This window comes from Bufo gargarizans, chromosome 6 (assembly GCF_014858855.1).
Source record: "Bufo gargarizans isolate SCDJY-AF-19 chromosome 6, ASM1485885v1, whole genome shotgun sequence".
Lineage (NCBI taxonomy): Eukaryota > Metazoa > Chordata > Amphibia > Anura > Bufonidae > Bufo > Bufo gargarizans.
Window position 1 is genome coordinate 287,745,479 of NC_058085.1, and position 128,536 is coordinate 287,874,014.

Genomic DNA, 128,536 nt, shown 5'->3' on the forward strand with positions numbered 1-128,536 from the left:
TCGCAGTCAAAACTGACTGCAATTGTGTACCTGACTGCAACCAATCAGATTCCTTCTTTCATTTTCAAAAGGAGCTGTCTAAAATGGTCCAAACTGGTTCTACTTGACACCAGTTTGATAAATCTCCCCCATAGTGTTCTCCTTTCTGTAATATATATATACACCATTATTTTTTTCTCTGTAAGCCCATTCTATAGGTATAACGTTTTTAACATGGTAGACTATGAGTGACATACTTCTGCACAGCATTTGATAAATGTTCACGTCATGAGTTTTCAATAGATTTTCATGACACCCTGCAAGCCTTGTACCGGGATGGGCTCCCCAGGATACAGCTAAGTCACGAACGAGGAAAGTAACTCTAACACAAGCTTTTGCCAAAACAGTATTTTACTTAAACGTGGCAATAAACATGACCACAGATGCTGAGAACATACAATAAATTTACATACACCCAGCCCGAAGGCTGAGATCCTTGTGATGCTCAGCGTGGCACCCTCTGATGGAACCTGGTGGAAAGTGCGGTAATTTTCCTACTGGCGGGCCCAACTAAACTGCCACACCTGTTATTACCCTAAAGAAAATCAAGAACAACTGTATTGGTGTGTGGTACGGGATAGCCTGCGGTGCAGCACAACAACTTACAATCTTACAGTGCTCTACAGTATTCCCCCTCCCATCACTGGTTCTGTAGCATATGCCTGAGTATTCCTTATGAGCAAAATGCCAGCCTTGCTTGAGTTTGTGGGGAAGTTTATGAGCTCTCCAATGTGAAATGTCACTTTAAATTGTGTTGTCCTTGCAATGAACAGCTAGCAACACTTGTGGCCTTACACAAACAGAAATACTATCTAACTACAGGCTTGGTCTCAGTCTCTAGGATTCTAGGCGCCAACACTGCAATGAGGTGTGTGCCGGGTCTGCTCTGTATCACCTGGTGACTGTGAACTGACCAACAGCTTCTCCAACGAGCATGCGGTACTGCAGTGTATATTGCTTTGCTCCTGAGCTCTCATCAGCGTTCCTGGAAGCAATCCTCGTTCCTCTGGACAGAAAGGATCAGCCTTGGACACACTCAGAAAGGTGCTCCCACACCTGGATGTTGATGGATCCTCCTCACACACAGCTTCTGGATCCTCTTCCAAGCTCTCCCCATGATGGCTGCTCTAACTCTTACTCTCCAGGCTTTGTAACCCCACCTCTCATGAATATGGAAAAATATGCAGTCTGTTAGCTGTGTTTAGGAAACAACGGCATCTTCTGGCCAAACAGCAGAATGTCAGTCCAGATGTGTAACTTAATTTACACAAACAGTGTTCAGACAATGAGAGCTGTTTCCCCATCTCACAACCCATTAAACAGAAGCAATTTAAGTTATGGGTGACATCCCACTGCAGGCAACCATCACAGACTCCATTTAACATATACATTAGGAGCTTTTCCAAGCTTATAAATTAAACAGACATAAAATGTAATGTAAACAGAGTTTTATTATTAACAAATTAAAGGGGTTTTCCAGGAGTAATATACTCATGACCCATCCTCAGGGGAGGTCATGTATAGCAGAATTTGGGGGTCTGACACACAGCACCCTCACAGATTAGCTGTTTAAATGGGATACAGCATACCAAGCATAGTGCTGTACATTGAACAGTGGCATTGCAGTCTAGGCCCATTTTTTCATTTTAGCACAGGGCCACAACATAAATGTGAAAAAAGTGAAATGGACTGGAGACTTTCCAAATGCACTGTATAGTGCAGTTTATTATACTAATGATCAACAACCTAGTGGTGAAGTATCATAAGAAGACCTAAAAAGTAATACAAAAAATGTGGTAAAATGTGTTAGAATCCAGAGCTTAAATGGGGTTTTCCCATGAATAATGTAAAAAACTTAAATCATACATAATTTAGTACATGACAACTTCTTTCTAATGCCTCATTCACATATAAGTGTCCGTGAAGAAATTCATCAAAAATCCAAATCAGTTAGTGACATGTCCGTGAAGGATCTGTTTCCGTATTTTGCTCTCTATGTGTCATCCATGTTTCAGAGACACTGCACAGCTGAAAATTCTGTGCACGGATGAAACACGGATAACATGCGTGTTTTTCACAGACCCATAGACTATAATAGGCTCCCAGGCTTGTTAATGACATCCTTTGTGGCCAATGAGGATGCCAGTAATTGATTTAAATGTGCAATGAGCAATAGTCAGTAATAAATGCATTTTAAAAATCCCTGATTGTTCAAAATTAAAAAAATTATTTTGTATGCTCACATAGGAGCTTCAAAATCATTACAAAAAAGTAAAAAAAATAAAAAAAAAGTTTAAATCACCCCTCTTTCCGTATAACAAAAAACTAAACAAAAAATATAAACATCATAGATATCACCTTTCAAAAATTTCAATACGGTGAATGGCGTAATGGAAAAAAGGTTCAAAATGGCTCATTTGCAATTTTTTCATTGCTTCTCTTACCCAAATTTTTTAAATAAAATGTGATTAAAAAGTCACACACAATCCAAAATGGTATCAATAAAAACTACAGATTGTTCCGCAAAAAATGAGCAACCACACAGCTCAGCAGATATAACTATAAAAAAAAGTTATGGGGGTCAAAATATGGTGATGTAAAAAAAAAATTTATTTTCCAAAGTTTACATTTATTTTTACACTATTTAAACATAAAAAAAAACCTTATACATATGGGTCATCACTGTAATTAGGGATGAGCGAATTTCATCCCGTTTTCGGTTCGGGTTGTGGTATAATGTGAATTGCGTTATGGATTCCGTTACCACGGACCATAAGGCAATTCCATGATGGAATGCCTTTAGATGCATTCCGTTATTCATTCCGTCATAATAGAAGTCTATGGCCTGCACAATGGATCCGTCCGGTTTCCGTTATGCAGGAGAGGACTCCAGCATAACGGAAACCAGACAGATCCATTGTGCAGGCCATAGACTTCTATGTTTTGTCTCAAACGGAACACCGTGGGAACAAAACCTGTAAAATGGTGGAGGATTTTAATGTTTTTTCCAATTCCCCCTTATTTTGATTTTTTTTTACTGCTTCCCATTACATTGTATGGCATAATTGCACATTCTAAAAAGCCTTTTTCTGGGTGAAGCTAAAGGAAATAGACATATCGCCTCTTTACTAGGCCAACTGTTAGCGGCTGCGAGAGTTCTGATAGCATTTAATTGGAAGAATCGCAGGGCCCCGTCCATCTCCCAATGGACTGCGAAGTGTGATGCACTGTATAGATTGGAGCAGATTGCAAGGTGGGAGTCCAAAAGAACACAAGTGTTCAAGGCCACGTGGTCCCCATGTAAAAAATATAGAGGCTTCTCCTTCTAAAATGGACAGGGCTTTTCAGCAAGTGATTTAGGGAAAGCAGGAAACCCCTAACCCCCCCCCTTCCTTTGTCTTTCCCCTCTTTTCCTTTTTTCTCCCCCCCCCTCCCCACTATTGTAGGTACTTGAATATGTTTGCACCTCTGATTGTATGATTTGTGTAATAGGTACCCTGTTGTGGGGTGGATGCATCTTTTGTATTTTCTGCTCATGAATCAGAATAAAGTATTTTCAAAACTTAAAAAAAAATAAAAAAAAATAAAAAGCCTTTTTCAACAGATTGATACACCAACGATTTTGCAAGTTTTCCCACCTACAAAGAATGGTGAGGTCTGTCATTTTTATCGTAGGTACACTTCAACTGTGAGAGACAGAATAAAAAAATAAAAATAAAATCACATTGTATGATTTTTAAATAATTAATTTGCATTTTATTGCATGAAATACTTCAATTACTCTTACCGGTAATATGTTTTCCATGAGCCCATGACAGCACCTACATAATTCTCTCCCTAAAAAAAAATCTATTTCTACATATAGTTAATTTTTGTGTCAAAGAAGGGATATGCCTGGGCATATATTTGGCACAGTTTTCCTTATGTTACTTTTACTTATGTTCTTAGTTTCACTGTATATATGTGTATTGCTGGTCCCAGGAATCTTGTCAAATACTGAGTGGTGGAAGGCAGTGGACCAATTTAAAGATCTGAGAAGTTCCTGTTTCCTGTCCGGAAGGGGAAGGATCTCTCACAGGTGCTGTCATGGGCTCATGGAAAACATATTACCGGTAAGAGTAATTGAAGTATTTCCATTACGCCCCATGACAGCACCTGTGAGAGATTAGACTAGATGACTATTAGGGAGGGACTACAGACTGCAGCACCTTTCTCCCAAAAGACATGTCCTGCATAGATAAAAGGTCCAATCTGTAGTGCTTGTAAAACGTGGAGGGAGAACTCCACGTTGCTGCCTTACAAATTTGTTTAATGGTAGCGCACCCCTTTTCTGCCCAGGAAGAGGCTACTGCCCTAGTGGAATGAGCTGAAAAATCCAAAGGCACCTGACAACCTGACTGTGAATATGCCAGACTTATCGCTCTCTTAATCCATCTGGCTAAGGTACGGTTTGTGACTTTCAAGCCTCTGTTCTGACCCTGAAACTGAACAAAGAGTTGTGGGGTTTTCCTAAAGTCCTTCATAGACTCTAAACACACCTTATCACGTCTAGAGTATGAAAGGACTCTTCACCCTCATTCTTCGGGTTTTGACAAAAGGAGGGGAGAACTATTTCCTAAGATCTATGGAATACAGAAACTACTTTGGGTAAGAATGCAGGATCCGGTTTGAACACGATTCTGTACTCTAGAATTTGGGTATATGCGGGGAGGATGACAAAGCAGATAGTTCTCCTACTCGTCTGGCAGATGTAATGGCCACTAAAAATACCGTTTTATAGGATAGCATGTTTAAGGGGAAGTCTCCAAGGGGCTCAAACTGGGCCTTGGTTAGAGCGGATAGCACAAAGTTAAGGTCCCCTGGGGCTGTCTTAGATTTAACTGTAGGACATAGCCTAGAGCAGGGGTACTCAACTGGCGGACCGCGGTCCAAATACGGACCGCGGCCGCAAGTTGTCCGGACCCCGGCCATCCTTCAGAGCGCTCCTCCTCTCCTGCACACTCTGGTACGTGCAGGAGGAGCTTGCCGGAGCACTTCCTCCTTCCCACCCAGGGGCGCCGTGAGAGACGGCTCCCTCCGCATGCAGGCACCAGCGCTTTCATCCGGCACCTGCACGTGGAGGGAGCTTTCTCCCTCAGTGCACTCACAGGTCCGTCCTCCCCTGCAGCAGCGGCAGCAGCACGTAAGGGAGCTTCAAGCTCCAAAGGACACTTACGTGCTGCTGGAGAGGGGAGGGACATCACCACTGCCACCAACGAAATAAATATCACATTTGGGAAGGAAGGGGGGCGTGGAGAGGGCTACAGAGAGGCGGGAACACGTCACTGACTGCAAGAAAGGACTCCAGTCAGTGTCGTGTTCCCATCTCTCCTGGGGCATCTTCTTTAATATTAAATGTAAACTAATTAAATAAAGTCCCATCAAACCATGATAGTTTTGTTCTGCATCCAATTCCCATTATTGGGGCATTGGATGCAGACCCCTTAGTTTCAATGGAGCAGAAAAAGATGCAGACAGCACACAGTGTGCTGTCTGCATCTCTTGTGGCCCCATTGTAATTAAGGGGTCTGCATCCAATCCCCCAATAATGGGAATTGGATGCGGAACAAAACTATCATATGTCTGTTCTGTGGCTTGGGTTGCCACCCGGCCAGTAGTTCACCAGCAAGGCTGCTATTTTAGTTCCCTTGCCGGTGACAGAATTTTCCTGTAAGGACTGTTAAGGTACTTTCACACTTGCGGCAGGACGGATCCGACAGGCTGTTCGCCCTGTCAGATCCGTCCTGCCGCTATTTCGCCGGACTGCTACTCCCCATTGACTATAGCGGGAGTGGAGCTACAGCGCAGCATGGCAGTGCACGGCGTGAGGCCGCCAGACGAAAAAGTCGGATATGTAGTACTTTTAATCTGGCGGCCTCTCGCCGTGCTGCGCCGTAGCTCTGCCCCATCCCCATTATAGTCGATGGGCACAGAGCAGCGGCACGGCGAAGTAGTGGCAAGATGGATCTGACAGGATGAGCAGCCTGTCGGATCCGTCCTGCTGCAAGTGTGAAAGTACCCTTACTAATGAGCGCTTCCATCATGGAACGCCCATTAGTACAGCCTTTACCTCCACCGCTACTTGTGCTAGTAAAAAAATAAATAAAATTACGCTACCTCCACCTCCATTTGCTCACGCTGTGGAGAACACTCCCTGCTGACTAGAAGCTCAGGACAGGACCTACAAGACGTCATCACGTTGGAGCACCGGTCCTGAGCTTGCAGTCAGCAGCGAATGTTCACCGCAGCCAGGTGAATGCAAATTTTTTTTTTTGCAAAAGCAGAGAAGGGGGCACTAATGGGGGCATTACTCTTACTGGGAGCACTAATGGGGACATTATTCTTACTGGGGCACTAATGTGGCCATTACTAATTCTGGGACTTACCCAGGGGCGCTCCACTATAACGTCAGAGCGCCCCACGAGCATGGATCACATGATCGCATGGATCACGTGATCCGTGCGACGTAGGGGCGCCTTGACGTCATTCTGGAGCACCCCGGGAGCGGCACGGACGGTAAGAATCTTCTCCCCCAGCTCCCCACTACTTTACCATGGCAGCCGGTGACTTTAGTAGCGTCCTGGCTGCCATGGTAACACTGAAAGCATTTTTAAGACTGATCAGTCTTCAAATACTTTCAGGTGTGTGGCGTTGTGACGGATCCGGCGGGCATTTCCGGCGACGGAAGTGCACGCCGGATCCTCACAACGCCAATGTGAAAGAGGCCTTAGGGTACTTTCACACTGGCGTTTTTCCTTTCCGGCGTAGAGATCTGTCCTCGGGTCTCTATGCCGGAAAGAAACTGATCAGGCATATCCCCATGCATTCTGAATGGAGAGAAATCCGTTCAGGATGCATCAGGATGTCTTCAGTTCAGTCTTTTTGAAATTTCAGGAGGAGATAATACCGCAGCATGGTGCGGTTTTATCTCCGTCCTGAAATGCCAGAACACGACTGAACGCCGGATCCGGCATTAAGAAAAGACTGAAGGACGGATCCGTCCATCCGGTCTGCGGATGCACAGACCTTTAAAACAGTGAAAAAAAATACAAGACGGATCCGTCTCTACGCACAGCAAACGGAGAGACGGATCCGCACTTGCAATGCATTTGTAGATGGATCCGCAAGCCAGATCAGTCTACAAATGCTTTCAGTTGTCATGTGGTGTGACGGATCCAGCGGGACAGAACAGCCTGCCGGATCCTCACAACGCAAGTGTGAAAGCACCCTAAGTGCGTTTTTTTCCTCACAGATTTTCATACGTATAAGCCACAGCGTAATACAGTACCACCAGAGTGTAATTGAGATTACTCAAATTTCATTTACACTGTGCTTTAGGTGCAGAAATTGACCTAATCTGCACCATGTCGAACCACATACAAACTAAAACAAAAAATTCCCCAAAACTGTAATAAACATCCTCCCCATTCACACAAGACTACATAAATATCAAAATGACCAACACAGAATAGGGAACCTATTTTAATTATGTATTATAGGGCACCTACACAAGTGGCAGATTTTGTGGCAGAAAATTCAGTGACTGAAAACCAGTTCCACCTGAAGTCATGGAGAAATCCATGTGCTTGCCGCCCCATTGAAATGAATGGAACTGATTTTCAGTCGCTAAATTTTCTGCCACAAAATCTGGCGTGTTAAAGCACTGTTAGTGTCATTTTGCAAGCTAAGGGTACTTTCACACCTTCGGCATGGCTATCCGCCGGATCCGCCATGCTGCAATTACCCGTGCACTGCTGTGCTGCCGCTCCGTCCCCATTGACTATAATGGGGCGGGGGCGGAGCTATGGCGCAGCACGGCAGTTCACGGCAGTGATCGCCACACTAAAAAGTTGGACATGCAGGACTTTTAGTCCAGCAATCTCTGGCCGTGCTGTACCGTAGCTCCGCCCCTTGCCCCTATTACAGTCAATGGGGACGGAGCGGCAGCACACGGGCACTTGCGGCATGGTGGATCAGGGCTCTTCACCTGCCAGAACAGCCTGATGGATAGCCATGCCACAGGTGTGAAAATACTCTAAAAGACATTAAAAATTCTTTGGTCTTCCCCCCTGCAGGAAAAAAAAAAATCTGTGATAAAACTTAATAACAAAGAAAGTGTCACAGAAAATTGAGTCATGTAAAAATAAAAGTGGCCCAAAGAATAAAAGTGGCCCATTACACCACCAAATCGCTAAATCACAAAAAAGTGTCTAGCCATTAAATGGGCTGTTCAGTTTGAATAAGAAACCAGACAACACTTAGGAATAGGATGCAATAAAGAACAGAGCAGTACCTACCTAGAAAATCCAGCACTGCTGTTTTGGTTCTCCCTACTAGGCTCTGTTTACTTGGGTGCAACAGCAACTTCACAAGTGACCAGCTTGGCTGCAGTGATCACATGTTATGGACATGACATCACCATCGCAGCTGAGAAAACAGAACCCAGATTGGAAAACTTGAGCGGCAGTTCTAGAGTTGCAGGGTAAGTACCATTCTATTCTTTATTCAGGCTAATCTTCAGTGTTGTCCGGATACTTTCTGAAACCGGACAACCTTTTTTTATTTGGTTCATTGGAGATGTTTAAAATGCAGTATGCTCCAAGTCATACTTTTTGAAATTTTTGACATATCCATTGTAATAGAAATGTAAGAACATATAAAAAAACAAAAAAATTTGTGAAAAACACGTGAAATCCATGGAATTCGCGAACCAAAAATAAAAACCACTATAAGCAAGTGTGTATTTTTAATGGAGACCTTAGGGTACTATTATCTCATTCTGTTGCAATATGATAATGCCCAGCTCATGGTATTTGTTAGATTTTATGACGACACACAAAAAGATTTTTGTGAAGATCTACTTGGCATGACTGCCCTCCATGCTCACACAATGGGTGAAGATCTTTATGGAGCAATTACAGAAATGCTGAAGAAAATGGACATTAACTTGAATTCAGTTATTTCAGTTGTAACGGATGGAGCTCCTGCTATGGTAGGAAAAGAGAAAGGGTTGGTGCCACGCTTGAAAGTGCTCAATCCTAGTTTGATTTCTTACCATTGTATAATACACCAGTCTATCTTGTGTGCTAACCTTGGAGAAAAATATGCAAATGTCATGGAAAATGTTATGAAGCTGATTAATTTTCTCCGGGCCTCTTCAGCACTTCAACATCGTCTGCTGAAAGAATTTTTAACTGAAGTCAATGCTGCCTTCAGTGATCTACTTGTCCACAACAATGTAAGGTGGCTTAGTAAGGGCAGAGTTTTAGAACGCTTTTGGAGTATTCGGAAAGAGCTGGAAAAGTTTTTAGCTGAACAGAAAAAGCAAAAGCATTTTTTACATTTATGAGTAACAAAGACAAAATGGAAATCGTTGCTTTCCTGGCAGATATTACAAGTTATTTAAATGTTTTAAATATAAAACTACAAGGCAAAAATCTAACTATTTTTGACCTTGTGTAAGTAGTGAGGGCTTTTCAGAAGAAATTAGAGGTTTTTCAGAGTGATCTAAAAGAGAACTTGCTTCATTTTCCAAAGCTTGATGAATATAGCCAACAAGAAAATACCAAAGAAAGTGTATTCTCCAACCATGGGGACTTCATGCAAGGCCTAATTGACAATTTTAAAAGTCGCTTCCAAGACTTCACAATTGGCCAAGAAGTTTTGCTATGTATTAAAAATCTATATTTGCTATTCGGGTGACTTCTACAAAGCCCTTAAAGCACAAATATCACCGGTACTATCTAAATTGGGAAATGTCCTTTTGCAGGGGGGAAGGCTATCTGCTCAAATGAACATGGCACACATACGCATGCTCCCTAAGGAGGGTAAGGCAGCAGAGGACCCCACGTCGTACAGACCTATATCTCTCATCAATCAGGATGTTAAAATCCTCTCAAAGCTTATGGCCAATAGATTAGCATGCATCCTCCCGAGCCTGATCAGCCCATTACAGGTTGGTTTCATTAGGAATCGGTCAGCGGTCTCCAACATTCGTTGAGTCTTGGCGGTCTTAGATGAGGTGGGTCGGAGAAAGAGAGAGGGTTCGATGCCCTCCATAGTCACCCTGGACGCTGAGAAAGCTTTCGATAAAGTACACTGGGAGTGGCTATGGAGGGTGTTGGACAAATTTCTGACCCTTTTAGCTTGCATAGGGGAACCAGGCAGGGTTGTCCCTTATCCCCTTTACTGTTCGACCTGGCTGTGGAGCCACTGGTTCGTCTTCTAAACTCGGGTGGGATTTTTGAGGGTATTAGAATAGGGAACTCTGAACTGAAAGCCATTTTTTTCGCAGATGACATACTCTTATTTATGGGTAACCCCATGTCAGAGCTACAGGCAGTACTGAGCAGCATTGCAAAATTTGGTCAGTTCTCAGGCTTTACGATAAATACAGCCAAGTGTGCTCTTCTACAACTAGGAAGGGGGGAAACAAGAATGAAGTCGGGGAGTAATATAGAGGGGATACCGGTGGCTAAAGACCACATTACATACTTAGGAATCAAGATAGGTCCTAGGGCAGAATCCTTGTATGGTCTAAATTATACCCCCCTATTAAGCAAGGTGACTAGTAAGCTGCGTAAGTGGCAGAACCTACCCCTACTAGGCAGAATTCATTTAGTCAAAATGATCAGCTTCTCCAGACTTCTTTATCCTCTCCAGACGTTACCCTTGCTGATTAAGCATGTGGACGTCAGCAGGCTTCATGGTGAGGTGACATGCTTTATCTGGAAGGGAAAGAGACCACGAATAGGTCTGAGGAAGCTGATGGCCCTTAAACTGAAAGGGGGAATGAATATGCCTGACGTCAGGATGTATAACCATGCATGTCTTCTCAGACACATTATTGACTGGCTGCGTCACACAAGTTTCCACTCTGATTATACTTTAGAGAGGGAACTTTGCGCACCCTGGGATCCTTGCACCCTGTTACACACGGCCTTGAGAGCCCTACCCATGCATTTGCGGATTTCGACTATTTTCCGCCACACATGGGCAGCGTGGCGAATTATTAGGAAGAATCTGCGACTCTGTCAGAAAGTCTCGAAATTTTTACCTTTGTGGGGGCATCCGGAATTTGAGCAGGGAAGGAGGAATGCTCTGTTTAAGGAATGGAAGCAGAAGGGAATACTGACGGGCCAGCAGTTGTTGCATAAGACTGAGAATAGATGGCTATCATGTCAGGAGGTTAGGGACGTTTATCACCTGAGTCCTTTTCAAACTATTCAATACTCCCAGGTTAATAAATTCTTAACTGATAGGTTGAGGGATGTCTCTAAGGAAATAACGACAAATGAATTTGTCAAGATAGCAATGAAGGGTACAGGCCCACAATCCATTTCTTTATTATACTGCCAATTACGGGAGATTTTGGGGGACGGCCTGCCACACCTGGCTTTTCGCCCATGGGCCCGTATATTAGAGGACAACGAGGCAGAAGAGAAGATATTAAAGGGATGGTGGGCTATGAGGAACTCAGTCATAAATGAAACTTGGAGGGACACACATTTCAGGATAATGCATAATGCCATTTATGCTTTTAATCTCCCGGCAGCTCCCAATAGGTCGGACAGGATCACTAGCTGCCCAAAATGTAAGGAAATGCACACTGACCTATTCCATGGTTTATGGTCCTGCCCTCAAATACAAGATCTATGGAACCAGGTGGCCCAGATATCAAAGGATAGTTGGAATCTGACAGTCCCGCTGAGCCCTGTGACCTTTCTTTTTTATTACTGGGAGGAGCTGAAGGATGGGGTCCTTCTGGAACGTAGGCTGCCGACCCTCTTCCATGCACTCTGTATGGTAACTAAAAGGAGCATTTTACAACACTGGCTCCGGCCCTCGGTTCCCTCAAGGTATGACATTTTAGTTTGTCTTAGAGAGTTACTGACTTTGGAGCGAGGGGATGTTATAAAGCATAAGGAAGGGAAGGGAGGCAAATTTCTAAAGAAATGGAGAGGCTTTCTGACACAGTTCTTCTCTGATTCTGAAATTGAGCATGTCATGAGACCCTTCACATTAACAAAGTGGTACCTGGAGGAGCAGTTGAAAGGGACGCTAGACCGCTTGGCACAATAACAGGTTTCTTATAACCGCCCGTAATGTTACTAGAATGTCGATATCATACTTCTAGCCCATGTCTGTCGAAAGGTATGGTGAATGTTCTGGCAGGACGACAGTTAGTTTTGGATTGGGGTTGGGAGGAGGGCGATTGGGTTTTCTCAGATCTGGGATGGGGGGGGGGCCTTTAATTGAAGGGTTTTGAGAATAATTAACGTAGAGGGCAAATTGTCTTGAGTCTTTACTGTATACCTAGGCATCAATGTCTGTTTCCTAAAAAAGATCTGTAACAAACATACAATGCTTTTGAATTGTACTTTATGTATGTCCTTTCTTTGAAAAATAAAGTTTTCTTTAAAAAAAAATAAAAAATCCATATTTGGTAAAAAAACATTGGGCGTTTTGCTACTGAGGCCCATCATGCTTTTACCTGGGCAAATTCTGCTACCCTACAGATGGAGCTAATTGATCTGCAAGAAGATGCTGTTTTAAAAGTTCAGTTGAATGATTGTGACCCCGTTTTCTTCTGGACAAAACTGGTTATTCCAGCTAAATATCCACTTATACAAAAAATAGCAATCCATGTCCTTACTATGTTTGGTTCTACATACACTTGTGAATCTGCATTCTCCACTATGAATCTGGTGAAGAACAGATACCGCACTCAGATCACAGATGAGCATTTGCACCAGTGTGTTCGAATGGCAGTCACCCCCTTTGTACCGAATTTCAAAGGGCTGGTGAAAGAGAAAAAATACCAATTTTCACACTAAAAACAATTTTAAATCTGAATGTAAATAGTTCTACAAAGTTTGCAAGACATTAAAAAGATGGCATCTTTACTGTTGGCGTTCAGCTCGGCCCTTCACCTGGCTGCAGACCCAGGTATGTGGACCTTTAATAAAACTAGTTGAGTACCCCTGGCCTAGAGGAACCCTTAATGAACATGAATGAATGAGTAGCTAATCTAAAGTCAAAGAGAGCACTCAGTGCCGAGCCCTGGACTTTGAGAGTGCTAGGTTTAAGTTTTTTGTTAAGGTCTTCCTGCAAGAAACTCAGAATTAAAGGGATGTTGGGCGAGCTCAAATCTAGGCCTGGCCCTGCAAACTGAAGGAAGGTCTTCTATACTCTCAGATAGATTTCGGAGGTGATCTTTTTCCTACTAGCTAGAAGAGTCCCAATCACTTGTTCTGATAAACCTCTGGTCCTGAAGAATCGCCTCTCAAAATCCAGGCTGTCAGGTGCAGGTTCTTCACCTCCAGATGATGTAGAGGGCCCTGATATAGTAGGTCCAGCCTTTCTGGAAGTATCCAGGAATCCACTATTGATAGTCTCCTTAACCAGGCAAACCAGACTCTTCTCGGCCAGAACGGTGCTATTAGGATCACCGTTGCCTGCTCCCTCCACTCTGAGCAGTAGGCTGATGGGAGGAAACGCATAGATTAGGTCCTTCCCCCATGGTTGTGAGAGCGCATCTGTGCCTATAGACTGATCTTCCCTGCTCAGAGAAAAGAATCTTTCGCATTTTTTGTTCTCTATCGAGGCGAAAAGATCTATTGTGGGAGATCCCCATAAGGCTTCTATTTGGTGAAATACCTCTTGATTCAGACACCAATTCGCCTGGCTGAATCTGTGCCTGCTGAGAAAGTCCGCCTGGTGATTCTCTGAGCCTTTCAAATCGACCTCTGAGAGAGATAGAGCTTTCCCCTATATACGTAAAAAGTTCCTGGATGCTAGCTGCATTAGCTGAGATCTTGTCCCCCCTTGTCTGTTGATATATGCTACTACTGAAGCGTTGTCGGATAGGATCTTGACATGTTTTTGAGGCAGTGATGGGAGACTTTTCTTTTTATGCGCACAGGACTTCCCTTAACTCCCTGGGGCGACTCATCTGCTACTAACTTATCCAGACAAGGTTGGCAACATGTCTTAGGGTAGGACAGGCTCAATTTTCACTTGCAAATTCCACATTCTCTAGCTCTTGTTTTGTGGGTAGCTTTTCTTGGGGCTTCTTTAACCTGCATTTAATAAATAGCCCCAATCAGTCTAATTCTGACCACAACAATAAACTCCCCAAAGGGAGATGGTTGGGGTTAACCCCTCTTATCCCCAGAAGTACCATGCTGGATTTAGAATGCATTTCCTGTCTGTCTGTGCGCAGTTGAACTTCCCCTTCCTCCTGCATGATGCTGCTTCAAGGGGGCAATGAAGGGAAGATCTGGCCGTCCGGTCAAGAATCTGGCTTGCCGCTGCTCCCTCCATGCTGGCTGGCCGGCCGGCGTTCTCTTTTTCAAAGGGCCGCACAACGCCCGCCATATTTAGGCTCTTTCCCCTTCCAGCCGGTGGAACGCACACGTCACTTCCGGCGCGACGCGCACCTCCAGACTCGGCCTGCCCAAATGAGAGAAGATGCTCCTCCCCCCTCACGCCGAGCTTCGCCGGCCTGGCAAGGGACGATGAGGCAGCCCCCCATGGTGCTGAAGGGAAACTGCCGTGCTTCTCAGCAGCTCCTAGTGGAGACTTACGCCAACAGGTACCTCCATTAGGTTTCAGCCATTTAACCCTAGAGGTCCTGCAGCCCCAAAACAGACCTGAGAAGAACTCCTCCTGTCTCTGGACAGGAAACAACTGAGTGGTGGAAGGCAGTGGACCAATTTAAAGATCTGGGAAGTTCCTGTTTCCTGTCTGGAAGGGGGAGGATATCTCACAGGTGCTGTCATGGTGCGTAATGTAAATAAGTCTTTGATTACCTACCAACCAGCAAGAATTCTGGTTCTCACAGACCTGTTAGTTCTTCTTTAAGAAGCCCTCCCTCCTACTCTGCACTCATTACCTGCATTAATGTCATATGTTTGAACTTGTTACCTGTATAAAACACACCTGTTCAATCACACTCCAACCTCTCCACCATGGCCAAGACCAAAAAGCTGTCTAAGGACACCAGGGACAAAATTGTAGACCTGCACTAGGCTGGGCTACAGGACAATAGGCAAGCAGCTTGGTGAGAAGGCAACAACTGTTGGCACAATTATTAGAAAATGGAAGAAACACAAGATGACTGTCAGTCTTCCTCAGTCTGGGTCTCCATGCAGGATCTCGTCTGGTGGGGTAAGGATAATTCTGAGAAAGGTCAGGAATCAGCCCAGAACACAGGAGGACCTGGTCAACAACCTGAAGGGATCTGGGACCACAGTCTTATAGATTACCGTTAGTAACAACCCACACCGTCATGGAATAAAATCCTGCAGGGCACGCAAGGTCCCCGATGCTCAGGCCCATTTGAAGCTTGTCAATGACCATCTGGATGATCCAGAGGAGACATGGGAGAAGGTCATGTGGTCTGATGAGACCAAAATAGAACTTTTTGGTATCAACTCCTGTCACTGTTTCTCCCGTGACAGGGGTCAGAAGATCTAAGAGACTGGCTGCACGTGATGCGATCTGACAGCCTCTTTAGTTTCACTTGTTTCTGTGTTGTTGCTGGGTATGGCTACATCTCTTGTCTCAAGTGTAGCTTAAGTGGTCATTCCAACTTCTCTATTTAATCTGGTTTCACCCATCATGCTTTGCGGTTGATAGCTCCATTTGGTTGTGGAAGTGCTAGTGTTGGTTCTCCTCTGAGTTCCTGCTCGTCCGCGTACTTCTGAGTTAAGTGTCTTTTCCTTATTTTTTGTATTCCCCTATCTTTTGGTATTAGGCCTGAGGAAGTCTCCTGTTCCTTCAGCTGGGAACGAACAGGACTTCTGTATCCTGACACTATTTCCAGGGCCCTTTCGGGTCAGATAGGGCTCTAGGTTCCTGCGTATGAACATTCCTACCATAGAGGTCTGTTCACACTAATAAAAGTCAGGGCTCGGTTTAGGGATTGACTAGGTGGTGACCTTTCCCCTTTCCCTAGTTTCCAGGCCTAGTACCTTTTTCCTTTCCTCTTGTTTCCGTTGTGGAGTTTATTACCCACACAGCGCCATGACAACTTCACTTGCCGTGTTTGGAAGAAGAAGGAGTACAACCCCAAGAACACCATCCAAACTGTGAAGCATGGGAGTGGAAACATCATACTTTGGGGTGCTTTTTGTTGCTTTCTCACCAAGATGCTTGTCTATTGTCCTGTAGCCCATCCCAGCCTTGTGCAAGTCTACAATTTTGCCCCTGGTGTCCTTAGACAGCTCGTTGGTCTTGACCATGGTGGAGAGGTTAAAGTGTGAATGAGTGTGTGAACAGGTCTTTTATACAGGCGTGGTGTGTTACTAAAGGTAAAATGTCCCCCAGAGGTCTTGTATGACCTTATGGGGGACGAAAAGTGTAAAGAAAATTATAATAAATAAATAAAGTGTTAAAATAAAAAAATTAAAAACAGGTTTCACATTTACCCAAGTAAGGAATAAAAAAAAATGTTAAAAATAGAAAAATAAAATAGACATATTTGGTATTGCCGCGTCCGTGACGGTCGGCTCTATAAATATATGACATGATCCACCCAGTCCGATAAACACCACAAAAAAATAAAATAAAAACTGTGTCAAAAAAAGCTATTTTTGTCACCTTACATCACAAAAAGTGCAACACCAAATGATCAAAAAGGCGTCTGTCCCACAAAATGGTACCAATAAAACCGTCACCATTTTGGTTTAAAAAATGCTATTATTGTGTTAAAGTTAAATAAATTTTAAAAAAGTATACATATTAGGCATCGCTGCGTCCGTAATGACCTAACCCCTCGGGTGAACGCCGTAAAAAAATAAAAACTGTCAAAAAAGCCATTTTTGTCACCTTACATCACAAAAAGTGAAACACCAAGTGATCAAAAAGGCATATGTCCCACAAAAGGGTACCAATAAAACCGTCACCTTATCCCGCAAAAATTAGCCCCTACAGAAGAAAATCATTTAAAAAATAAAAAAAACTATAGCTCTCAGAACATGGACACATTAAAACATAATTTTTTTGTTTCAAAAATGCTATTATTGTGTAAAACCTAAATAAATAAGAAAAAGTATACGTATTAGGTATCGCCACATCCATAATGATCTGTTCTATAAAAGCGTCACTTGACCGAACCCCTCAGGTGAACGCTGTCAAAGTAAATAAATAAAAACTGTGCTAAAACAACCAATTTTTTGGTCACCTTGCCTCATAAAGTGTTACTATGTATGATCAAAAAATCATATGTATCCCAAAATAGTACCAATAAAACTGGCACCTCATCCCCTAGTTTCCAAAATGGGGTCACTTTTTGGGAGTTTCTACTGTAAGGGTGCATCAAGGGGGCTTCAAATGGGACATGGCATCTAAAAACCATGTGGCGCTCCTTTTCTTCTGCGCCCTGCCGTGTGCCCATAGAGCAGTTTATGACCACATGTGGGGTATTTCTGTAAACCGTAGAATCTGGGTAATAAATATAGAGTTTTGTTTGGCTGTTAACCCTCGACGTGTTAAAGAAAAAATTGGATTAAAATGGAAAATCTGCCCAAAAAGTGAAATGTTAAAATTTTATCTCCATTTTCCATTAATTCTTGTGGAACACCTGAAGGGTTAACAAAGTTTGTAAAATCAGTTTTAAGTAACTTGAGGGGTGTAGTTTATACAATGGGGTCATTTATAGGGTTATCCACTATGTAAGCCCCATAAAGTGACATCAGACCTGAACTGGTCCTTAAAAAGTGGGTTTTGCAATTTTTTAAAAAAAAAATTTAAGAGTTGCTTCTAAACTTCTAAGCCTTCTAACATGCTAAAAAATTTCCAAAATGATGCAACATAAAGTAGACATATGGGGAATGTTAAGTAATAAATATTTTATGAGGTATCACTTTCTGTTTTAAAAGCAGAGACATTCTGAGATTTTTTCATAAATAAACGTGAAATATATTGACTCAAATTTATGACTAGCATGAAGTACAATGTGTCACGAGAAAACAATCTCTGAATGGCTCGGATAAGTAAAAGTGTTCCAAAGTTATAACCTCATAAAGTGAGATATGTCAGATTAGCAAAATTAGGCCTGGTCAGGAAGGGGGCAAATGGCGCATATGTGAAGTGGTTAAATATACTGTAAATAAATCCAAAACATAAAATAATAGCCCTAACAACGTGTAAATTAAATTCAGAACATTTTTACTGATCGCTGTATACTATTAAGAAAATTAATTTGAACAAAAGATGTTTTCCCTTGAAAATGTTTTATCACCAGACCACAGGATAGGTAATAAATTCCTCCTTACCGCATGAACGAAATGAGGAGTAGTTGAATAAAGGAATAGTCATGCATACATCTTGCCACTCCAATTAACCCCTTCAGGACCCTGGGCCTTTATAACTTAAGGATCAGGCCATTTTTAGCAAATCTAACGTGTCACTTTATGTGGTAATAACTTTAAAACGCTTTTACCGTATTTTTCGCCCTATAAGACGCACCGGCCCATAAGACGCACCTAGGTTTTTGGGGAGGAAAATAAGAAAAAATATATTTTTAACCAAAAGGTGTGCTGTGTGTTTGGTGGGTTTGGAACTAATGGTGGTCTGTGGATGGCTCTATTACTTGGGATCTGTGGATGACTGACACTGTTATGGGGGGGATCTGAGGATGACGGACACTGTTATGGGGGGATCTGTGGATGACGGACACTGTTATGGGGGGATCTGTGGATGACGGACACTGTTTTGGGGGGGATCTGTGGATGACTGACACTGTTATGGGGGGGATCTGTGGATGACGGACACTGTTATGGGGGGGATCTGTGGATGACGGACACTGTTATGGGGGGGATCTGTGGATGGCACTGTTTTGGGCTGGGGGGATCTGTGGGTGGCACTGTTATGGGCTGGGGGGATCTGTGGGTGGCACTGTTATATATGTGCCATCCACAGACCCCCCAGCCCATAACAGTGCCATCCACAGACCCCCCAGCCCATAACTGTGCCATCCACATATCCCCCCCCACCGCCGCCACAGTATACAAGTATAAGATGTCATATTCAATTAATAGTTATTAAACATGCCCCCTCACTCCTATTACTACCTTACATCCTAATCGCTTCTGTAGAATTCAGGCAGGCAGGCCGGGCGGCCGGCGCGTCTCTCACCGACGTCACTTGCCTGCGCCGCCTGCTTCATTCATAAAGTAGGCGGCGCAGGCACGTGACAAGAGTTACGCTGCCGCCCGCCCGGCCTGCCTAAATTCTACAGAAGCGATTAGGATGTAAGGTAGTAATAGGAGTGAGGGGGGCATGTTTAATAACTATTAATTGAATATGACATCGTATATTAGTATACCGAAGCGGCGGGGCTATACTACACTGACTGCACCGCCCCGCCGCTATTGCCAGCCCCCAGATCCTCCTCCCAGTCCCTCCCCGAATCTCCGCTCGCTCCTACATCGCAGCCAGCGATGTAAAACTGCAAGCATTCGCCTCATAAGATGCAGGGGCATTTCTCCCCCATTTTGGGGGAAGAAAAAGTGCGTGTTATGGGGCGAAAAATACGGTACTTATCCAGGCCATTCTGAGACTGTTTTCTCGTCACATATTGTACTTCATGACAGTGGTAAAACTGAGTCAAAATTATTATTTTTTTATTTATAAAAAATACCAAATTTACCAAAAATTGGGGAAAATTAGCAAATTTCAATTTCTCTACTTTTATAATAGTTAGTAATAACATTCCCCATATGTCTACTTCATGTTCTGATCATTTTGAAAATGACATTTTATTTTTCTGTGGGGGGGGTACACAACTGTGATACCTCTTGACGCAGACACGACTCCAGTGGATATTATTAAAATCTTTTAATACTTAAGTGTGGAGTGACAACGCGTTTCGGAGTGGATATACTCCTTTTTCAAGTCTAAAAGAACAACATAATGTATATAATATAATATAATATTTGCTAAAGAATAGCATGTAGCGATAAATTAAAATAAAATTAAAATAATAAAATTAAAATAAAATGAAAAGGACATAACAGAAAAAGATTGATCAATGAGAATTAGTAGAATGGATGGATAAAAGCATTACTTGAATCTATTTTAGCTGGTTCTAGTGTTTCCAGTATCATCATGACACTTCACCCTCAGCTTCCCCCCCCCCCTTTTTTTTTTTTTATAGCCACTTGTCATTTTCAGCTACACCCCTCATACCAAATTATTATATTTATATTATTTTTTAATGCATCCAAATTATCCCTGCAGCATGGACTATCCATATGTGAGAAGCTACGCTATCTGCATTAGCACGGACCCAAAAGGTAACCATACCAATTCCCTTCCCACTTTTCCCTCTTTTATAATGTAGGATCGTTTCAGTAACCTCCTTACCCTGTACCTTCCACCATTCCTATTATTATTATTATTATTATTTATTATTTAAGCGCCATTCATTCCATAGCGCTGTACATATGATAAGGGGTGCACATACATAATACAGACAATTGCACTAATCATAAACAAAATGAGTTACAAACTGGTACAGAAGGAGAGAGGGCCCTGCCCGTGAGGGCTTACAATCTACATGGTATGGGAGAAGGACACAGTAGGTGCGGGTGAAGCAGGTCGTGGCGGTATAGAGGCAGCAGGGTCACTGGTTGTAGGCTTGTCTGAAGAGGTGGGTTTTCAGGTTTCTTTTGAAGGATTCCACTGTAGGTGAGAGTCTGATATGTTGGGGTAGCGAGTTCCAGAGTATGGGGGATGCACGGGAGAAATCCTGGAGTCGATTGTGGGAAGAGGCAATAAGAGGAGAGGAGAGAAGGAGGTCTTGTGAGGATCGGAGAGTGCGTGTGGGGGTGTATCAGGAAATTAGCTCAGAGATGTAGGGAGGGGACAGGTTATGGACGGCCTTGTATGTATTTGTAAGTACTTTGAAGTGAATTCGTTGGGCAATGGGGAGCCAGTGAAGGGATTGGCAAAGGGGAGAGGCAGAGGAATAATAGGGTGAGAGGTGGATTAGTCGGGCAGCAGAGTTGAGGATAGATTGGAGGGGTGCGAGAGTGCTAGATGGAAGGCCACAGAGGAGAATGTTGCAGTAGTCTAGGCGGGAGATAATGAGGGCATGTACAAGTATTTTCGCAGAATCAAAGTTAAGGAAAGCGCGGATGCGGGAGATGTTTTTGAGTTGGAGACGGCAGGTGGTGGAAAGGGCTTGGATGTGCGGTCGGAAGGAAAGGGCAGAATCCAAGATCACTCCAAGGCAGCGGGCTTTGTTGACTGGGGATAGTGTGCAGCCATTGATCGTGATAGATAGGTCTGTAGGGGGGGTTGAACAAGATGGGGGAAAGATTATGAATTCTGTCTTATCCATGTTAAGTTTAAGAAAGCGAGAGGCGAAGAAGGATGATATAGAAGATAGACATTGTGGGATTCTAGATAGTAAGGTGGTGATGTCTGGACCAGAGAGGTAGATTTGTGTGTCATCAGCGTAGGAGTGATACTGAAAGCCATAGGACTCTATGAGCTGTCCCAGGCCAAAAGTGTAGATAGAGAAGAGCAGGGGTCCTAGGACAGAGCCTTGCGGGACACCAACAGAGAGGGAATGAGACGAGGAGGTGGTGCGGGAGTGGGAGACGCTGAATGTCCGGTCTGTGAGGTATGATGTGATCCAGGAGAGGGCCAGGTCAGTGATGCCAAGAGATGAGAGCGTTTGCAACAGAAGGGAGTGGTCAACAGTGTCGAAGGCAGAGGACAGGTCAAGGAGAAGGAGGACAGAGTATTGTTTCTTGGTTTTGGCTGTGAGTAGGTCATTGGTGACTTTGGTAAGGGCAGTCTCGGTCGAGTGGTGGAGTCGGAAGCCAGATTGTAGGCGGTCAAAGAGGGAGCAGGAGGAGAGGTGGGAGGACAGTTCTGAATGGACATGTTGTTCAAGTAGCTTTGAGGCATACGGAAGAAGTGATATGGGGCGATAACTGGACAAGGAAGATTCCTATTGCTGCCAACCCCCCCCCAATACATACCACACTAACTTTGTACTATTCACTACTCAGCGACTCATATAACTAGTAATTCAAGGAGGACTTTACAGTCGACCTATATATTGTTCATTGTACGCCTATGACAATTTATGTATTTCATGCATTTTATATATATATATGTTTTTTTTTTATCCAGCTAAAATAGATTTAAGTAATGCTTTTATCCATCCATTCTACTAATTCTCATTGATCAATCTTTTTCTGTTATGTCCTTGGTACTATTACATTCATTTTATTTTTATTTCATTAATTAATTTATTAGTATTTTGTTTTATTTTATCGCTACATGCTATCCTTTAACAAATATTATATTATATTATTTACATTATGTTGTTCTTTTAGACTTGAAAAAGGAGTACCGGTATATCCACTACGAAACGCGTTGTCACTCCACACTTACATATTAAAAGATTTTAATAATATCCACTGGAGTCGTGTTTGCGCCAAGAGGTATCACAGTTGTGTACTGTCTTGGTACATATCCCCCCATTGAACCTCACATCACTCTGGAGAATTTGGCCTCTCCACCCACTAGGATTGAGAGATACCGGCAGCACCGACCCACTGATCTCACGAGTGTGGTGCCTCTGATGCACAACACAAAGGTGAGCATATTAATTGTCACCCATCGTGTTTGATTTACCCCATTATTTCATACTATCCTATAATCGCCTTTCCCCCTTTTTCGCCACATATACACTATTTTATTTTTCTGGGACGTTAGAAGGCTTAGTAGTTTAGAAGCAAATCTTAAAATATTTAAGAACATTTCCAAACCCAATTTTTTCAGGACCAATTCAGTTTCTGGGGCTTACATATTAAAACCACCCCATTTTAGAAACTACACCCCTCAAGGTATTCAAAACAGATTTTACAAACTTGGTTAACCCTTTAGGTGCCTCACGAGAATTAAATAAAATGGGAATAAAAATTCTAAATTTCAATTTTTTTTTAGCAGATTATAAATTGTAATCTATTTTTTTTGGCAACACATCAAGGGTAACAGCCAAACAAAACTCAAAATCTATTACCCTGAATCAGGAGTTTACAGAAACACCCCTTCAGTGCTCAAAAAATGATGTATGAGCGCACAGCATGCTTCAGAATGAAAAGAGCAACATATGGCTTTTGGAGAGCTGATTTAGCTGGAATGGTAATGGTAGAGCTATGTGGCATATGAAGACACACTGAGCTGGGCCTACGGTGGAAACCCCTAAAAAGTGACCCCATTCCGGAAACTACACCCCTTAAGGGTATTTCAAAGTGTGCAGTGACCACTTTGACCCATCAGGCATTTCACTGAATTAGGAAACGATTGGCTGTGAAAATAAAAAGAAAATCTAGAAATAGTTGCTTTAACCCACATTTTTCACTTTCACAAGGGGAAACAGGACAAAATGCACCCCACATTTTGTTCCCCATTTCCCCCGAATATGCCAACACCCCATATGTGCTCAAAAAATGATGTATGGATGCATGACAGGGTTCAAAAGGCAAGTAGCGCCATAGAGCTTTGGAGGACAGATTTTGCAGGATTGGCTTTTGGGAGCTATGTCGCATATAAAGACACCCTGAGGTACCCCTAGAGTGGAAAACCCCAAAAAGTTACACCAATCTGGAAACTACACCCCTCAAGGAATATTTCAAGAAGTATAGTGAGAACTTTGTCCTCAAAGGTGATTCATGAAACTGAGTATGAAAAAATAAAAAAAATTCAAGAAAAATTGACTTTAGGCCCAAATTGTTCACTTTTACAAGGGGGAACTGGAGAAAATATACCCCCTAATTTATTGCCAATTTTCGACTGATTACAGCAATACGCCATATATGCTTGTATACTGCTATATGGGCGTCCCACAGGGGTCAGAAGGAAAAAAAAAATGGCACCTGGAATGCAAATTTCACCGGAATAATTGACAGGCGCCATCTTGCAATTGAACACACCTAGAGTGGAAACCCCTAAAAAGTGACCCCATTCCGGAAACGACACCACTCAAGGAATATCTCAAGGTGTGTAGTGAGCACTTTGACCCATCGGGCGTTTCACAGAATTAGGAAAAGTTTGGCTGTAAAAATGAAAAATTACAATTTTTGCCAGAAAATGTTGCTTTCCACCCACATTTTTCACTTTCACAAGGGGTAACAGGGGTAACAGGACAAAATGTACCCCGCATTTTGTTCCCAATTTCCCCCCGAATACGCCAAAACCTCATATGTGCTCAAAAAATTATGTATGGGTGCTTGGTAGAGGTCTAGAGTCAAACAGCTAAATATGGATTTTGCTGACTTGAAATGGCAGACATATATTTTAGGTGCCATGTCGCATTAAATAAATTCCTATGGTCCCCAGAAATGAAAAAAACAAACAAGTGACCCCATTTCGGAAAGAGCACCCCTGTACAAACATTTTAAGTGGTAGAAAGGGTACTTTTTAGCAAACTGGTGTCTCACAGAAGACAGAAATCCTTGGAAAGCATTTCAAAGCACATATTTGGGAAGGGGGGGGGGGAATTACTAGCAGACCCCAATTTTTTTTCACAAGGGGATAAAGTGGAAAATGCACCCCAAGTTGTGTTCCCCATTTTATCCCCATTCAGGAAACACCCCATATTTGCTTGTAGCGTGCTGTATGTACGCATAGCAGGCAAATGGCAAATATGAATTTTGCTGATAGGCCTGAATTGGCAGACATAGATTTTAGGTGCCATGTCACAAATAAATTCCTGAGGTCACCAGAAATGAAAAACCCCAAGAAGTGACCCCATTTCGGAAAGAGCACCCCGTACGAACATTTTAAGTGGTGGTACATTTCAACAAAAAGGTGTCTCACAGAAGGCAGAAATATTAGAGAGGATTTCAAAGCACACATTTGTAAAAATGAAAAATTACTAGCAGACCACAATTTTTCACTTTCACAAGGGGTTAAAGTAGAAAATGCACCCAAGTATATGTTCCCCATTTTCTCCTCTTTTTCTAAACACCCCATATGTGCTTGTAGACCGCTGTATTAGTGCACAGCAGGTCTCTAAAGGCAAAGTGCAAAAATTGCTTTTTGTAGGCTTGAATTGCCAGACATGGATTTTAGGTGCCATGTCGCATTAAATACATTTCCTGAGAACCCCAAAAATGGAAAACCCCAGGAAGTGACCCCAATTCGGAAAGAGCACCCCCGTACGAACATTTTAAGTGGTGGAAAGGGTAGTTTTCAGCAAACAGGTGTCTCACAGAAGACAGAAATACTTGGAAATCATTTCAAAGCACATATTTGTGAAAAAAAATAATTACTAGCAGACCCCAATTTTTTCCCACAAGGGGTTAGAGGGGAAAATGCACCCCAAGTTGTGTTCCCCATTTTATTCCCATTCAGAAAACACCCCATATTTGCTTGTAGCCTGCAGTATGTGCGCATAGCAGGCAAATGGCAAATATGAATTTTGCTGATAGGCCTGAATTGCCAGACATGGATTTTAGGTGCCATGTCACATTAAATAAATTCCTGAGGTCACCAGAAATGAAAAACCACAAGAAAAGACCTCATTTCGGAAAGAGCACCCCCCACGAACATTTTAAGTGGTGGAAAGGTAATTTTTAACAAAAAGGTGTCTCACAGAAGGCAGAAATACTAGAGAAAGGATTTCAAAGCACACATTTGTAAAAATGAAAAAATTACTAGCAAACCCCAATTTTTCACTTTCACAAGGGGTTAAAGGAGAAAATGCACCCCAGTATATGTTACCCATTTTCTCCCCTTTTTGCAAACACCCCATAAGTGCTTGTAGCCTGCTGTATTGACACACAGCAGGTCTCTAGAGGAAAAGTGCAAAAACATTTTTTTGCAGGCCTGAATAAACAGACATGGATTTTAGGTGCCATGTCGCATTAAATAAATTCCTGAGGTCCCCAGAACAGAAATAAAAAACACCAAGAAGTGACCCTATTTCAGAAAGCGCACCCCCGTACGAACATTTCAAGTGGAAGAAATTGTACTTTTTAGCAAACAGGTGTCTCACAGAAGACAGAAATACTTGGAAAGCATTTCAAAGCACATATTTGTCGAGGGGGGGGTGGGGGGAATTGCTAAAAGACCCCAATTTTTTTTCACAAGGAGATAAAGGGGAAAATGCACCCCAAGTTGTGTTCCCCATTTTATCCTTATTCAGAAAACACCCCATATTTGCTTGTAGCCTGCAGTATGTGCGCATAGCAGGCAAATGGCAAAATATGAATTTTTCTGATAGGCCTAAATTTGCAGACATGGATTTTAGGTTCTATGTCACATTAGGCTACTTTCACACTAGCGTTGTTTGAATCCGGCGTTCAATTCCGTTAACGGAACTGCCTGCCGGATCCGGAAAAACGTGTGAAAACTGATTACATTTGAATCCTGATCAGGATTTTGATCACAATGAAAAATGCATTGGAAAAAACAGATCCGCCATTAATGGACTTTAACTTTTTTTTCACATTTTTCGGGTTTAACATGCAAAAACCGGATCCGTTTTGACGAAACACACAGCGCCAATCCAGGTCAATGGGAAAAAAGCCGGATCCGGAGTTCAGTCAAAGTGTTCCGGATTTTTGGCCGGAGGTAAAAATACAACATGCTACGGTTTTCTGAAAAGCCTGATCAGTCAAAAAGACTGAACTGAAGACATCCTGATGCATCCTGAACGGATTTCTCTCCATTCAGAATGCATTAGGATAAAACTGATCAGTTCTTTTCCGGATTTGAGCCCCTAGGACGGAACTCAGCGCCGGAAAAGAAAAACGCTAGTGTGAAAGTACCCTTAAATAAATTCCTGAGGTCACCAGAAATGAAAAACCCCAAGTGACCCCATTTCGGAAAGAGCACCCCGTACAAACTTTTTAAGTGGTGGAAATTGTACTTTTCAGCAAACAGGTGTCTCACAGAAGGCAGAAATACTAGAGAAACGATTCCAAAGCACACATTTGTAAATATGAAAAATTACTAGCAGACCCCAATGTTTCACTTTCACAAAGGGTTAAAGGAAAAATGGCACCCCAGTATATGTTCCCCATTTGCTCCCCTTTTTGAAAATACCCTATATGTGCTTGTAGCCTGCTGTATTGACGCACAGCAGGTCTCTAGAAGCAAAGAGCAAAAACAGTTTCTTGTAGGCCTGAATAAACAGACATGGAATTTAGGTGCCATGTCGCATTAAATAAATTCCTGAGGTCCCCAGAAATGAAAAACCCCAAGAAGTGACCCCATTTCGGAAAGAGCACCCCGTACGAACATTTTAAGTGGTGGAAAGGGTACATTTCAACAAAAAGGTGTCTCACAGAAGGCAGAAATATTAGAGAGGATTTCAAAACACACATTTGTAAAAATGAAAAATTAATAGCAGACCACAATTTTTCACTTTCACAAGGGGTTAAAGTAGAAAATGCACCCAAGTATATGTTCCCCATTTTCTCCTCTTTTTCTAAACACCCCATATGTGCTTGTAGACCGCTGTATTAGTGCACAGCAGGTCTCTAACCCTGGTTTCACACCTAAGCGTTTCGCAAACGCGCGTTTTTACACGCGATTTTGTCGCGCGTATTTATGCACGTTTTTTTGTAATAGTAAACGCGCGTTTGGGTGATTGACAGCAGTGTTGTCCAAAGAGTCTATGGCCCAAATGCGCGTCAAACGCGCCAAAAAAAGCTCCTGTACTTGTTTGAGCGTCGGGCGTTTTACAGCACGTTCAAACGCGCTGTAAAACGCGAAAAATGTGAACCAGCCCCATAGGGAAGCATTGGTTTTCATGTGTTGCGCGTTTTACAGCGCGTAGGAACGCGCTGTAAAACGCGCAAGTGTGAACTTAGGGTTAAGGCAAAGTGCAAAAATTGCTTTGTGTAGGCTTGAATTGCCAGACATGGATTTTAGGTGCCATGTCGCATTAAATACATTTCCTGAGAACCCCAAAAATGGAAAACCCCAGGAAGTGACCCCAATTCGGAAAGAGCACCCCCGTACGAACATTTTAAGTGGTGGAAAGGGTAGTTTTCAGCAAACAGGTGTCTCACAGAAGACAGAAATACTTGGAAATCATTTCAAAGCACATATTTGTGAAAAAAAATAATTACTAGCAGACCCCAATTTTTTCCCACAAGGGGTTAAAGGGGAAAATGCACCCCAAGTTGTGTTCCCCATTTTATTCCCATTCAGAAAACACCCATATTTGCTTGTAGCCTGCAGTATGTGCGCATAGCAGGCAAATGGCAAATATGAATTTTGCTGATAGGCCTGAATTGCCAGACATGGATTTTAGGTGCCATGTCACATTAAATAAATTCCTGAGGTCACCAGAAATGAAAAACCACAAGAAAAGACCTCATTTCGGAAAGAGCACCCCCCACGAACATTTTAAGTGGTGGAAAGGTAATTTTTAACAAAAAGGTGTTTCACAGAAGGCAGAAATACTAGAGAAAGGATTTCAAAGCACACATTTGTAAAAATGAAAAAATTACTAGCAAACCCCAATTTTTCACTTTCACAAGGGGTTAAAGGAGAAAATGCACCCCAGTATATGTTACCCATTTTCTCCCCTTTTTGCAAACACCCCATAAGTGCTTGTAGCCTGCTGTATTGACACACAGCAGGTCTCTAGAGGAAAAGTGCAAAAACATTTTTTTGCAGGCCTGAATAAACAGACATGGATTTTAGGTGCCATGTCGCATTAAATAAATTCCTGAGGTCCCCAGAACAGAAATAAAAAACACCAAGAAGTGACCCTATTTCAGAAAGCGCACCCCCGTACGAACATTTCAAGTGGAAGAAATTGTACTTTTTAGCAAACAGGTGTCTCACAGAAGACAGAAATCCTTGGAAAGCATTTCAAAGCACATATTTGGGAAGGGGGGGGGAATTACTAGCAGACCCCAATTTTTTTTCACAAGGGGATAAAGTGGAAAATGCACCCCAAGTTGTGTTCCCCATTTTATCCCCATTCAGGAAACACCCCATATTTGCTTGTAGCGTGCTGTATGTACGCATAGCAGGCAAATGGCAAATATGAATTTTGCTGATAGGCCTGAATTGGCAGACATAGATTTTAGGTGCCATGTCACAAATAAATTCCTGAGGTCACCAGAAATGAAAAACCCCAAGAAGTGACCCCATTTCGGAAAGAGCACCCCGTACGAACATTTTAAGTGGTGGTACATTTCAACAAAAAGGTGTCTCACAGAAGGCAGAAATATTAGAGAGGATTTCAAAGCACACATTTGTAAAAATGAAAAATTACTAGCAGACCACAATTTTTCACTTTCACAAGGGGTTAAAGTAGAAAATGCACCCAAGTATATGTTCCCCATTTTCTCCTCTTTTTCTAAACACCCCATATGTGCTTGTAGACCGCTGTATTAGTGCACAGCAGGTCTCTAAAGGCAAAGTGCAAAAATTGCTTTTTGTAGGCTTGAATTGCCAGACATGGATTTTAGGTGCCATGTCGCATTAAATACATTTCCTGAGAACCCCAAAAATGGAAAACCCCAGGAAGTGACCCCAATTCGGAAAGAGCACCCCCGTACGAACATTTTAAGTGGTGGAAAGGGTAGTTTTCAGCAAACAGGTGTCTCACAGAAGACAGAAATACTTGGAAATCATTTCAAAGCACATATTTGTGAAAAAAAATAATTACTAGCAGACCCCAATTTTTTCCCACAAGGGGTTAGAGGGGAAAATGCACCCCAAGTTGTGTTCCCCATTTTATTCCCATTCAGAAAACACCCCATATTTGCTTGTAGCCTGCAGTATGTGCGCATAGCAGGCAAATGGCAAATATGAATTTTGCTGATAGGCCTGAATTGCCAGACATGGATTTTAGGTGCCATGTCACATTAAATAAATTCCTGAGGTCACCAGAAATGAAAAACCACAAGAAAAGACCTCATTTCGGAAAGAGCACCCCCCACGAACATTTTAAGTGGTGGAAAGGTAATTTTTAACAAAAAGGTGTCTCACAGAAGGCAGAAATACTAGAGAAAGGATTTCAAAGCACACATTTGTAAAAATGAAAAAATTACTAGCAAACCCCAATTTTTCACTTTCACAAGGGGTTAAAGGAGAAAATGCACCCCAGTATATGTTACCCATTTTCTCCCCTTTTTGCAAACACCCCATAAGTGCTTGTAGCCTGCTGTATTGACACACAGCAGGTCTCTAGAGGAAAAGTGCAAAAACATTTTTTTGCAGGCCTGAATAAACAGACATGGATTTTAGGTGCCATGTCGCATTAAATAAATTCCTGAGGTCCCCAGAACAGAAATAAAAAACACCAAGAAGTGACCCTATTTCAGAAAGCGCACCCCCGTACGAACATTTCAAGTGGAAGAAATTGTACTTTTTAGCAAACAGGTGTCTCACAGAAGACAGAAATACTTGGAAAGCATTTCAAAGCACATATTTGTCGAGGGGGGGGTGGGGGGAATTGCTAAAAGACCCCAATTTTTTTTCACAAGGAGATAAAGGGGAAAATGCACCCCAAGTTGTGTTCCCCATTTTATCCTTATTCAGAAAACACCCCATATTTGCTTGTAGCCTGCAGTATGTGCGCATAGCAGGCAAATGGCAAAATATGAATTTTTCTGATAGGCCTAAATTTGCAGACATGGATTTTAGGTTCTATGTCACATTAGGCTACTTTCACACTAGCGTTGTTTGAATCCGGCGTTCAATTCCGTTAACGGAACTGCCTGCCGGATCCGGAAAAACGTGTGAAAACTGATTACATTTGAATCCTGATCAGGATTTTGATCACAATGAAAAATGCATTGGAAAAAACAGATCCGCCATTAATGGACTTTAACTTTTTTTTCACATTTTTCGGGTTTAACATGCAAAAACCGGATCCGTTTTGACGAAACACACAGCGCCAATCCAGGTCAATGGGAAAAAAGCCGGATCCGGAGTTCAGTCAAAGTGTTCCGGATTTTTGGCCGGAGGTAAAAATACAACATGCTACGGTTTTCTGAAAAGCCTGATCAGTCAAAAAGACTGAACTGAAGACATCCTGATGCATCCTGAACGGATTTCTCTCCATTCAGAATGCATTAGGATAAAACTGATCAGTTCTTTTCCGGATTTGAGCCCCTAGGACGGAACTCAGCGCCGGAAAAGAAAAACGCTAGTGTGAAAGTATCCTTAAATAAATTCCTGAGGTCACCAGAAATGAAAAACCCCAAGTGACCCCATTTCGGAAAGAGCACCCCGTACAAACTTTTTAAGTGGTGGAAATTGTACTTTTCAGCAAACAGGTGTCTCACAGAAGGCAGAAATACTAGAGAAACGATTCCAAAGCACACATTTGTAAATATGAAAAATTACTAGCAGACCCCAATGTTTCACTTTCACAAAGGGTTAAAGGAAAAATGGCACCCCAGTATATGTTCCCCATTTGCTCCCCTTTTTGAAAATACCCTATATGTGCTTGTAGCCTGCTGTATTGACGCACAGCAGGTCTCTAGAAGCAAAGAGCAAAAACAGTTTCTTGTAGGCCTGAATAAACAGACATGGAATTTAGGTGCCATGTCGCATTAAATAAATTCCTGAGGTCCCCAGAAATGAAAAACCCCAAGAAGTGACCCCATTTCGGAAAGAGCACCCCGTACGAACATTTTAAGTGGTGGAAAGGGTACATTTCAACAAAAAGGTGTCTCACAGAAGGCAGAAATATTAGAGAGGATTTCAAAACACACATTTGTAAAAATGAAAAATTAATAGCAGACCACAATTTTTCACTTTCACAAGGGGTTAAAGTAGAAAATGCACCCAAGTATATGTTCCCCATTTTCTCCTCTTTTTCTAAACACCCCATATGTGCTTGTAGACCGCTGTATTAGTGCACAGCAGGTCTCTAACCCTGGTTTCACACCTAAGCGTTTCGCAAACGCGCGTTTTTACACGCGATTTTGTCGCGCGTATTTATGCACGTTTTTTGTAATAGTAAACGCGCGTTTGGGTGATTGACAGCAGTGTTGTCCAAAGAGTCTATGGCCCAAATGCGCGTCAAACGCGCCAAAAAAAGCTCCTGTACTTGTTTGAGCGTCGGGCGTTTTACAGCACGTTCAAACGCGCTGTAAAACGCGAAAAATGTGAACCAGCCCCATAGGGAAGCATTGGTTTTCATGTGTTGCGCGTTTTACAGCGCGTAGGAACGCGCTGTAAAACGCGCAAGTGTGAACTTAGGGTTAAGGCAAAGTGCAAAAATTGCTTTGTGTAGGCTTGAATTGCCAGACATGGATTTTAGGTGCCATGTCGCATTAAATACATTTCCTGAGAACCCCAAAAATGGAAAACCCCAGGAAGTGACCCCAATTCGGAAAGAGCACCCCCGTACGAACATTTTAAGTGGTGGAAAGGGTAGTTTTCAGCAAACAGGTGTCTCACAGAAGACAGAAATACTTGGAAATCATTTCAAAGCACATATTTGTGAAAAAAAATAATTACTAGCAGACCCCAATTTTTTCCCACAAGGGGTTAAAGGGGAAAATGCACCCCAAGTTGTGTTCCCCATTTTATTCCCATTCAGAAAACACCCATATTTGCTTGTAGCCTGCAGTATGTGCGCATAGCAGGCAAATGGCAAATATGAATTTTGCTGATAGGCCTGAATTGCCAGACATGGATTTTAGGTGCCATGTCACATTAAATAAATTCCTGAGGTCACCAGAAATGAAAAACCACAAGAAAAGACCTCATTTCGGAAAGAGCACCCCCCACGAACATTTTAAGTGGTGGAAAGGTAATTTTTAACAAAAAGGTGTTTCACAGAAGGCAGAAATACTAGAGAAAGGATTTCAAAGCACACATTTGTAAAAATGAAAAAATTACTAGCAAACCCCAATTTTTCACTTTCACAAGGGGTTAAAGGAGAAAATGCACCCCAGTATATGTTACCCATTTTCTCCCCTTTTTGCAAACACCCCATAAGTGCTTGTAGCCTGCTGTATTGACACACAGCAGGTCTCTAGAGGAAAAGTGCAAAAACATTTTTTTGCAGGCCTGAATAAACAGACATGGATTTTAGGTGCCATGTCGCATTAAATAAATTCCTGAGGTCCCCAGAACAGAAATAAAAAACACCAAGAAGTGACCCTATTTCAGAAAGCGCACCCCCGTACGAACATTTCAAGTGGAAGAAATTGTACTTTTTAGCAAACAGGTGTCTCACAGAAGACAGAAATACTTGGAAAGCATTTCAAAGCACATATTTGTCGAGGGGGGGGTGGGGGGAATTGCTAAAAGACCCCAATTTTTTTTCACAAGGAGATAAAGGGGAAAATGCACCCCAAGTTGTGTTCCCCATTTTATCCTTATTCAGAAAACACCCCATATTTGCTTGTAGCCTGCAGTATGTGCGCATAGCAGGCAAATGGCAAAATATGAATTTTTCTGATAGGCCTAAATTTGCAGACATGGATTTTAGGTTCTATGTCACATTAGGCTACTTTCACACTAGCGTTGTTTGAATCCGGCGTTCAATTCCGTTAACGGAACTGCCTGCCGGATCCGGAAAAACGTGTGAAAACTGATTACATTTGAATCCTGATCAGGATTTTGATCACAATGAAAAATGCATTGGAAAAAACAGATCCGCCATTAATGGACTTTAACTTTTTTTTCACATTTTTCGGGTTTAACATGCAAAAACCGGATCCGTTTTGACGAAACACACAGCGCCAATCCAGGTCAATGGGAAAAAAGCCGGATCCGGAGTTCAGTCAAAGTGTTCCGGATTTTTGGCCGGAGGTAAAAATACAACATGCTACGGTTTTCTGAAAAGCCTGATCAGTCAAAAAGACTGAACTGAAGACATCCTGATGCATCCTGAACGGATTTCTCTCCATTCAGAATGCATTAGGATAAAACTGATCAGTTCTTTTCCGGATTTGAGCCCCTAGGACGGAACTCAGCGCCGGAAAAGAAAAACGCTAGTGTGAAAGTATCCTTAAATAAATTCCTGAGGTCACCAGAAATGAAAAACCCCAAGTGACCCCATTTCGGAAAGAGCACCCCGTACAAACTTTTTAAGTGGTGGAAATTGTACTTTTCAGCAAACAGGTGTCTCACAGAAGGCAGAAATACTAGAGAAACGATTCCAAAGCACACATTTGTAAATATGAAAAATTACTAGCAGACCCCAATGTTTCACTTTCACAAAGGGTTAAAGGAAAAATGGCACCCCAGTATATGTTCCCCATTTGCTCCCCTTTTTGAAAATACCCTATATGTGCTTGTAGCCTGCTGTATTGACGCACAGCAGGTCTCTAGAAGCAAAGAGCAAAAACAGTTTCTTGTAGGCCTGAATAAACAGACATGGAATTTAGGTGCCATGTCGCATTAAATAAATTCCTGAGGTCCCCAGAAATGAAAAACCCCAAGAAGTGACCCCATTTCGGAAAGAGCACCCCGTACGAACATTTTAAGTGGTGGAAAGGGTACATTTCAACAAAAAGGTGTCTCACAGAAGGCAGAAATATTAGAGAGGATTTCAAAACACACATTTGTAAAAATGAAAAATTAATAGCAGACCACAATTTTTCACTTTCACAAGGGGTTAAAGTAGAAAATGCACCCAAGTATATGTTCCCCATTTTCTCCTCTTTTTCTAAACACCCCATATGTGCTTGTAGACCGCTGTATTAGTGCACAGCAGGTCTCTAACCCTGGTTTCACACCTAAGCGTTTCGCAAACGCGCGTTTTTACACGCGATTTTGTCGCGCGTATTTATGCACGTTTTTTGTAATAGTAAACGCGCGTTTGGGTGATTGACAGCAGTGTTGTCCAAAGAGTCTATGGCCCAAATGCGCGTCAAACGCGCCAAAAAAAGCTCCTGTACTTGTTTGAGCGTCGGCGTTTTACAGCACGTTCAAACGCGCTGTAAAACGCGAAAAATGTGAACCAGCCCCATAGGGAAGCATTGGTTTTCATGTGTTGCGCGTTTTACAGCGCGTAGGAACGCGCTGTAAAACGCGCAAGTGTGAACTTAGGGTTAAGGCAAAGTGCAAAAATTGCTTTGTGTAGGCTTGAATTGCCAGACATGGATTTTAGGTGCCATGTCGCATTAAATACATTTCCTGAGAACCCCAAAAATGGAAAACCCCAGGAAGTGACCCCAATTCGGAAAGAGCACCCCCGTACGAACATTTTAAGTGGTGGAAAGGGTAGTTTTCAGCAAACAGGTGTCTCACAGAAGACAGAAATACTTGGAAATCATTTCAAAGCACATATTTGTGAAAAAAAATAATTACTAGCAGACCCCAATTTTTTCCCACAAGGGGTTAAAGGGGAAAATGCACCCCAAGTTGTGTTCCCCATTTTATTCCCATTCAGAAAACACCCATATTTGCTTGTAGCCTGCAGTATGTGCGCATAGCAGGCAAATGGCAAATATGAATTTTGCTGATAGGCCTGAATTGCCAGACATGGATTTTAGGTGCCATGTCACATTAAATAAATTCCTGAGGTCACCAGAAATGAAAAACCACAAGAAAAGACCTCATTTCGGAAAGAGCACCCCCCACGAACATTTTAAGTGGTGGAAAGGTAATTTTTAACAAAAAGGTGTCTCACAGAAGGCAGAAATACTAGAGAAAGGATTTCAAAGCACACATTTGTAAAAATGAAAAAATTACTAGCAAACCCCAATTTTTCACTTTCACAAGGGGTTAAAGGAGAAAATGCACCCCAGTATATGTTACCCATTTTCTCCCCTTTTTGCAAACACCCCATAAGTGCTTGTAGCCTGCTGTATTGACACACAGCAGGTCTCTAGAGGAAAAGTGCAAAAACATTTTTTTGCAGGCCTGAATAAACAGCCATGGATTTTAGGTGCCATGTCGCATTAAATAAATTCCTGAGGTCCCCAGAACAGAAATAAAAAACACCAAGAAGTGACCCTATTTCAGAAAGCGCACCCCCGTACGAACATTTCAAGTGGAAGAAATTGTACTTTTTAGCAAACAGGTGTCTCACAGAAGACAGAAATACTTGGAAAGCATTTCAAAGCACATATTTGTCGAGGGGGGGTGGGGGAATTGCTAAAAGACCCCAATTTTTTTTCACAAGGAGATAAAGGGGAAAATGCACCCCAAGTTGTGTTCCCCATTTATCCCATTCAGGAAACACCCCATATTTGCTTGTAGCCTGCAGTATGTGCGCATAGCAGGCAAATGGAAAATATGAATTTTGCTGATAGGCCTGAATTGGCAGACATGGGTTTTAGGTACAATGTCACATTAAATAAATTCCTGAGGTCACCAGAAATTAAAAACCCCAAGAAGTGACCTAATTTCGGAAAGAGCACCCCCGTACGAACATTTTAAGTGGTAGAAAGGGTACTTTTTAGCAAACAGGTGTCTCACAGAAGACAGAAATACTTGGAAAGCATTTCAAAGCACATATTTGTCGAGGGGGGGGATTGCTAAAAGACCCCAATTTTTTTTCACAAGGAGATAAAGGGGAAAATGCACCCCAAGTTGTGTTCCCCATTTTATCCTTATTCAGGAAACACCCCATATTTGATTGTAGCCTGCTGTATGTGCGCATAGCAGGCAAATGGCAAATATGAATTTTGCTGATAGGCCTGAATTGGCAGACATGGAATTTAGTTGCCATGTCGCATTAAATAAATTCCTGAGGTCCCCAGAAATGAAAAACCCCAAGAAGTGACGCCATTTCGGAAAGAGCACCCCCATACGAACATTTTAAGTGGTGGAAAGGGTACATTTCAACAAAAAGGTGTCTCACAGAAGGCAGAAATATTAGAGAGAGGATTTCAAAACACACATTTGTAAAAATGAAAAATTACTAGCAGACCACAATTTTTCACTTTCACAAGGGGTTAAAGGAGAAATGCACCCCAGTATATGTTCCCAATTTTCTCCTCTTCTTCTAAACACCCCATATGTGCTTGTAGACCGATGTATTAGTGCACAGCAGGTCTCTAAAGGCAAAGTGCAAAAATTGTTTTTTGTAGGCTTGAATAAACAGACATGGCATTTAGTTGCCATGTCGCATTAAATAAATTCCTGAGGTCACCAGAAATGAAAAACCCCAAGAAGTGACCTAATTTCGGAAAGAGCACCCCCGTACGAACATTTTAAGTGGTGGAAAGGGTAATTTTTAACAAAAAGGTGTCTCACAGAAGGCAGAAATACTAGAGAAAGAATTTCAAAGCACACATTTGTAAAAATGAAAAATTACTAGCAGACCCCAATTTTTCACTTTCACAAGGGGTTAAAGGATAAAATGCACCCCAGTATATGTTCCCCATTTTCTCCCCTTTTTGCAAACACCCCATATGTGCTTGTAGCCTGCTGTATTGACGCACAGCAGGTTTCTAGAGGCAAAGTGCAAAAAAAAAATTTTGCAGGCCTGAATAAACAGACATGGATTTTAGGTGCCATGTCGTATTAAATAAATTCCTGAGGTCCCCAGAAATGAAAAACACCAAGTGACCCTATTTCAGAAAGAGCACCCCCGTACAAACATTTCAAGTGGAAGAAATTGTACTTTTTAGCAAACAGGTGTCTCACAGAAGACAAAAATACTTGGAAAGCATTTCAAAGCACATGTGCATATTTGTGGGGGGGGGGGGGGGAGGGAATTACTAGCAGACCCCAATTTTTTTCACAAGGGGTTAAAGGGGAAAATGCACCCCAAGTTGTGTTCCCCATTTTATTCCCATTCAGAAAACACCCCATATTTGCTTGTAGCCTGCAGTATGTGCGCATAGCAGGCAAATGGCAAAATATGAATTTTTCTGATAGGCCTAAATTTGCAGACATGGATTTTAGGTTCTATGTCACATTAGGCTACTTTCACACTAGCGTTGTTTGAATCCGGCGTTCAATTCCGTTACCGGAACTGCCTGCCGGATCCGGAAAAACGTGTGAAAACTGATTACATTTGAATCCTGATCAGGATTTTGATCACAATGAAAAATGCATTGGAAAAAAACGGATCCGCCATTAATGGACTTTAACCTTTTTTTTCAAATTTTTCGGGTTTAACATGCAAAAACCGGATCCGTTTTGACGAAACACACAGCGCCGGCGTTAATCCAGGTCAATGGGAAAAAAGCTGGATCCGGAGTTCAGTCAAAGTGTTCCGGATTTTTGGCCGGAGGTAAAAATACAACATGCTACGGTTTTCTGAAAAGCCTGATCAGTCAAAAAGACTGAACTGAAGACATCCTGATGCATCCTGAACGGATTTCTCTCCATTCAGAATGCATTAGGATAAAACTGATCAGTTCTTTTCCGGATTTGAGCCCCTAGGACGGAACTCAGCGCCGGAAAAGAAAAACGCTAGTGTGAAAGTACCCTTAAATAAATTCCTGAGGTCACCAGAAATGAAAAACCCCAAGTGACCCCATTTCGGAAAGAGCACCCCGTACAAACTTTTTAAGTGGTGGAAATTGTACTTTTCAGCAAACAGGTGTCTCACAGAAGGCAGAAATACTAGAGAAACGATTCCAAAGCACACATTTGTAAATATGAAAAATTACTAGCAGACCCCAATGTTTCACTTTCACAAAGGGTTAAAGGAAAAATGGCACCCCAGTATATGTTCCCCATTTGCTCCCCTTTTTGAAAATACCCCATATGTGCTTGTAGCCTGCTGTATTGACGCACAGCAGGTCTCTAGAAGCAAAGAGCATTAAATAAATTCCTGAGGTCCCCAGAAATGAAAAACCCCAAGAAGTGACCCCATTTCGGAAAGAGCACCCCGTACGAACATTTTAAGTGGTGGAAAGGGTACTTTTCAACAAAAAGGTGTCTCACAGAAGGCAGAAATATTAGAGAGAGGATTTCAAAACACACATTTGTAAAAATAAAAAATTACTAGCAGACCCCAATTTTTCACTTTCACAAGGGGTTAAAGGAGAAAATGCACCCCAGTATATGTTCCCCATTTTCTCCTCTTTTACTAAACACCCCATATGTGCTTGTAGACCGCTGTATTAGTGCACAGCAGGTCTCTAAAGGCAAAGTGCAAAAACAGTTTTTTGTAGGCTTGAATTGCCAGACATGGATTTTAGGTGCCATGTCGCATTAAATACATTTCCTGAGGACCCCAAAAATATAAAACCCCAAGAAGTGACCTCATTTTGGAAAGAGCACCCCCGTACAAACTTTTTAAGTGGTAGAAAGGGTACTTTTTAGCAAACAGGTGTCTCCCAGAAGACTTGGAAAGCATTTCAAAGCACATATTTGTGAAAAAAAATTACTAGCAGACCCCAATTTTTTTTCACAAGGGGTTTAAAGGGGTAAATGCACCCCAAGTTGTGTTCCCCATTTATCCCATTCAGGAAACACCCCATATTTGCTTGTAGCCTGCAGTATGTGCGCATAGCAGGCAAATGGCAAATATGAATTTTGCTGATAGGCCTGAATTGCCAGACATGGATTTTAGGTGCCATGTCACATAAAATAAATTTCTGAGGTCCCCAGAAAGGAAAAACGCTAAGTGACCCCATTTCGGAAAGAGCACCCCCGTATGAACATTTTAAGTGGTGGAAAGGGTACTTTTCAATAAAAAGGTGTCTCACAGAAGGCAGAAATACTAGAGAAAGGATTCCAAAGCACACATTTGTAAATATGAAAAATTACTAGCAGACCCTAATGTTTCACTTTCACAAAGGTTTAAAGGAAAAATGGCACCCCAGTATATGTCCCCCATTTTCTCCCCTATTTGAAAACATCCCATATGTGCTTGTAGACCGCTGTATTGACGCACAGAAGGTCTCTAGAGGCAAAGTGCAAAAACGGTTTCTTGTAGGCCTGAATAAACAGACATGGAATTTAGGTGCCATGTTGCATTAAATAAATTCCTGAGGTCCCCAGAAATGAAAAACCCCAAGAAGTGACCCCATTTCGGAAAGAGCACCCCCGTACTAACATTTTAACCGGTGGAAAGGATTCTTTTCAACAAAAAAGTGTCTCACAGAAATACTAGAGAAAGGATTTCAAAGCACACATTTGTAAAAATGAAAAATTACTAGGAGACCCCAATTTTTCACTTCCATAAGGGGTTAAAGGAGAAAATGCACCCCAGTATATGTTCCCCATTTTCTCCCCATTCAGGTAACACCCCATATGTGCTTGCAACCTGCTGTATTGGCGGATAGCAGGGCTCTAGAGGCAAACTGCAAAAATATGGATTTTGTAGGCCTGAATAAACAGACATGAATTTTAGGTGCCATGTCGCATTTAAAAAATTCCTGAGGTGCCCAGAAATTAAAAACCCCAAGAAATGACCCCATTTTTGAAAGTGGACCCCCGTACCAAAATTTTAAGGGGTGGAAAGGTGCAAAGCGTGATGTGAACGCATAGCACCCGCACTGAATCCTGACCCATTTATTTCAATATGTCTGTGTACATGAGCGTTTTTTTCACGCATCAGTTCTGCGTTGCGTGAAAAACACATCATGTTCTATATTCTGCGTTTTTCACGCAGCCCTGGCCCAATAGAAGTGAATGGGGCTTCAGTTAAAAACGCATTGTATCCACAAGCAAGTGCAGGTGCGATGCGTTTTTCACTGATGGTTGCTAAGAGATGTTGTTTGTAAACCTTCAGTTTTTTATCACGGGTGTGAAAAACGCTTCAAATTGCATTGCACCCGCGCGGAAAAGACTGAACTGAATGCAATCGCAGACAAAAGTGACTGAACTCGCTTGCAAAATGGTGCGAGTTTCACTGAACGCACCCGGAGCCAATCTGTCACGCTGTGTAGCCTGAGGTATACTGGGGGGGGGTCTAAGGAATTCCCCCACAAACAGGTTTGTTGCTCATTATTCTCCTATTAGTGGAGGCTGGGGGGATCCCTGCCCAAAAACACCACACCATGTAGCATTAGTACGTGGTATTTGGTAGCACACACACACCATGCAAACTGGCTGTATGAGTCTGGTCTGGGGTCCGACTCCTAATAATTTATATTAATCTGGTCTGGGGTCCGAATAATTTATTTATACATTGTCTGGGGGTCTGAATTTAGAACACTGGGGTAATATTTAATTTAGGGGTTCTGGTCTAAGTTCCAAATTTAGGAGTCTATTCTGGGGCCTAAACTAATTTAGGGGTTTAATCTAGGGTCTGAATTCAGGGGTCTAATTTGGTGTTTCCATTTAAGGCCCCATGCACACGGCCGTGTGCGGGCCGTGGAACCGCGGCCTGGATCCCTCCTGAGAGCAGGAGCGCACGGCGTCACTGGTTGCTATGACGCTGTGCGCACCCCGCTGCCGGCACAGTACAGTAATACACTGGTATGATCTATACCAGTGTATTACACTGTACTGTGCCGGCAGCAGGGAGCGCACGGCGTCATAGCAACCAGTGACGCCGTGCGCTCCTGCTCTCAGGAGGGATCCAGGCCGCGGTTCCACGGCCCGCACACGGCCGTGTGCATGGGGCCTAAGTCAAGACAGATCCGTTTTGACTTAGACTTTTTTTTTATAAATAATGCAAACTGATCCGTTATGAACGGATACAAGCGTTTGCAATATTCGTGCGGATCCATGTGTGCAGATACAAGACGGATCCGCACAAAACGCAAGTGTGAAAGTAGTCTATCTCTGGTTTTACATAGGACTGCAGGTAACACTAACACATTATTAGCACTAGTGTCATCTGTGGCTTCACATAGGACTACAGGTAACACTACTACATTTTCTGTGCCCAGATAGCCATGACTGTGTTATTACATAGGACTGCAGGTGATATCTACTATATTATCTGTACTCAGAAAGTTATCACTGTGGGGGCATACTAAAAGGAATGACAAAGTGGAATGCCCATAGAGAATAATGGAAATGTAATATTTTAATTAGAGACAAAACCATTTGACATAACTAATAATTATTTAGCAGACATACTCTCCAAATTCAGTGGGATTATTTAATGTTCAGATTTGAACATTTGAATTATCACTGTTTTCTGCAGAATGACGAGGGTGAATGACACAAAGGAATGCCCATAGACTATAATGGAAAGTAAACTATGAGCTCATTTGCAGGTAAATCTGTGTTATGTAGGACATTAACCTTTACCGAAAGTGTTCCCTGGGTACAGTAGCATATTGTAAAATGAAAATTACCTTGGATTATAACTGTTTTCTATAGAATGCAAAGGTGATGGAATGCCCATAGGCTATAATGGGAAGTAAAACGTGACTTGGTGCCTGAACCATTCAACATATCAAATAAATCTGTAGCAGGTTTAGGCTAAATGCACACGATCAGGATTGCGCGCGGAAAATCCGCACTGTAGGTCATGTACATTTTATTCTATGAGAACTTGAAATTCTCAGTGCACACGATGCAGATTTTTTCCGCGTAGATTTTGACCCGCGGTGCGGATTTTAAAATCCGCAGCATGTCAATTTATTTTATTTTTCCTGACCAGATTTTCTTCATTTCAATAAAATCCACATGGAAATCTGCACCAATTGATGCGGATTGACCGCACAGATTTGCCTGCGAACACCTGCGGATTTCAGTGCGGATGCTCCGCACATGAATCCTGAACATGTGCATGTAGCCTTACTCTTCAAGTTCAGTGGGATTATTTAAAATTGAGATTAAGCGGGATTATCATGTTAATGTCCTACATAACACAGATTTACCTGCAAATGAGCTCAGAGTTTACTTCCTATTATAGTCTATGGGCATTCCTTTGTATCATTCACCCTCATCATTCTGCAGAAAAAGGTGATAATTCCACTGAATCTGAACATTAAATAATCCCACTGAACTTGGAAAGTAAGCCTGTTAAATAATTATTAGTTATGTCAAATGGTTTTGTCTCTAATTCAAATATTACATTTCCATTATTCTCTATGGGCATTCCACTCTGGTACATTATTCTCTATGGGCATTCCATTCTGTAATTCCTCTTGTCATTCCATAGAAACCAATGATAATCCCACTTAATCTTAATTTTAAATAATCCCACCGAGTTTGGAGAGTATGTCTGCTACATATTTATTAGAGATGTCAAATGGTTTTGTCTCTTATTCAAATATTACATTTCCATTATTCTCTATGGGCATTCCACTCTGGTCCATTATTCTCTATGGGCATTCCTCTGGTCCATTATTCTCTATGGGCATTCCTCTGGTCCATTATTCTCCATGGGCATTCCACTTTCCTGTTAAAGTCTATGGGCATTCCTTTGTGTCATTCACCCTAGTCATTCTGCAGAAAAAGGTGATAATTCCACTAAATCTGAACATTAAAGAGAGTCTGTCACCACTATATGACCATATACAGCACTTACATGACGCTGTAGCACACCTATACAGGATTCTAATGGTACCTTTGTTATTTTCTTTAGACATCCAGAAGCAGGAAAAACGACATTTATTTCATATGCAAATGAGCACTCCTAAGTGCCCAGGGGCGGTGTTCCGTGTGTAGGTGCCCAGGATGCTCTGCCTTTTTAACCGTTACTCCTCCCCCAGCCTCTTCCTTTGCCCACCCTCCCATTCACTTGTATCATCCCTAGGTCCGGCCGAGATCCCGCACCTGCGCACTGCTTCGCCGGATGGCGCATGCGCACTAGTTGAATTGATGCCGTATCCAAAATGGGCATTACAGTGTGCATGCCCCGGCCCGGCGAAGCAGTGCGCAGGCGCGGGATCTCAGCCGGACCTAGCGATGATACAAGGGAATAGGAGGGTGGGCAAAGGAAGAGGCTGGGGGAGGAGTAACGGTTAAAAGGCAGGGCAGCCTGGGCACCTACACACGGAACACTGCCACTGGGCACTTGCGAGTGCTCATTTGCATATTAAATAAATGTTGTTTTTCCTGCTTCTGGATGCCTAAAGAAAATAACAAAGGTACCATTGCAATCATGTATAGGTGTGCTACAGCGCCATGTAAGGGGTGTATATGGTCATATAGTGGTGACAGACTCCCTTTAAATAATCCCACTGAACTTGGAGAGTATGTCTGCTAAATAATTATTAGAGATGTCAAATGGTTTTGTCTCTAATTCAAATATTACATTTCCATTATTCTCTATGGGCATTCCACTCTGGTCCATTATTCTCTATGGGCATTCCATCCTGTCATTCCTTTTAGTAGGTCCTGTCCCTCACTCTGTGATCCTCAGTGCTGCTTCCTATTGGGATAGACGTGGCTGCCGGTGAGTTCCCGGCGGAATCTCTGCGCGGCTGTCTGTGGCAAAATTCCACTGTGAAATCCGTCTTGTGAAGGACCCCTAGCTGTTTTTGGGTCATTGCATATTTTTTTGGTTCATTTATAAACACCACACGCCCCCTGGGAGCCATTTTCACCGTGCAGCTTCAAAGACACATGTAAAAAATGTGTGCAAATAAAAAATATAGCACCCAAAAAAAACCTGCAACCCCGCACCCACTGGAGCACTGCTGCATATAAAGATTGGAGTCCATACATGACCAGTGCAAATTAACAAAATGGCTGCCAGGGCCAGTTCCGCTTCAGCAGCGGCATCCCAACAGCCCGTACAGGAGACAGCTGAGCGCAGCGCCGAAGAACATCACGGAACACTCCGCGTTAAAACTTTTCTGAGGGAAAAAAAAAAAGCACACAAGTCCCTTCGCCATAATGGCGACCTCGCACGGAGCGCAGCGCATCCATTTTACAAAATTAGGACGCACGCTCCTACGTCACGCACCACGTGAGCTCTTGTGTACGGAAAGAATACTGTACGGATGGTATCCACGGCGTGACGTCTTCTGCGTGGAGTAGCTGGGAATCTCCGCGCATGCGCACTCGGCTCCGCACGACAGACCGGGCTGAGATACCATGGAGTCGGTGACAGCGTGTAGAGGCTCAGGGTGAGTGCAGGATACAGGGGGACAGCGAGCTGTGGACGGGGCGCAGCTGTATGGAAGAGCTCTACACCTGAGTTCGCGGCCATATAGGCAGAGGTCGCAGTGTGACATTGCAGGTTGCTTGCCTAGCTCCTGTATTTGCGCTGCTGTTTTGTGCATATAAGCCAATGTCGCAGACAAAGATGTCGCACCCCAGGTCGCAGGGACTTGTAATGGGTCAGTAGTGATTTGCAGAGGCTCCTCTCTCCAGAGCTGCGCCTTAGCAATGTCACATCATTAATTTTGTCTCCTGATCACTTTTAACTTCTGCAAGAGATTTGTGTAAATTTCCTTTAAATCCACCACTAACGCGTTTCATCATTTGACATTGACAGATTGCCTGTTACATGTCACACCTCCAGCCAACAATGAGTTAAAATCCTGTCTATGGGTTGTCTCACAACAGTAAATGTCATTTATCATGTAGAGGAAGTTAATACCAGACACTTACTAATGTATTGTGATTGTCCATATTGCTTCCTTTGCTGGCTGGATTAATTTTTCCATCACATTATACACTGCTCGTTTCCATGGTTACGACCACCCTACAATTCATCAGCGGTGGTCATGCTTGCACACTATAAAAAAAAAAAACACTGGCCTCTATGGTGGCTAGGACCATGGGAGCGAGCATAGGCTGGTGCACAACCACCGCTGATGGATTGCAGGGTGGTCATAACCATGGAAACGAGCAGTGTATAATGTGATGGAAAAATGAATCCAGCCAGCAAAGGAGGCAATATGGACAATCACAATACATTAGTAAGTGCCTTGTATTAACTTTGTCTACATGATAGATGCAGTTTGCTAAAGTGGCACAACCCCTTTAACGATTGCATCTGATCATAGTGGATCGTTTGTAGATGCGGTGTTATTTTGTGATCCCATTCATTAGATCAGAGGCTGTAGTGTGTCGGGGTTCCATTCCTTCATGATTTCTCTCTTCTCCTCGGAGGTCAGTGGGTGACCGGTCATTGCCGTTTGTTTTGTTGCCTTGGTTTTTGTGTGTGACTGCCGTAGTGATGGAAGCAAGACCTGTTCCCCTGCCCAGTGTCTGTACGGTAGGCTCACATGCAGGCTCGGCCGAGCATGGAGAGGGGTATAAGCGGCTGCCACCAGATTGCTTTTAATGCCCGGTTCAAAATTGTTGGCACATTCACAAGATGCGTCCTAAATGTCTGATGGATGTTCCTCTCTTGAGAACGGAGTCTGCCCCCCTCCAGTCAGAGATGGTCGGAAATACGGAAGCAGCTGCGTTGGCTGTGCTACTCCATTCCCGTAACCTCTCCTTATGGAAACAGCATAGCACAGTCCATTTGCCTCTTTTCATAGTCCTAACCACCTCTGGCTGTCATATCCAGGAGGTCGGAGCGGCATCCTGAGATGGGAAGGCCATTTGAAGAACAAAAAGATCGGGCATGTTGAAATTTGACAGCCCGATCCTTTGACGTATTTAGTAGGAAAGTGAGGATCCCCCGCCCCTGTACAGTTTAGACGGGCAAAATCGGCGGGCTCAGCTGACACTAACGGGGTTTACTTGGTTTGCGCTGCAATCCTTTGTGGCGGTCGTGTCGGGATCATGTGACTTATATTGATGTGATCCTAGGCAGGAGTTAGAACCTGCATCGTATGCATGAGTCTGAATCTCTCACCAGCGCAGTGTCAAAAGATTCAGACTGGCGCATGCGCTGCAGCTTCTAACCCCAGGCTAAGATCACATGCCCAATATGAGGCCTCTTGCACTCGAATGTTGTGTGCCTGTGGCCGTATTGCGGTCCTCATACAGCGGGCACTGGCCCGTGTGCATTCTGCATGACTGATGCAGACCCATTCACTTGAATGGGTCCGTCAGCATGGATCTGAGCCCTACGGAAGCACTACGGAGTGCTTCCATGGTGTTTCTGTCCGTCCCTCTGCACTGCAAAAAAAAATTTGAACTTGTTCTATTTTTTCGCGGTGCAGACGGATCACGGACCCGTTCAAGTTGAATGGGTCTCGATCCGTTCCGGCCACCGCACAGACGTTGCAAATTGCAGTCCCCAATGCATGGAACGGATGCACAACGTTCGTGTGCAAGAGGCCTGAGTGGCCACCATGCTGGATTGCGCGGATAACCCCTATAAGCTAATGTATAGGACCAGTCTAAATTCACAACCTAACATACTGTGTATTTGTATATTTATATTTAAAGGGGTCATCCCCTGAATATGCTTATAGTTAATGAGCGTTGCCAGAATGGATGCCTGTTGGGAAAAAAACAAAATCTGCGCCAAGAATTTTAAAGGGTAGCTGTCAGCAGGACCAACCCTATTGAACCATCCAAAATACCTGATAGGGCTGCTACTGCTGATTAAAACCAGACGTTTCTTCTCCTAATCCATCTAGTGCAGCCCTCTAAATTCGCTCAGTGTGGTGGCGCAAGCATTTGGTGCAGCGATTGCCCAGAAGTGTAGCGGCACATGTGCAGTCGCTGCTCACAAAGCCAAATGAACACTTCTATACTTGCGCTGCTAAACTGAGCAGCGGCACAGGCAGGTGATGGACAGGGCCAGGCTAGATGTCGGAATCGATTTGCTCATCTCTAGTCCTAACCACTGCCTCTGAACAGTGGCTTGCACACTACGTCACAGCAGTGATGGTACCGTTTAAGCCACTTTGCACGCTGAGGCCTGTGAATGGCTGCAGCAGCCATGGGACCAAGCTGCTTTCTGGCCCTATGGGGCCAAAAGTAGCCTGGAACAGAGCAGCGGTGGAACCATGGACAGTTCAGAGGGACAGGGGAGGACCCATCGGGCATTATGGATGGTGTAATCGGGTTGATCCTGCTGTCAGATGCCAGGGCTTGTCTATGTGACCACCTAATGTCATGTCTCGCCCCTTCAGTGGACGCACAAATGGGCTTTCTTCTTACTGCAGAGACACCCCTGATGATGTGCCATCCTGCTGAATCTTCAGGTGTTATGGAGGACGAGGGAAGTTTTGTAACAACCACTTTCTTGTTGGTTACATTGTTCTTTAGTTTATATACAAAGTTGCAAATTGTAAACTTTTTTATTTTTTTTTATTTCAATTCAATCTAATTTTATATCTTGTGTGTAATTGAAGCAATAAAAGTACCAATTATACCAACCTTGGACACACTGCCCACTGACTTGACCTGTAAGCTGCACGGTACAGAGATCTGGTTTATACCAGTGATCGTTATGTCCACACCTTGGGTAATGACACGGGCGTGGTGATGAAGGGCATCGTACAAAGTCGTCTGCCGGATGCTGATTTCTGTCAGTTCCGTATGATCGGCTCACCCTGGAAAGCATATATACAATCCAAGGAGGACCCTGCCCCTTACAGTCTAAGGGCTCATGCACACAAAAGTATTTATTTTTCTTCAGTTTCCATTCCATTTTTTTTTACAGGTCCGTATGCGGAAGCATTCATTTCACTGGGGCTTAAAAAGGAAATTACTCTGTGTGCATTCCGTGTCTATGTGTCCGTTCCGCCCAAAAAATAGAACATGTCGTATTCTTGTCCGTTTTTGCGGATAAGGACATGCATTGTCACTATGGCATCCGTTTTTTTTTTTTGTTTGTTTTGCAGACCACAAAATACATACATGAGCCCTTACTCTTCTGGATTACTGTACAGAGTCAATATTGCTGTGAAATTCTGCCTTTTATCTGAATTGAATTCCATATTTAAAGCGGTGGTCTCATGACCCCCCCTTCTGTAAGCGCAGCGTCTGCCGACCTGTCTATGCGTTATGTGGACGGCATGTAATGCTGCGAGGAGAGGACTGCCCAGACGCAGCTTTCCCTGGTGACAGCAGCTGACCGCCGGAGTCTGTGTGAGAAAATCTTTAACCCCGCGCCCACTGTGATGTAGATGTATGTCACAGGTGGGCCGGGATGGAGTTGCCTCAGATACCGTTCCATACGCCATGGATGCGGGCAGTGTTAAACAGCTGACACCCACCTGCAAGAGGGAACTGACCTTTTAACCCCTTAGCCTAGTTTCACTCCTCTGGTGTTAAACTCTGGCACGCTGTTCCGGTAGACAACCATAGAATCATTTCGTCTGACGCTCTGCTTGTCTGCTGGAACAGCGTACGGATCTCCTGAGGATAGGTCCTCAATAGTAAAAAGTGGACAACCCTTTTAACTCACCTGGATTTTGTCCGGCCTCATGTCTCCTCTGCAAATTGTATCCTATGTGACCATGCTGTAATGCAGTGCTCCAGACCAAAAAAAAAACAGGAGCCATTGGCTCCTAATCTGAAAAATGTAGGAGCGAAATTACATTTTTAGTCGCCAAATTTAAAATGCATATAATTATAATAAAAAAAAAAAAAGGACTTTTAGCGGAGAAGTTGAGACGCAGGTCACAGTAGTGAGCCAGCACTACATATGGGAGAATACAGCACCACATACCTCTTACATCCAGTGGCATCTTCTGTCATGGAGACCTTCTCTTTCCTCTTCTCCTCCATTTGACCCAGACCACCATAACAAATTCTTTCAGCCGCATTTCGTCTCTACAGAGTTTGTTACACAGACATGTTAGATTTCTTAATTTTTCCATCAACTTGGTCACTCCCAATACTGTGCGATGCGCGATTACGGCACTGTAACTTCGTGAGCAAGGAGGAGATTCCTGGATGCAGGCGGTGCTGGGCTCCTTCACAGGGGGCGGTGCTGAGCTCCTTAACCGTAAGTAACCATGTCTTGGACACCTTTCTTAGCTAATTTACATATCAATAAAATCATTTTTTAAGCAAAATAAAACCACACAGCCCTATGGGACAGGTATATTGCGGACCTGCTAGCAGAGATCTATCCGTGCATGTCCGCAGCTCTATAGGGTAAAACTAGGTGACAGATTCCCTTTAAATCTTTTACTTATCTGTGTCCTTTCGCTGACGCTCACTCACTGCTGGTACGGCCCGGGATGGTGCGACGCAGATGCGCACACGTAAGTGCTCTGCGTCCTGACACAGGCGCGATGACGTCATCACGCCCGACTGCTCTGGGTTTTTACTACCCCATAGGCCTCAGGCGTCAGGGCAAGGAATTATGGGCTCCAGTGCTCCGCCGCAATATTCAGCTGCAGCGCGGTGGTCCAGTCGCAAATGGCGACAAGACTAAAAAGTCTTGTAGCCATCTGCAAATTTTAAGGCGCATTGGCGACCGTTTTGTACGCTGTACTGTATTTAAATATGTTCAATGTGGGTAAGTGTGGTTATGTATCCAGATACAAATAATTTACATGCATATGTCCTAGGCCGATGTAACACTGGGAGAGTCACTTGTAGAGAAGGATTTACCGGTAGGTGTCCTTGTAGACTACAGATTAAATAACGGCATACAATGTCAATCAGCTGCTTCTAAGGCCACCAGGATATTGCCCTGCATTAAGCAAGGCATGGACTCGCGGGGCAGGGATGTGATATTACCACTTTACAAAGCGCTGGTGCGGCCTCATCTGGAAAATGCAGTCCAGTTCTGGGCTCAAGTACATAGAAAGGATGCACTGCAGCTGGAAAAAGTACAGAGGAGAGCGACTAAACTGATAAGGGGCATAAAGGGTCTTTTAGTTATGAAGAAAGATTAAAAGCATTAAAGGGGTTATCCTGGAAAAGATAATGATGACTTGTCCTCAGGATAGGTCATCTTTATCACATCAGAGGGGGTCCAAGTGCCTGGCACCCCGGTTTCACGGGGCCACAGTGCTCACCGGAGCTCTTGTGAACAATGAAGGCTCCCGGTAGCTTTCCAAACACAGCACCATACATCATATAATGGCAGTGCTTGGTATTGCAGCTTAGTCTCATTGACCTGAATGATCGATGGGGGTTCCGGGTGTTGAACGCCCACAGATCTGATACTAGGGTTGGGCGATTATCAAAAATATTCCCACGATGACGATATTAAGAAATGTATCGTAATAACGATATATATCGCGATAAATACGGTACCTATTTATAAAAAAAAAAACTTGGGCGACAAGGAGATATTATACAGTTTGGGGACTACAAGGAGAGATTATACTGTATGGGGGGCGCAAGGGGAGATTATACTGTATGGGGGGGGCCCGCAAGGGGAGATTATACTGTATGGGGGGGGGCCCGCAAGGGGCGATTATACTGTATGGGGGGGGTGCCCGCAAGGGGAGATTATACTGTATGGGGGGGCCCGCAAGGGGAGATTATACTGTATGGGGGGGGGCCCGCAAGGGGAGATTATACTGTATGGGGGGGGGGCCGCAGGGGAGATTATACTGTAATGGGGGGGGGCCCGCAAGGGGAGATTATACTGTATGGGGGGGGGGGCCCGCAAGTGGTAGATTATGCCATGTAATTGGGGGGGGTGGGGCCCGCAAGGGGAGATTATACTGTATGGGGGAGGGGGGGTGGCCCGCAAGGGGATTAATTACTGTATGGGGGGGGGGGCCCTCAAGTGTCCCAAGGGGAATTATACTGTATGGGGGGGGGGCCCGCAAGGGGAGATTATACTGTATGGGGGGGGGGCCCGCAAGGGGAGATTATACTGTATGGGGGGGGGCCCGCAAGGGGCGATTATACTGTATGGGGGGGGCCCGCAAGGGGAGATTATACTGTATGGGGGGGGGCCCGCAAGGGGAGATTATACTGTATGGGGGGGGGGGCCACATACAGTAATGTCTTCTTGCTGCTCCTGTATGGGGGCAACAGGAAGACTTTATACTGATGGGACTCCTGATGACCTGTATATTGATCTCTCATAGCGGGCATTGGGGAATAAGTGCCATCACCATGTGCAGTGCAGCTTGCAGGCAGGGCCAGGGCCGCAGAAGACGCAGACAGACAGTATAACCTTTATTTATGACACCCGGGCCGTTAGGGTCTCTCACTCCTCCTGCCCCACCTTGGCTTGTACTTGGACTGCTGACTGACTTTGCCCGCCTCACTCCTGTGCTCGGCCAGTGGGCTTGAATATGGGAGCGAGGAGGACCCGTGGGCAGCCGTTTGCAGGAAGTAATATGTTATGTATGGTACGCATATGCACGATGTAGGGGCTGGCTGACAGATTTTGGAGCGGTCAGCGCGCATATGACCGCTCCTATGACGTCACAAAACACTGGTTATTTGGAAACAGCAATTTCGCCATATCACTGTTTCTTAATACCGAGTTATATCGTTGACACCGGTTTACCGCTCAACCTTATCTGATACTGAGGAGAGATCAGTTACAGAAAATATCTTTTCCTGGATAACCCCTTTAAATCTATTTTGTCTTGAGAAGAGAAGTCTAAGGAAATATATAAATAAGTCGTACAAAAAATATTGCCCTAAAATGGCAAGGGGGCGCTGCCTGTTTCACATCTACATTCAAGCAGGCACTGCCAGAATTCTGTCTGGCCTCATTCACTATAATGGGGACCGGCCAAGAATCGGACACAACCCAGCAGCGGGGTGCAGGGCATATGGGGCCCCTGTTCGCATGATTGTGGGGGTCCCAGCGGCAGGAACTTCACCGATCTAATAGTTATCCCCTATCCTGTGGATAGAGGATAACTTCCAACAACTGGAATACCCCTTTAATAATTATGAAAATGTGTAGAAGTCTCGGGTTCACTTCCCTTTGCTAAAATTCACTTCCCCACCCATATTTTTTTCAACCTTCCTAAGGCCTCTTTCACACGAGCGTGACGGATTGGCTCCGGATGTGTTCAGTGAAACTCGCACCATTTTGCCAGCAAGTTCAGGCAGTTTTGTCTGCGATTGCGTTCAGTTTTTTCCGCGCGGGTGCAATGCGTTTTGATGCGTTTTTCACGCACGTGATAAAAAACTGAAGGTTTAAAAACAACATCTCTTAGCATCCATCAGTGAAAAACGCATCGCATCTGCACTTGCTTGCGGATGCAATGCGTTTGTCACTGAAGCCCCATTCACTTCTATGGGGCCTGCGTTGCGTGAAAAACTCAGAATATAGAACATGCTGCGATTTTAATGCAAAGCAGAACTGATGCGTGAAAAAAAAACGCTCATGTACACAGAGCCATTGAAATGAACGGGTCAGGATTCAGTGCGGGTGCAATGCGTTTACGTCACGCATTGCACCTGCGCGGGAAAACTCACTCATGTGAAAGGGGCCCAACTATGTAACTAGTCTGTTCTGGTTTGACAAATCCAGGAACCAGTGTCCCTGGAAGTTTCCTGCTGTTGCCTACATTTTATTGTTTTTTTTTTGGTAGCATTTTTGGAAATTCACATTCATAAAATCATAAGGAATCCTACAGCAGCACATGATGGTATTATAATACAACGTACACAACACTGATATATTTTCTGAGTACATAAATTAGAGATCAGTTACAGAAAATCCATCTTAAAGGAACACTTCACTTGGAGGTGATTTAAAATGAAACAAGAAATCATTTGCATTAACTTTCTATGTGGATCTGAGACAAACAGAGGGGTTAAAGAAATTCTGCAGAAAACAACAGGGGTAATTTGTGCCATGTTCCTGCTCCATCCACTTGTCTTATAGCTTGTCACAGGACTGTGATGACTCTGAAAGACACAGAGAAAATTTTATTTTGTATTCCTTAATTTTAACTGTAATATTGTTACGCTCGGGTGTGGGAGGTAAAGACCACACCGAACATAGGAGGGAAAGGGGTGAGGGAATAAGGCCTGGAACCTAGGGAAAGGAGATCAACCCCTCCTAGTAAAACCCTAATCAATGTTCTGACTAATTACCAGTATGAACAGAACCCAGAGGTAGGTGAGTTAATACACCGGAATACCTAGTGTCCTAACTCGCCCTATAGGACCCTGGTACTAATGTCAGGACTGAGACCACCTGTTCCTCCAAAAGAAAAGACAAACAGTCTTCCTCAGGCCTTAATCCAAATGACAGGAAAATGCAACACCCAAAATAACCCAAACAAAATACAAAAGGGAAAGAAAACACTTAACTTCAAGTGCCTGTGGCAGCACCAGGAACTCAGCCGAGATCCACACACCAGCTATCCACAAGTCCAACAGAAGCTATAAACCGCACAGCATAGTGGGAGAAACAACAATAAATAGAGAAGGTTAACTGACCATAATAGCCATACCTGGTGAAGGAAACAACACAAACGTCATTTGATCCAAACGGAAAACATGTCAGATCAAACCACGTATTGCCAGTCTCGCCGATCTGCTGCCCCCTGTCGCGGGAACGTCTGTGACAAATATTAGATAAAATTAATTAGAGGGAAATGAGGAGATGAAGGAAGGATGTGCTGTGCCCTTTTTATTGTTTTGTGCATTGTTTTTCTGTGTTTAGTGTTCCTTTAAAGGCTTATCCTTGAAAATGGTAATCTTTGCATAATGAAACTTTCTGCAGTTTATTGTATACTTTGTTCATATTTGCAGTTTTGAAAATGCCTGCCAGTGACGGCAAACATGTTTTAAGTGCACCTAGAGGTTGTAAACTGATCCTAACCCTGGACCTTTGTTAGGCCTCATGCACATGGCCGTTGCCCAGCCATTCCATGCATTGGTGACTGCAATTTGCGGTCCCCAAGGCACGGGCACCATCCGTGTGGCTGCTGCAGATGGATCCAGACCTATTCAACTTGAATGGGTCTGTGATCCATTGGAACCGCAGAAAAATAGAACAAGTTCTGTTTGTTTGTTTTTTTGTTTTGTTTTTTGCGTGGTACAGAGGCACGGACAGAAAACCCACGGAAGCACTCTGTAGTACTTCCACGGGGGTTCCATGCCTCCGTTCTGCTCCTTCCGGATTGCGGACCCATTGAAGTAAATGGGTCCGCATCTTTGATGCAGTGCGCAAACAACCAGGGCCCGTATATTGCGGACCCGCTGGTCACAGGCTGCAATACGGGCACGGCCAGCACACGTTCGTGTGCATGAGCCCTTAGTTGGAAAATGATCAGGACAGTTTTTCAGCTTGACAATGATTGCATTCATTCACTGACAGCTGACACTGACATGGTGAGGAACTGACCTATATAATTAAAGGGGTTGTCCGGGTTCAGAGCTGAACCCGGACATACCCTTATTTTCACCCCGGCAGCCCTCCTGAGCCTGGCATCGGAGCATCTCATGCTCCGATGCGCTCCCGTGCCCTGCGCTAGATCGCGCAGGGCACAGGCTCTTGTGTTTACAATAACACACTGCCGGGCGGTAACTTCCGCCCAGCAGTGTGTTTGGTGACGTCACCGGCTCTGAGGGGCGGGCTTTAGCTCTGCCCTAGCCGTTTTACTGGCTAGGGCAGAGCCAAATCCCGCCCATCAGTGCCGGTGACATCACCGGGGTTCCTGTCAGCCCCATAGAGAGCCCCGGTACGTCACCGGAACTCAGAAAAATGCCTTTGCCCTGCGCGATTTAGCGCAGGGCAAAGGAGAGCATCGGAGCATGAACTGCTCCGATGCTCATGTCAGGGGGGCTGCCGGGGTGAAAATGGGGATATGTCCAGGTTCAGCTCTGAACCTGGACAACCCCTTTAAGTCCTGTATTAAACCCGTCCATATTCCGGCTCCGGATTACACACGGATTCCAGATGATATACCGTCTGTATTGTCATTTGTATTGCTTCAGTAATACATGCCTATTCCCTCCTTCCTGGATTTTTTTTTTATGCACTGCCATAGACTATTGTGCATATTTGCTTCCAAATATGCACTAAACTAGAACATACAGCGGATTTCAAATACTGACAGAAAATATCTGCCCATGTGAATAGCCCTATTTATCAAAGAGGTTGTCCAACAGAAGATATTCAACAGTTTTCAAACCAGCACCTGGCTCTGAATACTTTTGTAATTGCATGGAATAAAATTTTTTGCATACCCGCTGAGTTATTCAATAAAATGTATCTGTATAGCGCCACATGCTCTTTGTTTTTGTTTTTTCTTATTTCTTTGACCTGCTCACTGAGATGGCCGCACATGCTCAGTTTAATCCTTCAACTGCCTCCTGAGCTGTGATAGGGAGAGCTGAGACACGCCTCCTGAGCTGTGATAGGGAGAGCATGGGCACGCCCCCTGAGCTGCAGCAGAAAAGACACTCCCCTTGAGCTGTCAGCTTGATATAAATCTAGCAACGCAATGAATGGAGAGATCTCTGGATCCATGTGAGGTACAGGGCTGGTTCTAGCTGTGTTAGAAAGAGGTTGTCATGTACTATATGATCTCTGATTTTACAGTAATCATGAGATAACCCCTTTAACATTAACAGTGGATTCTGGTACATAACACCTCATATACAGATTACAAATACACTCATGTAAAAGAGGCTAAAGTGTAGCAAAAAGTTGCAGAAATGTAAAATCTGCATTTGTTTTCTTCCAGGTTACAAGCATAATCCTAGTCTGAAGTTCTCCATTCACAATGGCTCAGTTTGGAGGACAGAAGAACCCTCCTCCATGGGCCACTCAATTCACAGCAACTGCAGTGTCCCAGCCAGGTAAGTCCTCGTGTTCGGACTGATCTGGTGAACCTTCTTTTATTTAGTATTTAAGGACTGTAGCCAAGCTCCTTTTCATGTACCTAAATTTACTGCAGATTTGATTGGATCCAGGCACATGTCTTACAAATTATACGGCTTGGCTGCAACGAGATATAACGCAGACTATGGGTAGGTTCACACTGAGTTTTTTTGAGGAGGTTTAGAGGCAGACTTTCCTGCAATTTTTTTCTGCTAAAAGTCAGAAGTGGATTTGAAAGAAATTGGAAATATAAAGGAAGGATTTGTACTTCTCCTTCCCGGTTCTGACATCACCAAGACTGTCCCTGACTTATGTGTATCACTTAGCCTGGGTTCACATCATGTTTTTGTCTTATGTTTAACGTACAGAAAAAAACTATACGTTAATGGATGCCTCAGACAAATGTCAAACTGTGGAATCCAAAAGAAAAAAAAATATGTATAAATTAACGTGTGTGTGTGTGTGTACATATATTTTTTATTTATTTATTTATTTCCTTTGCAACATGGAAAATGTGGTACACCACGCTTTCCTATACGGCAGAGTCCTGCAAAAAGCATTTTTTTTTTTTTTACAATAGAACTCTATGGCAACGGATGTCACAGTATGGCATCTCTGAGGCTTCTGTTAACATATACTTTTTTTTTGTGTACATTAAACCTTAATGGGGTATTCCCATCTCAGATATTGCTATGATTTGCCCCCAATGTCTGGTAGGTGCGGGTCCCACCTCTGGGACCACCTATACTTAGAAAGGAGCCGGCAAGTCCCAGAGGGCGCATGCGCGGCTGCCCTCCAGTAATTCCTATTGGAGCACCAGAAATAGCTGAGCGCCACGCTCTGTTATTTTCGGAAGTCCTATTGAAATGAATGGGCGGCGGACCGTGCAAGTGCGGCCACCACCCTATTCCCTTCTATGGGGCTGACGGAAATAGCTTAGCACAGCCCCCTTGGCTATTTCTGTAACTCCGTTTTCCTGCACGATAGGAATACCCCTTCAGGGTACATTCACACTACCGTATGTATTTTGTGGTCCGCAAAACATGGATCCGCAAAAAAAAACTGATGATCGTGTTGCAACCATTTTTTTTTTTTTGCAGATCCATTGTAACAACAATGCCTTTCCTTGTCTGGGATAAGAATAGGACATGTTCTGTTTTAATTTTTTTGGCGGGTCTACGGATCTAACATATGGATGTGGACACCCACACCTTCTGCTGCCCAAATTAATGGGTCTACATCCTATCCGCAAAAAATACGGATTGGGTGCAGACCCAAAATTACAGTTGTGTGAATGGGACCTTAATCAGAGCTGCTGCTTTGACTCTGAGACCGTGTTCACATCTCTATGGGACACTCCATTGAGAACCATCGTCTTTGGCTCTGTTCTGTCACATTTGGGGGAACAATGACAGACTCCATTAAAAGTCAAACGAGCACCATTTTTAATTTGCTGTATGTCAGATACAGCACTGCATCGTGGTTTCCATTGTTAAAGGAAAGCATGTTGCAGATGCGAACTCGTATGCTTGAAGACGTTTGAATAAATTGCTATATTCTTTGCAGTGACATCTGATTGCAGCATTTTTGACATCAAGAAAAAGCCATTAAAACTGCCAACAAAAAGAAAAAAATTGAGCAAAAACCTTTTGTGTGCTTACAAACCTAACAGAATTGTCTCACATATACCGCGTATTACCTATCCAGAAGATAAGTAATAAGTGTGTGGTCGTTGCTGAGCTGACCACTGGCACCCCCAGCATTTGTGAGAACAGGGTCCTGTGTCCTCAGTTTGCAAGGGGTGGTATGTGTATAGCCTATTCATTCAAAGTCAGTGGTACAGACAGGGATAGCGGAGTACAGAGCTCGTCTACCTGGCAGTCCCACAAACTTTGAATGGAGAGACACATGTGCAATCTCCACTCCATTAAAACCGGGGAACATGGGACCCCGATTTTGGTGATTAGTGGACTATAGCAATCAGTCACTTATTACCTACTAAAGGGGTTCTCTGGGGTTTTCATATTGATGGCCTATCCTCAGGAAAGCTCATCAATATGAGATCATGTGTGGGTCCGACTCCCAGCACCCTTGCTGATCAGCTGTTTGAGAAAGCTGCAGCATCCTCCCAGCTTGCCAAGCACAGCGCCGTCCACTGGATAGTGGCTTTGCTTGGTATGTCAGCTTGGCCCCTACTGACTTGAATGGGACTGAACTAGGCCAAGTTACTGATAAGGGTCCATTCGCACGTTCGTATGTGCTTTGCGGATCCGCAAAACACGGACACCAGCAATGTGCGTTGCGCATTTTGCAGGCCGCACATCGCCGGCACTCGCAGAAAATGCCTTTTCTTGTCCGCAATTGCGGATAAGAATAGAATATGTTTTATTTTTTTACGGATGCGGACAGCACATTCTGGCCCTATTGAAAATGAATGGGTCCGCACCTGTTCCGCAAAATTGCGGAACGGATGCGGACCCATTTTGCGGACGTGTGAATGGACCTTAAACGTGACGTCACATGGCCTAGGAAGAGGCCTAAGCCTTCATTAAAGGCCACGGCCTCTTCATATAGCTGATCGGCGCAGTTGGCGGCAGTCGAACCACCACCGATCAGATACTGATGAGCTATCCTGAGGATAGGTCATCAATATCAAAATCCCAGAGAACCACTTTAAAGGCTTTCTCTAGCAGAAGAATGCAGGTATTATTGTACCCCAGGCAAATACAGCTTTTGGATGGGGAGAGTTATCCTGTTCTAAGCACACTTGTAAGGTTTTGCAATAATGAATACAAGTAATTACAGCAGGCTGATTTAGTAGTTAAAGGGGTTGTCCATGGTCTATACAAGTGAAGGCCTATCCTCAGGATAGACCTTCGCCATCTGACCGGTGGGGGTCCGACCCCCTGCCAATCAGATGTTCTGCAGCACTGCAATAACCAGCTGCATCCTCTGCACTGCGCTAAGATAATGGTGTCCTATCCTGAGGCCATCACAACCTCGTTAAAGGCAGGTCCCTTCACTGTAAGCTAAACATAGCAGTGTAATTGTATGTCACTGGCGCACGCTGTGAGGTGCTGTCAGTGCTAGTTTATAGGAGCACAGTGTTAATTAAGACGTTAGCCTGCTATAGATAGAACACATGAGTACTGTAGTCAAACTGCAGTCATGAAATTTGCATTAAAGAGGACCTGTCACCGCTGCTGACATGTCTGGTTTGGTAACTACTTGCATTCCCCATGTAATAACAGTTCTGGAGCATCTATTCTTATGACTGTTATGCCACTCCTTTATTATTCCTGTTACAAGTTTATGACTGTATTGCCAGCAGTCTGCAATACAGGTTTAATTGGGTGTTAACAGTTTGGGGGAGGGGGGGGTCCCTGTATAGTCTGACACTGGCGTCAGTGATCGAATAGCTCGTTCATATTCATAGTCACAGGTGCATATCCATCAAGCAAACATGGGTGATAAAAAAATGGCTGCACAACATTTTACATACAAACATTAGAGCTGAGAAATGTTGATCATTCTAATCAAAAGTGGTATTCCTACTATAAATGGAAAAATAGAAGCTCTTTGCGCACATTTTTGATCAAACGTGTGTCGGGCCCATCTACCAGGCATCAAGGTGGCTTCCGGAGATGGGTACCTAACACTAATATACCACCTCTCTTGGACTTATCTAAGCCTACATTTTCAGGGCAGTGTAGAGACCAGCTACATACGTACTCTGCTCAGAAGCCCCAGGCAGATGGGCGTTGCTCAGACTAAGTGGCGCTACTGAGCAACGCCCAACTGCCTGGGGCTTCTGAGCAGAGTACGTATGTAGCTGGTCTCTACACTGCCCTGAAAATGTAGGCTTAGATAAGTCCAAGAGAGGCAGTATTTTAGTGTTAGGGACCCATCTGCGGAAGCCACCTTGACGCCTGGTAGATGGGCCCGACACAGGTTTGATTAAAAATGTGCGTAAAGAGCTTGTATTTTTCCATTTATAGTAGGTATAATACCACTTTAGATTAGAATGATCCCCATTTCTCAGCTCTATTGTTTGTATGTACAATGTTGTGCAGCCATTTTTTTTATCAACCGTGATTGAATAGGGCCAGACTGTGCAGGGACACGCCCCCAACTGGTAACACCTAGATGAACCTTTGTTACAGACTGCTACAGGAGGAATGCTACAACATAGTCATGCTTGCCAATTGTATTCACATGGGGAATACAAGTAGTTACTAAAACAGACACGGCAGGAGAGGTGACAGGTCTTCTTTAAGATGGCAAACAAAGTCTTAAAGGGGTTGCCCAATCCCTAAAATGACCTCCAGAATGCCTGGGCCCCTGCTGTAGAGCAAACTTATCTGCTCCCCGACACCTTCGTCCCTCTGGATCCCTGCACGGCCGCCGCTGCATCTCCCCGTCGCACGGATCAGTTGGATGTGATGTCAGGTTTGACTAGCTATAATCCGCTCGGACATGCTTACTCCTGGGGTTCCAGAAGGAGGAACCCCACTGATGACGTAAGCTAGTGAGATTACATCATCACTTTATGAATGCCCCTTTAAAAATGTATTTGTGGCAGTTGCCAGTGTTTGCCGTCTTGGACCGGTGAGCTTACAGCAGCACGAGTGTATCTGTGAAGATATCCTCCACATTAGTGAGCACTTGTCTCATGGACACAGACGTGCCTTGCTCACTAGATTTCGGAGTGCTGACTGCTGAGGGCGAACAGGTTTGGTGACGGCAATATCCTCTGGTCACAGAAATGTACTTTATTGCACAGGGATGAGCAGGTTCTGTAGGTTCACTCCTCATACCCGTAACGTTTGGATGATGCCCGAATCGGGCAGCTTGAGACATATGACACCTAAATATTGGTGGAATTACTGTATGTACAGGGAGGTGAATGTGATCTTGTTGTCGAAAGAGGAGACGGCAGCACAAAGCGACCAGCGTCATAGCAACCAATGACGCCGTGCACTCTGTCACTAAGCAGGATGCCAGTCCGGTATCTCACCGAACGTGTTCCACGGACTTGTGAATGAAGCCTTAGGGTACTTTTACACTTGCGGCAGAGGATTCCGGCAGGCAGTTCCGTCGCTGGGACTTCCTGCCGGATCCTGCAATTCGGATGCAATGCTGGATCCGTCTCTCCGGTGTCATCCGGAAAAACGGATCCGGTATACCTTTTTTTTTTTTTTTTTTTTGCATTTTTAAAGGTATGCGCAGACCGGAAAGCCGGATTCGTTTTGCCGGAGCACTTAATGTTGGAACTAATACACGTCAATGTAAATTGATGCCGTAGTCGGCATTCCGGCAAGTGATCAGTATTTTTGGCCGGAGAGAAAACTGCAGCATGCTGCAGTATTTTCTCTGTCCAAAAAACGTAAGAGGGACTGAACTGATGCGTCCTAAACAGATTGCTCTCCATTCAGAATACATTGGGATAAAACTGATCAGTATTTTTCCGGTATTGAGCCCCGAGGACGAAACTCAATACTGGAAAACTTTAACGCAAGTGTGAAAGTTCCCTAAGGCTAGGCTTCCACATTATCATTTATTGATTACATGTGACGTCTGCACACACATCGTCATGTACGACCACAGCCTGAATGGCTGTAGTATGAGGGCGGATACCATTTCCCTGCATAATTAGGTAGATATGCCTTTCAGGGGTATTACCCAGCTTTCTCAGAAACAGATTTATATCAAAATTGTATGGTGTTCCTGTGCTACGCCATAGTATATTGGTGTGAGGATGGCTCATCATGAGCGTTCTCGTAATTAGTTAATGCCGATCCCACTCATTTTACCTCTCGGGTGCACTGTGCCGATGGTTTGCCGGGCAGCTGGGGCTTATAAAAGACTCCAAGGTCTGCCCTGTACAGAGGCCTATGAGGCCATGCCTGTCAGTGCAACACTAATGGGCAGTAATACAGTGCAATACAGAAGTGATGAAAGCATCACACAGTGACATCCCCTAAATAAAAATAAAAGTTAAAATGTAGAAAAAAATATATAAATAATTGGTATTGCTGCACCTGTAAGGCTACTTTCACACTTGCGTTCGGAGCAGATCCGTCTGGTGTCTGCACAGACGGATCCGCTCCTATAATGCAGACGATGGGATCCGTCTGCATTATATTTCAGAAACAATTCTAAGTGTGAAAGTTAGTCAGACGGATCCGTCCAGACTTTACATTGAAAGTCAATGGGGGACGGATCCGTTTGAAATGGAGCCATATTGTGTCAACTTCAAATGGATCTGTCCCCATTGACTTACATTGTAAGTCTGAACGGATCCGTTTGGCTCCGCATGGCCAGGCAGAGCCAAACGAACGCTGCAAGCAGCATTCGGGTGTCCGCCTGCTGAGCGGAGCGGAGGCCAAACGGTGCCAGACTGAGGCATTCTGAGCGGATCCGCATCCACTCAGAATGCATTGGTGCCGTACGGATGCGTTCGGGGGCGCTTGTGAGAGCCTTCAAACGGAACTCACAAGCGGAGCCCCGAACGCTAGTGTGAAAGTAGCCTAAGGCTAGTTTCACACTAGTGTTTTTGCTGGATCCGGCAGGGTTCAGCAAAAACGCTTCCGTTACTGATAATACAACCATCTGCATCCATTATGAACGGATCCGGTTGTATTATCTTTAACATTGCCAAGACGCATCCGTCATGAACTCCATTGAAAGTCCATGGGGGACGGATTCTATTGTGTCTGAGTTAAATAGATCCGTCCCCATTGACTTGCATTGTGGGGCATGACGGATCCGTTTTGCTGCTGTTTGCTCTCCATTATGAGAGCGCTACTAAACGCAACGGAATGCATTTTGGAGCAGTCCGTTCTGTTCAATTATGTTTTGTCCTCATTGATAATAAATGGGGACAAACCGGAGCGTTTTTTTCCGGTATTGAGAGCCTATGACTGATCTCAATACCGGAAAATAGAAACACTAGTGTGAATGTAGCCTAACAAAAAGAAAAGGGGGAAAAACTGCTCAGTCCTTAAAGTGGTTGTGCAAAAATGCAGAAGATGTGTCTCAAAGGGGGATGAAGGGCCCGGTCCTGAACTGGTTAATGTATGCACGTTCCTCTATAAATAACTATAGGAGATGCCGTTCAGGGCGGCAGACGCCCCAATTACCGAGTGACAGTTTAGTCAGCTACAGAAATGATGGGAGTCAGCACTGCAGCAAAGCCTGTCACACAAAGACCTGACAAGGGAGCAGATGGCGACCATGGCACGCTAATGTAGGCAGCCATGTGTGCTAATTGGGAATATGTGCCCTCTGGCTGGGAAGGCTTTCTCCTGCTCCACTCATGAATGTAGTTCTGGTCAATAAACTCTGTTAATCGTGGAGAACATGCACATTTCCTGAAAACGCATTGTCCCTATTTGCTGACTCCTGTCTGCCGTAGTCCACTGGCTCTTGTTGGACCTCCTTTTGCATATTATTCTTCTTGTCATTTAGCATTGCATTAAAGAGGAGCGATCACCTCTCCTGACATGTCTGTTTTAGTAACAGTTCTGGAGCATCTAGTCTTATATTGAATTGCTAGCAGTTTGTAATGATGGTCCATGACTGTTAGGCCCCTTTCACACGGGCAAGATTTCCGCGCAGGTGCGATGCGTGAGGTGAACACATTGCACCCGCACTGAATCCGGACCCATTCACTTCTATGGGGCTGTGCATATGAGCGGTGATTTTCACGCATCACTTGTGCGTTGCGTGTAAATCGCAGCATGCTCCTCTATGTGCGTTTGTCCACGGAACGCAGGCCCCATAGAAGTGAATGGGGCTGCGTGAAAATCGCAAGCAACTAGGAGACGATCGGGATGGGGACCCAATCATTATTATTTTCCCTTATAACATGGTTATAAGGGAAAATAATAGCATTCTTAATACAGAATGCTTAGTACAATAGGGCTGGAGGGGTTAATTTTTTTTTTAACTCACCTTAATTCACTTGCTTGCGCAGCCGGCTTCTCTTCTGTCTTCATCTTTGCTGCGCACTGGAAAAGGACCTGTGCTGACGTCACTGCGGTCATCACATGGTCCGTCACATGGTCCATCACCATGGTAAAAGATCATGTGATTGACCATGTGATGAGCGCAGTGATGTCATCAAAGGTCCTATTCCTGTGCACAGCAAAGATGAAGACAGAAGAGAAGCCGGGCTGCGTGAGCAAGTGGATTAAGGTGAGTTAAATTTTTTTTATTTTTTTTTTTAACCCCTCTAGCCCTATTGCACTAAGCATTCTGTATTAAGAATGCTATTATTTTCCCTTATAACCATGTTAGAAGGGAAAATAATACAATCTACACAACGCCTAACCCAAACCTGAACTTCTGTGAAGAGGCCCGGGTTCGGGGCTGGGTACCAAACATTCAGATTTTTCTCACGTGCGTGCAAAACACATTTTCCCGCGACGCACCCGCATCTTATCCGGGTCAAAAACATGACGCCAGTGTGAAAGAGGCCTTACCACCTTGGGGGTGTGTCCGTGCACAGACTGACACTATCCAATCAGTGCTGCCAGTAAGAGGCTGCAGGGACACCCCAAATGATCATCTGAAACATCATTACAAACTGCTAGCAATTCATAATTTATAGCAGGAATTATGACCGAATGGTTCAACATAGAGCAATAAGAATAGATGCTCCAGAGTTTCGATCACAGAAAAACTGACATATCAGTAGAGGTTAGAGGCCCTCTTTGGAGGGGCGGTAACTTTACAAAAAAATCTTTTTATATGTCATAAGAGAGATTCCAAAAGTTTACATCAATGGGGGAGGAGGGTCTCAGCACTGAACTGTAAAACCAAGTAAGAAAAGCGCATATCTCGCTCTTTCCTCACTGCACATGACGGGATCAATAGAAGTCTATGGGCCTGTTGTGATTCTATCCTCTGCAGTGAGGAGAGCGCGCAATATGCGCACACTTCTCTCCCCTCGTTGTAGAGATCATGGGGGTATTGGCACTCAGACACCCAGCAATGTCAACTTTTGAAATGTCTCTATCACGTATCAAACATTTTTTTGAAAATGTAGTGATCCGTTAACCTTTTGTTCAATGACATAAACACATGAGCGAGTTCAGTGCGAGAAACTCGTTGCGTGTGAACTCTGCTCCTCTGACAGGATTGCACAGCATTATGTGATTTATAAGTCTGTGTGTCCCTGCGAGACCTGGAATCTGTTGAATGAGGGCTCACTCACCTGAACGTAAGGGCTCTGTGCCCGTATTGCGGAATACAAATGTCAGGGCCCCAATCTACAGGCACTGGCCATGTGTACTCTGCGCTGCAGATGCGGACCTATTGACTTGAATGGATCTGCAAGATAGTAAGTCCATGGAAACACTCCGAAGCGCCTCCGTGGTGCCTACTCACTGCAACAGAAAGGACGTGTCCAGTCTTTTGCTGTATTTTGCAGAATGTGGACCCATTCAAGTCATTAGATCCGCCCTGCAATTCAGGGTTCACACTGCCAGTGCCCAGGCATTGCAGACCACTATTTGCAGTCCGCAACACTGGCATGGCAACCATATGCTCGTGTGAATATGCCCTTACGCGGACAGCATTATGTCAGCGTAATACAAAGGGTCTAACAGCCAGGGACCCACACCCTTACAAATCATTATAAAGCTGTGAGATCTTGTTAGAAGAGCAGAGTCGAGAATGGGACCTTGCGCCGCCATACGCTGCGAGTTTCTCGCACTGAACGAGCTCATCTGTCTCTGTCCTAACTCTGGCCTGGATGTATTAGGTGATAAGCCTCTACTGTTTGCGAGTAGGTTGACATGGTGTTTGATCCCTTATATTCTAAAGTTCAGTTTCCAATCAGAAAATTCCTTTGTTGTGATAAAATCCTATAATTTAAAACCTAAAACTCTTTACATTAACTTTTGAATTCTGTTATACTTTTAATGTAATGTGACAGAGTGCCCGGCGGTGTAGTTATCACTGTAGTGACTCGTACTACTGACATTTACCTGTCTGGTGATGTCTCATGAGCCTGCAATTACTAACATGACGTCTTTTCAGCCCCACTAGGGGTCCAGCAGCCTTCATTACTCGGGACGTCCCCCACAATCTACACTCAGTCGGCTCTTGCAGCTGCCGGCCTCAGCAGCCCCTCCCCAGCAAACTACCAGCTCACTCAGAACGCAGCATTACAGCAGCAAGCAGCAGCAGCAGCCGCTGCAGCAGCTCTTCAGCAGGTACATGCTCAGTCCATCTTCAAGCATTTGGTTAAATAATAAACCGTGATCCATATAAAGTCAGTGAGGTACTATTTTCCAGGGGATCTTATCAAGAGAGATGGGATAACGATTAAAATTTTAATAAAGAGCATTTCCATAAAATAAAAAAATTAACACAACATTCATTTCTGGACTCCTTAATAGCAGATCTGCTTAAAGGGATTTTCCAAAATTTCGATACTGATGACCTATTCTCAGCATAGGTCATCAGTATCTGATCAGTGGGGGTCTGACATCCAGGACCCCTGCTGATTAACTTTTTGGGAAGGCACCGTCGCCCCTGTGAGCGCTGCGGCCTTGTCGCAGCTTACCAAGCACAGCGACTTACATTGTATAGAGGCTGTGCCTAGTATCGTGCCCAGCTCCGTTAAAGTGCCTTCTCAAACTGCTGATCAGCGGGGTCTCGGGTGTCGGACACCCACTAATCAGATACTGATGACCTTTCCAGAGGATAGGTAATCAGTATCAAAATCTCAGGAAACCCCTTTAAGGGCTTCTTCACACGTCACTGATTCATGTCTGTGTGCAGTCCATGTTCTCCACTGACATCACACGGATCCTTTCAGTTATATACAGACGTGGACAAAATTGTTGGTACCCTTTGGTCAATGAAAGAAAAAGTCACAATGGTCACAGAAATAACTTTAATCTGACAAAAGTAATAATAAATTAAAATTCTATAAATGTTAACCAATGAAAGTCAGACATTGTTTTTCAACCATGCTTCAACAGAATTATGTAAAAAAATAAACTCATGAAACAGGCATGGACAAAAATGATGGTACCCCTAACTTAATATTTTGTTGCGCAACCTTTTGAGGCAATCACTGCAATCAAACGCTTCCTGTAACTGTCAATGAGACATCTGCACCTCTCAGCAGGTATTTTGGCCCACTCCTCATGAGCAAACTGCTCCAGTTGTGTCCGGTTTGAAGGGTGCCTTTTCCAGACTGCATGTTTCAGCTCCTTCCAAAGATGCTCAATAGGATTGAGGTCAGGGCTCATAGAAGGCCACTTTAGAATAGTCCAATTTTTTCCTCTTAGCCATTCTTGGGTGTTTTTAGCGGTGTGTTTTGGGTCATTGTCCTGTTGCAAGACCCATGACCTGCGACTGAGACCAAGCTTTCTGACACTGGCTAGTACATTTCTCTCTAGAATTCCTTGATAGTCTTGAGATTTCATTGTACCCTGCACAGATTCAAGACACCCTGTGCCAGACGCAGCAAAGCAGCCCCAGAACATAACAGAGCCTCCTCCATGTTTCACAGTAGGGACAGTGTTCTTTTCTTGATATGCTTCATTTTTTCGTCTGTGAACATACAGCTGATGTGCCTTGGCAAAAACTTCGATTTTTGTCTCATCTGTCCACAGGACATTCTCCCAGAAGCTTTGTGGCTTGTCAACATGTAGTTTGGCATATTCCAGTCTTGCTTTTTTATGATTCGTTTTCAACAATGGTGTCCTCCTTGGTCGTCTCCCATGTAGTCCACTTTGGCTCAAACAACGACGGATGGTGCGATCTGACACTGATGTTCCTTGAGCATGAAGTTCACCTTGAATCTCTTTAGAAGTCTTTCTAGGCTCTTTTGTTACCATTCGGATTATCCGTCTCTTAGATTTGTCATCAATTTTCCTCCTGCGGCCACGTCCAGGGAGGTTGGCTACAGTCCCATGGATCTTAAACTTATGAATAATATGTGCAACTGTACTCACAGGAACATCTAGTTGCTTGGAGATGGTCTTATAGCCTTTACCTTTAACATGCTTGTCTATAATTTTCTTTCTGATCTCTTGAGACAGCTCTTTCCTTTGCTTCCTCTGGTCCATGTCGAGTGTGGTACACACCATATCACCAAACAACACAGTGATTACCTGGAGCCATATATATAGGCCCAATGGCTGATTACAAGGTTGTAGACACCTGTGATGCTAATTAGTGGACACACCTTGAATTAACATGTCCCTTTGGTCACATTATGTTCTGTGTTTTCTAGGGGTACCATCATTTTTGTCCATGCCTGTTTCATGAGTTTATTTTTTTACATAATTCTGTTGAAGCATGGTTGAAAAACAATGTCTGACTTTCATTGGTTAACATTTATAGAATTTTAATTTATTATTACTTTTGTCAGATTAAAGTTATTTCTGTGACCATTGTGACTTTTTCTTTCATTGACCAAAGGGTACCAACAATTTTGTCCACGTCTGTATGTGTACTCTAACTGTTGCTGCCGGGCCATGCATGATTTTAGTCTGTTGTGTGGATAATACACACCCGTTGTATTCAATGTATGGTCAGTTTTTCACTGATCTGTTGCTTAGAAAATTTCAAAGTTTAAAAAAGTCGCTTAAACCTGGTGGGAAAAAAAACAGAGACACGGCCTATAGAGTATAGGACTTTACAGATGCAAAATGATCCGAGTTTTTGAGCCTGGTCGTGTGAATAAGCCCTTATACTGTAGTCATATGAGACCAGGAGATACAGTGACATTTTTAGTCCTCGTTCACATCTATGTGTCCGTTTGACGTCCATGGAAATATCCATCCGTGTTTCGTCCATGATGTATCTGTCTTTGGTCCGTGTGTTCGTTTTTGCCCTCCAATGTGTCATCTGTAATTCACGGATACTGCTCTGCTGATAATTTCCAGAGCATCTCCTACCAGTGAAAAATGGACCAACGCAGTGCTTGTCTCAGTGATTTTTTTTAGTTATTTTTTTCATTGAACCACGGTCCGTGAAAAACTACTGATGTGTGAACAAACGCATTAAAATCAATGGGTTGTGTTCTGTCCATGGAAAATGCGGACAGCACATGTTAGGCTACTTTCACACTGGCGTTTCTGGGTCCGCTTGTGAGATCTGTTTCAGGGCTCTCACAAGCGGCCCAAAATGGATCAGTTCAGCCCCAATGCATTCTTAATAGATAAAGATCTGTTCAGAATGCATCAGTTTGGCTGCGTTTGGTCTCCGTTCCGCTTTTGAGGGTGGACTGTGTCCGCCTGACGATGCAGAGCCAACCGGATCTGTTTTCACTGACACAATATGGTGAAATTGAAAACGGATCCGTCCCCTATTGACTTTCAATGTAAGTCCAGAAGGATCCATTTTGACTTAAACTTTAAAAAAAAAAAAAGAATAATGCAAACGGATCCGTTCTGAACGGATACAAGCGTTTGCATTATCGGTGCGGATCCGTCTGTGCAGATACAAGACTGATCTGTACCGATTGCAGGTGTGAAAGTAGCCTTAGTGAAAAACGGACATGGGAATGAGGTAGAATTGACAACCCAGGTGGAGGCAACAGTGTTGGTTGTCACTCAAATTTCTATCCCAAAATCTGTTCAAACTGGTGTCTTTAAAAACTCAACTCCATTATTTTATCTGGGGGCATATGCAGTTTTGTTACATTGTTTCCCCATCCTACTATTCACCTACCTACCATGTGTCCTCCAGATACCATGATAATATAATATATATTTTTCTCTTTATCACAGCAATATTCCCAGCCACAGCAGCTTTACAGCGTGCAGCAACAGGTTTGTGGGCATTTCCCTTTTATTCCCACAGAGCATTTCTCACCGCCCTATTTGTCACTAGACTTATTTGTAACAGTGATAGAGGTAAAATACCGCCAATTGCTTTCCTGGTTGAATTGCTCGGTATGTCCACAAGGGACAGAAACAAAATCCCTCTGTCCTGCAAAAACATAGAGGCACGGAGCGGAACCCCAGAAAGCACTCCGTAGTGCTTCTGTAGTGTTCCGTTCCATGCTTCCGTTCCGTTGAAATAAATGGGTCCGCATGACAATGGAGCGGTGCCCGTGTATTGCGGATCCGCTAATGCGGTCTGCAATACGGTAAATGGACACCAACGGTCGTGTGAACAAGCCCTAAGGGTGTGTTCACAATTGCAAATTACTAGAGATTAGCAAATCGATTCATTCATCATAACGAGTTCTTCACCTGCGAGGGGCTGTCCTTGCTGCTGAAGCTTCCCCTGCCCCCCCCTTCCCCCCCCCCTCCCCCCCTCCCACCACCAAAGCCAGGTAGCTGTCGCACTTAAAAATTGGCTTTTGACTTAAAGGGGTTGGCCACTATATAGTGGGAGGTAGGGTAAAAAAGAGTTTCCCAATAAAATTTATTTAAAATATCCGAATAGTAATGCTTTTATAATGAGCTCAGCCCCGCTCTGTGTGCAGCCAGTTCGTCCATGGCTGCGCGCGACATGGAGGAGCTTTAGAGAAAGCTCGTCCATGGCTTTATTCTAACTGCACATGCGCTGCTTTTCCTAATAAGAGCAGCACATGCCCAGTCTGCCCCTGCCACTGGCGCGCTCCCTGCTCCGACTCTGTCTCTACAACCGGCTTATTCCCGTCAGAGTTCGGAGCGGGAAGTAAGAGCGCGTCGGGGATCAGACGTGCTCTTACTTTTCTTCCTGCTCCAAACTCAGACAGGAATAAGTCGCTTGTAGAGACAGAGACAGAGTCGGAGCAGGGAGCGCGCCAGTGGCAGGGGCAGACTGGGCATGTGCTGCTCTTATTAGGAAAAGCAGCGCATGTGCAGTTAGAATAAAGCCATGGACGAACTTTCTCTAAGCTCCTCCATGTCGTGCGCAGCCATGGGCGACCTGGCTGCACGCAGAGCGGGGCTGAGGGGGCGGGGCTCATTATAAAAACATTACTATTCGGATATTTTAAATACATTTTATTGGGAAACTCTTTTTTACCCTAACTCCCACTATATAGTGGGAAAGTACTTATATATTGGCCAACCCTTTTAACTTTTTGGGTTGTTGTTCACTAATCTGAATGGCTTCTTGGGTGATCATACTCAGCGGCATTTACTAAAGCGTTTTTCCGCTTCTCGCCACAGTTCTAAAGAGGCTGGACAAGGGGTGGGGGCTGGGGCTTAGTTGGAAGGTGGTGGGGCTTTGCATGTCCCGTCGGATTTGCTATCCCAGTTTGTGGCTTACGTTATAAGGTATAGCTGAAGACTATGTCAGCCCCCGGCTCTCATAGACTTCACTTACTGGCACACGGACTGCCAGACACAAGCACATAATTTAATAAGAGGCATCTTAAGAGCGCCAGTCTTGATAAATGTCCCTCAATGGCTCCTAAATTCTGCAGCTTTCAGTCATTTTAGATTTGAGTGTGTGTACGGAGCATCTTCCTTATTTCTCTTTTTTTTCCCCAGTTGCAGCAGCCACAGCAGACATTGATAACTCAGGTAAGTGAATGGAGTCGGCAGCACAAAGGTTATAAACAGTAGCTTGACACATGCTGTTCTCTGGCTAATTTTGTACTGATTGTCGCCATTTCTTTGCAGCCTGCTGTTGCCCTGCCTACAAGTCTCGCCCTGTCTACACCCCAGCAGGCCGCACAGATCACCGTCTCTTACCCCACTCCGAGGTCCAGTCAGCAGCAGACTCAGCCCCAGAAACAGCGTGTCTTTACTGGGGTTGTAACAAAGCTTCATGAAACGTTTGGCTTTGTGGATGAAGATGTATTTTTCCAGCTGACGTATGTATTAAGTCACATTGAAAGAAGAGCACTGAAACGTTAAAAGGGTTGTCTCATCAGAAGCAACTCCTTTCAGAATGCGGGCTCTGAGGTGATCAGACATTTGCCCTGGGTCCCATTCTTGGCACCCACGGCAAACTGGCAATTTTGCCATGGCTGGTCTGGCATTCCTTGTAATACATGGACTGCTCAAGTCCATCAGAATAGGGGCTATTCATACAGAGCAACTCTGGCTTATGGGGGAAGGGGTCCCAAGTGGAGTACTGCCCCATGATGTCCATATAAACCCTTCTCAGATGCATAATGTTCCTCATCCTTAGGCTACATGCACACGTGTCCGCAATACACGGGCACCAGCCGTGTGCATTCCGCATCACGGATCGAGGACCCATTCACGGAGATGCGGAACTGAGGCACAGTTCGGAACCCCACGGAAGCACTACGGAGTGCTTCCGTGGTGTTTCTGGCTGTGCCTCCGCACCAAAAGTAGCGCATGCACTACTTTTTTGCGGTGCGGACCGTCTGTGAAGTGAATGGATCCGCATACGGCTGCCCCACGGTCTGTGCCCGTGCATTGCGGACCGCAATTTGCGGTCCGCAGCGTGGGGACGGAGCCCTTACGTTCATGTGCATGTAGCCTTAATTTGTAGTAAAATCATGGCATTATCGTGACTCGCTGCAACTTCAGTGTTTCCTCATGGAAGAGAAAGTGGCAAGTCGTGGTAATGGAATAACCTTTACCATGATTCCAGGTCTATTGTCGACTTGTGAGTACAGATTCTCGTACACTACTGGTACAATGACGTTTTTACTTCTGTCTCTACAGCGCTGTTAAGGGGAAGTCACCACAGGTTGGAGACCGAGTTTTAGTGGAAGCCACTTATAATCCTAACATGCCATTTAAATGGAATGCTCAGAGGATTCAGACCCTCCCTAACCAGGTAAATGTCCCAGATATCCTGCCTTCTATCAATGTTTGTTTTGTTTTTGTTTTTTCAATCATTTTGTGTACATTGCAGAATCCATCTCCAGCACAGCCTCTAATAAAGAACCCACCAGTGATAATGCAACCTGTCCCACAGCAGCCTGCTTTTGGGATGCAGACTCAGCCTCCGCCACAAGCACAGACCCTTCTGCAGGCACAGATATCTGCTGCATCTTTAAATCCATTGCTTCAAGCACAACCATCACCTCTATTACAACAGCAGCCACAAAAAGGTAGTTACCACCTTCCAGTATAACCAGTACCAGCCCCACAGTGTGAGGGGACCTTTCTATGCAACCAAACATTTTGCATTCTGCCGGCTAGCCTTTGCCCTTTTGCTGTGATCACCCTAGATAACCCAAATCTTGCCACATGCATTAAAGGAGTTATCCAGGAAAATATATTGATGATCTATCTTTAGGATAGGTCATCGATATCAGATCAGCAGGGGTCCGACATCCGGGACCCTTGCTGATCAGCTGTAAGAAGAGGCCGGTTGCTCTGTTAGCACCATGGCCTCTTCCTAGGCCACTGACATCACCATACATCAATTACGTGGCCTAGGTGCAGCTCAGTACTATTCAAGTCAATAGGGCTGAGCTGCAATAACAAGCACAGGTATATATGTGCTATACAAAATACGGAGCTGTGCTTGGAACGCTGCCGGAGCCCATTGCACTCACCAGAGCTCTGGACCCCTGCCGATTTTGATTATGATGACTTATCCCGAGGATAACCCTTTTTAAATAGGCTTTGGCTTACATCCATCTTTCCTCCTCTGTAAAAATGCATGTTCTGTGAATGTTTTTCTTACTGATGACCCCCGGACGATCAGCTATTTGAGAAGGCAGCGGTGCTCGCAGTAGTGCTGTGGCATTTTCGCTGCTTCCCACAGGCCAGTGATGTCACCATTATGTCACGTGGCGTGGGCACAGCCATTCACTTCATTATGTGATAAAAAACGTTGATAGTAATGTCCTTTTAATCGTTGAGCTTTTTTCACCAAAGCGGTACCACTAAAAATAACATACGTAAAGTCCGCATAGAGCTAAGTTGATGAAAAAATAAAAAGTTACAGTTATGATAATGAATGGCGTGAAAAAAAGTATTCCATTAGAAAAGTTATTCAGTGGAGCAGAAGTGCTCACAAATAGTACCATCCAAAAAACGTAAATTGCCCCTACAGCTAGATCGACAGAAATAAAATTATGACATTCCAAAAGGGATAAAAAAAATATCAAAAATATCACGTCAAGGACAAAATAGGCTGGCCCCTGTGAGGGTTTAAAGAGGACCTGTCTCCTCTTTGGACATGTCCCTTTTACTAACTCATTCCTGTATTATTCCTTCTAGAAGGTACGAATGAATTGCACGCAATGTGCCAAAAATGCCTAGATGGGTGTTTCCAGTTGAGACATGTCCCTGCACAGTCTGACACCTTTATTGTAACCTGCTAGTAATCCATTTATAAATGTTAGTAGGAATGATAGAGGAATGGCACAACATAGAGTCATAACAATAGATACTTGAGAATTGTTACTACATGGGGAATGCAAGCAGGAGAGGTGACAGGTCCTTTTTAAAAAAGGAAGGAGGAATAAGGATATGTTCACATGGCAGAAAATACACGTCAAAAAATGTATCAGTGGGACTAATCCACCTGTGGAAAGAGCATCTAGAAGGGATATGTCTTTTTTTTTAAATAATTTTTGATGATGTTCTTTTTAATTGTTCATTTCACTATCTATATTTAAACAAAAACCATAAAATCCTGCAGTTTTCACACTGGCCATTAAGCCTAATAATGGGCGCCACTCCTTGCAGTTATATAGTATTGTAGTCCTGCCTGTAATGATATCACCACTGTGTATAGATAAGACAGGATCCTCCTTTCACAGCAGGTGATTGTCAAAGCTTATCTATTCTTCCCTTGTACAATGACCTCTGCACAGGTCACAGAGCATGCTGAGAAAACTCTCCCATAGAAGTCAATGAGGTCCCGTCCAGACCATTGTGTCTATGGCCCATGGGGCTGCTGTGAAGCAATTTTCTTAATGCTTTCTAAATGCTGTTAAGAACAGCTCGGGCAAGATGGCCGTGCCCCCCCCCCCCCCCCCATAACCATGTTCAGTAAGTAGAATGAATAAATCTGCAATCAGAAAATAAAAACAAATTAGAAAAAAAGGAGACGTGCTGCTATCTTGCTTCACATTTTCTTTCATGTGTTTTTAAAAAAAAATAATAAAAAAAAAAATTGAGAAACAATTAATTTAGGAAAGAATGGGAGGTGGATTTCATTCAGTTTTCCCGGGGATTTTGGTGTGGAAAATCCAATGTGTGAACATGCCCTAAAGCCACAGCCAGATGCCTCTCGCGTCAGCAGGTTCAGCCACCTTTTGATGTGTGTGACAGATTACATTTAGCTAGAGGAGGTAAATGCAATACACGCATGGATAGATCTTTACAGAGAATGGACGTCGTCTTCGTCCTTCAACCCCAGTGACCGGGAACCTTGTTATAGGAAATGACTGTGTAGGGTGGTTGATTGTTGAATCTATTCCTTTTAGCTGGCTTATTGCAGACCCCAGTCCGCATGGTGTCTCAGCCCCAGCCAGTTCGGAGAATTGAACCCCCATCAAGATTCTCTGGAAGAAGCGATAGAGGAGACTCTCTATTCAGTAGAAAAGATGACAGAAAGTAAGTGATTGGAGCTATCTATAGAAAAGACTTGGCTCAAAGTACCGTACAGGCAACACTGATGTAGACAGGTTGAACGATGGAACAAACCAGTGTGTGTGTTCTGTATTCATTCCTAAAGTGTGTGCTGCAAAATAATACTGCACTGACTGCATGGTGTGCTGCATGATCACAACTGTGGCAGAAATTCTCTCGAATAAAAGGGATATTCCCATCTGTGAGAGTGCTAGGATATGTCATGTTATGATCGTGGGGGTCCAAAACTCTGGGACCTGCACTGATCCTGAGAATGAGTCACCCGCTGTGCAGAGGAACTACAGCACAAATCCATTCAAGTGAATGGGTCCGGCTTTAACCCCTCCACAGCCAGGTGGCTGTGCTAAGAAAACCAGTGTAGTCATTGTCAGGATCTGAAATTTTTTCGAGCTAGGAGTAGACTTCTGATGTAATGTGCCCCCAGTTTTCCACTGTGTTACATTATGTGAGAGCAATTTTTGTACGTACTTCACCAAAAATGAATTAGTAAAATGCTGGAGAAAAGCCTGAAACTAGGAGCAGGATGCCAGCTGAATATAAAAAAAGAAAATGACGGTTTAAGGGTTTGTCCAAAGATTGAAACTTATCCTCTGATAGGAAATAAGTGCTGTATCCAACTGTCTGTGGCAGACCCATGAAGACGAATGGAGCGGCAGAACGCATGCTCGGCAACCACTGGCACAGGGCTCCCAGTTCTTGTGGTTGGTGGGGGTCCCAGCAGTCAGGCTCCCTCCGATCAGACGCTTAAATTGAAATCTTCTCGCAACACCTTTTAAGCTTCATTTCATAAAAAAAAAAAAAAATAATGAATTAAGTAGTGAAAGTTCCCATTGTTTTACTTGAAATTCAACTATTCATTTCTAAAACTTCATAGTCGAGAGAGAGATCGGGACAGGCGCAGATCACGTGACCGGTCACCACAGAGAAAACGCTCGCGAGAAAGATCTCCTCGCCGCGAGAGAGAGCGCTCACCTCGCAGACAGAGACGGGTGGTGCCTCGCTACACTATACAGTTTTCAAAGTTCTCCCTGGACTGGTAAGTATGATAAATTCTATAAAATTCTCGCACGACCAAAGTACTATGGTCAATTACTAGTTGTACTAGATGGATACCAGGAGGATCACAAACTAATTTACAAATGGGTAACCTCATTAAAACTTAACATTTAATACATAATCATTAAAAAACAGCCCAAGTATTATGAAAAAAATCAAGAATCCAAAGGCCACCACAAATGTTGCACAGTACAAATGCAAACACTGGTTAGTGTACCTATATCTCAGGCACACCAACGTAACCTTAGAAAAGGATAGAGGAGGATAGAACAGTTGCAAGGACACAGGTGCTGGGTCTCTCGCCCTACCTAACCCTATGTCTACCTCCTTATATCCTTCACTCTGTGTCCCTTATTGGCCCCATCAGTGGCCAGCGTTGACTGCCCAGCTTCGTCAAAAGATTAGAAAGGGAAAAATGGGTGCACGGTTGTCCACTCAATACAGATATCCCGTCCCAACGCGTTTCCTTGGCATAGGCCAAATCATCAGGGGAGCAATTCATGAGATAGTATTCCAGTGCTTGAATGGCCCCAATGTACGTTAAGGCCAAAGTCATCAAATGCATATATAGAGGTGATCAATCGCCAGCAATGAATACTTATCTATCCATTTGATCATGTAACTGGACAAGTAGCTTTCATGGCGTCCTGCGTGTGGCAGCAGCAACTGGCGCAGCTTTTAAAAGCCGTGCCGGAGCGCCCGATGTCCGCCCCCAAGCGTCACGTGATGCGTCATGTAACCGAATGCACCACGTGATTGCCCGCCGCTGCGAGTTGCGTGTCTGAAGGCTGAAGGCATGCCCCTTTCACTGAGGTCAGAGGTGGGCGGACCTGGATAGCCTGAACATGTTTAAAACCCTAGTGCCTATAGCGGACAGCTACCTTCCTGTCGCGTTAGGCTTTGAGCTAATACTGATACGGAGATGCATGGGTCAGTGAGAATGGCCCATTCTGTCCTCATTCACCAGGTCCGTCCACCTCTGACCTCAGTGAAAGGGGCATGCCTTCAGTCTTCAGACACGCTTCTCTCGCAGGCGATCATGTAGTGCTTCCGGTTACATGACGCATCACGTGACCAGTCATGTGACGCTTGGGGGCGGACACTGGGCGCTCCAGCGCGGCTTTAAAAAGCTGCTTCGGCGTACGCCTGTTGCTGCTGCCACACGCAGGACGCCATGAAAGCTACTTGTCCAGTTACCTGATCAAATGGATAGATAAGTATTCATTGCTGGCGATTGATCACCTCTATATATGCATTTGATGACTGTAGATTTTGGCTTTAACGTACATTGGGGCCATTCAAGCACTGGAATACTATCTCATGAATTGGTCCCCTGATGATTTGGCCTATGCCAAGGAAACACGTTGGGATGGGATATCTGTATTGAGTGGACAACGGTGCACCCATTTTTCCCCCTTTCAAATTTTTTGATGAAGCTGGGCAGTCAACTCTGGCCACTGATAGGGCCAATAAGGGACACATAGAGTGAAGGATATGAGGAGGTAGACATAGGGTTAGGTAGGGCGAGAGACCCAGCACCTGTGTCCTTGCAACTTTTCTATCCTCATCTATCCTTTTCTAAGGTTACGTTGGTGTGCCTGAGATATAGGTACACTAACCAGTGTTTGCATTTGTACTGTGCAACATTTGTGGTTGGCTTTGGATTCTTGATTTTTACATAATACATGGGCTGTTTTTTTTTTATGATTTATGTATTAAATGTTAAGTTTTAATGAGATACCTGTTTGTAAATGAGTCACTACTCAGTGTGCAGAGGTGCTGTTCTAGTCTCTGTTCCAGAGCACAGCAGCCCATTCATACTGCTGATTGTTGGGGGTGCAAGGAGTTGGATCCCCACAAATCTGATATTGATGGCCTATCCTAAGGATAAGTAATCAATGTTAAAGTCTAGGGAAAAAAAACGTAATTTTTTTAAATGTTTTTATGCATTCCCTGTACCAGTTATGTCCACTCAGCCACAGTGTACATCCAGTATTATATTACATCTTTTGGAATTCTGAGATCTGCTCTTTAGCGTCACTTAAAAATTAGAGTGCTGAAGTTAGAGTTTCTTAAAGGGATTGTACTTGCCTGCTTCCCGGCTCTTTCTCTTCCCAGCTTCGCTTCTCCCCTCGGCTACCAGGATGTGAACTTCTGTTTTGACACCGCTGCAGCCAATCGCTGGCGGCAGCAGTGACACGCTCCTCTTGTGTCATGTGAAATGGTTACGTTACACAAGAGGTCCAGTGATTGGCTGCAGTGCTATCAAAATGCAAGTTTACATCCTGAGAGCTGAGTGGAGAAGCTGAGGCTCAGAAGAGAAGGAGCCAAGAAGCAGGTAAGTATGCTTCCCTTCGCAGGTTTTCCAACCCCCCTTCCCCCAAAGGTGCACCGCCCTTTTAAAAAGAAGAAAAAGAAACTCCAAAGGATCCTCTTATTGTATGTTATTGTACATTCTGAGACTTCTCTTATGATGCAGCCCTGGATGTGACATGATGGAGCTGAGGCGACGTTATCAGAACCTGTACATTCCCAGTGATTTCTTTGATGCCCAGTTTACATGGGTGGATGCTTTCCCAATGTCTCGGCCATTCCAGCTTGGAAGTTACAGTAATTTCTATGTCATGCACAAGGAAGTGGATCCACTTGAGAAAAATACTGCTATTTTGGATCCGCCTGATGTAGACCATACATACAGTGCAAAGGTATGGAAATCATTAAGTTTATCAACCACCAATATTCTCTGCAGTGAAGCACAATTACTGACTGATATATGGACAGTCTATTTTACTTTGTATATGAATTTTGTGATATTGTCCGGCCTCGGAGCCAAAAACCTCAGTGAAACTAACCAGTGCCCCTCAAAAAGCTCAGTCACCTGTTCGGTCCAACTGTAACCAGAAGCAGTTGGAAACGGGGCAGCATTGTGACGCAAAACCGGTGGATAGGTTTAATTATTTATTAATTATTTTCTGCGGGGCACAGGTTAGTTCCACTGGGTTGTTGGATTCTAGGCCGGACAACCCCTTTAATCAAATTTTTGATTTGCTGGATTTTTTTAAAGAGAGATGTTGGAGTTTCCAGCTGTTTAAGACTATGGTGGCAGAGTAGTGTGAGTATGTCAGTCCATGGCAAAGTAACATTTTATCTGCTCTTATGTCTATAGTTATTAGATTTTTGCTTTCTTTCTTTCTTTGCATATTATTTAACTAGGTCATGCTACTGGCAAGTCCAGCTTTAGAAGATTTATATCACAAGTCTTGTGCCCTTGCAGAGGACCCAGTGGAAGTTAGAGAAGGTTTCCAGCACCCAGCAAGACTCCTAAAGGTAACCATATTATTATTCTAAAATTGTTTACTCCATACACATAACCTGAACATCGGCCGAACTTTTTTTTTTTTTCCTGCTTGTGTCGAAGTTCTTTTGGAAATCGCAGCATCCTCCTCTTCTGAGGATTTTTTAATCATTTTTTCCTAGTGTGAAAAAAAAAACAAATACAAAACACACTGGTATTTGCTTTTTTATCATTTTTGTACCAATGCTTTTTTTCCTATACTGGTGTGCAACATAACATAACAGCGGGGTCATGGTGGTAAAACACTTTATATGGGCAAAAATGCTTAAAGTACAAAAACATTGGCCAAGTTGGATGTTTGCCTGCAACGGACCACATGCACCACAATGACATCCTACACAAGATGGGATAATGTGTGGATGCAAATATAAAAATACATACATCACTGCGAAAGGTGCACCACAATGATATGCAACTGAAAATACTGGCCAATCCCTCAAGCTGATGTTAAGAACTGAGACTTTAGCCAATGTATTCCAGTCAGGAACACATTGGAGCCCTTTTGCACCACCGTCAAGGTATCTCAGCGTGGCATGGGTTCCTACCACTAGACTACCTACGGTGTGTGAACACGGTCTGAGAGGTGCTAAGATGCAACTTACAGCCAAGCTCCCACATACCTCCATAGTGAGATCACTCAGGTAGTGGGAGAGATGATAAGGCAGTGGGTCCCACCTATAACAGGTCATGTGACACAGAATGCTACCAGCAGTACGCAATGGCACATTCTAAACATATCAAGCAAAATTACTGAAATAAAATGGCCCAAATGGGAGGAAATGCTCAAAATCCCCGTGTTCATAACCGGTGGAGCAATTCGGATCGCATGCGGAGGAATTGTTCCCCCGGTTATAAACACGCCACGGTGTTTGGGGTTTTTGAGCATTTCCTCCCATTTAGGCCACTTTTATTTCAGTTTTTTTTTTTCAAGTTGGATGTTTGCAAGTATGCTTTGTAAAAGAAAATGCATTAAAAAAATAAATTTTGCAGAGGCTGAAAACACTAATTCAAGCATGCTATTTAGGTCTCCACATGCACATCTTCCCAGCACTGTACACGGCTTTCTTTGCCTCATAAATAGTGCATTGAGTGGCCTTTCCATTCCACCTAAAGACTCTGGTGCTCCAGTCTCATAATTGATGGGAGTTCAATTGGTTGGACCCGCACAGAGTTAAAGAGCCTCGGTCAGCATTATCAGTCCTGTTAATCTAGGCATACTGCCTGGTAGGGTTCATCATGCTGATTAAAGAGGTACCTTTCTTTTGTTGTATGTTAAACACTGCAGAGATATCTGCGTGTTATTCATTTGCAATTAAGCACGTTGGAGCACCAGGGGTGGGGCTTGGAGCATTGTATATGTAACGCCCCTGTGCTCTGTACACCCTCCTTCCCCTTGATTGGCAGGGCAGAGCTGGGGCCTAGCATTTACATATATACACTACTTACTATGGCCTTACCATGTTGAGAGTAAAGGTTTTCTAGTTTTAGAAAGCTAATACCTATTACTGCTTTATTCATAGGCACCATGTGATTATAAAGACACCAGTGATATTTATTATCTTTCTAAGAATAGAAAACCACTCTTCTCCATATAGTACGGCTATAGCCTTTTATTATAGGTTAAATAAGGGAGCGAAAAAATAACTGAAGAAAAAGATGTAAAATTCTCTCCTGGATTTTGAACCCTGGCCTATCTACATGCAAGGCTGACCACCTACCTCCAGGCTACAGCTTCATCTTATTGAAGAGTGATTTTCTATTCTTAGAAACCTAACACATATTCGTTTTCTAAGCATAGAAAAACTCTATTCTCAGCATGATAAGGCTATAGTCAGTTGTGTATATGATATGTACATGCTAGGACACAGCACTGCCCTCAGCATGCTGATGTCTAGCCCTGTCAATCAAGCATTTAATCAGCCTGATGAACCCTACCAAGCAGTATGCCTTGTTTAATAGGGTTGATCATGCTGACAGAGGCTCTTTAACAGTTATCTTGTATTAAGTAAATATTGTGATTACTGGAATACCCTTTTAATGTCTTTTTTTTTTTTTTTTTTTTTTTTTTTCGTTATCACAGTTTTTAGTAGGAATGAAGGGTAAGGATGAGGCTATGGCAATTGGAGGACACTGGTCTCCTTCCCTCGATGGTCTAGATCCAGACAAAGACCCTTCTGTGCTCATCAAAACGGCTGTTCGATGTTGTAAGGCTCTGACTGGCATTGACCTGAGCTTGTGTACACAGTGGTAAGTCCAGTTCTTACATCAGGGGCCCGTCTCTTGTTTTATCTCCAGCTTCACTTCCCTAGAGATTTGCAGTTGCAGTAGTTTCACTAAAATGTATGCGTCTTTCTGAAGAGCAGGAGGTTTGTGGTTTAGGTCAATTCTTCATGTTTCTGTACATTCTGAAGACTTATTTTTCTTTTCATGCTCAGCTACAGATCGTCCAGGAGAAAACCTCTTAACCTGTCCTAAAACCAAGTTGTGTTGCCGTGTTTTCTAATGGTATTTCGAATTGTATGAGAAAATTCTTCTTAAATCAATGATTATTTAACTTCACTAAGTTTATTTAATCTTGTCAGTATCGTTCCTTAAGAACTTTTATTAGATTCAGTACCTGCGCCAGTAAGTTTTATGTTTTTTAATTTTTTCTAGATTATATAAATTATTTGCTTTTCTCAAAACAATGCTTCGACTTACCTGAAGAAAATCAATGGCCTTTATATAATGGTGTTTTTTTTTTTATTTTTCGTTTTTTTTCATAGACAATCCAGAGCTAGCTGTTCATGATGTACTGCGAGAGAACTAGGCTCTTATATTCTGTGCATTCTAGATTTTGTGTTTCCAACATGCTTCTTCCCTTGCAACAGGTACCGTTTTGCAGAGATTCGCTACCATCGCCCTGAGGAGACCCACAAGGGGCGTTCGGTTCCTGCTCATGTGGAGACTGTGGTTTTATTTTTCCCGGATGTTTGGCATTGCCTTCCCACCCGCTCAGAGTGGGAAAACCTGTGCCGAGGATACAAGCAGCAGCTGGCCGACAAGCTTCAGGGTGAACGCAAGGAAGCTGATGGAGAACAGGCACTGAACGCTAATCCCTTTTTCTATTTCCGCTTTTCGCAGGCACAGGAACACAGGCACAATGCACTGCACACACTAAACACCACCCTACCCCTCTAAAGAACACTTCTCGTGACGTCTGCAGTGTAGTGAACCTCACGTATTCCAGCTTCTTAACATGGGAAATTTAGAATTAAATTTAGAATTTTTTGTGTTTTGTTTATCTAATTTTTATTAGAATTAGGTTGTTGGGTCAAATGGATTTACTGCCATTTGGCCCCATTCACCATCTACCCATCCAAAGGTTCACATTTATCATTTTCATACTTAAAACGTAAAAAACAAACAAAAAAAATACATAATTTTATTTGTGGGCGATAAATGAACAGTAGATATTTGGAAATAACACGGGGTGGCTTTACTTACAGACTTGTGTCTTTGTAGACGAGCAATGTCTGTACATACTGTTATTCTTCTATTTATCATCCCTTTGTTTCACAGATCTGGCTTTGATTGACTTAGTGGTCAGTAAGAGTGCTAGAACGTGTGTATGTGCCTCAACAAAGCTTTAGGAGAAGACAATGAGAAATTGTGACCTTGCTACTTGCACGGACCTGCGACAGCTTTACAATCTCCAAAGGCCCCTTTCTAACCACGTTACTGTGTTTGTAATAGGAAGAAGAGGATAAAGATGATGGGGACGCAAAAGAAATCTGTACTCCTACTCACTGGTCAAAACTCGATCCGAAGGTGATGAAGGTAAGCCAAATGTGTTAATACAGTGCTGTACGGATGAATACAAGGATCCTGAGAGAAATCCATGACTCCAAAGTTATGTTATCAAGGCGATACTACTGGATGGGCCCTAGTAGAGACCCTCGGGAGGTTAAACCTCAAACACACCACTGGTCACTGGACCAAAAAATCCCTGTAGGGGTACTACTAATTGAAAATTAAAACATAAACTTTATTTGATCCTTTAAAATAGGGTTATAGATACCCCAATACCCACACACTTAAAACTATCAGACGATGGTACTGGATTATGCTGAGTTGCTAATTGAAACTATTTCTCTCAAATTCGAGAGAGAAGATTAAATGTAGTGATTTATGGTGGGCAGTTGGATACACAGAACAAGGATATAACCCTATATTAGGGAATACCAGGACCTGGGCCCAGGTCCTAGCTATAAATCCTAGCACCTATTAGAGGGATCTGCATGTCACTTATCACTGCCACTCCTAACACAACATTTACATACACTCAAGAGAAAACAGTGTTACAAAAGATTTGGGGATTTATTTGAATATAATTAAATTTTTTAACTTTAAGAGTTAGGGGTATTAGTGATACCCCTAACCCCTGACGAAGCCGCATCGCGGCGAAACATGTCGGGTGGGGACCAGTGTTAGGCGCAGTTTTGTTTTTTAGGCAGACGTTAGTACTGTATGAGTTTCACCAAGTTATATGGTCTCAGAAACATGATATTTATCTTTTGAGTGTATGTAAATGTTGTGTTATGAGTGGCAGTGATAAGTGACACGCAGATCCATCTAATAGGTGCTAGGATTTATAGCTAGGACCTGGGCCCAGGTCCTGGTATTCCCTAATATAGGGTTATATCCTTGTTCTGTGTATCCAACTGTCCACCATAAATCACTACATTTAATCTTCTCTCTCGAATTTGAGAGAAATAGTTTCAATTAGCAACTTAGCATAATCCAGTACCATCGTCTGATAGTTTTAAGTGTGTGGGTATTGGGGTATCTATAACCCTATTTTAAAGGATCAAATAAAGTTTATGTTTTAATTTTCAATTAGTAGTACCCCTACAGGGATTTTTTGGTCCAGTGACCAGTGGTGTGTTTGATGTTATCAAGGCTCATCATTTTATCAATTGGGGTTTATTAAAAATTTCCAGGCCCTTTCTCTGTACAGTCTTGAGATTCTCTAGTACCGGGCTCTGTGTTTATACTGTTCAGGCATCTCAGTTGACAGCTCCTTATCTCTGATCTCCTGACCTCATAAACACTCATTATAGCTCAATTCTTATCTTACTAATAAGAATATGGCTTAAAGGGGTTGTCCTAAAACAAATATTCTACAGTTTTCAAACCAGCACCTGAATCTAAATACTTTTGTAATTGCATGTAATTAAAAATTAATTAGAGTTGCTGAGTTATTTAATGAAATCTATCTGTAAAATTTCTCTGTCCTGCTCACTGAGATGGAAGCACATGCTCAGTCCCATACTTTAATTGCCACCAGTTGCAGCAGAGAGGACACACAATACGCTGATATCTTGAAATAAATCTAGCAGAACTGGAGCAATGAATGTGGAGATCTCTGGATCCATGTGAGGTACAGGGCTGGTTCTAGCTTTGTTAGAAAGAGGTTGTCATGTGCTAGATTATCTATCATTATTCATGGGATAACCCCTTTAAGTACGTGCTTTTAAGCTGCTAGTAATTCGAAGACCAGGGATTTACATAGCTTGCAGATAATGGCTCAAAGTGAAAGTAAGATCCTTACAGATGGGCAGCGTTGCTAACCCTTCATGACAAAAACTGCTGAAAACATTTTTTTTTAAGAAAGACCAATTGAAAAAAAAAAAGATTTTTAGTCCCAATAAGTAACATGCAATCATAAAAAAAATTGCTCCCAAAGGTGTTTGTTGTCTTTAAAGTCATATTACATCCAAACTAAGAGTTTTTTATGACTAATCCTCTTCCTTCTCCAACTTTATATCAAAGAGAGAGTTCTGTAGGAGTGAATAGATTCTATTTGTCTTAGGGCTCATGCACATGGCCGTTTCCCGGCCATTCCGTGTATTGGGGACCACAATTTGCCGTCCCCAATGCACAGGCAACATCTGTGCGGATTCCACAGACTGATCCAGAGCCATTCAACCTGAATGTGTCCGTGATCAGTCCACACTGCAAAAAAAATAGTTCTATTTTTTATTTATTTTTTGTGGTGCGGAGGCACGGAGAGAAACTCCGTAGTGCTTCAGTGGGTTTCCGTTTCCTAATGCACCTTCCAGATTGCGGACCCATTCGAGTGAATGGGTCCACATCCGTGATGGGGTGAGCACACGGCCAGTGGCTGCATATTGCGGACCTGCTGTTTGTGGGCCACAATACGAGCTCTTAGTCTTCATCTTGTTGTTTGTGGGCCACAATACGAGCTCTTAGTCTTAATCTTGTTCGGTGTTCTTTAAAGTTACTCTTAGATGGATAAACTAAGGTGAACTTCCCACAGGCTGAGAAAAGCAGCTGGAGCACCTAGCTTGACAACGCCTCAGACATACGTAATACATTACTGGTGATAAGTTGTCCAGTGGAGCAGAAGGGGGAACCAAGACTGTATCGACCAAAAAAAATATACTATACATTACATTCACCCTACAAAATGTGATAATTGAGGTTGTCCATATCTTGTGACCTGTCAGGTAGGAAGGGATTGTTAGCAGGCCGCTTGGGAGAACAGTATTTATGGCGGGCAGATTTTTGAACCATGAAAACAGTGTTACAAAAGATTTGGGGATTTATTTGAATATAATTAAATTTTTTAACTTTAAGAGGTTGTTGGGCTTAGTAAACAGGGTGACTATCCTGTGGCTATGCCGCTATTGCTTAAAGGGGTTGGACACTATATTCTACTAGCTGCAGATAAGCTAGGCGCAGCACATGCACGCATTATTCAATCCATCGGCGCCAGTGTCCAATGGTTCAATGAAACTAATTCATATTTATTAGCAGGCATTCTTGCTGGAGCTGCTGTCTGAAAATGGCCGCTGATGAAGGGCCATGTGATCAATCCCTTCCATCAGCGGTCTCCTTTGACCTATACTGCGGGCACACGGAAGACCTACTGCATCTTCAGTATAAGACAACGGAGGCCACTGACTGATGGGGCTGGTCACATGACCCTCTGTCAGCAGCCATTTTGGCTCCCGGCGCCAGCAAGCAATTAGGAGGACCTGCTAAATAACATAAGTTAATAACTCGAGTATGTGCTGTTGCCAGCCAGGGGCGGACACAGACAGCAGAGAGCCCCTGTGTGAGAATTGTACCTGCCCCCCCCCCCCCCCCCCCCAAAAAAACAAACAAAAAAACAAACACACATATAAACATATACGTGCAAATAAAAAACATCTTGTTAATATGGGTCAATATGTTTACAATATGTTTATATATATTTTTTTTTTATACTAGGCCACAGCCTCTAACTCTGCCCAAAGCATAACTATACACAACCAGCCCTCTTAATGCCCCCACATAGTAATTATTCCCCCTTTGTAACTGCACATAGTAGTAATGCCCACACTGTGCCCGCTTCACTGTAGCTATGCCCAGATGTGCCCCCTTCACAGTAGTTATGCCCCTTCACAGCACTTATGCCCAGATATGTGCCCCTTCACAGCAGTTATACCTACATCTGTGCCCATTTCACAGTAGCTGTGCCCAGATGTGTGCCCCTGCACAGTAGCTGTGCCCCTGCACAGGAGCTGTGCCCCTGCACAGGAGCTGTGCCCAGATAGTGTGACCCCTGCACAGGAGCTGTGCCCAGATAGTGTGACCCCTGCACAGGAGCTGTGCCCAGATAGTGTGACCCCTGCACAGGAGCTGTGCCCAGATAGTGTGACCCCTGCACAGGAGCTGTGCCCAGATAGTGTGACCCCTGCACAGGAGCTGTGCCCAGATAGTGTGACCCCTGCACAGGAGCTGTGCCCAGATAATGTGACCCCTGCACAGGAGCTGTGCCCAGATAATGTGACCCCTGCACAGGAGCTGTGCCCAGATAGTGTGACCCCTGCACAGGAGCTGTGCCCAGATAGTGTGACCCCTGCACAGGAGCTGTGCCCAGATAGTGTGACCCCTGCACAGGAGCTGTGCCCAGATAGTGTGACCCCTGCACAGGAGCTGTGCCCAGATAGTGTGACCCCTGCACAGGAGCTGTGCCCAGATAGTGTGACCCCTGCACAGGAGCTGTGCCCAGATAGTGTGACCCCTGCACAGGAGCTGTGCCCAGATAGTGTGACCCCTGCACAGGAGCTGTGCCCAGATAGTGTGACCCCTGCACAGGAGCAGTGTGATGTCTGACATTGTGCTGCTGCTGTGGAGCCAGAGCCATATTTAGATTTTATGCTGCCCTAGGCACTTTAGTGCTGGCTTCCTATCCCCACTGAAGTCCATATCTTTTAGATAGCTCACAGTAAAATGCTCCCTAGGCCTTCAGATATCCCTCAGGACTCCCTCATACGCTTGCACAATTAAAGGGCTGACCTGTTGCATGTTCACATGGCAGCTGAAGACATCTGTGTTGGTCCCGTGTTAATATGTGCCTGCATTGCTGAGAAAAATGTTGTTTTATTATATGCAAACAGGGGCGTTACGATTACTCCTAGAGGCTCCGCTCTCTCTGTAACTGCCGCGCCCTCTGCACTTTGACATGGCCAGTTGTGATGACATTTTCTCTGCCAGGACCTGTAAAAATAGAGGGGGAGTGGCAGTTGCAGAGAAACTAGAGCCGCTAGCTGTAATGGCAACGCCCCCGTTGCTCCTAGAGGCTCATTTGCATAAATTAAAATATCATTTTTCTCAGCAATGCGGGCACATATGAACATGGGACCAACACAGATGTCTTCAGCTGCCAAGTGCACATGTAACAGATCAGCCAGTTTCATAGCTTTAAAACTGCTGACAGATGCCCTTTAAAGCAGCCCCTCTGACATTTCATACTCTGATGCTCTCCTTTGGCCTGCACTGTAAAGCGTAGCAGTGTCACCGGCACTGATGGGTGGCTTTACAGGCTAAGGCGGCGCTAAAGCCTGTCCATTAGTGCCGGTGATGTCACCAGGCTCACTGCTAGGCGAAAGCCCCCACCACCACCATAGTACCCCTACAGTGCCTTCAGTACTAATAAGGCACCCCTAATAGAAAAAAGGTCAATCTATAAGGCACTCCTATGGAGCCCTCAGTAGTAATGCCTGCCACCACTTCCTACAGTATTGATAATGTTCCCTGCAGTGCCCCCTGTAATTATAATACCTCCTGCTGTACCCCCTGGAGTTATATTCTTCTCTGTAGTGCCTCCATAAATTATGTCTGTCCTCTCCCACCAGTCTTCTATACAATACAGTCCCATGTAAATAACTTAAATCCCCTCCTTCAGCCTTTCCAACACAATAGTCCTATGTAAATAACATTACTCCTTACCCTCCAGTCCTCTGTAATATCCAGTCCCATGTAAATAACACCAGTCATCTCCCCCCAATCTTCTATAACATACAGTACCATGTAACTAACACCCATCCCCTCCCTTCAGCCCCTCTAACATACAGTCCCAGTTAAATAATATATTTCCCTCCCACTAAGCAGGGAGGAGGTGTAATAGGGGAGAACCACATCGCCTAGCATTTCTCTGGCACTCACATTCCATGGCATCACAGGTCTCCCCTGCTGAGTGCTGCCTTTTTCTGCACTGGTCACATGATGGTGACTTCATCAGAGGTCCTACCACCACTACCTACCAAGTTGAAAAGATCACATGACTATGATGTCATCGCAGGTCCTTTAGCTATGGAGTTTAGGCAGAACGGGCAGCAGATACACAGTCCTAATTAGGCCCCCCTTTCTCCCTGGCAGAGGAAAAAAAATTATAAAATAAATAAATAAAAAACACCTCATCTGGCACTGGGAAGGGCCCTCCTCCCTCTCTGGGCCCCTGTGCATCTGAACCAGCTGCACAAGCAATATGTCTGCTCCTTTTCCCAGCACATTCCCTGCTAGTAACAGTCTTTAACTGAACCCTTAAGATGGGAATACACCTTTTATAGATGCTTTTGGTCTGATATTTGAAGGCAGGTAGGTAAATAGTCACTGGGGTGGGTGGTTGTATGGTTTTATTCTGGCATTTAGTTTTACTTTTGAGAATTGTTGTTACGCTGTATTGTAGGGCAAATTTCAACAACCTTCGGCGCTCCAGCTTTTATGCAACTACTACTCCCAGCATGTTCCATTAACTTTTAGGTCAATTCCGAGAACATCCAAACAAGTGTGCATGCTAGTCAGTTTCACCACAGCGGATGTTTCTGATCCCTGCTATAGAGAATATTAGTGTTTTTTTATATAAAATGCCTATTCGAAAGTTTGAGGGTATGTTCATGTGGCAATACATTCTGGTGTGGAATCCAAATTGCTATTTATGCTGTTGTGTTTTTAGTTTTTTGTCACAAATTTGAAAGAAGTGACATATATCACTTTTTTTTTTTGTCATTTTAAGAAATAAGGATTTAGAACGGTTCAAAGAACCAGATTCACACAAATCAGTGAAACATGTTGGCGACTGTTTGGCACATTAAACAGATGTCTTAAAAATCTGGCAGTGTGATTCCTTCAGGGCTGCCTTTTTTGCCGTTGCTTCATAATAATTATCTTATACATTTTAATATCATTCACTCTCTCATACACCCCCCCCCCCCCCCCCCCCGGCAGCACCGCCGGGCTCCCGCATTCCTTTAGACCACCGACGTTCTAGCAGAACAACCACAGTCTCCATATTTTGTCAAATCTCTCAGGATTATTTCTAACCAAATATGTCATTTTATACATTGGTAAGGCTTCATCTATAAGCTGCATCCAATGTTAGATTGAGGGGGCTTTTGGGGGCTTCCAATTCAATAGGATAGACTTCCTAGCATAGAACCTTTTAAAAGTCGATATAGCTTTTTTTTATATATATATATAAAGTATTTGGTTTGCAACAGATCATCCACAAGTCCTAACTGGCTATTTTCAGGGGAGCATACCGCCGGCAATCCCAGTTTCAAGTTCAAAAACTCATGAATTGCTGACCAGAATTCCGCAATTTTTGGACATTCCCAGATCATGTGCATTAGAGTGCCAGTCGCTCTATTACATCTAGAACATACAGAACTATTAAGTTGACGCATTTGTTCCAGCCTGACTGGAGTCAAATAGACTCTGTGCAACCACTTCACCTGTATCAACTGATCCCTAGCACTTATGACTGTACTCCTCCAGTTATACTTGAGCTCGCTTTCATGCCTGTCTTCTAGTCTAGGGATATGCTTTGGTCAGCGGAGAAGCCAATTGGGACAAGAGTACCGAGTAGAAGGAGGATAATGGTTTACATAGATTTGTGTGTCTAGCATTTTTTTCAATCTCTCCATATTCTATCTTGATCATACCACTACCAAATTGCTCTGCACAGGCATGTCTTAATTGAAAATATCTAAACAGGCTAGACATATCACTTTTATTGCTACCCGCAGCTTGTAGGTACATGCGAGTTAGCTCCACTGTAAGCCTTAAAAAAAAAAATCTGCGGATTCTAAGTCAGATTTTCCACACGTGTGAACGTATCCTGACTCGAAGGGCTCTACTATGTGTCCATAAAGTCTTGGTGTATATTCTATTTGCTCTGTTGTGTTCTGTTTGTATATCCTGTTGTGTTTGGCTTTGGGTGACTTTAACCATTTTATTAGGTAAATGATCTGCGTAAAGAGCTTGAAAGTCGCACTCTTAGTTCAAAGGGGTTAAAATCACAGCTAATAGCACGATTAACAAAACAACTGCGCATAGAAGAGCAAAAAGAGGAGCAGAAGGAGCAAGAAAAATGTGAAAAAGAAGATGAGGAGGAGGAAGAGCGTAAATCTGAGGATGATAAGGAGGTTTGTGTCTCATTATCTCCGGTGGTTGGTTCTCTGTTTCTCCAGGTGGTCTACATTGAATGCAACATGCTCTCTTACTAGGAAGAAGAAAGGAAACGTCAAGAAGAAATGGAGCGTCAGCGGCGAGTTAAAAGATACATCTTGCCCGATGAGCCGGCCATTATTGTGCATCCAAACTGGTCAGCCAAAAATGGGAAGTTTGACTGCAGTATCATGTCTTTAAGCGTCCTTTTGGATTATCGGATAGAGGACAATAAAGAACATTCATTTGAGGTACATCTTTTCCTCTCTGTATGGCTGAGTTCTAGCTAAGATTCCTCTTGCATCATTCACATATTGAAGTTTTGTGCAGCCATGTATGATAGGTCATCCCAAAGAGGTTTCGCTGAATAAGTATGGGTTCTGTGGTGGCCCTTTTAGCTATTCAGTAAAAGGACCTCAGGAACTTACTACATGTGCACCATCATCTTCACGTGTGCGATTGCAGCAGCCCCCACAGACCACTAGAATGGCAGTGTGGTCTGCTCCATTCATGAAGCCGATGGAGGGCCTGATGGAGATGGCCAAGTACAGTGCTCAGCTGGACAGTGAATGGAGCAGCACCAGACATGCTCGACTGCTGCTCCATTACAGCTCTTCTTCACTGTGGTCGTGATCTAGTCCCTGCTCTAGTGATCATGGGGTTCCCAGAAGCAGAATAGCTGATGGTGTGGATGGGTGATAATTTTTCTTTGTTGAATAACACCTTTAAACGAGTTGTCTCACTTTAACAAATGGCATTTAGGATGTAGAGAAGGTTAAAATAATGATTTACTAATGTATTGTGATTGTCCATATTGCCTCCTATGCTGCCTCGATTCATTTTTCCATCATGTTATACACTGCTCGTAACCAGGGGTTAGGACCACCTTGCAATCTAGCAGTAGTGGTCGTGCTTGCACACTATAAGAAAAGGCGCTGGCCTCTGGGGGCCAGGATAGCGGGAGTGTGCTTTTTCCCATAGTGTGCAAGCACGACCACCACTGCTGGATTACAGGGTGGTCGTAACCCCTGGAAACAAGCAGTGTATAATGTGATGGAAAAATGAATGAAGCCAGCAAAGGAGGCAATATGGATAATCACAATAACATTAGTAAGTGCCTTGTATTAACTTTCTCTGCATGATAAATACCATTTGCTAAAGTGAGACAACCCCTTTAAGGATTCATATTTTGTATATGTTCTCAGGTGTCACTGTTTGCTGAGCTTTTCAATGAAATGCTTCAGAGAGACTTTGGAGTTCGTATATACAAGGAGCTTATAGCTCTCCCTGAACGGGATGAGAAAAAAGAGAAGAAGATTAAGAAGGAAGAGAAAAAAGAAAAGAAAGATGATGAAGACGATGAGCCAAAAACCAAACGAAGAAAATCTTCAGATGAGAAAGTTAAATCAGAGGAACGAGATGAAAGAAAGGTACATAATACAAACATACATGTTTTTGTTTTTTTTTCTAAATAGACATTTAAGAACCAGTTATTCCCATTACATCAAATTCTACAAATGAACGCCAAGGAATGGGAACTGAAAATGCCGCCATGTTTTCTTTTGTTGTTTTTTTTAAAACAATAAAATAAATTCTGGGGACCTTAAGGGGTTTCTGAATATGTATAAAAATTACCATGCATTGTAAGACATACTACAGGTTGCTTGGAGGTGAGGAAGATGCCACTTTGCCCTAATAATATATGTAGTTTGCATATTCTACTGATCTGTGCAAAAAAAATAAAAAATCATAGTACACTTGTAATAATAATAATAATAGCAGAATTATTCTAGTCCATCTGTACAGCACATATCCATGCGCCATTATGACATGTCATTGAGGGTTTCCGGTATGAGAAAGTGTGCCTCGCATTCTGGCTCTGTGATCGTGTATTGTACGGTTGCCCATGCACTTGAGTGGGTAATACAGGGCAAATGAGTGGCTGTATGCAGCTTCCATTAATGATAACTGCTGACCACTAGCAATATGAGAAGCTGGACTTGGGGAGAGGAGCTGATTTCCGATTTCCTGAGCAGAATATTTCTGCTAAAAAAGAGTAGCCTCAAAAAATGTGCCTTATAATAGACCCCAACATTCACTGACAGCGTCTTTTAAAGGCTGTATACACTTTCAGAAGCAAATTTTTTTTTTGCATTTTACTAATTTTTGGCTAAAAATCATATTTTTGTTTGGCCTTTATTGAAAATATTGAGCCATTTTTTCACAAAAGGACATACCCCCAGACTTTACCCCTGTTTTCACACAGGCAGCCCCCTTATATGAGCATAGCAGCATTTCATGTTCCAATGCTCTCCTTTACCCTGCGCTGAATCACCAGGGCAAAGGCTTTTTTATGAGATCCGGTGACGTACCGGGCTCTCCATAGGGACTGCTAGGCGGAGGCTTCTGCCCAGCAGTGACCCTGGTGACTTCACCTGCACTAATGGGTGGGCTTTAGCGCTGCCCTATCCTGTAAAGCAGCTAGGGCAGCGCTAAAACCCCACCTATCAGAGCCGGTGACGTCACCGGCAACACTGCTAGGCCGAAGCCTCCGTCTAGCAGTGTAAAAATATAAACAACAAAGCCCTTGCCCTTGGCAAAGGAGAGCAATGGGAGCATGTAATGCTCCGATGCTCAAATCGGGGGTGCCAGAGGGATGAAAATGTTGGTATGTCTAGGTTCAGCTCTGAACCCGGACAACCCCTTTAACTGTTTTTCTAACTGTGTGACTGGTACTTTCACTTTATGCCGTCATCTAATAAACCTTATCTCTAAACTACTTAGAGGTGATAAACACTTATTTAACCAACTTTCTTATCAGTAAGATAAGAACTGAGCTATAATGTGTGTACCTGATCCCCAGTACTCAAGAGTATGTCCGCCCTCTGTATTCTTCCTTACTCAGGAGCTCCCAGGTTTCCCCAGTCACTGGTTGAGACTCAGTGTAGGTGAAATAAAGTCTGCTTTATTGAGCAACTGCACAAACTTATATACAGAAAGTGATCAGATAAAACTGTAATCCCATCACATTCCCCTTCCCCTGGCCAAAATGTCATTGTCCTGAGCTCTTTCAGAGTACAATGGGAGATAACGAAGGGGGGGTACGGACAGTCTTTTGATAACAAGTTAGGGCTGTTTCACACGAGCGGATGCCGTGCGGGACATCCGCCCCGTGAATGACAGCCAAGACCCGATGCGAACTGCAGAAGCACGGAGCATTAACATCATTGATAATGCTCCGTGCTTCTCTGTAACCTCTTTACTACGAAATCACAGTGACAACTTTATCTCACTGTGATTTCGTAGTAAAGAGATCACAGAGAGGCACGGATCATTATCAGTCATGTTACTGCTCCGTGCCTCTGCAGTCTGCATCGGGTCTTGGCTGTCATTCACGGAGCGGATGTCACGCATGGCATCCGTTCGTGTGAAACAGCCCTTACACAGTATAACATAATTACACATATCCAACACCAATACACATTTAACTCAAACTGATGACCGTGTTGTCAAATAGCTCCCCCAAGTTAAATGATGGCAGACCCAGTGAGACCCTCTACGGGTCCACTTGGGGATGTCCATGTTAGTCACCCTTCCAGTTCTGTTTGGCGAGATAGTCCATCAGCATTCGCATTGTGTTTCCCAGGCCGGTCTTAGATTGTGAAGGTGAATGGCTGTAGGGACAGGCTCCAGTGCAACAGTCGTCCATGTGCCCTGGACACCTGGTTCAACCAAACAAGGGGGATCTCCAAAATCCTAGGTCCGTAGTCGCTAGGAAGGATGCTAGTCCTCAGGCTTCTCCAGCAGCCCCAGTAACGGTTCAGTCCGTCACAATGTGTTTGTCAGAGAGATGAGAAGTCCGCCAGCTCCCCAAATGATGGAAAAGATAGAAAAGCCATTTAAAGGGGAAAAAAATGACTTTAGTGGGGTGACAGAAGCCCTTTAATTTGAGCTAAAAAAAAATCTTTTTTTCAGTTGGTCTTTGTAAAAAAAAAAAAAATGTTCAGTCATTTCTGTGATACAAGGGTCAGTCTGTCACAGTCTGTTTTCTTTGAATCCTGTCTGACAGCTCATGTGTAGCTCTTATCTCTAATCTCCTGACCTCATAAACACTCATAGCCAAATTGCTATCAAACTGATAAGAATATGGCTTAAATAAAGAGGGAGATTTATGAAACTAGTGTAATGTAGAACTGGCATAGTTGCCCATAGCAACCAATCAGATTCCACCTTTCATTTTCCAAAGGAGCTGTGAAAAATGAAAGGTGGAATCTGAGTGGTTGCTATGGGCAACTAAGCCAGTTGTACTTTACACCAGTTTCATAAAACTCCCCCAAAGTGTTTGAGGTCAGGAGAACGCCTACAACGAGAACAAAGCGGGGAACGCTGTGGCTGGAGGACCCCGAATTTGCCGGGGTCCGTCCACCACCAAGTGCTGCTCCCATAGAAGTGAATGGGGGGGGGCGCCGCGCATGCGCAGCCCATGCTCCCATTCATTTCTATGGGGCAGATGGCAATAGCCGAGCCAGCGCTCTGCTATTTTCGGCGGCGCCATAGAAATGAATGGAGGGCGGCTGCGCATTCGCAGTGCGCCCTCTGTTCATTTTCCAGCTCCGTTCTCATTATAGGTGCGGGTCCCAGCGGTGGGACCCACACCTATCAGACAATGGGGGCATATCCTAACGATATGCCCCCATTGTCTGAGATGGGAAACCCCTTTAACCCGGTATCTCAGAAACCGCTTAAAGGTTTTCTACCACCAGAAATACTGTTATGTAGCTGACTGGCATGAGCGATGCGCTAATGTCAGCACTACATAACAGTATGTTTTTTACCTTTCTCCCTGCAGCCGTTTTGCAAAAAAAAAAATGCACTTTTATAATATGCTAATGAGCCTCTAGGTGCTATGTGGGCGTAAAATCAGCACCTAGAGGCTCCGTCCACTCACCCTTTATCCCGCCGAGGGCCCCTGTTCTGCCCGCCCTGCTCCTCTTGATTTATGTGACAGTTCGCAGCAGCGTTGACGAAATCCCGCACCTGCGCCGCTCACTTCTGTCTTCGGTGCAGGCACAGTAAGTGAATGTTGCGCTCCTGGTGCCGGATTCCTCACTGCGCCTGCGCCGACTATGTCACAGTGAGGAAGCCGGCATCAGGAGATCGGCCTTCACTCACTGCGCCTGCGCCGAAGACAGAAGTGAGTGGCGCAGGTGCGGGATTTTGTCAATGCTGCTGTGAACAGTCACATCAATCAAAAGGAGCGGGGCGGGCAGAACGGGGGACCTGGGCGGGATAAAGGGTAGGTAGACGGAGCCTCTAGGTGCTGATTTTACGCCCACAAAGCACCTAGAGGCTTATTAGCATATTATAAAAGTGCTTTTTTTTACCAAAACGGCTGCAGGGAGAAAGGTAAAAAACATACTGTTATGTAGTGCTGACATTAGCGCATCGCTCATGTCAGTCTGCTACATAACGGTATTTCTGGTGGTAGAAACCCTGTAACATTTTTAATAAAGAACAAGTGAAAAAAAGATTTTTAGCTTAACATTGTTAAAATGCAGCCATAAAAATTTATCGTCATCACACATATAAAAAGCTTCTTTGGGATTTGCATCGTCATTCTGTTTGCTCAACGCAGATGATAACAGGAGTGTCATATGGTTGTTTTATAGAAGGAAGATCGAAAAAGAGACGATTACCGCGATGATGACGACATAGACGATGATAACCAGGAAGATTATGAGCCCATAGGAGCAGAAGAGGATGACGGTGACTATGAGGGTCAGATTGAAAGGCCTTTCAACTGGGGGACTGTTGTAACTAGTGCAGTGAAAGGATTGATGTGTGGATTGACAAATTGATCCCATTTGTCTTTTTTTTTTTTTCTTTTGTAGGTTAGAGCACTTACGCCGGGTAATAGAGGGGGCAATGATCGGGAATGATTATGTTACTTCCGAGATTGCCTCTTGTTAGCTGCATTTACATGCAGCATTGATTGCTGATGTATGGGGATGAGTGGTTGTTGCTTTAGTCGTTTGTCCCCGTACAGTTTCACTACTTGTCGGCCGCTCATCCTTGTTGACACAACTAAGAAACGGGCCATTATTGGGAACGAGCATTCATATGACCCAATCCTTAGCCCATGTAAAAAAAAACTTTAGACAGTAATGTGATTAGTTACTGAGGTCAACATTTCTAGCCTTTTTTTCACTAGTCTATACACGAGCCAGCAGCAGAAGGCATCATCTTTTGTTTTCTCTTTGTATTTTGTATTCAGTTTGGTTCGGTATTCTGTTGGAACAGGACCACCATTAGATCTAATCCTGATTCTCCAACAGACCTGATACCTGTCACAGTAGAGGTCCTGCCGGCTCTCCTGACATATCTGTTTTAGCAAATAATTGCATCCTTCTGTTATTCCTCCAAGAAAAGTATAAGTAAATTGACAGCTTGGTGTTACTATTGGTCTTGTAAAAAGAGTGTATCCTTACACAGTACTGATATCCTCCATTCAGTGTAATTTATAATAGAGATTTGTATTCTTTGAGATTATTGGACGTTATTAGCCCCTCCATTTTCTTGCTTTTGAGGTGTCCATTATAGAGAGTTCTATAGTGGGGTCTTTTTTTTTTAGGTCTGTGTGTAAGGATATATCCTATAGACAAGGGAAATGGTAAGACCAAGTCGTCGTTGGTGCATTTTCAGGAGAAATAACAAGGGAACGGTAGTAATAAAAGGTGCTCTAGCACAGGCATGTCCAAACTGCGGTCCGTTTCCAGTGCTTGTATTTCCCACAAATTAATAATGCTAGAGCAGGCATGTCCAAACTGCGGCCCTCCAGCTGTTGCAAAACTACAACTCCCAGCATGCTCTAATAGCTGAAAGCTATCCAGGCATGCTGGGAGTTGTCGTTTTTGGAACAGCTGGAGGGCCGCAGTTTGGACATGCCTGCTCTAGCATTATTAATTTGTGGGAAATACAAGCACTGGAAACAGACGAGTCACACTAGCGGACAGACCGCATCATAGGGGTGTTCCAGTTAAAACAATATATTTCTTATCCACTGGTTAGGGGGAAACTGTTGTATTAGTGACAGCCTTCTATATGCCCACACTGATACAAGGAGAGCTGTCAATCACTCTATGTGGGCGGCGGGATCAGGACTCTCATTGTCTCTCCTAGTAGTCCTATTCACACGTCCGCAAAATGGGTCCGCATCCGTTCCGCAATTTTGCATCCGTATTTCTGGATCCGCACTTCCGTTCTGCAAAAAAAAAGAACATGTCCTGTTCTTGTGGACATTTTCTATGAGAGTGCTGGCAATGTGTGGTCCGCAAAATGTGGAACGCACATTGCCGGTGTCCGGGTTTTGCGGATCTGCAAAACACATATGGACGTGTGAATGGACCCTTACTCAGAAATCCTGCTCCAAATCATATAATCCTATACATCACAGAGCTCAGATTTTCAGCCTCTATCATATTCTGCACCAGAAATCTGACAGGTTCACCTTATGTATGTAATGTTTGCAGATGAATAAAAGTAAAAAACCAAAGTTGAGATTCTTCGGTTTATCTGTCTAGACCGAGATGAGGATGACGATGACTCTAGCACCAAAGATAAACGTGATGACAAGAGAGACATCAGGTACAGCAAGGAATGGCTGAAAGATAAGGTACGTCTTGCTGACTGACAGTATATATACCACTCGCAAAAAGGGATATTTAGCTTTTGGGTGAAAATTATGGAAAACTTAAAAAGTTCCCGCTACAGTGATATTATATCATGAAAGTAGGGCATTTAAGTAGAAGCAGCAATGGGGATTTCCTCATCTCAAACAAGTTATTGAAACAAAAGCCCACACAAGCGGTGGGTATACCTCCACAAAAATATCAATGTCTCAATAACTTGTCATGTGGCATCAATTACAGCTTGACAACGACATATTATGCTGTTCACAAGTCAACTTATTGTCTGCTGAGGCATGGCATCCCACTCTTCTTGAAGCTCGGCCCTCAGGTCATTGAGGTTCTGGGGTACAGAGTTACAAGCCTCTACACGGCGACTCAGCTGATCCCATAGATTTTCAATGGGATTCAGGTCTGGAGAAAGTGCAGGCCACTCCATTTGAGGTCCCCCAGTCTCCAGCAGCCGTTCCCTAATGATGTGACCTTAATGATCTGGCGCATTGTCCTCCATGAAGATAAAATTAGGCCTGTGTTGTTCATGCAGAGGCACAATGACTGGATTAATGTTATTCAAGTAGTATGAGCTTGTCACTGTACCACTGACAAAGTGTGGGGCAGTTCTGTATTGACTAGACACACCTGCCCACACTGTAACACCACCTCCACCACCAAAGGCTTGTCTGGTGACAACAGTGGCTGATGTATAGCGCTATCCTTGACATCCCCAACATCGTTGGCAGCCATCATTTCTGCTCAGCGTGAATTGACTTTCATCAGTGAACAGCACTGAGGCCCACTAGTCCCTCCTGCAGCATAGATGCTCCCCGGCCCATGCAAGACAGGGACTCCTGTGCCTGGTGGTGTGGTCAGGTACCCTTATTAAATGTTGTCTAGAACACAGACCACGCTGATGTAAATGCTTTTTAATGGTCTAACGTGACACTTGGGTGCCTCTCACCTCCTTTAAATGTGTCTGGAGTTGAGTGGCATTCATCATCTGGTTACGCAGGGTATTGTTCACAATGAAGCGGTCATCAGTGTGGGATGTGGCCAAAGGACATCCACTTCTATGCCTTTCCGTCACTCTTCCAGTCTTTTTCTATCTCTATTGCAACCTGCTGATACCTATTGTTAGGTGTTGTCTTGGTCACATGATGTCAAAATGTGAACAGCATGATGAGGACGACTGTTTAAATACCAATTCTAATTGAACCAGGAAATTTATTGGGTGATAAATGGATCAAACACCTGTTGTGAATTTTGCTGTTAAGTTCCTTGTTAGAGAACAGTTTGTTGTGCAAAAAGTAGTGAAACATTGAACATTTGGACATGTGCATTCAGAAGTTTAATGAAGGACACATTAAGTTCACCTCTAAAGGTTAGAGAGCATTTTAGGTTCATCCTGAAATTTCATCCACAAGCCAAATATCTCCCTCCCCCAGTGACCTTAAGACAAAGAAATGCACATGAGGCTCACATATCTGGTTTGCTGCCATCTTGTGGACAGAAAAGAGTAATACAGTATACATATATATATATATATATATATATATATATATATATATATATGTGTGTGTGTGTGTGTGTGTTTTATTTCTCTCTATCTCTCACAATAGAGATAGATGTAGATGTATAGATAGTGTGTGTGTGTGTGTGTGTGTGTGTGTGTGTGTATATATGTGTATATATATATATATATATATATATATGAGTAATTGCAAAGTTTGGTAAATATATTTCATTTCATTAGATATCCTGATATTTCTCTGTTTTTGTGGTGACCATGTTTTGCACAGCAGCCTTATTGGTTGTTGCCATTTAAATTGCTAAACCCTGGAAAAAAAAGTGGAACCTGCTAAGGAAAGTTTGTCCTTAACTCTCCTGCATGGACATCTGCAATCTGCTACAGAAAGCAGTTTTAGCAGATATCCTGCAGACAGACAAGTGCCTCCTTCCTCCCAGCCCCTTCATCTTCAGATGGGGACCAACTCTGTGCACTAGCATGAGCTCACAGACAAAATGGGAAGTTCAGGGGAAAGGAGCGGGGCTTAGCATTGCTTTCACTTTAATGGACACCCAGAGCACTGTGAAAGAGGAAGAAACTGTAAAACTTCAGCATCTTCTTACAAACCTCTCACAGAGATATTAGGATACGTTCACACTGGCGTTTTGGCTTTCCGTTTGTGAGATCAGTTTTGCCCAAATGCATTCTGAATGGAAAAGGATCTGCTCAGAATGCATCAGATCAGTCACCATTCCGCTTTGGAGGCGGACACCAAAACGCTGCTTGCAACGTTTTGGTGTCCGTTTGACGAAACTGAGCCAAACGGATCCGTTCTGACATACAATGTAAGTCAATGGGGACGGATCCGTTTTCACTGACACAATCTGGCACAATAGAAAACTGATCCGTCCTCCATTGACTTTCAATAGTGTTCAAAACAAATCCGTCTTGGCTATGTTAAAGATAATACAAACGGATCTTTTCTGAACGGATGCAGACAGTTGTATTATCTGAACGGATCCGTCCGTGCAGATCCATGACGGATTGACACCAAACGCGAGTGTGAAAGTAGCCTTAGACAGTGTCAGACCATTGACACTACAGAAACTGCGGTCCAGCTTTCTACATACCTGAATGTCAAGTTTACCTGTACAGGCAGGAGGGATTTGATTTACTGTCTGTCTAGGCAAACCTGACATTCATCAGTGTGGGATAGCTGGCTTACAAGTCTTGTGGCGCTGTACACGCTGATCATATAATGTTACCCTTACAGTGTGCTTTCCCAGGACCCTAAAAGAAAATCTGCCTCCCTATGGCACTATTTGGCGGTAGGGACAGGTATTAGTATCCTGCAGTCTCTTTTACAGCTCCACATGGTTGTAACCCAGCTTTCTTAGGAGCTTAAAAAGGCAACTCTGCCTAGCTATGACGCTATTTAGGAGTTAGGTAGACTTAGTATTTAGCAGTCCCTATTACAAGTCTATATCATTTGTTACCCAGCTTTCCCGGGACAAATGAATGACAAATCTGTCTGGCTATGCTACAGCATGGAGGAATTGTCATGGGGAATCATACACACATTGCTGCCCTGATACAGTATGCAAATCTAATCTGTCATCTGGTACCAGGGCAACATAATTTGCCATCACCCAGCTTTTCCAGGACCGTGAATGGTAAAAAGCCATTTTAATACTATACTACATAAAAATTCAAACTTGGATTTCGACAGACCTGAAAAGTTGGATAACAACCTCTGCAGAGATGTAATGAAGGCTAACACTTGGTACATGCATCCTTTACACAGTACATCTATAACTATAATGTTATAGGACGTATATACTATATATGTAGTTGCTTTCCAACATACCCCCACATGCTACCCAGCTTTTCAGAGCTGCTGAAAGGCGAATATGCACAATTTTGCAGTGATGGGAGGAATTATTACTGCTTAAATAGGCAGATTAGCTATTCAGCTGTATGTACTATGGCTGGCACTTTTCAATCTCAACTTTGATCTGCAGAGACCTCGGTGACTTTTGTGCTGTCCACAATCACTTAGCACACTCACCCGACTTGTCATCCTTATGTTTCTCTAGGAGAAAGAGAAGAAGCAAATGATTACCACGAATAAAGATCTGCTCATGGCATTTGTATATTTCGATCAAAGCCATTGTGGTTACCTTATGGAAAAAGATTTAGAAGAAATCATCTACACGCTTGGACTGCATCTGTCTAGGGCTCAGGTACCTGCTACATTCTGTTCGTAGAACACATAGATGGTGCTCATTTGTCGGCTCACCCGCGGTTCAGCTGGTTGTGTAACGTCCTGCCACCCCCATGCTATACAGAAAAGCCTGCTGAGTACACATTGCTCCTGCAGCGTTGAAGATTTCCCTGTACAGCCCTGATGTGCAAGATCCCTAGGGGCGAGAGATGCTTCTGTCAGCAGTTCTTGTCCCTGGTTAGACTAAAAGAGCACATGGAATTGAGGGCAGCCCATTTCAGTAATTATGTAATAGTGGATTACCACGCAGAATCTGCCCCCAAAAAAGATATTTATTTACCCATGAAAAGTTTTCTTAACTAAGTCTTTGTTTTCCGTTGAAATTTTGCCTAAATTAGTAGCCATTTAGTTCAGCTGGTATGTTTGGGGATGGTGCCTCGGTCTATATGCAGCTATATTGGGTGTAGAATTGTGTGGCAGGTATGTCACTTGTCCACCCTTTGCATGTTATTTCCCTCTGCTCAGAATGATTCTGAAATGTTTTGCCAACAGGTGAAGAAACTCTTTGGTAAAGTAATGCTGAAGGAATCGTGCTACTACCGCAAGTTAACCGACACCTGTAGTGATGACGGAAGCCACGAGGAACTGGATTCCATGCAGGAAGACATTCTAGGTACTTGTCATCCACTGTCTGTTTGAAGGGGTTGTGCACCTTTTGGCGGAAGGTGCTCAGACCTACAAAGAAAAGCAGATTTACTTGCTGGCTCCCCGCTCCTTTTCTTCCTGGCCTCGGCTGCTCCACTGCACTCCCAGGATGTAAAGTTTCTGTTTGATGCTGCTGCAGCCAATTGCTGTCAGCGATTGGCTGCAGCAGTGTTAAAGCGGAAGTTTACATCCTGGGAGAGCAGTGCAACAGCCGAGGCCGTGAAGAGAAGGAGCGGGGAGCCAGCGCCAGGAAACGGGTAAGTATGCTTTCCTTTGCAGGTCTGCCCATTGGGGATGGGGGGGATTACAAAAACCATAAAGGTGCTCAACCCTTTTAGGGTACTTTCACACTTGCGTTGTTGGATTCCGGCAGGCAGTTTGCTGACAAATGCATTGAAACACCGGACCCAGTATTTATTTTTATTTTTTGCATTTTTAAAGGTCTGCGCATGCGCAGACCGGGAAACTGGATCCGGTTATCCGGAACACTTGAAATACATTTTAATGTAATAATGCAAGTGTTCCGGAATTTTGGCTGGAGATAATACCGCAGCATGCTGCGGTATTTTCTCCGGCCAAATACCGTAAGAGGGACTGAACTGAAGACATCCTGATGCATACTGCTTTCCATTCAGAATGCATTAGGATAAAACTGAAGCGTTTTTTTCCGGTATTGAACCCCTGTGATGGAACTCAATACCGGAAAACTTTAACGCTAGTGTGAAAGTACCCTTAATCATTTTTTTTATTGTGTGTTTTTTTTTTTTTTTTTTTCTTGTTCTGCAGTTCTTTCTTGCTAAATCAAAAGTTATATTACTTTCTTTCCAGGAAATCGTTTGCTTTTGCCATCAAAAACGTCAAGATCCGAAGTGTCCAATGTGGAAGAGAAAAATGGCCTTATTGTCTACAAAGGTGCATTGGTTGATATCGGAAGTCTTCTGCAGAAATTAGAGAAGAGTGAAAAGGCTCGGGCCGAGTTAGAACAGAGGCTGCAGACTCTTCAGTCCAAAACAGGTATGAGAGGATAGTAAAAGGGCAGATTAAAATTTGTGCGGCCACGTACTGAGGTGCAAGTTGGTTCTGTAATAACAATGTTTTGTTTCTTGGCCACCATGGTTTAAATACCCATTGGCAGTAGTCATGCAATGAGTTGCCATGTGCATTTCATCACCCTCGTCAGGGCTAAAATTCATAGGTGGTGGATTTTGCTGTGTTGACAACAGTAACGGCTTTGTGCTATAAGGTCACACCAACATTTGGGTTCACATTCATTCAGTGTGCATTGTGATAAATTATTGGAGTAAGACATTGTATGAGCATTAGATAAACCTGCTACATTCTATGACATTCCCATGTTTATTACTTGCTCCACCTTGCTTCAACACATCAATTTTTACTATGTCTGCACTAGCTTAAAGGGGTATTCCAATCTCAACATTTATTTCCTATCACTAGGACTTGCCATAAATGTCAGGTGCGGGTCCCACATCTGAGACCTGCTTTTATTTCCAATACAGGACCCCTTAGGCCTCATGCACACGACCGTTGTGTGTTTTGCAGTCCGCAAAATGCGGATTCACAAAACATGGATGGCGTCCGTGTGCGTTCCGCAATTTGCGGAACGGCACGGACAGCCATTGATATAACTGCCTATTCTAGTCCACAAAACTGACAAGAATAGAACAGGTTATATATTTTTTTGGGCGGATCACGGAACAGAGCAACGGATGTGGACTGCACACGGAGTGAATAGGTCCACATCCAAGCTGCAAAAACTGCGGCTCGGATGCAGACCAAAACAACGGTCGTGTGCATGAGGCCTTAAGTGAAGGAGGTGCTCTGTTCATTGCTGTTCTGAAAATAGCCGAGTAAGGGCACTCAGCAGAAATCCTATAGCAATGAATGGAGAGCAAGCCGCACATGCGTGGACACCTCTCCATTCACCGGTATGGGACTATAGGCTATTTTGGGAACGCCCATAGGGGTGAATGGAGGGGCGATGCACATGCACGGCAGCTCTCCCTTGGGGCCCCCTTCTGGAGATGGGTGCAAGTCCCACCTATCTGACACGGATGACATATTTTTGCCATGCATGTTGAGATGGGACAAACCCTTTAAGTAGGCTTGTAGGTATAGGTGTTTGCCATAGTGATTGCAGTGCACAATAAGCCTGGGCTGTATCTTTATTATGGGCTGGGGCTGGTGTTGAAGTTGGTTTATGGCTTATTTGTTAGTCTGTAAATGCCTTGATAGCATTTCTTTTTTTTTTTTGATAAGTCTACATTTAATTTCTCACAGAGGAAGATGAAAAGTCAATTTTCCAATTAGAAGCCTCGAATAAAAGCTTGTCTGGAGAGTTGAAAGATGCAAAATGTGATCTGAGCCGCTTGAGAGAGAGCTTGAAAGCCCTGGAAGACACGAACTGCCAGTATGAGGACCAACTAAACAAGACGATGAGAGAACTGTCTGCCACCATGGAGGGGATTCAGAGTGTTCTCAACAAGGTATGGAAAATGTACTGCTGTATAGCTTTCTTTTTTATTATTTAATTTAAATTTTTTGTTATTTTTTAACCCTTTCGCTACCAGCTCCGTACATGTATGGCGCTGGTAGCGCTGTGCAAGCATGACATCCGCTCGCGCGTGCAGCGGTCGTCATGGCTAGCAAGTCTCTGCTGTTTCAAACAGCAGAGACCTGCGGCTAATTACCGCAACAGGCAATAATACTGATCGCGGTAATTAAATGCTTTAGATGCCGTGATCAAGTGAGATCACAGCACCTGAATGCGCAAAAACCTGAAGCCCCGTGCGGCCAATCGGGACCTCAGTACATGCGCTGAATGCTCTGAATCTCTCAAGAAATTCTAAGCATTAATGCTGCAGTTCTTATTTTGGCCACCAGATGGCAGGCCAACATAAGAAATTAACAAATTGCTAAGAAATTGTCATTTTTTTAATCGCTTATAGGTCAAAATTAAAAATTAAAAAACATAATTTATAAGCCTTAAAATGATTGATTTTTTAAAAAAAATATAAGAAATAAAAGTTTAAGTCACCCCCCTTTCCGTATAATAAAAATGTCTAAATAACAATACATATAAACAGCCTAGGTATCACTGTGACCGAAAACTGCCATAATGTTAAAATTAAAAAATCCAATACGGCAAATGGCGTAACGGAAAAAAGGGGTCAAAATGGCCAATTTGCAGTTTTTTCATTGCTTGTCTTACCCAAAAAAATGAAATAAAATGTGATCCAAAAGTCATGCACACTCCAAAATGGTATCATTTGCATTAATGGAAGGTACTACACACCACGCACCCCATACTTTCTGAAACTTTTGCTGACAACCTCTGTTTTAAAGTACAACATTTTCAAACTGACTGAGCCTGAGATGGTGATTCCCCCCCCCCCCGCTCTTTACCAGGAGGACAAAAGCTGTCTTTCTAGATAGGTCCAATGTCTTGTTTTTTTTTAAAGGGAATCAGAAAATGACCTGCTGATTAAATCACTTTTTTATGTTTAACATATTCTTAAAGAATTTTTTAGGTTTTAAATTTTCTATGTATTCTATATATATATAAACAAAAATAAAAATTCCTGGAATTTTTGCTCTGGCCACTATTGTCTAATATTTGGCGCAACTTCTTGATCTGATTACCACTTGGAACCGAACCCGAGTTCAGGAAAAAAAAAATTACAGTAGAAATAGATTTTTGAATTTATTATGCGAAGTCTCGCGAGACTTCGCAAACTAATAACTTCAGCTCATAGGAGCCAATACATTCTAATACTGTATTATGCGAATCGACTTCGGATGTTCCATCCGAAGTCGATTCGCTCATCCCTAGTTGTCACCTAATTACAACCTGCAGATGTCACTGTTGCCACAACTAACAGTTCATTTTGGGTCTTGTATGTGAAGGGAGACGGCAAATTCTTACTACAGTGCCTTTCAATTATAGGCACCAAATGTGTACTATTAGCTCTTCTCTGGTATTATCTGCAAAGCTGTAATTGACTCGTCTTGTTCCATCACTTTTAGGGTACGGCTACAGAGCGACACAGGTCGGACGACGTGTGTCATGGTCAGGATAGCAGAGTAGCGGTGATCCCATAGAAATGAATGGCATTTGGCAACAAGTTAACCTGGTGGTCTAGGGAGGGGAAAATACTACTACTCTGTGTAGTGGTTATGTGGACTGGTCTCATGCTGCAAAGTTCAATATGTACAGTGCACATTAACCAAAATCTGCATATCTGTCACAACTTTCAGCATAAAGGACCTGGCAGGTTTCCTTTTAAAGGGAATTTGTCATATTCTTTCTTTTTTTTTTTTTTCTTTCTAATCTGTTATTATAAAATTATAAATTCTATTTGCTAAACATGATTATAGGGCAGCCATCTTGCCTGAGCTGTTAACGGCATTTAGAAATATGCGTTACTGCAGCCAACGTGGCACATAGACACAATAGACTACAGGGGACTCATTGACTTCTATGGGAGAGTTTTCTAGGCATACTCTGTGTCATGTCATTGTGCGGGAAGGGCAGTATATAAGCTGTTACCATCACCTATTGTGAATGCTGGATCCTGTGTTATCTTTCATTGTATTACTGCATGTGATATATGATGATAGATGACTGCTGAAAATTATTTATAGAACAGGAAATCTCAACATATTAGTAGGGATGAGCGAAGCGAGCTTCAGATCCTAGATTTATGCTAGTTTAAGGCCTCATGCACACAACCGTTGTTCAGGTCCGCATCCGAGCTGCAGTTTTTGCGGCTCGGATGCGGACCCATTCACTTCAATGGGGCCGCAAAAGATGCGGACAGCACTCTGTGTGCTGTCCGCATCCATTGCTCCGTTCTGTGGCCCCGTTAAAAAAATATAACATGTCCTATTCTTGTCCGCGCTTTGCGGACAAGAATAGGCATTTATATTAAAGGCTGTCCCTGCTGTTCCGCAAATTGCGGAACGCGCACGGACGCCATCCATGTCTTGTGGATCCGCAATTTGCGGACCGCGAAACACACCACGGTCGTGTGCATGAGGCCTAATGCTGTACCAAGATCGGTCTCTGTACAGCATTAAAATGTACAGCCTCCGACGAGGCGAAGTCAGCTATTAGGTACTAGTCGGAACCGAAGCCAAGTTTGGATCCAAGTTTAAAAATGGTTTTCCAGTTTAAAAATCTAATACCAAAGTTATCACTGAATAACTGACCTTGTCTCATCCGAGGGCATACATTTTAATGGTGTACGTATATCTGTACAGCATTAAACCGAAGTTTTGAACAAAGCGACATCCGAAGCTTGCTTCACTCTTCCCTAATTATTAGGCTCAGTGGCCAGTGTGAAAACCACAGGATTTTATTTCTTTTTAATACATTGATATCTTATAGTATAATAAAAAGAGAAAAATCACAAAAAATTGTAAAACTGGGCTAATTTATCAAGACTGTAGACCAGAAAACTGCTCGCCACCCTCACTGCTTTCCGAAAAGGGTACATGGCATGGGTGGCATCCCTGGCAGATTTACCATCAATGACATCAGTTTTGTGTGAGGTCTACGCCAGCTACGACCTAGCATAGATTTCATTCTAGGCACATGGACTGTTAGAGGATGCCCTTAATTTATGATGGTGCATGCAAGTATATTACAAAGTTTATTATTTTACTATTTGGGGGGCATTCATAATGTTTCTGACTGGTGGACAACCCCTATAAGCACATCACTTCTGGTTTACCACTTTTAGGCTCCATTCAGACATCCGTAGTGCACTGCAGATCCGCAATACACCCGGCCGGCACTCCCATAGAAATGTCTATTCTTGTCCGCAATTGCGGACAGGATTAGGACATGTTCTATTTTTTTTCCTGAGCCGTAGACCGGAAGATCGGGGGCGCGCTCCGGAAATGCATATGCGGAGAGCGCATAGTGTGCTCTCTGCATCCATTCTGTCCTCATAGAGAATAAATTGCGGAACGGATGCAGACCCATTATACGGACGTGTGAATGGAGCCTTAAAGGGAGTCTCGCCTCTCCCAAGCCCTATCAAGGACAGTACTGCATGAATATTACCGCTGCCCCGACGGCGGATCAATAATTTATATATCCATACTCGTCCCCGTTCCTCCAGTGTGCACCTGCATATTGGTGCAAGGACTCTTGAGCATGTGTACATCATGGGGAGGACTCCAGGATGAGTCCTCTCAGTGTATTCCACTACTTGTCAGTCAGTGCACAGCATAGGAACAGGATGAGCATGGACATACAACTTAGTGATCTGCAGCTGCTCTGTTCATGTAGTACTGCTCTTCATATGGCTTGGGGGAGGTGACCTAGACCAGTGTTTCCCAACCAGTGTGCCTCCAGCTGTTGCAAAACTACAACTCCCAGCATGCCTTGACAGCCTTTGGCAAAGAGCAGTGAGATGGGTTAGTATGGGCTTCACCAGCATTGCTTATGTGGTTGTACAGGGCACATCAGCCTCATCTGGTGAAAGGGACACCACAGATGGCCAGGCACCTGATGCCTGTGACTGCCACATATCCTAATGTTAAGTGTATAGCAGTATTATTTAGACAAGACATTGTGTAGCATTATTATTAGATTAAGCATAGCATTTTTCTCGCCCATATGCATTGGGGGACACAGAGACCATGGGTATAGCTATGTCCTCTAGGAGGCGTTGACACTAGTAAAAGCTGTTAGCTCCTCCCATGGCAGCTATACCCCCTCCAACTTGGAGAGAGAGCTTCAGTTTTTTTAGTGTCAATAGGAGGCAAGACCTCCCTGCTCTGCAGGGAAGCTCCTGAAGATTTTTTATCTTAGTTTATTTTTTTCCTTATTTTTCAGATGGGACAACAGTGGTCGCCTCGCCTCCCTGTTCTCCCGGGGTCGAGTTGTGCCAGTACTGGTGTCCCGCACTGCTGCCTCCCCCACAGAAGACGAGGTGGACCAGGGCAGCCTCGCTCCCCTGCATCCCGCCAGCCAAGGGGTCACCCATCCAAGCCCCCCCCCCCTTTCCAGCGTCCTGCCACTATGGTGCCAGTAGCTGAAGGGGTGACCCTGCTGGACCAGAGGAGGGGTGAATATGGCGGCAGGAGAGAGAAGAGAGGTGAGTACACGGCACTAGGTGAGTACTTAACCCTCTGGGTTGGTCCCCCCTCCCTCTTGGTGGCAATAGTCTCCGACCAGACAGGGCTTCAGCATAGCCCAGCACCCCTGAAGCATTCCCCTCCGGCACAGGCCGTTTGGTTGATTGAGAAGGACATGGGGGTTAATAGGTGTGGCACCAAATTAGGTGGACTTGTAACTCCCTACGGCTAATTCCTTATTTACTCACAGGGAGCGGAGCGCAGCAAGGAGCGGCACATATTCCGCTAACCAACATGGCAGCATTTACCTTTCTCCACCCCTTCGGGAGCGGATGCCAGGCGCGCCGCTCCTGAGGGGGTTAACCACCCTGCATTCGTCTGGCACCGCTTCGGTGCTACGGCCACGATTTTTTGCCACCCCTGCTCAAAGAATATGGTGACCAGCAGGGCGGCCGTTCACACATGCGGAGGAGCTCTGCCCCCTGACACCTCCCACATTTACTCCCCTTGTAGAGGACGCCGTCGCACCGCTCCGGGAAGGGGTTAACCGCCCTGCGTTCGACCGCCCGCTCAAAAAATATGTCGGCCAGCAGGGCAGACGGTCATACATGCGGAGGAGACTCCACTCCCCGACACCTCCCACATTACACCCCTTGGAGCGGACGCCGTCACGCCGCTCCGGAAGGGGTTAACTACAGCGCGATCGGCCGTGGACCACATCGGTGCTCCGGCCCGCGCCTTCTCTGCCCAACCCCCGGCTGGCGGGGTGACGCCCCCATTCAGCACTCTGGCGCAAATTCTTCTCCCCCTCCCCCAGTCGCCTGCTGAGCCACTGCCTTAACCCTTCATGGCCACCCACCATTCTTAGGCTGGCACCTGATTATCTGGGGCCCTTCTCTAAGTACACTGTACATGAGTGGAGGATTTAACCCCTTACTGTCTCGTCATTGAGGCCGGCTTCCTAGTTTTATAATAAAAAAAAAAAAACATAGGACATGTCCGTCCATACGGGTCCCCCTCCTTCGCATAATTCCCAATACCGCCTCCGGGCCATTTGGTTGACCAGTGACGGACCCCTGCAGGATCCAATCCGTCCTCCGGGGCCGTTTGGTAATGACTTTCCACCTGGGCAATCCAGTGAGGGACCGCTGCAGGATCCCAATCTGTCCTCCTGGACCGTTTTGGTTGATGATTCTCCACCTGCACTATCCAATGCGGGACCACTGCAGGATCCCAATCCGTCCTCCGGGGCCGTTTGGTTGATGATTCTCCACCTGCAAAATCCAGTGACTGACCACCGCAGGGTTGGTTGATTTTATTTTCCACCTGCGCAACTCAGTGAAGGTTCTCTGCAGGATCCCAATCCGTCCTACGGGACCGTTTGTTGATGAATTCTCCACCTGCGCCATGCAGTGGAGGACTTCTGGGATTCCCAATCCACCCTCCTGGTTGTTGGTTAATAATTCTCCTACCTGCACAATCCAGTGGGGTTTGCTGAAATCTCCCATCCACCCTACGGGGTTCTTTGGTTGATAATGCACCACCTTCGCAATCCGGTGGGGAGACTTCTGGGAGTTTCCGTTCCACCCTCTGGTGGTTTGGTTGATAAGTCCCCGCCTGCGCGGTCCACAACTGCCAGGGGCAAGATTCTGAAGGGTAGCTCTACGCGCAAGCGAACCGCAGCAGGACAATTTTCTCCTCGAATATTTCCGCTCCCCTACTCTTCCTCCCTAAAAATCATGCTCAGACACACCCTCCCTCGCTGGGGAACTCCATCCAGAAAGAGGGGAGAATCTCTGATTCGGATCCTGATATGAGTCCGAAGCAATCTTCCAGAGATTGCGTCTAGGTGGCCAGCAGTACTGTCGTATGCATTGCCCACTTCCTTTGGTGGTGTAACTGGACTACTTCAGGATAAAGTGCCTGCTTTATACATTGTCCCCTGCCATAGGTGGACTAAGTACAATGACTTGGGGTTCGGGACCTGCCATATGCAGATCCATCTGTGGCGCGATGACATTGTCACTGGTTACATTATGTGCTGTATGCATTACCCCCTTAGGTGCACTATTGCACTCCACGCCATATGCGCTAGTTTGCTGTGGGATATTCTCCCTACCACTGACCAGTATTTGCTCACACCTTCCTTAGGTAGCTAATTACTCTACCATTGAATACGGTTCCGACTCTCCGCTATCATTCCATAGGCGAAGTGTTGCACATCACCGCGCTTCTGTCGCATTTCCCCCTTCCGCTAGTGATCCACTAGCGGGGAGTAACTAAACATCTTCTGCGGCACTACGGCTTTAGGTGCCTTCGCTTATTTCCAAGAGGGCGTGGCTACAGTTGGTTCTCGCAGGCGCCCGACACTCTTACCCTAGTGTTATATGGGTGCCACCAGTGGATACGGTGGCTATTCATCGTTACATCCTTCCTTTGGTGCTGGTTTCGCACCTGATTATTAGATCCTCTGTCTTCCAGGGGGATCCTAGCATCACTTGTGGGTCTTACAGCCCCCCCCCCCCCCCCCCTCCATGGGCCTCTGTTGCTCCGGTCGGTCCTGATATTGTCCGCATCAATACGTAAAACATACCCTGTTGCACTTACCTAGTGAGTACGTTCCAGCGGGTCGACTCTTTTCGCTGACTCCGTATGCTCTATCCACCACTCCCCATTCTCTGGGGAAGTGGTTATGCTGGCGACTCTGATTTAGCTCCTACAGCTTGTTTTCCTCCACAGGTGCGGCTTGTTGCTAATTTTCGAGTTCATGGTCGCTGCGGTGGGACATCCCCCTCTGGTAGGGGTCCTATCCTGGAGCTAGCTTGGCAGTTGCGCCTGTTCAGCGCCCTTCCAGGTAAAATTTTTAGGGTTAGCTCCACGTGACTGGGGCAGTGTGGCACTTGTTTTCCTACGGATAGCATCGGGCCTCTCCCTCAATTTTTGCGTTGCCGGGGCAAGCGCTGGCTACCATTGTGGTAGCGGTATTATTTTTCTTACATGCTTGGGTTCTTACTACACAGCCCCTCGCTAGGCGGTGGACTCTCTACCACCGGATCGGTGGCTTCTACGGGTGTTCCCTCCTATGCTGGGATATGGGGCTGGCATTGCAGTGTGACTTCCCTTGCCTGGCTTCCTTCTCGGGCGGAGTTCTTTTGGCACGGCCGCTTGATCTTTGGCTACTTTTGTAAAGCGTCGGTCTCTTACAGAGTAGGGGCTTAGACCTAGCCTATTTGATTCTCCTGCATTTCCCCCTCTGGCTCATGGTTCATTGTCACCCCGTATGCCTCGGTAGTTCCTACGTTGCTACCTTCCCTCACCTGCGTTGCATGGGGTATTCGTTTGGTGCCTTTCCATTCCAGACACGATCTGGTCCTAACTGGTGGGCTGTGCCGCCCTCCACATTCTTCCTTCTACAGGGACTCTTCCCTTGGTCCGGGTGTGCTTCCGCCTTCTCTCCAGAGCCAGAGTTCCGGAAGCATCCGCCATGGAGGTCCTGATTCTCCTTGGCGGGAGTTTCTTCCCCTCCTTCGCAGGGTTCTACGGAAGGTCCGGATGGAGGACATTCAGACATATCCTAGTCGCTCCGAAACTGACTCGTCGTGCGTGATACGCCGACCTCGTTCTCCTGGAGACGTCCCTTGGTCACTGCCACTCAGAGACATCCCTTCTTTCAGGGGGTTCAGTCTTACATGACCTTTTCAATGACGGCGTGGCTATTGAGACTGCCGTTCTAACGTGGAGAGGGTTTTTCGGCGGATACCTTCCTCGCTATGATTCGGGACAGGATATCTGCATCGCCAGTATCTATTCTGGGACCTGTGGGTCCTTCTGAGGCTTCTCTGAAGCCAAGATGTCCCCCTCACTTTGTTTTAGTTTTTTTCCTCTCTTTTGTACTTTTCCTTGATGGGTCAGGTGTTGGCGCTTCCGTCTTGGGCAGCCTTCCAGGTTCCCTGGTGCCCGTGGTAATCTTCTTTCAAGGAGCGGCACATATGGGTCCTCTGTATCATCCTTACAGCCTTGGGATCTGAATATGGTTTTCTCAGCATTCCTTCTTCTCCCGGAGGTAGTCTCTGACTACCATAGCACGTTCCTTTCCTTTGCGCCCTACGAAAGGGAGTTACATTATGGACGTTGTCAGTGCTTTACTCAATATTATCAGCCTCCAGTCCCTCTCGGCGTACGAACCCTCTTTTTCTCTCAGAAGGGTCATCGCTGGGGATTGGCGGCCCCCAAAGGGCGATTGCACGTTTGATTCGGTCTGGCAGTGCTGCAGCTTACCGCGCTCGGAGCGGGGTTCCACCCTTAGGTGTCACAGCTCACTCCCCCAAAGTGGTGGGCGCTTCTTGGGCTAGGAGGAATCGCGCTTTGGCTGCACAGTAATGTAAGGTGGCTCCAGTCCTCCTTGCACATGTTCGCAAGTTGCCAGGTGCATACTTATGCATCGATGGTCGCTGCGTGGTCTTGCAGGCGATAGTTCTTAGTTGACTGCACGGGTGCTTGCTTTATGGGTCTGTGGTTTTTCCCTCCCTGTTGGACTGCTCTCGGACGTCTCTGTGTCCCCCAATGAATATGGGCGAGAAAACGAGATTTTGTAAAACTTACCAGTAAAATCTTTCTCGCTCTTCATTGGGGCACACAGCACCCGCCCAGTAATGTTGTTCGGCCACAGTTGTGGCTGTTGCTTGTTAGAACCTGGTTCGGTTCTTGGCATTGTTGCTGTTCCACATTGTTTCGTTGGTTTACTTGCTTCTCCTACTGCTTCTCACAAACCGAAGCTCTCTCTCCAGGGGAGGAGCTAACAGCTTTTACTAGTGTCAACGCCTCCTAGAGGACATAGCTATACCCATGGTCTCTGTGTCCCCCAATGAAGAGCGGGAAAGAGATTTTACTGGTAAGTTGTTTTTTTTTTGTTTTTTTTTACAAAATCTCGTTTTTTGTGGTCACGGTAGCTTCATGTTATTTGGGCACTGCTACTCAGACACCAAACAGTGCATTTCTTTGCAAGTTATGATTGTAGCAGCATCATTATTTTGCAGGATTTTATTTTTGCACCAACAGAGGTTACCACACTGGACATTGTCCGACAGAAGGACAGACCTGCTATTGTCTCACTCCCAAGACATACTGATAGGGACCTTAGATTGTGAGCCCCATTGGGGACAGTTGGATGATAATGTCTGTAAAGCTCTGCGGAATATAGTAGCAATATATATGAGCATAAAATAAATAAATAAATATATGGCCTACTTCAGAATATTGTTGACTGTGATTAAAATGGATTGTTTTTTCTTGTGTATGATTATGTCTGTCATGTTCACAGAATCCAGGGGCATCTGACGACGAGAAGTCAAAGGAGAACGGAGCCAGCTTTTGACGCATCTTTTCCCCATCTTGTAGAGAGAAGAATAATGTTATATAATATAATACAAATCATGGTTTTGGAAGTGATGAGAGACTGGATGTAGTTTTACTTGATATTTAATGGAGAAAAGTTGTATATAGTTTTATTAATGTGTGAAGAGCCACCTCTACGCCATTGCCTGCAGCTGACAGGATAAAGTGGAAAAATACAGATTTTGCTAAAGTTTAGGATAAGTTTGTCATAGCAAAATAACCACAAAATAGATTGTGTAAGAAAACGGATCTTCTATATATTTTTTCCTTTTGTTATCCCTTCCACTTTTTATGTACATATAAAAAAATAATAATCTAAGATTGTGAAAAATTGCAATTTATTTTTAACTGGTCTTTTAAAGGGGTGAACCCAGACATACCCCCATTTTTTACCCAGGCAGCCCCCTTTATTTCATGCTCCGATGCTCTCCTTTGCTCTCGCAGGGCAAAGGCTTTCTTAGGAGATTCAGTTAAGTCACCGGCACTAATGGACTAAAACAACTAGGGCAGTGCTAAAGCCCGACCATCAGAGCCAGTGACATCACTGCCAACACTGCTAGGTGGAAGCCTCCGCCTAGCAGAGTAAAAATATAAACAAACAGCCCTTGCCCTACGCGATCCTGCGGAGGACAAAGGAATGCATCGGAGCATAAAATGGGTGTCGGGGCAGCCAGAGGGGTAAAAATGGGGATATGTTCGGGTTCAGCTCTAATCCCGGACAACCCCTTTAATATAAGTGTTTTAAGAGTGGAAATTCCTTACCCAGCTTACACGACTTACCAAGCAATAACATAAGAAGGTGTGTAATGCATATGAATTACTGGTACAAAAAATTTCTTCACATTTTTTTTTGTGTACAGCAGTGTTCACAGCATGTCCTTTGTACAAAAGGCCAGAAAAAAAACACTTAATAAGAATATGTACATCTGGTTTCAATTAAAGATTTCTCCCCCTCATTTTGCAGGCTTCTTTGTTACCTGGATCTGACTTCAGTGTGTACTCTGTATCTATATACTATTAACCATCATAGTTATCACTGTTGTCATGTTAGGATAACCACTATCCCTTATGCAGTTTAGGGCTTATGTATGGCAGGTGCAGAGCCAAGGAATAGCAGCTAGATTTAAGAGGCTATGCTAGTCTAAAGGGTCCATGCACACAACTGTGTCTGCCTGTATTTCGGTCACAAATAATGGATCTGCAAAATAAAGATACCTTCTGTGTGCATTAAACATTTTTTTCCGAAAATCCAAAAATTTCAATGGCTGAAGGGATCCTCAATCAGGGAGATCATGACAGTGCTAGGTCTTATGACTTCTACGATTCCATCAGTAAAATGGTCACAAGCCCACTCGAGGGTCCTGTTGAGAGCATTGGGACAAGAAGCAAACCTCTTTAAACAAAAATAGTAAAGATTTCAACAAAGGTGAAGATCTCTCTATCTTGGTGGGCAAAGTTTATTAACAGAGCACTCAAACCTATCTAAAAGAAGATAGAAACAGAAAGAATGTCAAACAGGAAAGAAAAGGAAAGAGGAGGGTAAAGGGAAGAGGGGGTAAGGAAGGGGAGGGAACCATATCCCTGTCACTAGGGGAGATATATAGTGTAAGGCTTTCATCACCACCCTAAACAAAGGTCATCCTACCTCATAACGCCAGAAAAGACAGAAAATCAGGGGATTCTATTGCAGAAGCCCATCCAGCCCAAGTCTTGCTATATTTAGCCGACAAATCGGATGCCTCAGCCGAAATCTCCTCCATTCTAGCTATTTGTTGCATTTCTTGAAACCAATCTCTCATCGTGGGAACCTGTGTTGAGCGCCAGTAGCTAGGGATCGCTGTTCTGGCAGCTGTAATAAAAAAAATCTTAGTAAGGACACCTTTTGAGACGACATAGATCCCGGAGGGATGGAGAGGAGCGCCACCTGAGGAGAATTATTAACTGGTTTTGGAGAAATTTTATTAAAGGCTTGGAATTCTGAGTCCCGAAAGGGTTTAATCAAGTCACAACCCCACCACACATGAAGCATCGTACCTCTTTCTTTGCAGCATCTCCAGCATAACTCCTGATACTGAAGGGAAAATTCTATGGAGTCTGACCGGGTACCTATAGCAACGGGATAATATTTTGTAGTTCTTCTCTTGAGCGGCACACGCCATAGAAAGCTTATGAGAGTATAGGAAAGCTTTTTGACAATCAGCTTCTGCTATGGTAGTACCTAAATCTGACTCCCAGCCCCTTATGAAATTTGGGCTGCCTTTATGTGAGTCCGTTAGAAGAATCTGATACAGGTAGGAAACAAGATGAGTCGGTGGGGAAGACAATATAAACAACTTTTCAAACGGTGCTCCCCTGGACAAGACGAAGGATTTAATTTTCTCATATTCCAGCCAAGGTATCCTCTTGTCCGGAAATTTAGTGGACATAACTGATAGAGACGAGAATGCACTTCCTTGCATCAAGTGATGAAAGCGAGGGTCGTCTGAGATCCTAAAGCCCAAAAATGAATCCCTGCCCATTCCAGCAGAGAATGCTGGGTTATGAAAAATAGGAGTGAGTGGGCTGAGTCCTCTGATACCCATCCCCTTATGGGTTAATGAGTCCCAAAGTTTGATGGTATGTTGTAATAAGGAGGGGTGGTTAGAAGACCGTGGGCGATCCACAGGTGACAGCCAAGCAATATATTTGAGAGGGAGGGAGCATAAAGTTTGTTCTAAACCAACCCATTGTTTCGTGACTGCGTTGTGATGCCAATCTTATGAGTACTGCAGCTGAATGGTTCAACTTAAGGTCCGGTAAGCCTACGCCCCCTTGGGGTTTAGATCTGACCAAGGTGGAATGACCTATCCGCGGACTACCCTGTCCCCATATGAAGCGAGAGAATGCCGTTTTGGCTTTCCGGAAAAAGGAGGATGGTGGAGAGAGTGGGACTGCCTGAAATACATATAGAAATTTCGGTAAGATGTCCATTTTTAAGGCGTTAATCTGTCCAAACCACGATAGCTCCTTTTTGTTGAAAGTCTCAAGATCCTTCACTATCCTATCCAGTAAAGGGAAGTAGTTTAAGTTTAATAGGTGCTTGCTATCAGCTGGTATGTATACACCCAAGTATTTAATGGCAGAAGGTTGATGTTTGAATCTAAAGGCTGACAGAAGACTCGCAAAATCACCACGCGGAACAGTTACGTTGAGGATTTTCGGATTTCGTGTAATTGACCTTAAAGTTACTCAAGTGGCCGAACTGCTCGAATTCTTTTAGGATCAAAGGGATAGAAATACGCGGCTGAGTGATATATAGTAAAAGATCATCTGCATAAAAATCTGTCTTATATTGCCTGCTCTCAACTGTAAGACCATGGATGGATGGGTTCTTACGAAGGGCCGTGGCCAAGTGCTCCATCACTAATACATATAATAGTGGGGAAAGTGGGCAGCCCTGCCTAGTCCCATTCCGAATCGGTATGGGTGAGGACAATAACCCATTAACCCTTACCTTTGCAGTGGGGTCTGAATACAGGGCGGGTATACAATTAAAACATTTGGGGCCCACCCCAATTTGTCGTAGCGTTAAGTCAAGGAAAGACCAATGGACCCTATCGAAGGCCTTCTCAGAGTCTATTGAGAGCAGACATAAAGGCGAGGCATTATTTCTGGCTATATCCGTAAGTAGTACAGTTTTAATAGTGTTATCCCTTTCTTCTCTTCCACGAACAAACCCAACCTGGTCCGTATGAACAATGTTTGGGATTATAGGGGCCAGTCTATCTGCAAGTATTTTAGAGTACAATTTGATATCTATATTGATCAATGAAATCGGACGGAAATTAGATGATAGAGAATGGTCTTTCCCTGGTTTAGGGAGAACGCTTATATGCGCTTCTAACGATTGTCTAGTAAATCAAGTCTCTGGACCAATGCTGTTAAAAACCCTTGCACGGAAAGGGGCCAGTAGGTCACTAAGTTGTTTAAAAAAAAAAAGCTGTTGTGAAGCCGTCAGGGCCTGGGCATTTCCCGCCTGGAGAGTTCTTAATAACATTTCTAACATCCCCTTCAGTGATATCTGCATCTAAACTTTCTTTATCTGTCCCAGATATCGTGGGCAGGGCTGTTTCAGTGACGTATTTTTTGAATCCGCTTCTCTAGTGCAGTTAGTGGTATATCAGAAAATTGGCCTTTAAGATTATACAGCTTAGAGTAATAATCCCTAAAGACCTCTAATATGTCCGTTGGGTTATGTGTGTTAGTACCATTTTCTTTCCTAATATAAGATATAAAGGGTTGAGGGCCCCTGGGATGCAGCAAACGAGCTAAAGGCCTTCCACATTTATTTGAGAACTCATAAGTCTTCTCCCGTGCTCACGATATTTCCTATATTTCTGGTCTATCAGGGTTTTAATGGAGTCCCTTACCTTGAGCAATTCAACATGTGTGCTGTTAAAGTGTCAGTTTGTGCGATCTTTCAAGATCATGAGCTTGGGCCAATAGCTTTACAAGTGTCACCGCTTTTTCCCTCTTTAATCTAGAGCCATGTTTTATGAACGTGCCTCTAAGGACGCATTTCATTGACTCCCATTGAATTGGAAGGGGAGTGGGATCAGTGGAGTGAATTCGAAGGAATTCACTGATGACATCACGTCCGTCCGTCATACACACCACATGTTTCAAAAGATTGTTATTTAATCTCCAATTCCACGGTTTTGCCAAAGCATCGGGCAATTCCACAGAAAAGAATATGGGGGCATGATCAGAAAGTAAAATGTCACCAATAGAGGCCTCAGGATTCCAAGCCAACATATGGTGGCTTATAAGAAAAAGGTCAATACGGCTATACGACTGATGAGGAGGCGAAAAGAAGGTATAATCCCTACTGTGAGGATGTAGCATCCTCCAAACATCAATGAGTTGGAGGGAGTGAAGACGTGTGAGTAATGAGCGTAGTTGTCGACAAGGGGCAGTGTTCTGTCTCGCCAATGAGTCTAAAACTGGGTTCAGCGTAAAATTGAAATCTCCATGACAATCACCTGACCCTCCATGAATTTCTCCAGCTTACTCAGAAAGCATCTGCAAGAAGAAAGCTGTTTAACATTAGGAAGGTACCAGTTTGCTATCGTGAACATCGAGGAGTTAATCCTCAATTTAAGAAAAATTTAACGCCCCTCTCCATCCATGCAGACATCTACAACCGTACCCTGAAATGACTTATGTAGGGCCACAGAAACCCCCCTAGATCGAGAATTAGTACTGGGGCTATGATGCCAGTGAGGGAAATATCTATTCTTGAGCGCCGGTACTTGTCCCGCTCCAAAATGGGTTTCCTGCAATAGTAAAACACTAACCTTTTGATTATGCATTTGATATAATATCTGAGGCCTTTTCTGTGGGGTGCTGAACCCTCGAACATTCAAAGAGGCTACCTTGAAAGCGCTTATTTTCAAAAGGGTATAGACAAGGGTATGGAATGAGTTGAGGGTGGGGAAACAGAAAGGGAGAGATTAAAGTAAAAGAAAAGAGAGAGAAGAAAGAAGAGGAGTGAGAAGAATTAAATAAGTCGCCTTATAAAAGGCAACAAATAGGAGGAACACCAAACCCCCCCAATTACAGGATGGCGTCCCAAATGGAGAGGGAAGGGAGTGTTATCGCACACAACCAATGTTGTGCGATTCCCTGTAAGAGACAGGTTTTCGATAGAAGATCTTCTCCCGACTCCAACTCCATAGGAGACCCTTTGGAAAACTAATCACATTTGGATGTATCACACAGAGATCAAATAGAAGAAAGAATGTGAAAAAAAGAAAGTCAGATATTAAAGGAACATAGAAGCTATAACGACTATTGCCTGAAGAGTAGTGCGTCAACTCTCATTACAGACCTTCAAGACGCAACATTAGGGATTCCACGATGACCCACCCCCACGACAGCAAGCCCGGTATCTATCCGCAGGAAGTGGGTAATCGCGGGATCCATGTAAACAGTAGATAACAGTTGCCACTGGGGTAATCTAACATCAATTAGGCTAGCACCATATACGACGCCGCCTCTAGAAGTCAAGGAGCATAGTGCCCCTCTCCATTTCACACCTGCTGAATGAAACAGTACTAATTCCACGGCAACCCCGTAAATCAGATGACGTGGGTAACCGCGGGATCAGTGAACATAAAAGTTAAACAATTACTACCTAGGTAACAGACATTGTATGGACACTATATGGCGCCTTTACTAAGAAGTAAGTGGCAAAGTATCTGCCTTCCCTGTAAACCTGTAGGGCAAAGCAAGACTGATTCCATGGTGACCCACCAACACTTAAAAATGTCTGAGCTAAAATTCAAAGAAGGTGGGCAAGCGTGGGATCAGTAGGCATAAAAAAAACACAAAAAAAAACTAAACCGTTATTGCCTGAAAATATAGTCATTAACTAGGCATATACCTCGTGCGGCACAACAATGATGGGTTTGAAAACAGCACGCCCAACTTCATTTCAGCTTGTAGGGCAGAACAGAACAGATTCTGCGGTGACCCACCAACCCCAGAATGCGCCAACGCAACTCTGTGGAAGATGAGCCAGCGCGGGATGTATGAACATAAGAGCTACAACCATTATCACCCACGTAAGGAAACATTAGAGTGGTAACACCTTAAAAGACATATTACTGATGAGTTGGAGGGCAATGCGCTGGATCTCATATCAAACCCGCAGGGCACAATCAAGAAACTACCCTGTAAGGATTTCAAAGAGCGTCAAGCTCTGTACAATCAAGCAATGTCTGCCTCATCTTGAAAGCCTCCTGGACCTTGGCTCCTAATGTTGCGGTGAGGATTGCGGCGGGAGTTTTGGGCTCCCTTTGCAGTCTAGGTGGCAAGTCCAACCTGGCGTTGTCCGGTAAGGGGGGCCAGTCAGAAATCTTTACCGGTGAGGCCCCAACCGCAGCAGCGAAGGACGGGACATCCCTAGGATGAGTGACACAAATCGTGCATCCATTGATTCGGACCTGGAGGTGAAATGGAAAACCCCAAGTGTAACGCTGGGTTCACACCTGAGCGTTTTACAGCGCGTTCAAACGCGCTGTAAAACGCTCAACACATGAAAAGCAATGCTTCCCTATGGCCCTGGTTCACACTTGAGCGTTTTACAGCGCGTTTGAACGCGCTGAAAAACGCCCTACGCTCAAAAAGTTCTTGAGCTTCTTTGGGGCGTTTAGTCGCACGTTCCCGTACATAGACTTTCGGGAACGTGCGACAATGGGCGTTCGCTTGTCTCTGTATGCGCGATTGTAAACGCCGGTACAATCGCCCCATACAGAGCGCTCCTTTCAGAACGCTCAGGTGTGAACCCAGGGTAAGGGATGTTATGCTGTTGTAGTATAGATAATAACGGACGTAGGGCTTTCCTCTTCAACTCGCAGCCAAGCTTCCCACAAATGCCCAGCACTTGTGGTGTATGTGGACCGCGCCGATATCCTCCATTGTATGCATATTTTGCTGGGGTTAGTCGATTACTGCGGTCCACATGCGGTCGGGCTCCTCCCCCAATAAAAGACACGCCACAGTGTCAGGGGCTGAGCAGCTCCTCCAGAATTGCCACTATATATTTTTTTGTTTTTCTCTTTCTGCCTTGTTAGATTTGAGTGCGTTTGCCTTTACCTGGCATTCTAACACTCTCTTTTGCACCTGGTAACCTCCATCACATGGTCTGGTGTGGCTCGCGGCCTGGCTTCATTCACATAGTACTACCGCAGTATACATGCTGGGCATTTGTGGGAAGCTTGGCTGCGAGTTGAATTAAATCACCTTCAGACCGTGTTCACACCATAGTTAGAGCAGCGGTTAGGACCCCTTGCCATGCTGAGAACCATGACGTGGTGCATGATGGGCTCCGATATCTCCATGACTGGAATATATTGGCAAAAGTCTCAGCTTTTAATACCTGCATTTATGTCTTGCCAGCATAGTCAGTGTTATATCTGTTTGGTGCATTCTCTCTCTGTGTTTTATATGATTAATTGCTACATTCTGTGTAGTTTGCTCTTGTGGTGCATGTGGACCGCGCCGATTTTGCTGGGGTTAGTCGATTACTGCGGTCCACATGCGGTCGGGCTGCTCCCCCAATAAAAGACACGCCACAGTGTCAGGGGCTGAGCAGCTCCTCCAGAATTGCCACTATATATTTTTTTGTTTTTCTCTTTCTGCCTTATTAACTGGAGAAGGTAAGAGGGAGGGGGGGCCTTTATTGGCTGATCTCACAGTTGTTTCCTGTCCCTGAGAAGGCGGGATATCCTCCAGGTGGTGTCGTTGTGGAGGCTAAAAGGAAAATCCAATTACCGGTAAGAGTAATTTATTATCTTTCTCACTCCCATCAACAGAAAGGTTAATATTCGTGCAGAATAGGACATGTTCTATAATTTGCAGAATGGCCACATGAATCAACAAAATCAATGGATGTGTGTATAAAATCTTTATTTTAGCATGAAAATATGGTTGTGTGCATGATTAGTGAGTCTGCATTTAACGGTCTACAGCTACATAGGGCCTCTTTCTTACAAGCACAACATCCCCCTTTGTTCTATCTGGCAACCAATCATTTAGACATTATTGCTTTCCTGTGACACTACAGGTAAAACCACATTTTCCATTTCACCACCATGATGGCATACAACTGGAGATTAACCTCTGTAGGGGCAGGAAACAGAGAAAGGTTAAATTGCCCCCTCCCATCACCATACACCAGTGTTTTCCTGCTCCTACAGTGGCCAGGACTGAGTAAGGCTTCTCTGCCTGGAGGGAGGTGAAGATGGAATCTTGCCTTTTTTTTTTTTTTTTTTTTTTTTACCCAGGATGCTACATCGGGCGGTTGGGTCCTCCTTTGTATGTTTATAAAACTTTCCTGGGGGGGGTCCCCTGCTTGCCAGCGGTTTCTTACCAATTCTGGGCAGTAAGACGGATTGGTCTCGCATTATGTTGATCGGATGCCTGCCCATGTGCTGCCGCAGCCTCCTTTCCTTTGGTGGGACAAGCTGGTAATAGTAATTGCGGGCGTCTGACGTCACTTCCGGTTTGGGAGCACGCGTATGCGTTAGTGCTGCTGAATACAGGGCTGACCTATTTTAAAAGAAGAAAAAGTTCTATTTTTCTATGGAAGAAATGAATGACCTAGGTTAGCGCTACAATGGGTATAGAGGAAGTTCAAAAACGCCATTCGATACAAGATGAAATGTTTGGGGGTCTGAGAACCAAGCGTTCCAGAGTTTTTCCCAGCCAGTGAGAAGGTGAGGTTTTTTTTCTCCGTGTGACCACCTTGCTGTGAGTGGACCTCACTACAGCCAGGGAGAAGGGGATGCCCATTGTGAAACAGGGCAGTTTCCTCCTCCCTGTACCAATGATATTTATTTCCATACCAGACGGTAACAGCAGGGGAATGGAGCGCCTGACAGATAAGCTAGTAAGTGATCTTACATGCCTGCACTATGCCCTACACAGCCCCCCTTATTTCATAATGTCAGGTAGAAGACAAGTTTTTATCAAGGTGTCTGGCCAACCGGAATGTCGAGACAATAATCAAATTACCGGGAGCTTCGTGCGGGATGGGAGACTTTGCAAGCAGCCTCAGAGATCTTGCGAGGTCAACATATAAAGCTTCTCTCAGACAACGTGACGACAGTATCGTATTTCAAAACATCAGGGAGGGACAAAATCAGGAAAACTAATAATTATCTCAGAGAAAATATTCTTCTGGGAAGAAAAAAAAAAAAGTGAAATCTCAAAACGGAGTCAGAATTATGTGCCGGATTTACTCAGCAGGAAAAAGCTAGATAAAAAACGAAGGGGGTTCTCAGTCGATAGACTTGTTTGCCTCATAAGGAAAATGCAAAAACCCAGATGTTCAGTTCATTAAACCCCAATGACAGGCCGTGGGCAATAGACGCCTTCTCCCAAGGCTGGAATTGGGATCTTGCCTATGTCTTTCCTCTGTTCCCATTAATACCCAGAGTGATTCAAAAATCCATTTAAGGAAGGATCAACACTCATTAACTCCATTTTGCCCAAAAGGGATCTGGTTCTCCCTATTAAAGAGACTATCTTTACAAGAACCTTGAATCCTTCCAAACAGGAAGGACATTCTAGTTCAGGGTCCTATTGTCTATTCTCATCCAGAACTCTTCAAGTTGACTGCATGGATCCTAAGTCAGACATTCTAAGGCGTAAAAGGTCTTTCGGATAAAGTAATATCTACATTGAAATCGAGCAGAAAGAAAAATTACCTCAGCTATCTGAAGATAATGTCAGAAATTCTGTTCTTGGTTAGGGGAGACTGCTTCAAATCACTCAAAGCCAAAAATCCTGTTTGTTCAACAAGGTCTAGACGGGCCTCAGACCCTCCACCTTAAAAGTATAGATTTCAGTACTTAGCGCCTATTTTTTAACAGATCTGGCAGACCATAGAAGATGGATAAAAAGGTTCATCAGTCTCTAGATTAAGGCCTTTCATTAGGCCCCGTTTCCCTTCTTGGGACATAAATGTTGTCCTTACTGGTCTTACAAAAAAAGTCAGTTTGAACCACTGGAAGACTGTTCAGTAAAGACTCTTACTTACAAAACTGCTTTCTTGATAGCCATCTCATCAGCAAGATGATTAGGGGAGATCCAGGCACTCTCTATCTGTGAACCTTACATCACAGTCTTAGATGACAGAATAGTTCTAGACCCAAGGGTGTCACAGATTTCCATAGGGACCAGGAGATAATTCTTCCCTCATTCTGCAATAATCCCAAAAATTCAAGAGAACTAGAGTTCCATTCTCTAGCTGTAAGAACGACAGTCCTCAGATATCTTGAGGTTACCGAGGAATTTAGAACAGTTGATAACCTTTTAGTCCAGTTTGCAGGGAAAAACAGAGGAAAATTTGTATCCAAAGCAGCCATTGCTAGATGGATTAGACAGACTATCTGTAACTGTTATAAAATCCAGGGTCAGGATTGTCCCTCAAATGTTTGAGCCCATTCCACTAGGGCTATGTCTTCCTCTTATGCTAAAAAAGCGGGTGCATCATTGGAACAGATCTGAAAAGCTGCGACTCGGTCCAATATGAACACCTTTTGTCAATTATAGACTTTGTCGTCAGATCTCTCCTTTGGGCGGAAGGTTCTTCATAGCCCTCTTAATGTTGGTGATATGTTAGGTCTCCAGTTGTATGCCGTCATGGTGGTGAAATGGAAAATCTGAATTAGTCTTACCTGTAATTCAGAAAAACAGTGGTGTATGGTGGTGAAAGAGGGCAATTTAACCTTTCTCTGTTTCCTGCCCCTACAGCGGTCAGGGGTCAATCTCCAGTTGTATGTGGTCATGGTGGATTCATGGAAACAGAATCACTGGTAAGACTAATGCCGATTTTCATTGTCTCATACTAATAACTGAAGCGGCTGAAAGTTGTCTGATCTGAGGTTTAATTTTAAAGGAAATATGTCACATTTATTATCTGCCAGTTGAAACCATATAGTGATTTTTATTTTCTAATCTTTTCTGTACCTGGTTTAGGCAGCCATCTGAGCTGCTAACATCAATTAGAGATTCCTTATAGCAGCCACATAGACATGAGATGTTTATTGACTTCTATGGGAGAGTCTTCACAGGTCACAGTGTATGCCTAGGTCTTTCTGCAGGGAATGGATGCTGCATTCATCAGCTACTGTGAATGATGGATCCTGTGTTTCTATACAGAGGTTTTATCTGTCACTGTAATCCTACATGATGCTGAAAAGTGATCTGTACAAAAAAGAGCT

General features: G+C 44.0%; 1 protein-coding gene across 2 annotated transcripts; it reads left to right on the top strand.

Moving 5' to 3' along the window:
• The first annotated feature begins 44,826 nt into the window (after window positions 1–44,826).
• CCAR1 (cell division cycle and apoptosis regulator 1) lies at window positions 44,827–117,084 on the top strand. Of its 2 annotated transcripts, none has more exons than XM_044296286.1 (25): window positions 44,827–44,936; window positions 56,313–56,427; window positions 66,497–66,672; window positions 70,210–70,251; window positions 71,911–71,943; window positions 72,043–72,236; window positions 73,063–73,177; window positions 73,256–73,454; window positions 75,789–75,918; window positions 76,829–76,990; window positions 79,490–79,715; window positions 80,224–80,337; window positions 82,446–82,612; window positions 83,236–83,446; window positions 84,101–84,184; window positions 91,939–92,124; window positions 92,206–92,397; window positions 93,352–93,576; window positions 97,816–97,924; window positions 99,727–99,818; window positions 103,432–103,578; window positions 104,112–104,232; window positions 105,093–105,278; window positions 106,563–106,768; window positions 116,692–117,084. In XM_044296286.1, the coding sequence occupies exons 2-25, from the start codon at window positions 56,352–56,354 to the stop codon at window positions 116,743–116,745; spliced, it is 3,447 nt and encodes a 1,148-aa protein (XP_044152221.1). In that variant the 5' UTR covers window positions 44,827–44,936; window positions 56,313–56,351; the 3' UTR covers window positions 116,746–117,084. The 2 variants fall into 2 exon arrangements, with proteins under 2 accessions (XP_044152221.1, XP_044152222.1); XM_044296287.1 differs by having other exon boundaries at window positions 97,816–97,912.
• Window positions 117,085–128,536: the final 11,452 nt, after the last annotated feature.

Coding starts and splice junctions, on each gene's coding strand:
- CCAR1 (XM_044296286.1), top strand. CDS start 56,352: ATGGCTCAGTTTGGAGGACAGAAGAACCCTCCTCCATGGGCCACTCAA. Junction 76,991..79,489: donor TCAAAGTTCTCCCTGGACTG/GTAAGTATGATA, acceptor CTTATGATGCAG/CCCTGGATGTGACATGATGG. Junction 106,769..116,691: donor TTCAGAGTGTTCTCAACAAG/GTATGGAAAATG, acceptor TCATGTTCACAG/AATCCAGGGGCATCTGACGA.